We start from the raw sequence: 127,338 nt of genomic DNA on the forward strand, positions 1-127,338 counted from the left end.
ATCTTGTTACACTGGCACCTGTCAAGTGGTGGGATATATTAGGCAGCAAGTGAACAGTCCGTTCTTGAAGTTGATGTGTTGGATGAAGGAGAAATGGGCAGGACTAAAGACCTGAGCAAGTTTGACAAGGGCCAAATTGTTATGGCCAGGTGGCTGGGTCAGAACATCTCTGAAACGGCAAGGCTTGTGGGGTGCTCCCGGTCAGCAGTGGTGAGTGCCTACCAACAGTGGTCTGAGGAGGGACAAACCGGCGACAGGGTGTTGGGCGCCCAAGGCTTATCGATGCGTGATGGCACCAGGATGCACTGTGGGAAGACGTCAGGGAGTGTGATGCTCTGGGCAATGTTCTGCTGGGAAACCCTGGGTCCAGCCATTCATGTGGACGTCAATTTGACACGTGTCACCTACCTAAACATTGTTGCATACCTGGTACACTCCTGCATGGCAATGGTATTCCCTGATGGCAGCGGCCTCTTTCAGCAGGATAATGCGCCCTGCAACACTGCACACATTGTTCGGGAATGTTTTGAGGAACATGATGAAGTGTTCACAGTGTTGCCCTGGCCTCCAAATTCTCCAGATCTCAATCTGATTGACCATCTGTGGGATGTGCTGGATCGACAAATCCGATCCACTGCGGCTCCACCTCACAACTTACAGGGCTTGAAGGATCTGCTGCTAATGTTTTTGTGCCAGATACCATAGGACGCCTTCAGGGGTCTTGTAGAGTCCATGCCTCGGCAGGTCGGCGCTATTTTGGTAGCACACGGAGGACCAACAGCATATTAGGTGGTCATAATGTTTTGGCTGATTGGTGTATATTGATCAGGCCATGAGATAATTTCCTACACCCCTTTGAACAGTGTAGCAATGTAACATGTGGTTCAGCTGCTGCCTCACAGCTCCAGTGACCTGGGTTTGATTCTGAGCTTGGATGCTGTCTGTTTGCACGTTCTCCCTGTGAACACGTGAGTTATCTGGTTTCCTCCCACACCTCCAAAGATGTGCATGTCAGTGGATTAATTGTCCATTGGGGGCTGAGGGGAGACCTAACAGGAGAATGACTGGGATGTGACAGGTCTTTAATTATGTTGGTAGATTTGCTGAGGCAGTGTGGTTTAAATGAAGTTGAGGGTGGGAAGACTGGGTTGTATGGATTGGGCTGCATTTTCAATTCCGATTTAATAAAACAACAAATGGATGTAACGTTAAAATAGAAAATCAGCTGTGGGTGGTATTGGTGGAAGGGGTCGAGGAATTGAAAGTCCTCTTGGCTCTCGTTGTTGCCATCTGCATTTATCAAATGAACCAGCAGAGGGAGCGCCGGGCTCATTTTGCTGATTCCGCAGCCGAGGTAAATTCTGCGCCTAAATCAGCAGCAAAGTAACTGACAATTAAAACAAAAACGCGAATGCCACAAATCTAAAAATAAAAACAGGAAATGCTGGAAAAACTCAGCAGGTCAGGCCTTACCCGAGGGATGAGAAACAGAGTTAAAGTTTCAGGTCCAAAGAGCCTTCCTCCCAACAGTCTGCCTTAACCAACCTGATCTCCCGGTGGCTCAGCACTTCAACTCTCCCTCCCACACCCAGTCTGATCTTTCTGCATTGGGCCTCCTCCATTGTCATAGTGAGGCCCACAGCAGATTGGAGGAACACCACCTTATATTTCGCTTGGGCAGCTTACACCCCAGCGGTATGAACATTGATTTATCTAACTTCAGATAGCTCCTCTTTCCCCTCCCCCTTCCCAGTTCTCCCACTCTCTTCCTGTCTCCAACTGCATCCTTTCTTTGTCTCGCCCCCTCCCCTGACATCAGTCTGAAGAAGGGTCTTGACGCGAAACATCACCCATTCCTTCTCTCCTGAGATACTGCCTGACCCGCTGAGTTACTCCAGCTTTTTGTGATACCTTCCTCAGAACTGGTAGTTAACTCAGTTTCTCTCTTCACGAAAAGCAACTGGCCCAGACGGAGTTCCTGGCCGTGACCTTGGTAGCCACGCAGGCCAGCTTATGGGAGTATTCGCGAACATCTTTAATCACCCACTACTCCGTTCTGAGGTACCACCCTGCTTCAAGAAGACCGCCATCCCAGTGCCGAAGAAAAACAAGACCTCATTCCTAAATGTCCAGTGGCCTTGACATCCACCACCATGAAATGCTTTGAGAGGCTAGTTATGGAATACATTAAATCCAGTCTACCCAGCGGTCTTGACCCACTGCAGTTCGTCTACTGCCACAACAGCTCCACGGATGATACCTTTGCCCCAGCCCTGCACTCATTCCTGGAACACCTGCATAGGAGAGACCTACGTCAGACTCCTACTCATAGATTACAGCTCTGCCTTCAATATCATGATACCATCCAAGCTGCTCACCAAACTCATGGGACAGTGTCAGCACTCACCTCTGCAACTGAATCCTCGACTTCCTGACCAATGGAGCCCAATCTGTGAGGATAGGTGATAAATCATCCTCTATGATCCTCTATGATTATCCTCAACAGGGGGGCTCCCAAGGACCCCGTTCTTTACTCCTGTGACTATGCAGCCATGTACAAATCTAATTCAATTCTCAAATTCACAGACGACACCATCATTGTGGGCTGGATATCAAATAATGAGATGAAGGAGATTGAGAACCTTGTCTTGCTGTCAAGACAACAACCTTTCTCGCAATGTTAGACAAAGGAGATGGTAATCGACTTCAGGAAGCAAAGCGGTGCACATACCCCAGTTTGCATTGACGGTGCCGAAGTAGAGATGGTTGAAAACATCAAAATCCTCTGAGTTAACATCACCAACAACTTCTCCTGCACCATCCATATTGAGGCAACGACCAAGAAAAGCACACCAACGCCTCTTCCTTTGAAGGCTCAGGAAGTTTGGCATGTGCCCTACAAATCTCACCAACTTGTACAGACGCACCATAGAAAGCATGCATCACATGCATCACAGCTTGGTTTGGGAACAGCTCCATCCAAGACTGCAAGAAATGGCAGCAACTTGTGGACACAGCCCAGACTATCATACAAACCAACCTCTGTTCTATTGACTTCATTTATACCTCACACTGCCTTGCCAAGGCCAGCAGCATAATCAATGATGTTGCACTCTGGCCGCTCCCTCTTTTCCTCTTTCCCATGAGGCAAAAAGTGTGAAAACCGCAAGAAATTGTGTCCCGGGGAACAACGGCAGCGCCAAGGACAGGAACGCGCCCCAATAGGCACAACTCGCCCCACAGGCCTCCCAGGGGACTGCGAAGAAGTCATGTGGCGAGGCCTGTCTGGGCCTAAGGAGCCTCAGTGGTACGGCAGTGGGAGACTCAGCGGCAACTTGAGCTTTGGTGGCAGCGGGATCCTCGGCTGTGATGAGGCCTCGGCGGCAACGGGAGCCTCAGCAGCGGTTGAACGTGAGGGGGCAGGGAAGACAATGGAGGACCCGGTATGGGGAGTCCGCTGTGAGGGAGGGACGGTGGGAGAACAAAGGGGGACCTGGTGTAGAGGGGGGGCACTCTAATTTTAGAATCCTCTGCCCAGGGAATAAGCCTGTGTTCATTTGTTTGTTTGTTGTCCGTTCCGGCTTCGGCAGTGTGCACACGACAGCCAGCCAACAGTTGTTTGTCCTTTTTTTTCCACTTTTAATTTCAAGTTTTTGTGTACCTTGTGTGTTGTGACTGTTGGCAGACCAATTAAAATAAAGTTTTATCGTATCATAAATGCACACCACCAGATTCAGGGTCAGTTTCTTCCCAGCTGATATCAGACAACTGAATCATCCTAGCACGACCAGAGAGCAGTGAACTGCTATCTACCACTTTGACTGACAGACTAGCCTTGATCTGACTTTCCTGGCTGTACATTGCACCAAACATTATTCCCTTATAATGTATCTATCCACTGTAAATGACGATTGTAATCATGTATTGTCTATCTGCTAACTGGTTAGCACGCATCACAAGCTTTTCATTGTACCTCGGTACCCGTGGCAATAAAATAAACAAACTGAACTAACTCCACTTGAGTTCTCTCAATGTGTAACTGAGTTTTGGAATTTTGGAAACGTTTTTGATTATAAAAAATATTCCAGATGCAAATAAAAATAAATTGCCTTTCTGATGTTATTTATTTAGTTCATTGCCTCTGGGTTCCCTCAAATATCCACCTTGAAAATATTTGATCCAATATAATTTCAAAGTTCTCTCCTAAATCTCTCTTAAAAAGTTAAAATCCTCAACTTTTTCTTATGAAAGAAAATGGTTTCATTTCTTTCAGTCTGACCTTCTCTGTATTCTGAGCATTTTGGATTTCTTTAAAGTTTTTTTGCTTTTATTGGAGTTTAATAGACATCAATAACGAAGTGGTAATTTATTCCGAATATCAATGAGTGCGTAATGGCGTCACCACGTCGCTCTCCGCCCCCTGTCGGCACCGCGCTGCAACAACACTTGGCCGCAGGACCACATCCCCGCTGTCCATCTCATCCGCCTGCCTGCATATCACCAACAAGTCATTTTAAAGATGTGCCAATAATTGCTAAATCGGACACAAATTCTGCGACAGAAACAGTAAACTGCAAACGACTCCCGTTAAATAGACAGGCAGCGGGGTCCTTACTGTTCGCTGCATGGATGGTCAAGAAGACAGTCTCCAGTTTCGTCCACCAGTGTTTTATGCTGTTTTGGAGCAACAATAAAACCTGTCGGGGGAATCTCTTCACAATTACATTGAAAAAGATACATTTTAGGTTTTAGTTCCAACTCCATCCGGGGATTCACGCTCCTTTGTAGGTGTCTGCACACATTGCCGGAAATAAAAATATTTTCTCAGTCCGTATTATTTTTCAGCTATGATTTTGCGCAAAATTCCAAACACATTTGAATCAGTCCTTTCAGTTTCAGAAAAAGTCAAACCATAATTTTATTCAGCGAGAGAAGTGGGCATCCGGGAACTCTGTGTGTGGAGCTCCGCCTTCGAATACACGTCCGGGTAACTTCCCTCATCAATATAGAAGGTAAAAAGACAAATTAAAATAACACGAAGAACTAATTCGCATAGAAAATTTTGAATCAGTCAAAATAAAATGTGTTTATTATCTAGAAAAATAGGTGCAGCTAGATAGGCGGGGTTGTGGTGCGGGGGTGTTGCAGGCAGGGCAGGGGCAGCACGCCAGGGGTCCTAGCCGGGGTCCTGCATGGCCAACATCCGGGCCCTGTTCTTCTCGCCGCCGCTGTCGGGAGAGAGGCGGCGCCAAGATGGCGGCTCCCATACTGCGCTGGAAGCGCGTCACCAACAGCAGCGGGCCGGTGCCGCGGCCGCGCCACGGCCACCGCGCCGTCTCCATCAAAGAACTGATGGTAGTTTTCGGCGGCGGCAACGAGGGGATCGTGGACGAGCTGCACGTTTACAACTCAGGTGTGGCGGCGGCGGCGGCGGCGGCGCTGAGACGTCGGTGCGGGAGGGAGGGAGGAGCCGGGCCGCCGCTGCGCACCCACGCGCGCCGGGGGAACAAGATGGAGCCGCCGCGCGCCCCCGCTACAAGATGGCGGCGGTGCGGGCACGCGCGGGCTTTTGGCGCCAACGGCTGGAGCGCGCGGCCGCCGCCCCGGTTTATTTTATTTTATTGCTCTATCCCACATTTACGGACGGGATGGGCCATTCCTTCCCCCGCCCCTTACTCTACCCCGCCCCCTTACTCTACCCCGCCCCCTCCTCTCCCCCGCCCCTCCCCCGTTATTATTACAATAATATGTATATAATATAACATTTATAATATGCTCATAATACAATATTGTTCATAATGCATTATATATATGCATAATATGTTCATAATATCACATTAATAATATTGTTCATAACATAATATTTATAATATAACGGTCATAATACAACATTTACAACATCAGTGTTCGGAACAGACATTGTGAGCCCAAAAGCCCATTCCTGTGCTGCACTGTTCTATGTGGAGGAAGGAACTGCAGATGCTGGTTTAAACCAAACATGGACACAAAATGCTGGAGTAACTCAGCGGGTCAGACAGCATCTTTAGAGAAAAGGAATAGGTGATGTTTCGGGTTGAGAAGGAGAAGGATCATTTTGGTTGTAATTATTTCTTGGGAAAGATTAAGAACCCTTTAAGATCACTACTGACAATGCGACAATGTTTTATTTTGCACATGAGTCTATTCCATGAGTTATGAATACAGGCACTAGTATCTGCTCATGATCATTTGCCACAATAGGAATAGGAATACTTTATTGTCACATGTGACTAGGCACAGTGAAATTCTTTGCGTACCCAATGTACACAAATAGCGGCCTCCTACGGCGCTGACAAAGTTACAGAGCTTGCCAGCTCCTCCTTTTGTTCTCCCCCAGTTCCCCCACGCTGGGTCCCCATGGTCCTTTGTTCCCCCACCATTGTCCATTGTTCTCCTTCACGGCAGTCCCTCCACACCAGGTCCTCCATTGTTCTTCCCTTCCCCCTTACGGCGGTCCCCCCGCGCAGGGTCCTCCATTGTTCTTCCCCTCACAGCGGTCCTCCACGCTCTCGCCGGGTCGGCCATGTGTGGCTGACATGGATGTAAATAGGAACTAAGGCTGATGATAGGGGAGAATGAGGTGGGTTTGACTTGTTTCGGGATATTGTTGGCAGTAGGGCAATGGTATACTTCAACATGATTGCTTCTTTTAGGTGTGTTTTTAATGAGATGAAAATGTGGAAAGAATATACACAATCCCACATAAATAATTTGTGATCTATTGGGAAATCTGATCAGACAGGTTAAAGATTGGTTTGAAGAATAAATGCTACACTTTTAAGACTGATGAGACAGAAGAGGAAACTTTATATCTATTCTGTTTCGTACCTAAACTTTTTTTCCTGTAAAAGGTTAAACTTTTTCGAATCAAAAATTATTATTTTTTTCATCCGAGTATTTTTTAGTACTCCACTTCATTTTATCTCTGCACCGCAATTTATCAAATAAAGCTAAACCACAAATAAAATGCTCTGCAGACAAAGCAGTGCCTGTGAAGGGAAACAATGAACGATTCAGAGATTAATTCTGATGAAAGGTAATTGAGCTGAATGTTCCAGCATTTTCTGTCATTATTTCAGACTTCCAGCAGCTCCAGTGATTTACAATCTATAATCTCTCATTTTATGAAACTTTTAGATAGGCGCATGGATATGGAGGGACATGGATCAAGTGCAGGTAGAGGAGATGAGTTTAGCTTGGTATCATGTTCAGCACAAACACTGGACTGAAGGGCTTGCTCCACTCTTTGTTCTATGTGTGCAGTGTCCCTCTGTTTCAGCTCCTCCACCTCCATGCACTCTGTTAAGACCTGAATAGAGTGGATGTTTGCACTCGTGGAAGAGTCTCGGACAAGTCGAGCCTCAGAATAAAAGGATGTACCTTTAGAAAGATGAGGAGGAATTGTTTTAGCCAGTGTGTGGTGAATCGGTGGAATTCACTGCCACAGACAGTGGTGGAGGCCAAGTCATTGGGAATTTTTAAAGTGGAGATTCATAGGTTCATGATTAGTAAAGGCATCAAAGGTTCCAAGGCAGGAGAATAGGGCTGAGGGAATAATAGATCAGCCATGATCGAATGGAGGAGCAGACTCGATGGGCCGAATCACCTAATTCTGCTCCTACGTCGTATGATCTTAATGATAAATATTTGCATTTCCCTGATGCAACTTCCCACCAATGGTAGTCACGCTACACTTACTAAAGAATAAAGTCCTTCCCCAAACTTTGTCTTCCTCTTTTTTTTAAAATGCTACTTAAAACATATCCCCTTGACCACACCCACTATCTCTCTTGAAGACTTAAGGGTTTGTTAATCAATTTTGTGAAAAGCTTTGGAGATGTTTAGCTACGTTCAAGATACTATATAAACGGAAAACACCACATATTGGAGTGACACAACAGGTCAGGCAGCATCTCTGGAGGACATGGCTAAGTGACGTTTCAGGTCGGGATCCTTCATACTGATACTGTATAAATGATTTTACATAGGATATAGGGAAAGGGAATTCTGAAAGATAAAATTATGATTTGAAAATGCTTTGTTGAAAGATATGAGAATATATTTGTAAAAAACATTAATCTCTGCACACTAAAGCAATTGAAGGAATGCATTATCCCATTTATATTTGCTACCTAGCTATAATTGATTTTAAATATCTGACAATCTGTGTTTCCCGAGTGCTTGAGGTAACAATTTTAGCAGAGGGCAATTCAGTTGTCTTCAAATTTAGATTTAAGATTCAGCTCGTCACTGTTGTGATGTCTATTAACCCTGAAGGCAGCACAAGCTAATGGATACGGAGTCATCTTGCGTGCTAATCACTAAAATGATTCTGCATCTCTGCATTACTAATTCAGTTGAAAAGAAGGTTTTGAAATTGATATCTAACTCCCGCGGCAGCAGTCATTAGTTTATAGGCTGACACCAGCTGTTGTAAGAGCAAAGGACAAAAGAAAATTACACAACTTCAAACTTACTAGTTCGAATACTAAACATTAAATTCACGTTGTAAATCAAATGAGTTGTCTGCTGATTCTATTTTTTGCACTAATTGATCCTTGTTCTCTACATTTATCACATGTGAGTTTACTATAAATAGAATATGAACCTTGTGATAATCTCTGTTTATATCTGACTGTGTAATCTAATCTCATCTCATCTCATCTATTTCACATAACCAAAGTCACAATTGAGAGCACAATGGGTACACAAACTGCTGAAATATTTATCCCCAAAAAAGCACAATGTGCCGGTGTAACGCAGCATCTCTGAATGACATGGATAGGTGACATTTCGGGTCAGGGCTCTTCTTCAGACTCTACGCGCCACTTATCCATGTTCTCCAGAGATGTTGCCTAATCTGCTGAGTTACTCTGACACTTTGTGTTTTTAATGTTAATCAGTAGCTGTAATTCCTTGTGTCCTGGACTATCGATTCTTCCTTGCCACCTGTCTGATCATCTTTCAACTTCCATAAATCCCAACATGTCCATTATTCTGGAGATGCAAAAGACTGCAAAGGCTGTGATCTTCAACAAAACATAAAAAGTGCTGGAGAAACTCAGTGGATCAGGCGGCATCCGTGGAGGGAATGGACAGATGGCGTTTCAAATTGGGACCCTTCTTCAGACTTCTTGGCTGCCAACAGAAGCTGAGTTTGAACAAGGGTCCCAACCCAAAATGTCATAAATTCCCTCCTCAGATGCTGTCTGACCCACTTGAGTTACTCCAGTACTTTATATTTTAATATCCATATCTCTGTTGGTCTGTACTCTAACTGTACTAGGCCTGAATGTCATCCTCTTGCATGTTCCAAGACCCATTCCATTTGTCTCCCAAATGCTTTGATTTTAAAATCTATCATTTTCTACCAAAACATCATCTACCAATGTTCTCCAGGGATGCTGCCTGACCCACTGAGTTACTCCAGCACTTTGTGTCCTTTCTTGATTCATTCTTAGTTTGTGGAAAGATATAACATTTCTCTCTGTGTGGGGGCAAACAAGTTGGAGTGAGTGTCAGTCTGAACTTTCTGTAAAATGTAATACTCCACAAATGATTCATTTTATGAAGCAGTGTGGGGGGGGGAGGGTAATTGTTTGAACAAAGGTTTATATAAATAAAAGCATTTGTGCATATGGTAGTGGACCACTGTAAGATAATAGTTTAATTCTCTTTGCTCTCAGCGACCAACCAGTGGTTCATCCCAGCAGTGCGGGGGGACATTCCTGCAGGATGTGCAGCTTATGGATTTGTGTGCGATGGGACTCGCCTGCTGGTCTTTGGTGGCATGGTGGAGTACGGGAAGTACAGTAACGAGTTGTATGAACTGCAGGTAAGTTGGCCAAAACATGAACTTCCCAATAACTGACGTCGAGAATTACTTTGTCAGATTTGTTGTACATTTTTGGAACAGTCCAAAATATGTGTAGTAGCTACAGGATATGCGGGCTCAGATGCAAACCTGGGAAGTAAGATTATCTGAAATTTTCCGACAATGCTGCTTTGTTAATGCTGGTAGCAGAACCTGCCTGTTCAGGTGAATGTGAAAAATTCCAAAGTGCCACCAAATAGCGCAGTGGTAGAGTTGCTGCTTCACAGTGCCAGAGACCTGGGTTCGATCCTAACCTTTGGCACTGTGAGCACAATTTGCACATTTTCCCTCTGACCGCATGGGTTTTCTCCAGCTCCATTTTCCTCCCACATCCTAAAGAAGTGCAGGATTGTAGGTTAATTGGCCTCCTGTAAATTGCCCCTTTGTGTGTAGGGCATTAGAAGGGCCTGTTTCCATGCTGTATCTACAAACTAAACTAAAGTTTAGGTTCATTATTGTCACGTGTACTGAGGTACAGTGAAAAACTTTATTTTGTCTGTTATCCAAACCAATCAGATAATATATACAGTGCCCTCCATAATGTTTGGGACAAAGACCCATCATTTATTTATTTGCCTCTGTACTCCACAATTTGAGATTTGTATTAGAAAATATCATATGGTTAAAGTGCACATTGTCAGGTTTTAATAAAGGCCATTTTTATAACTTTTGGTTTCACCATGAAGAAATTACAGCAGTGTTTATACATAGTCCCCCCATTTCAGGGCACCATAATGTTTGGGACACAATGTCATGTAAATGAAAGTAGTCATGTTTAGTATTTTGTTGCATATCCTTTGCATGCAATGACTGCTTGAAGTCTGAGATTCATGGGCATCACCAGTTGCTGGGTGTCTTCTCTAGTGATGCTCTGCCAAGTCTGTATTGCAGCCATCTTTAGCTTATGCTTGCTTTGGGGGCTAGTCCTCTTCAGTTTTCTCTCCAGCAGATAAAAGGCATGCTCAATTGGGTTCAGATCGGGTGATTGACTTGGCCACTCAAGAATTGACCATTTTTTAGCTTTGAAAAAACTCCTTTGTTGCTTGAGCAGTATGTTTGGGATCATTGTCTTGCTGTAGAATGAACTGCCAGCCAATGAGTTTTGAGGCATTTGTTTGAACTTGAACAGATAGGATGTGTCTATATACTTCAGAATTCATTATGCTACTACCATCAGCAGTTGTACCATCAATGAAGATAGTTGTGCCAGTGCCTTCAGCAGCCATACATGCCCAGGCCATAACATCTCCATCACTGTGTTTCATAGATGAGGTGGTATGCTTTGGATCTTGGGCAGTTCCTGCTCTCCTCCATACTTTGCTCTTGCCATCACTCTGATATGTCAATCTTCGTCTCATCTGTCCACAAGACCTTTTTTCCAGAATTGTGGTTGCCCTTTTAAGTACTTCTTGGCAAACTGTAACTTGGCCATCCTATTTTTGCAGTGAACCAGTGATTTGCATCTTGCAGTGTAGCCTCTGTATTTCTGTACATGAAGTCTTCTGCGGACAGTGGTCATTTACAAATCCACACCTGACTCCCGAAGAGTGTTTCTGATCTGTCGGACAGGTGCTTGGGGATTTTTCTTTATGACAGAGAGAATTCTTCTGTCATCAGCTGTGGAGGTCTTCCTTGGCCTGCCAGTCCCTTTGCGATTAGTAAGCTCACTAGTGCTCTCTTTCTTCTTAATGATGCTCCAAACAGTTGATTTTGGTTAGCCTAAGGTTTGGCTGATGTCTAACAGTTTTATTCTTGTTTCTCAGTCTCATAATGGCTTCTTTGACTTTCATTGGCACAACTTTGGTCCTCATGTTGATAAACAGCAATAAAAGTTTCCAAAGGTGATGGAAAGACTGGAGGAAAGAGTAGGTGCTGAGAGCTCTCTTATACCTGCATTAAGGACGCAATGACACACACCTGAGCAATTACAAATACCTGTGAAGTCATGTGTCCCAAACATTATGGTGCCCTGAAATGGGGAGACTGTAATTACACAGCTGTAATTTCTACATGGTGAAACCAAAATGTATAAAAATGGCCTTTAATAAAATCTGACAATGTGCACTTTAACCATACGTGATTTTTTTTCTATTACAAATCTCAAATTGTGGAGCACAGAGGCAAATAAATAAATGATGGGTCTTTGTCCCAAACATTATGGAGGGCACTGTATGAGGCAGGAGACAGGATTGTTAAATTGGTCAAAACTGAGTTTTTTGTTTGTAACTGATCTTTGAAACCATCAGAACATCCCAAAAGCGTACTGGGAAAATACATTTCTTTGACTAATAAAACTCCCTGAGGGCACTAAATGTCAATGAGTCCTACAGCACGGAAAAAGACCCTGCGGCCCAACTCGTCCATACCGATCAAGATGCCCCACCTAGGCTAGTACCATTTGGCTTTTGGCCCATATATCCCTCTAAACCTTTCCAATCCACGTACGTGTCTTTTAAATGCGCAACTATGGATAACACATGTTGACAAAAAAAGGATTGCACAGTCTGTAGGTTGTGGCCTCGTGAAAAAGCTGATAGAACAAAGCATGGGTGGAAGGAGGTCAAAAAAGAAAAGGTGTTTACGAGTGTATTAATGAAAATGAAGATAATGCAGCAGATTAGTTGAGGGTAGCCTGTATTTGCTGCGGTGTTGTTACCATAATCGTTGGCCAAATAGCCTGTCGATTTCAGAGGTAAAATAAAATTACACTGGCGGCTGTAATTAAAATGAAAGGAAGGCATGGAGAAGAGCAGAATGTTTGTCATGGATTTGGCTCAATGGTGCAAGCAAGGACTATTGTGGATGGAGCCATGATAAGCCATGATAAACTAATATGCAAAAGGGCTCCTTACAATGACGCCTCTTGCCATTCGCATGCGACTTTACAGTGAGTATTTGGCAGAGGGTTTTGAAAGCGATATCCAACACATTGAAAACACAGTGTGTTTTAAACAGTCATTAACCTTGATGAAAGACCAAATTATAGACAATGAGAGCAATAGTGCTAGTGTCATTTTAATATTTGCTGGAAATTGTCTGTATGCATTTCTCCCTTGGGCATCATAACATGGAAACTGTCTCAACATACTGAAAGATACTAAAAATGTGTTTCTCTTGACCAAAGAAAGGTCTCTTTAAGTTCTAAAGTTAAGAGATCATTCCTCAACACCAATGGGGGAAAAAAGAACTAAAAGTAAAATCAAACTCCTAAAAATGGTTGTACCATTTTACCTTTCACCTCTCCTTGCTTATCTCCTGAAGCTATTCACATTTAACCTGAGCTTCAGATGTATGGATGGCATGTAGTGTAGATATTTCTAATTGGACCAATAGTGTTGGCACGATTTCAGTATCTAACGAGTTAATATCAATGATACATTCATCAATTCAAAGACGCTGTGCTCGCATATTTATTTTACCTGAGGATTTGTATGCTTGCTTCCTATAGCCAACAACCTGCAACCTGAGTTTGCAGCACTATTTCCAAATTCTCTCCCAATCTTAACAAAATGCATTCCAAATTAAGCTGTGTGCTCTTGCTGTTCTGGTGAAAAGAAATTATCTTTGGGATAAACTAGATGAATCTCTCCTGTTTACTAAAGCAATAACGTAAAAAGAAATATGGCCTTTATGCAGTGATTTTTAATGACTCATTTATTTCAATCATATCAATGTTTACTCATAACTCCTAATCCAGCTAATTGAGGAACTTTAAATAATAAAATAGTAGAGTTTCATTGTTTGGTTTTGGTATATATGACAATAAAACACTCCTTTGAATTATTCGAGGGTCATTGTAAGTTATTATTGTTTCATTACCATATTCCATTTGTGCACAAATATGGATAGGAAAGTTGTAGAGGGATATGGGCGAAATACAGGGAAAATGGACTATCTTGGGCGAGTTGGGCCAAAGGGCCTGTTTCGTGTTGTATGACTATCTATAACAAGTGGGAATGCTGGTGATGGGGTGCAAGGAAAGGAAAGTATTCCCATCTTTAAGGTATAGTCTATCAATGGGTGGCAAGAGTTTAAATTCCATTTGGAATATTTTGGAGGAGCAAGAACCAAGAGAGCACCCAGTAAAGGCACCAGGCAGGATTTGGAGAGGACGAGGTGTGGCACAGGGGAGCAGTGTTCCATTGAGATACTAAGTATATCAATGTAAATAAACTTTTCCATAAATTAAATGCAGACATTGAAAATACTCAGCAGGTCAAGCAGCAACTGTGGAGAGAGAATCTGATTTAGCTCTTCATGTCAAACTGATCAAAGTCAGTCATTGAACTGTTATAGTAACTGCCTGAATAGATCATCAGGTATTCAAAATCAAATAGATTTGTAATTTATTTGAACACAGGTCATTTAATTGGTGTTGCAAATTTGGGATTGCAATTTACCAAGCAATTTGAATTGTTTCTTTCTACAGAGCATTTTGATCACTGAAAAAATGTTAGATTGTTTCCATAAGAAATTGCCAAGATGTTTTATATTATCACATGTACTGAGGTACAGTGAAAAGCTTTTTGTTGCATGCTATCCAGTTAACGTAAAGATTATACATGATTACAGTCAAGCCATCCACAATGTACAGATACAGGATAAAGGAAATAAAATTTAGTGCAAGATAAAGTCCAATGAAGTCGTATTAAAAATAGTCCAAGGGTCTCCAATAAGTCAAGTCAAGTCACGTCAATTTATTTGTATAGCACATTTAAAAACAACCCACGTTGACCAAAGTGCTGTACATCTGATTAGGTACTAAGGAAAAAAATAAAATAAAAAATAAGATAGATGGTAGGTCAGGACCGTTCTCTAGTTATTGATAGGATGGTTTCTAAATAATTTATGTTATTTATATTCTGAATACAGAGTGCTGATAATTAGTATAAGAAAATAAATGCAGATGCTGGTACAAATCGAAGGTATTTATTCGCAAAATGCTGGAGTAACTCAGCGGGTCAGGCAGCATCTCGGGAGAGAAGGAATGGGCGACGTTTCGGGTCGAGACCCTTCTTCAGACTGATGTCAGGGGGGCGGGACAAAGGAAGGATATAGGTGGAGACAGGAAGATAGAGGGAGATTTGGGAAGGAGGAGGGGAAGAGAGGAACAGAGGAACTATCTAAAGTTGGAGAAGTCGATGTTCATACCACTAGGCTGCAAACTACCCAGGCGAAATATGAGGTGCTGTTCCTCCAATTTCCGGTGGGCCTCACTATGGCACTGGAGGAGGCCCATGACAGAAAGGTCAGACTGGGAATGGGAGGGGAGTTGAAGTGCTCGGCCACCGGGAGATCAGTTTGGTCAATGCGGACCGAGCGCAGGTGTTCAGCGAAGCCTGCGCTTGGTTTCGCCGATGTAAATAAGTTGGCATCTTATATCATATATATACAGCCGGAAACAGGCCTTTTCGGCCCTCCAAGTCCGTGCCGCCCAGTGATCCCCGTACATTAACACTATCCTACACCCACTAGGGACAATTTTTACATTTACCCAGCCAATTAACCTACATACCTGTACGTCTTTGGAGCAGCGGATGCAATAGATGAGGTTCGAAGAGGTGCAGGTGAACCTTTGTCTCACCTGGAAAGACTGTTTGGGTCCTTGGATGGAGTTGAGGGGGGAGGTAAAGGGACAGGTGTTGTATCTCGTGCGGTTGCAGGGGAAAGTGCCCGGGGTTGGGGTGCTGATAATTAACTAAGTTCACGCTGGTAAGAAATATGTTTTGGACAATCTAAGAAAGGGGTTGCTGATATTTGGCCAACAGAGCTACTTTTGAAATCCCTCTGCATGTTTTGTGGCCATCATGTAATCAGCAGTAAATGTTTGATGATATCAGAGAAGAAATGACCAGTAATTTCTGCTGCTCTGCTCCTGTTTCCAGGCAAGCCGGTGGGAATGGAAGAAATTGAAAGCCCGAGCCCCCAAAAATGGCCCCCCACCATGTGCCCGACTCGGACATTGCTTTTCAGTAATCGACAACAAATGTTATTTATTTGGGGGATTAGCCAATGACAGTGAAGATCCAAAAAACAATATTCCACGGTAAGATTGTTGTCTGCTTATTTTTTATTTTAAAGCTGCTCCAAGCATTGGGTCAATCCAAAATTATAGACGTGGCTTTATTTGGCGAAGGTTGGGAAATCAAAAATAAATGCTAGAAATACTGAGGCGATTTCTAGTGAGACTGAGATCAAGACACACAACTGCCTCCTGGAGTTCAAAGGGAAATTAGTTCATCTTTCTGATGACTGCAGGAGATGAATGCTGTGGGAGTACGTGCTAGGAAGGCTGGCATAGGAAGAATGATAGGATGATGGAGCAAAATGGCAAAGGACTATACAAATGCATTTCTTAAATAAACATCTCAGATGGGTGATTTCACTGTTGGGATTCAATGTGAATTATAATAAGTAGTTCCTTGCTATGTTGAGCATGGTGTTGTTAATTACATATTGCATACTCTCAGCATTAGTGGTAGAGAAATTGGTAAAAACCTATTGGAAAGGGCACAAAGTGCTGAATTAACTCAGTGGGTCAGGCAGCATCTCTGGAGAACATGGACAGATGATGTTTTGGGTCGGGAACCTTATTTACACTCAAACCTCTGCTTCTCCAGACAGTTCTCCTTCTGTACCCTGCATCCTACACTCTCTGCCATGCAGAGGCACCAGCTGGCCTTCGCTCTGACTCTCGCAGCTCCGGGTCTCAGGGCCGGATTAAGCTAGCGTGGGGCCCGTAGCATAGGTTATAAAGGGGTCTTAAATACGGGACAAGGTGATGTCCCTGCCCGCGCCCCACGTGGCCTCACCCAGCCAGCGGCCACGTGCTCCCGCTCCACCAATGACGGCTGCCCGGGCCAGGAGGCGGATTGCAATCTCCGTTCGGCGAGTACACTCGGCCCCTCTCCCCGAACACACTCGGCCCCACTCCATGAACACACTGGGGCCCACTCCCCGAACACACGGCCCCACTCCCCGAACGCACTGGGCCCAGTCCCCGAACACACTCGGCCCCACTCCCCGAACACACTGGGGCCCACTCCCCGAACACACTCGGCCCCACACCCGAAGCACACTGGGGCCCACTCCCCGAACACACTCGGGCCCCTCTCCCCGAAGCACACTCGGCCCCACTCCCCGAACACACTCGGGCCCCGCTCCCCGAAGCACACTCGGCCCCACTCCCCGAACACACTGGGGCCCACTCCCCAAACACACTCGGCCCCACTCCCCGAACACACTGGGGCCCACTCCCCGAACACACTCGGCCCCACTCCCCGAACACACTCAGGCCCCGTTCCCCGAAGCACACTCGGCCCCACTCCCCGAACACACTCGGGCCCCGCTCCCCGAAAACACTCGGACCCACACCCCGAACACACTCGGGCCCCGCTCCCCGAACTCCGTTAACGTTAACGAGCTCCGTTAGCCTACACTGTCCGGGCCTACAGTGTCAGGGCCTACAGCGGCCTGCGGGCCTAATACGGGACTCTCAGAGAGTGTGTGATGGAGGGGTTTAGTTTTAAGATACAGCGCGAAAACAGGTCCTTTGGCCTACCGTCCGTACCGAGCAGCGATCCCCGCACACACTAGGGACAATTTTACACATACACCAAGCCAATTAACCTACAAACCTTTACGTCTTTGGAGTGTGGGAGGAAACCGAAGATCTCGGAGAAAACCCACACGGTCACGGGGAGAACGTACAAACTCTGTACTGACAGATGGAACCCGGATCTCCGGTGCTGCAAGTGCTGTAAGGCAACAACTCTACCGCTGCGCCACTGTGGGGAAAATGACGGAGGATTGCAAGAAGAGGGCCGGAGGAGTGGGTGCCGAGGGTGCCAGAGAAGTAGAGACATGGAGGGCCGGAGGAGTGAATAGAGGCGGGACTGGAGGGATGAGAGGGACGGAGTAGGGGTAGGGAGTGCTGGAACAGTGGATGCTGAGAGGCATGCAAGGTGTGGGTAGAGGAGGTGATAGAAGAGTGGAAGAGGCGACAGGGCCCAGGAAATGAGGAGAGAAGGCCGGGGGATTGGTGAGAAAGAGGGCCCGAGCTTTTGGGATGGCTGAGAGAGAGTCGCAGGATTTTGGGCCAGAAGAGTAGAAAGAGAGAGAGAGAGAGAGGTACGGACGGGTAGGGGCTGAGAAAAGGCCAAAAGTGTGAGGGAAGGTGCCTATAGAAATGGAAAGTAAAGGCTGAGGGGGGGGGGGGGGAAGAGGTTCGGAGGAAACGGGGAGAGCGTAATGGAGATGCGCAGGGGGGAGAGTGGGATAGAGAAGAGGAGGGAGAGTGGGACAGAAGACTGGGAATAAAGGGGGAGGTAGATTGGCAGAAGAGAGGACTGGAACAGTAGCTATTTGAAAGGATGAAAGTCTGGGAGGCGAGAGGGAAAGGGGATTGGGGAGAGAGACGCCCAGTGGAGTGGGGAGAAGATCTGGAGGAGTGGGGAGAGAGAGACCGCAGGAGTGAAGAGAGAGAGAAGGCCCTAGCAAGGAGAGGAAGGGGCGGAGGAGTAGGGAAAGAACAGGCGGGAGCTATGCGGAAGAGTGAGTAGCGGAGGATTGGGGGGAACAAGTGCCAGAGGAGTGGGGAGAGAGCGCTGGAGGGGAAGGGAGAAGGAAGGCCGGAGGAGTGGGAGAAAAGAGCCGATGAGCGGGGAGTGCGAGGGCCGGGATGTGTGGGGAGACAAGACCAATATTCGAGCAGAGAGGTCCGGAGGAGTGAGGTGTTTGGGTGAGGCCGGAGGTGTGTGGAGTAAGAGGGCCGGAGACTGGGCGGTTGGGCGGCGATGCGCCGGCTGTCCATTGGTCCGGGCAGCCCCGCCAACACATTCAAACCGCGGCAGTTAGGGAGCGGGGCGCGCAACACAGCGCCCCTCAGTGGGATGCCGATGTAAAGCATTTTGCTTGCAAGCATTTAATGCGGGGCCCTCGAAAGTGCTACATTTGCTACTATGTTAATCCGGCAACGGACCTCATCTTTACGGACCTCAACGGACCCAGACCTGCAACGGACCTCATCTTTACTTCATTCTCTGCCAGATCTTTTTAATCAATCCAAAAACCTATTGGATACGGCTTTTTCCAGCCAGATTTACATTTAGTCATGCATGTGCATCTCAGTCTCTTCAGCTGTGGTGCAGTGCAGCACTGCTTTGCAATTGTGGGATACAAGTATACTGAAAATTAACAGATGATAAAAATATTGTATTTTCTGCTGATTTAAACTGCTCTCTAATATCATTGACAACGACAACGACATTCAAATTTTGCATATCAACTCAGCGGGTCGGGCAGCAGCATCTGAAGAAAAGGAGTAGTTGACGTTTCGGGTCGAGACCCTTCAGACTGAGAATCAGGGGAGAGGGAAACAAAAGGTATGAAAAGCTGCAAGGAACAAATGCATGAAAAGTATGAAAACAACAAATCAGAGCCAGCAGGTATAAAAGAGATACAGGATGCAGTGCTCCCCACTTGCCTTAAATAAGTGCAACTCCCAAGAATATCAACACCATGAAGGTTCAATTATACTTTATTATCACATGCAGCTAGGTACAGTGAAATTCCTTTTTTTGCATACAGTTCAGTAAAAATGTAGAGTCTTAAGTTGGCCATAAGGGCCTATTGTTCTCGGTGGCACTGGGTCGGAGTTGTAGGAGTCGGCTTGACCAGATGACTTGTCGGTGTCCTTCACCATTGCTTGGCCGCTCCGTGCCACTATAGGCTGTGTCTGATCCATACAAGGCCTCTTGGAGCGGCGACCAATCCAATCAATACCTTGCAAGAAATACCTCCAGCGGCTCACTTGACACATCGACAGCCTGTAAACGCGGCGTCCCTCGCCTCACACGGCCACCGCTCAGCCTCCGTGCTCCGGGGCGTCTCCCGCAGCCGATCTCGGAACACCCAGAGCGTCTCCGAGGCTGCATGAAGTGAGCCCCCAGCCCGCTCACCAGCGCTCATCCTTTCCTCCCCTCCGTCCCGTCCGCCGCCGACATCCTGAATACAATTAGTGATAGCTAATAAATGATACCCAGTTCCAGAAAAGATTAAAGTACAACATTCACACCAGAATGGCAGATGTTAACTTGAACTGTGGATGCCAGTCTGAAAAATATCAGATTTATTGAACACCATTTATTACCTTTGAGGGTTTGAGCTTATCACAACTGGTTTGTTGATCAGACACTGGAACTGCCATGCTTGTTATGTGCGTTGCAGTTTTCATGAATTTTTTTTTTTTCTTGCAAGGTATTTAAACGATCTGTACATATTGGAGCTTAAGCCAGGGTCAGGAGTTGTAGGATGGGACATACCGGTCACATATGGAACTCCTCCCCCACCCAGAGAATCTCATACTGCAGTCGTGTTTCGCAGCAAGGACACCAGTAAACAAAAACTGGTCATCTATGGTGGGATGAGTGGCTGCAGGCTTGGAGACCTGTGGATTCTGGATGTTGGTAAATGTTTTTTATTTCTCTGTTGACAGTAGTTTTTAATGTCATTCACGCTTGTAAATTCACTACCCATTGCTGAAATGTGGTTTCTGCATTTTCCAGACTATTTCATTTCTTAATGACCCTCTTAAGAAAAATATTTGGACAGGTACATGGATTGGGAGCGTTTAGAGGGATATGGGCCAAATGCGGGCAGGTGGGACTAGTATAGATGGGGCATCTTGATCAGAGTGACAAGTTGGGGTGAAGGGTCTGTATCCGTGATGTATCACTGACTAAATCTGTGATCTGTTATTCCCATTATTAGCAATGGAAATCAATCTTGGGCTTTTGGCTTAAGCTAGAGACCTGTTGAAGGATTTCTGAAACTCATTGGGACAAAGGAGATCAGTTACTTGGAATCCAGATGTGGGGTGTCAACCCAAAAGGAGCCGAAATTTTTTCCATCTCCCCACCACAGATGATGCTTGACTCCCCCCCCCCCCCCCCCCCCCCCCCCCCCCCCCCCCGTGTCTCTACAGCAGACTGGAAGTGGACAGATGCTTGGAGGACCATGGTCTAGTAGGAGTAGCAGATATTTGCTGAGTATGTCCTTCAGAGGTGAAGCTGCGTCAGAAATTTAGGAGGCAATAATACAATGTTTAAACGTTGTGTAAACATGTAGAAATATGTAGAAGATTTGACATATTCAAAAAGCCTCATTGTGTTGCTCTTCAGATTAGCATCCCTCTCTTAGTTTCCACCTCTTGCTGCTGTCCTGCTTCTTGATGAGTTGAGAGGCTATGTGAATGCCCGAGCAGTGAGATAAAAACTTTAGATGGGGATACTGGGTAATGACCAAAACCCGAACCAATCTTGCCATTCCCACGTCCCAAATAAAACTGCCAAGAAGAGCACTGCTGCTGACTTTGATAAGAATGGATCATTAGAAAAAGGCTGAAGGTCAAACATGAGGCCTCTTAGGTCAGTCATGCAACAAGCTCTCTCTCCTCCCTCCCCTCATTGTTTTCTTCCTTTTTTAAATCCTTTTTTATAATATACCCAGTTAGGGTACATTTAATACCAGATGTTGTTTTTTGTTTCTTGTCTCAATTCCGTCTGAGCCTCCATGGTGAATGTAGGTAAGGAAAAGTGGAAGAAACCATGTCACAGAGTTTGAAACTGATTTTCTCAGACATTCAAGAACTTTCCAGCTTCTGTTGAGGATTACCGGAAGGTCACTCCTTCTGCCCTTCCCTCCACCTGGTTTGTTCTTCTATCTCAGATTACAACAGACTGACCCTGGGTTCCTTTCTGGTCCATTTATTGAATGAAGTTTAAAGACAATTGTGGAGTTTACTATTGAGGAAATGTTTGTAGTCAAAACCTGAAATATGCTTTAGCCTTCAGATCATAACTGCACCGGAGGGAGCCAATTGGCCCATTCTTCTCTCTGCCAGCTGTTTGAAATTTACTTTTGCTACCCATAGCCCAACACATATCTACTTTCAATGTGTTTCCTGTTTGGAAGTTTCCAATACCCAATACCACTACAACAGCTGACAATATTTCTAACAAAATAATATTCTCATCATCGCCCTTTTGTTTTTTTTACCTGTTACTGAACATCTTCTTATCGCATATGGGTGGTACAGTGGTGGAGTGGTAGAGCTGCTGCCTTAGACACGGGTTCGATTCAGACTATGGATGCTGTCGGTACGGAGTTTGTACATTCTCCCTGCGACCATGTGGGTTTTCTCCGGGTGTTTCAGTTTCTTCCCACACTCCAAAGATGTGCAGGTTTGCAGGTTAATTGACTTCGGTAAAAGTGTAAATTGTCCCTAGTGTGTAGGATAGTCCTGGTGTACGGGTGATTGCTGTTCAGCGTGGATTTGGTGTGCTGAAGAGCCTGTTTCCACACTATATATATATATAAACTCTAAAATAAATATTCTCATCATCGCCCTTTTGGTTCTTTGACTTGTTGCTGAATATCTGTCTCTTCCCACACCCGTCACCCCAGCTACAAATACAATTTATCTTGAATTTACTTGACAATTCTTCAAGATTTCTAAAAGTATTTTGTTTGCATACTGCAGAAAGTTTAACGTGGAATAAGCCAGAGGTCGCCGGAGTTCCTCCACTGCCCAGAAGCTTGCACTCTGCGACAATGATCGGGAGCAAGTGAGAAACTCTTATTATACTTAAGAACAAAGTGCTTGAAATCTATACTGGTTGTGTTCCCATCCAGTGACGCATTGAACTTTACTACTCTGTTTCCAGAATGTACGTTTTTGGTGGTTGGGTCCCCCTTGTTCTGGAAGATGTCAAAGCTCCTACTCATGAGAAAGAATGGAAGTGCACAAATACTTTGGCATGCCTGGATCTTGGTACGATGTATTGCTTTTTGATTCTCTGACCCTTTGCTATTTTATTGATAGAAAATCCTCAGTGGAAGAGAATAAATGCCAAAATCAGTCTTAATTGTGTGTCCTATGTATAAAATATCCAGAACACTGCGATGTTGAGCAGTTCTTGCAAGTTAGATGGGGAATCCAATGACATTCAAAATATTCAACTTGTTTTTTGTCTGTTATCTGAAGTGAAAAATTAGATTACCGATTTACCTTGCACATCTGTAATTTTCCATGAAGGCACTAGACCGCAGATACTGGAATTTGGAGCAGAAAATGAGGGCTGCTGGAAGAACTCAGGCGGGTCAGGCAATATCTGTGGAGGGAATGGGCAGACAATGTTTCACGTCCACAGTTTTCAAGAGAGAGTTAGATTTAGCTCTTTGGGCCAAGGGATATGGGGGGAAAGCCAGAACGGAGTACTGATTTTGGATGATCAGCCATGATCATATTGAATGGCGGTGCTGACTCGAAGGACCGAATGGCCTACTCCGGCACCTATTTACTGTGTCTTTGTTTCTATGTCCAGAATGTTGACTTATCCATTTCCCTTCACGGATGCCGCCTGACCTGCTGTATTTCTCTGCAGCGCTTTTGTTTTGCTGTAATTTTTCATGACTTTAAAATTGAGTCAGATGCTTTTGAAGGTAGGGAAAGAAGCAGTATTGAAGCTATCACCCTCCTGTATTGTGGATGGTTCCCAATTCCCTCTTTGTTGATAAGTATTCGGCCAACGTAGCATTTGTGAACACGAATGACTATTTCTTGAGGTCAAGTTATGTTTTATGCACCAGGATTGGCACAGTGGCCTAGTTAGTGGAGGTGCTGCCTCACAGCGCCAGAGAACCGGGTTCGATCCTGACCTTGGGCACTGTCTCTGTGGAGTTTGCATGTTCTCCCTGTGACCACGTGGGTTTCCTCCGGGTGCTCTGGTTTCCTCCCACATCCCAAAGATCTGTAGGTTAATTGGCCCTTTGTAAATTGCCCTTGGTGTGTAGGGAGTGGAGGCGAAAATGGGATAACACAGAACTAGTGTGAACGGGTGATTAATTGTCGGCATGGACTTGGTGAGCCTGTGTCTCTGTTGTCCCATATTAATTTCTTCATTCTTTTTCATACTAGAAACAATGACTTGGACTCAAATCTCGACTGAATCCTTTGAGGACAGCATCCCTCGTGCCAGAGCTGGTCACTGCTCAGTCTCCATAAGCACACGTCTCTATGTGTGGAGCGGTCGAGATGGTTACCGCAAAGCTTGGAACAATCAAGTCTGTTGTAAAGACTTGTGGTATCTTGAAACAGGTAACGGCTTATGAGGGAGACATAAGAGGCTGCAGATATATAGCCACACGGATGGAAATTGGCTGAAGACTGGCTTCTGTGATGCTAGGAATCTCAGGAAAAAAGTATTTGTTATGACAAAAAGGAGACCATTCAACTCGTCAAGTACATTCTCTCCCAATAAAGCAGTTCCATCAGTCCAGTCTCCCATCGTTCTCCTGTAATATAACAATCTCACATATCCACCAACTTTCACTTTTCATAAGACATAGGCGCAGAATTAGGCCATACAGCCGATTGAAACTATTCCATCATTCGATCATGGCTTATCTATTTTTCCTTCACAACCCCATTCTCCTGCCTTTTCCCTGTAATCTTTGATACCCTTACTAATCAAGAACCTATCAATCTCCGCTTTAAAAATACCCAATGATTTGGCCTCTACCGCCTTCTGTGGCAATGAATTCCACAGATTTACCACCCTCTGGCTAAAGAAATTCCTCCTCATCTACATTCTTAAGGTACCCCTTTTATTTTGAAGCTGTGTCCTCTGTTCCTTGAATCACCCAATATCGGAGTGGTTTGCCTCAGTTTTTAGGTATGCCTGATGCTGCATTAATTCCCCTGTGCACTCATTGAACCCATGGTTAATCCCCTGTCTTCACAGTACCGGTGGGGTAAGGTATACTCTGGACCATGAGGTTATAATTTGAGGTAGAACACTTCTCCTCTAATGATGATTCACTGTGCGCATGGATATTGAGCGATACGGACAACATGCAGGCAGAGGAGATTAGTTTGACTTGCCTTCATGTTAGGCATGCACATTGTGGGCTGAATGGCCTGTTCCACGATGTGGATGCCTGATTTTGAGTTGCCAGATTGTTCTGTCCTGTTTAGTTGATTGCAGTGCCACATAAAATAATGGAACAATCTCATTAAAGACATGGTCTCCACAAGAACTATACAGTGGTCTCTTCCACCTATTCATTAATCTTGGTTGGAAAAAAGGAAAGTGAGTATTTTGAAGGAACCAGCTTTTACAATTGGAGGACATACAGTAATATCACTAAAACTGTTATATGTTCATTATTGTCTTATTGATTATGGAATTCTACAATGCCCCCGGTCCTGACTGCTTATCCTTCATTACAACTGTGACTGTACTTCAAAATAAATTGCAGGATGCCCTAAATTTGTGAAAGTCACTGAAAAATTCAAAGTACTTTTGTTTGCAAGATTAATAGTACTACGTAGTACCGTATAAATCAATCCCTAGGCTTTTAATGGTTACTCTGTTGGTAATTGAGGTAAGGCTTTTGGTTACGATTGAGATTTCATAGAAACATTCAACATTACAATAATTCTGAGAAGGTGGGTAAAATAAAGTTATCATTGGTCAGGGATATTGTTAGGCCCCCTTCCCCTGTAGCTGCATAATTATCTATTACAATTATCCAGATAATAGCAAGATTCATTCTGATTTGTTAGTCTTGAGAACTCTGTAATGCGTGCTGTTCAGCCTGTATGTAGCCTTGTACTGAAGCTTTGGGATCATCATCAAAGGCACAGAAGTTCATTGGTCAGAGGAGCTGAATTAGGCCATTCGGCCCATCAAGTCTACTCCGCCATTCAATCATGGCTGATCTATCTTTCCCTCTCAACTCCATTCTCCCTCATTCTCTCCGTAACCTTTGACACCCTTACTAATCGGGAAACTGTCAATCATCACTTTAAAAACATCCAATGACTTGGCCTCCACTGTTGTCTGTGGCAATTAATTCCATAGATTTACCGCACTCTTGATAAAGAAATTCCTCCTCGTCTCCTTTCTAAAGTTTTGTCCTTTTATTCTGAGGCTGTGCCCTCCGATCCTAGACTTTCCCACGAGTGGAAACATCCTCTCCACATTTGCTCTATCAAGAATATTGTTGGAGCCACTTCCCCCTGTAGCTGAATAATTATCTACCACAATTATCCAGATAATAATAAGATTCATTCTGATCTGTGATCATTCTGGTTGTGAGAACTCTGTAATGTATGCTCTTTAGTATGTATGTATGTATGTATGTATGTAGCCCTGTACTGAAGCTTTGAGATTATCATCAAAAGGCACAGTAGTGGGGAGGGGAGATAGGAGAAAGTGAGAGGAAATGGCAGATCTAACCAGAAAGATTGGTCAAAATGACCTCCCTACACACTAGGGGCAACTTACAAAGCCAATTAATCTACAAAACTCGTACATCTTTGGGATGTGGGAGGAAACCGGAGCACCCGGTAGAAACCCACTCAGTAACGGGAAGAACGTGCAAACTCTACACAGGCAGCACAGTGGAATTGCAGTACTGCGGGTGCTATCTGTACAAAGTTTGCTCGTTCTCCCTGTGACCTTGTGGGTTTTCTCCGGTTTCTTCGTACACTCTAAAGACGTACAGGTTTGTAAGTTGATTGGCTTTGGTATATTGTACGATTGTTAGTATATGGGGTGATCGCTGGTCACCGTGGACTCGGTGGGCCGAAGAGCTTGTTTCCGTGCAGTATCTGTAAAAATAAAGGCACCTGAGGTCAACATGGGTCCCTGGCACTGTGAGGCATTTTTTTTCTACGATCGCTCAAGTTGGGGAAGTGGTGGGTTGCCAAGTAGAATACTCCTCATCACAATACAATTCCTCCCCCAACCCCACATGCATTTTCCATTCCAACCTCTCGTAATGAAAATTGTTTTCTTCCTTTGCTTTCAAATAGAAAAGCCTCCAGGTCCTGGCAAGGTCCAGCTGGTTCGAGCAAGCACCAACTCCCTGGAGGTCAGCTGGGGATCGGTGTCGACTGCCGACAGCTACTTGCTTCAGCTTCAGAAGTACGACGTGCCAGTAGCCACCGCCGTCGTGACCCCTCTGACAAACTCTGCCGTGTCAGGCGTTCGGGCGCCCAGCAGTCCCGCTCCTGCCGCCGCTGCACCTGCCTCGCCTTCGCCTGTGCAACTGGGAATCCGCTTTGTGACACAGACTGCTGCCACGCCAGGGATTCAGGCTGCACCCCTCACCCCTGCCGCCACATTGCCAGCTGTGCTGAGGATCCCTGCCGCCATGGCCTCTCCACGCACTCCAGGTAATGTACCACCCCTCTGCCCTGCCTCTGTGTGGATACTAACACCATTAATAGGTGCTTTCTTCTCCATCTTAACGCGTATTTATTAGCACAGAATTGAGAAAACTGTTCCTAAAATGCACACTTCCAGGTTCAGGAACAGTTTCTTACCAGCTGCTATTGGGCAATTGAACCGTCCTCTCATCAGCTAGTGTGCAGTCCTGACCTCCCATCTACCTAATTGGAGACCTTTAAACAATCTTTAATCTGACTTTATGGGACCTCATTCTTATAACTTGCACTAAATGTTTATCTGTGCACTGTGGACAGCTTGATTGTATTCATGTATAGTCTGTTCCTTGACTGGATGGCTCGCAACAAAAGCTTTTCACTAGATCTCAGTACACGTGATAATCATAAACTAAATTAAACTAAAGAATTTCCTGACAGAAGTACAATGTTTGTGCTGCCATTGGAGGCTCAATAACCCTCACCTGATGAGAAGAAAGGCCATTACACAGTCTGAAGAAGGGTCCCTGAAGAAGGAACAGAGTTTATGACCATAACAGAATAGAATGGCTTCAGTGTTCTCAATTTTTATTTATTGAGTCATAGATAAATACAGCCATGGAACAGGTCCTCGACACAATTGGTCCTTGCTGATCAAGATGCTACGCTAGTCCCATACAATTTAGACCAGTAACTGGGCAAATACATGGCAGATGCAATATGATGTGGATAAATGTGAAGTTGTCCTCATATGTAGGAATTATAAACAATAGGTGCAGGAGTAGGCCAGCACCGCCATTCACTGTGATCATGGCTGATCATCCACAATCAGTACCCCGTTCCTGCCTTCTCCCCATGTCCCTTGACTCCGCTATCTTTAAGAGCTCTATCTAACTCTCTCTTGAAAGCATCCAGAGAATCGGCCTCCACTGCCCTCTGAGGCAGAGAATTCCACAGATTCACAACCCTCTGGGAGAAAAGGTTTTTCCTCAGCTCCGTTCTAAATGGCCTACCCCTTATCCTTAAACTGTGGCCCCTGGACTCCCCCAACATCGGGAACATGTTTCCTGCCTTTAGCGTGTCCAATCCCCTAATAATCTTATATGTTTCAATAAGATCCCCTCTCATCCTTCTAAATTCCAGTGCATACAAGAATTGAAGGAATATTACTTGGTGATTGTATGTTGACATTTTTCAAAGGAACATGGGTGTCTTTGCACACCAGTTACTGAAAGTGAATATGCAGCTGCAGCAAGCAATTAATAAGGCAAACCTTATGTAAAGCAAAACACAAAGTGCTGTAGTAACTCAGGTTTGGCAGCATCTCAGGAGAACATGGATAGGTGACATTTCGGGTGGAGACTCTTCTTCAGTCTGAAAAATGGTTGAACATTGTCAGTCTGAAGAAGAGCCCCAACACGAAGTTTCACCTATCCATGTTCTCCAGAAATGCTGCCTGACCCACTGAGTTACTTCAGCATTTTGGGGGGGTTTTGTATCCTTTAGTTCATTGGCTTTTTTAGAGCAATGTTTGATTGAGCTCTCCCTAATACAGGCACGGCAATGATCAGGACAGCAGTCGGCCAGGCGGTGGTGGGACCAGTAGTTTCTGCCGCACCCCTCGTCACTGTACAACGGCAGGTTGCACCTCAGGGTATTGCCCCCATCACTGTGGCGACCCTTCCACCAGGCATTCGTATGGTGAGGCCAGCACAGACCACAGCGGGGACGGTAAGTTTGTTGTTTTGTGGTCTCCACAGAACACCCTGCACAGGTGCTCCCTGCATCCTGTGGCTTAAAATTGATTGTCTCAACTTTTGTCAGACTTCTCGCACTGGGTAACTGCGGATGCAACATAATAAAATGTTTTAGGAAATGCAGTACAGCTGCCACAGCATTAGCAGAGCTAGTGAGTTGAGACAAATGTTTTAACTGTCACGTTTACTGTTAAAAAAAATGAACTGCATCAACGGTAATATGTGCAGCACAACAGAAAAACGTTTTCTAACGTGCACTTCAATGGCTTTTGAGGTTGATGTGTTCATGAGCATTCATATCGTTCCCTCGTTTCATCCACTTTGTCCACCCGGTTAGCAGTTACCCGGCAGTGAGTCTGTGTTCAGAATAAAGAAAGAATTGAGCAGCATTCCCCCTTGCAGTTACTATCCTGTGAATGTTACCGGGGAAGGGAATTGAATGCTGAAACGTCCACCAGCTTTGCAAGACCTGTTGTTTCAGATGAATGACCTTTCATTGGAACTCGATCTATTTTTAAAAGCAAGTCTAGAGCTGTTAAAAAAAAGAGGTGAAGCAAGAATTTTAAAGAGAAATTGTTGGGACTATGCACACTCTAGTAATTTATCCAAGCGGCAACTCTTTGCCTGTGAACAAGGGAAACAATTGTTGCAAGACTATTGATCTGTGGCGGAGGGTTCATGATTGAGCCCAAATACTCATGTCGCTCATGTAGGTCATTGTTGCAGCTCTGTTCATAAGTAAGTTCATGTCATAGGAGCAGAATTAGGCCATTCGGCCCATCAAGGCCACCCTGCAATTCAATCATGGCTGATCTATCTTTCCCTCTCAACCCCATTCTCCTGTCTTCTCTCCATAACCATTGACACCCTTACCAATCAAGTATCTGTCAGTCTCCGCCTTAAAAATACCCAATGACGGCTTCCACCGCCGTCTGAGGCAATGAATTCCACAGATTCACCACCCTCTGGCCAAATAAATTCCTCCATTCTAAAGATAAGTCCTTTTATTCTGAGGCTGTGCCCTCTAGTACTAGACTCTCCAACTAGTGAAAACATCCTCTCCACATCTATTCTAACCAGGCTTTTAACTGTGCATGCTGCAGATAGGCATTGTCTTTGGAAGTTATGCGCTATAATTCTGAGAACTATATTCTGCACTCTGTATCTTTCCCTTCACTCAACACTAGAGTTTGGCTTATGTATAGTGTTATCTGATTTGATTGGAAAGCATGCAAAACAAAGCTTTTCTCTGTACCTTGGTACACGTTACAATAATAAATCTGACCTACGTCACCTGCAAAATAGGGCATAAATCTATGATGCACTTAACTTTTACAACCTATGTCCACAGAAGTTAAATAGCCTCTTTCTCTCCACACTGTGTTCTTGTTTGCTGAGCTGCATTGTTTAAGAGACTAGGAATTAATGGGAAGCTAATGCATTAATGTTTAATAGTGGTGCACTTTGCAGTTGCTTAAAAACGAGAAGCAGGAGTTTCCTTTCTCCATTTAAGAGCAGGTGCTTGAAATTAGTTGTGAATGAAGGAAAATATTGTAATGCATTGGAGTACAACCTCCAAATAGGTTCCGAACTACATAAACTTGGGGACATTATTTTTGAATTTGCACTATTATTGTCTATTTATTTGTCTGTTTTTTTAATATACACTGAACTTTTTTTTGGCGTTTATTATGGAGCAATATATTTACATATCTTGTGCAGCTGCAAGTAAGAATTTCGTTGTTCTGTTTTGGGACATATGCCATATCTTGACTCTTGACTTGACTCTTCTTGCTCTCTTTGGTGACCTTTCTTTCCTTTCTTCTAGCCGCTTACCTCCAGCCCACAGATGAGTGGGATGGCAGCTCTGGCTGCGGCAGCCGCTGCCACTCAGAAGATTCCTTCAAGCACAGCGGTCACCTCCATTGGAATTCACCCTGGCACAACCATGGTGAAAACTGTGGCAGTCACCCCTGGAGCCAATACTTTGCCAAATGCTGTAAAAGTAGCACCTCCATCAATCATGGTATGTTGTTGTTACAAGGAAATGGTACAAATTTGATTATTTTAAATGAGAAGTTTTAGGAACTATTGTGTTATAGCAGAACCACCAGTAAGTATCTTCAAGGGCGGCAGTGGCGCAGCTGTAGTTTATGGGTAGACACTATGAATTTGAGCGTCCACTAATTGGAAACCCACAAGACACAAGAAACTGTAGATGCAGGTTTACAAAAAAAAAAAGAAATAATGATTGATTGAAAGGTCGAGCATGGAAACAGGCCCAAAATGGTGTCTGTTTATTCCATCCACAGGTGCTGCCTGATCCGCTGAGTTCCTCCAGCACTTTGTATTTTGCTGAAGATTCCATCATCCGTTTAGTTTAGAGATATGGCATGGAAACAAACCCTCATGAACCCATGCCGACCATCGATCGGCCATTCACACTAGTTCTATGTTATCCCACTTTTGCATCCACTCCCTTTTTGGTATGGGAGGAAACCAAACCCACGCAGTCACAGGGAGAACATGCAAACTCCACACAGACAGCACCCAAGGACACCTGGGTGTTTGGCGCCGTGAGGCAGTAGCTCTACCGCTGAGCCTCTGTGCTGCCTTAAGTGCTGGAGCAACTCAGCGGGTCAGGCACCTCTCTGGAGGGAATGGATAGGCGATTTTTCGGGTCGGGCCCTTCAGTCTAATTGTAGTAGGGAGCGAGAAATCTGGAAAAGTAATTTATAAGATTTTGTTAGTATGAGATTTTATACTTCCAGCTTTTGAGAGAAGATTAGGGGCTGTATTTGGAGCATGGCTGAGCACTGTATCAACGATCTTTAAAGTATGGAGTCTTCCATACCGCTTCATTCCAAACATTATGGTGCAATCATAAAGCTATATGTTTATCTTTACATTGCCGAAACTAAACATAGACTAGGTGTAGAAACAAGGAACTGCAGGTGCTACTTTATATGAAAGACAGACCCAGTGCTGGAGTAACTCAGCGTGTCGGTCAGCATCTCTGGCGAAAAAGGATGGGTGATGTTTCAGGTTGGTACCCTTCTTCATACTGACAGGTCTAGCTAGATAGACTAGGCAGCCATTGTGACAAGTCATAAGTTTATTTTTGTTACTGCAACCTAAAAATATTAAGGGCTCTAGATTCCTTTGAGCATCATTGCACAAATGTCCAAAGAAGTGAGTTATCTTTGTTTCCTGGAAGGCCTATCGCTCATGCTGATATGAATCTATTTGCTTTGCAGGTCAACGCGCCGGCAGCCTCAATGTTGAAAACTGCAGCTGCTCAGTTAGTGACTCCAACGCATGTTGCTGCCACCACGGCTCCGGCTAGACCCATAATTACAGTGCACAAGTCAGGAACAGTCACTGTGACCCAGCAAGCACAGGTGGTGACCACTGTGGTGGGAGGGGTCACTAAAACCATCACATTGGTGAAGAGCCCCATCTCCATGGCAGGAGGAAGCACACTGGTAAGGATAGCAGCTCTGCAACTTTGTGAGCGGCACTGTGGCGCAGCAGTAGAGCCGCTGCTTCACATCGCCAGAGGCCCTGGTTCAATCCCGACTACGGGTGCTGTCTGTACAAAGTTTGCACATTCTCCCCGTGATGACAGGTTTTTCTCAGGGTGTTCCAGTTTCCTCCCACATTCCAAAGATGTACAGGTTTGCAGGTTAATTGGCTTCTGTAAGATTGACCCTCGTGTATTGGATGCCAAACTGGGATTACATAGAACTAATGTGCGGACTCGGTGGGCTGAATAACCTGTTTCTAGGCTGTAACTCTAAACTAAACTAAACAGGATGAGCTTACAATCACTGACCTATTATCAGAATAAAGATCAAATAAGCTTGCATTTTTAGTTTCAAATTGTGACTCTTTGTTATGGCTGATTAAAGTTTTCAAAAACCTTAAAAAATATATATATCTCCCCTACCCTGCTCTCCTCTTATATTTTTGTATCCTTTTCATCTCTAGCTTTTGTCAGCCCTTTTGGACAGGTAAATGGATAGGAGAGGTTTAATGAGAGGTTTAGTGGGCCAAACGCGAGCAGATGGGATTGGAGTAGATGGGATATCTTGGTCAGCATGGGCAAGTTGGGCCGAAGGTGCTGTTTGACTCTTATCTGCTAATCAAACCCCCCTAACCTTTACTCAACTATCACTTGCCAGACTTCATCCTGCCTCTTTTCTAGCTCCCCCCACACTACAATCAGTTTGAAAAAGAGTCCCAACCCAAAATGTCACCTATCCATGATGCTGCCTGACCCGCTGAGTTACTCCAGCATTTTGTACCTTTTTAAAAAATCAATGACTTGCTTGTATCATTGAGACTCCCCTTAACACTGTCTTATTTCCTAAATTTAAGTCACCCTTGCAAACACATAATCTTGCATTTTCAGATTGGTGTCGTTTTTGCTTCCTGTCACTTTCCTCTTGCGAAGCTGTTGATTTCTTGCCCAGGCTTTATTTGCCAGTAAAGCTCTGGCATCTTGCCCAAGCATTCAATATTGTTGAATGAAAGAAATGGGTTGATGGTTGCTGGTGTTGAACCCGATCTTTTTTTTGCCAGTAATCTTTGAAGTCTGGGCAAAATACTATACATCGGGTGGTTGGGAAGACATGCAGCAGTTTGGAGCATTAAGAAAATCTTGCCACATTTGTAGCTTTAATGAATCAACATACGTCTTACTGTTTGAATTCTGAATAACAACTAAACTAACATCATTTTTAAGGCAGGTACATGGATAGGAAAGGTTTAGAGGGATATGGGCCAAACACGGGTAAATAAGATTGCCTTAGATGGGGCATCTTGATCAACATGGATGAGTTGGGCTGAAGGGCCTGTTTCTGTGCTATATGACTCTATGACTCTAATATGCCATAGGTATAACATTGATGTTGAATTTTAGTTCTTTGCTGCTCCCTCTGTGGGCCATTTGATGATAAAGCTGCCTAACGTGGAACTGAACAATCAGCAAATTGGCTGCTCTGTTTTCCACTAACGGTAGTGGCTAAAATTAAAAATGATTTAATTTTGTGTGAATAACAGTGACGCATTTCAGCATGAATGTTGTGGGCCGAAGGGCCTATACCTGTGTGGTACTCTTCTGTGAAGCACTTTGGGGCAATGTGAAATTAATGCAAAAGGTTAATGTTAAATACAAGTCTTAATAATTTACCCAGCTCATCAAAGGGAGGTTAGGGGAAGAAGAACAGTTTGCACCCTGAATCAAGGACAGGTATAACAAAGTACGATGATTCATGGAGGTAAGTAACTGTGTGTGTTTTCTCTTGATTAGTGAAAGTATTGTAATGTTTCTCCCAAATCTTTACTTGAATAGTACACTTCTGTTCTCTCATAGATTTCCAACTTGGGCAAAGTGCTCACGCTGCAAGCTAAACCAGGGCAACAAGCCACCATCTCAGGCGCAGGCTCCACCGGGCCACTTACACAGATCTTCCAGGTTGGCAAATTTCCCTGCCTCAATCTACAATCGGTCTGTTTCTCTGTGCTCTTCCCTGAAATGTCTTTACGAGAAAAGAAAACATGTAATTAATTAATGGTAGAAAGTGAGGTGACCTGTGTGCATCATGGGGTAATTTATGGATCGTGGTATTTTCCTGTTGGCTAACTTTACATGTTTATAACATGATGAAAGTTATATTTTTTTAATGTCCCTTCAAATTCTAATTTGAATAATTCCAACCCTTTGGCTCCAAAGAGGTTCTTTCTGTTAACTTCATTTGGCCCTCACTATTAAACAAAACACAAAGTGCTGGTGGAACTCAGCAGGTCTGGCAGCATCTGTGGGGAATGGATGTGGTGATTTGAGCTGGGATCCTTCAGTCCTGAAACGTCACCTGTCCATTCCCTCCACAGATGCTACCTGACCTGCTGAGTTCTTCCAACACATTTGTTTCCAGAAGATTCAAGCATCTGCAGTTTTTTATCAGTCCATCTGGTCTTCAATGTCAGTTTGGGTATCTTGGGAACCATAAGGCCTAAACTGAGGATTGTGTAGTTTCAAAGAAATCATTTTGTGAAAGTCAAAAAATACCATGGCACCAGGGCTGATTTTGTGCTTTTTCTTTCGTGACCCTCAGTTCTTTCACCATCAGAACCTTAATTCGTAGGTTTGTTCAAAAACTAGAAAGACTTTTGTTTAAGTTTGATCTGAAAAAACTTTGGATGTTGAAGGGTGACCAAAATGATGCCAGTAGACTACTGTAATAGAAATGCCTGGGCAGGATTCTCAAGTTGGGAGTTCTGAGGTCAAGTGCAAGCCATGCTATCTCAACGCAAGGTGACATCATGTTCCAAGTGCCTTCATTTCATGTTATGTTATGTCCATCCAGTTTTAATTATTAGAATGTATGGGTCGGCACAGTGGTGCAGCTGGTAGAGCTGCTGTTTCAACACCAGAGACCCAGGTTTGATCCTGACCTTGGGTGATGTCTGTGTGTTGTGTTTCCGCGTTCTCCTTGTGACCGTGTGGGTTTCCTCTGGGTACTCTAAATTCCTCCCCATCTCAAAGACGAGTGAGCTTACAGGTTAACTGGCCTCTGTAAATCATCCTGGTGTGTAGGGAGTGGATGAGAAAGTGGGATAACATAGAACTAGTGTGAACGGGTGATCGATGGTCGGCGTGGACTCAGTGGGCCAAAAGACCTGTTTCCGTGCTGTATCTTTCAATCAATCAATCCATCAAAATGAATATGGAGTGTCCAGCACAGCACTGTCCTTGAAACACAATACCTTTTAAGACTACTTAACCATCTTAAATTTTGGTCAGTACATTTGCAATTCCTATGGGAGTCCCTCAAAAACCAGTGTGGAGGTCTTAGGTATAGTGTATTTAATACCCCTTCTTTCTGCTTTGATTAAAACCCCTATATCTAAGAAGATACACGAGAAATGTCCCAACCTGAAATGTCATCCAACCGTTTTCTCCAGCGATGCTGCCTGCTGAGTTACTCCCAAAACTTTGTTTTTTAAAAAAATATATTTATTTTTGCTGCTTTATGTTAAAATCTATATGTCACAATTAAAATTTTAATTTGCTTAATTTTCTGGCCAGTTACAATGATCTTCACTAATTCAGTTTGTTATAGAATGACCATCTGTTGTTGTTACTGTTCTGGCAATTCTGTCGTATGGATTTGTAGTGACAACTTTACGGGACCAGCCAACAAATTGCTTTATCATGATGAATTCATTCTCGTGTAGCCGACTAGCAGAGCTGACGGGCTGTTTGTAACTTTTTTTCAATTCAACAGACCAAAGGTCAACTGCCTCCAGGAGCAACCATATTAAAGCTCGTTACCTCTGCAGATGGGAAGCCTGCCACCATCATCACCACCTCCCAAGCGGGAAATGTGGGCCTAAAACAGACGCTCATGAGCCTTGGTAACATGCCACCTGCCTCTTCAAAACCAGCCACCACCATTCTCAAAACTATCCCAATGTCTGCACTTATATCACAGCCCAGCGCTACAGGTATGGAAAAGTGATTGCTGCTGCTCTATTTTAATGTAGATGTATCTGTATCCGACTGTCTGAAAAAAGTCTGAAGCAGGATCCCAAATCAAAATGTAACCTGTCCATGTTCTCCAGAGGTGCTGCCTGACTCTCTGAGTTACTCCAGCACTTTGTGTCTTGTTTCTTGGACCTGATGGCTTGTCTCCTGGCATCTGAAAGGAAATGGTGCATGGTTTTTACTGTCATCTGCCCAAATTTCCTGTATTCTGCAGAAGTTCCAGAGGATTATAAATACATAAATGTCACACCACGAGTCAAGGAAGGCAGGAGACAGAAGGCAGGAAAGTATAGACCGGCTAACCTTTCATCAGTCATTGGAAAATGCCAGAATCATATTATCATAGAACTATACAGCTTGGAAGCTGGCCCTTCTGCCCAACTCATCCATGCTGACTAAGTTGTGTGAGCTAGTCCCGTTTCTATATTTAGTCCCTTTTGCCTGCATCTGGCCCATATCCCTCTAAACTTTTCCTATCCATGCATCTGTCCAAGCATCTACCTCATTGGAGACCCTTGGACTTTACTGGACTTTATCTTGCACTATACATTATTCCCTTTATCCTGTATGTGTAAACTGTGATGGCTCGATTGTAATCATGTATAGTCTTTTCGCTGAATGGATAGCACACAACAAGAAAGCTTTTCATTGTACTTCGGTACACATGACAATAAACTAAATTTAACTACTCCATGCCTCCCCCCGATCTAGTTCCACATATCACCAACCATATTCTGTCTCACCTCTCCCTTTCATTCTCGTATAATGACTATATTCCCTCTACACTCTCAGTCCTGGTGCAGGTTTTAGCCTTAAATGTCATCTATTCCCTTGCCTTCACAGATGTTGATTGACCCAAAATCTGAGTTCTTCCAGCACTAAAATAAAATGAATTAGCTCTGGGATATTGAACAGGTTGAAGGAACAAGTCTGAAGAAGGGTTCCTACCCGAAATGTCACCTATTCCCTTTTATTCAGAGATGCTGCCTGACCCGCTGAGTTACTCCAGCATTTTCTGTCTATAGGATGTTGAGTTTGTGAAAGCCATTGTAGATGTGTAACTCCCTGTGCTTATCCACTGGCTGAGCTGGTCCGATCAGTTTATAAAGTTACAGAGAAGTTCAAGTCTTAGGGTGCAATGAGTAATTTTAATGTTACTGCTCTTCTTCCTAATTTTAAGGTGTCACTGGGACTGCTGGCATGAAATCACCAATTACAATCATCACCACAAAAGTAATGACGTCTGGAACAGGGACACCAACAAAATTCATCACTGCTGTGCCTAAACTGCAGGCAGGACAAGGACTGACCCAGGTTAGCATTGTTTACTTGCTGCTGTGAATAATTATTTACTTTAGATTTTAGGGATAAAGAATGGAAACAGGCCCTCCTGCTCATTGAGTTCATGGCGACCATTCACACATTAGTTCTATGTCACCCTACTTTCGCATTCAAATGCTAAACATTTGACGCAATTTACAGAGGCCAATTAACCTACAAACAAGCCGTCTTTGGGATGTGAGAGGAAACCGGACGGAGCACCCCAAAGACTTATAATTGGCCTTTGTAAATTGCCCTCAGTGTGCAGGGAGTGGAATAACTTGAATTAATGTGGATGGGTGATCGATGGTCGGCGCCGACTCAGTGGGCCCAGAGCCTGTTTCCATGTTGTCTCTCTAAACTAAGACTGTTTTATATAATTTAACCTAAGTGGGGGGAATTTCTAATTATTACCGTCCTTTTGGTAAGAAATGAAATACTTAAGTAATACCACTTTAACATCTTGTTTCTGATCTTCCCTTCGCCTCCCCATTCTCATGTGAACACACCCTTCACGCTGGACAGGTGTTGCTGAAGGGTGCAGCGGGACAGCCTGGCACTATATTACGCACGATCTCTGGGACCCCGATGAGTGGAGTCAGGTTGATCACCCCAGTAACCGTGTCTACCACCAAACCGGCACTCACCACTTTGGTCGTGAAAGGCACCGCTGGTATGTACTTCTGGAATGCATGCTTTGTTTGAACAAGAGTTATACAGTTATACAGTACAGAAACAGGTCCTTCGGCCCAACTCATGCATACCGACAAAGATGCCCCATCTATCCTAAAGGACATAAAATGTTACAGTAACTCAGCAGGTCACGTAGCATCTCTGGAGAACATGGAGAGGTGACATTTCAGGTCGGGACCTTCCTTCAGACGGAATTGGTCTGAAGAAGGGTCCTGACCTGAAATGGCACCTATCCATATTCTCCGGAGCTACTGCCTGACCCACTGAGTTACTCCAGCAATTTGTGTCCTTTTGTGTAAACCGGCATCTGCTGTTCCTTCTTTCGCCATCTATGCTAGTTTCATTTACCCTTATTTGGCCCATAACCCTCTAAATCCTTTCTCTACATGTACCTATCCAAGTGTTTTTTAAATGTTGTTATTGCACCTACCACAACTACTTTACCTGGCAGCTCGTTCCATATATCTACTACCCTTTGTGAAAATGTTGCCCCTTGGGTTCCTATTAAATCTTTCCCCTCTCACCTTCTCTATGCCCTCTGGTTCATGATTTCCCTACCCTGGGGAAAAAAATCACCCTATCTATTCCTCCCATGATTTCATACACGTCTACAAGATCCCCCCTCAGCCTCCTTCACTCCAAGGTATAAAATCCTAACCTTCCCAAATCTTGTTGAGCTATCTATTGACACCATTTAATATCATTGAGACCCGTGGATATGTAATTGAGATTAAGGTTGTAAATGCTCATGGAGAGAAGGCAATTTGAGAATTAATTTGATTGAATGGGAAGTATGGGATCCCCCAAAGGTGACACACTTCACTCATATCATCCATATGTTTGTTATGGTGTTTACAGAGTACTATGTTTACATACCTGTTGTGCTGCTGCAAGTAAGAATTTAATTGTTCGTTTTGGGTCATATAATAATAAAATACTTTTGACTTGATTCTTGACTCATATCAGAACTACCCTCATGAGATTAAGATCTTGTGTTTGACTTGCTTGCATCTACTATGTTAAATGGATTCCAGGTGGTATTAAAGTTGTCTCTGCAAACATGGGCCTGTGGATACAAAGATGGTAGCAAGAGCTTTGCAAGATTATTAGACAACCTACTCAAACATATCTGACATTGGAAAAAAATGACAAGGGGAACAGTTGAGTTATCATGCACTGAGAAATAGCTTTGTGTAGATATATGATGTCTACTAGGGAGATAGAGTGGATTGCCAGAAGAACTGAGAGAGACCAGCCCTGATCCCACCAAAAGGCTTGGCACTGGACCACATTGTCACAGAACATGAGTTTGTTCCTATTGCTTCAGGTGTCCAGCCAGATGAACAAAATGGAGGTTGACAAAAACATGCGGGGGGAAAAAATCAACGAATATTTTTGAAGGGTCTTGGGGCAGTTTGATTTGAATGTATTATTTTTGTTTACATTAGAATTGATTATAACTTGTCCTTATCGTATTTCTATTGACTGATTTTTAACTTGTTTCTTAGATGTCAATACATTGGGGACAATGGGCACCACACTAGCAGGAGTGTCTACTGTATTGCCCACTCTCAACACTCCCATGGCAACCCTTGGCACCATCACCAACCTCGCTGGGCAGGTAATCAGTGTATCCTCCAATACCTCTCAGAACCTCACTGCCGTAACTGGAGCCACCTCCACAGCTCCCATCATTGCTCTTCAGGTAGGAACATAACCAGAGCAGAGTTTCACTGCATTCTTCACTCTCATCCCATCACATCCCATTTTGTTCTGAGCTACAGAATTAATTAATTTTCCAAATGAATCCATAGTTTAGTTGGAAATTTGTGGACGGCTGGATTTTCTGATGCAGAGAACATCTGCAGATACCACAAAGTGTGGAATATATCAACCTCCCCAAACCTCACAGGAGATTAGGGCGGCACGGTAGCGCAGCGGTAGAGTTGCTGCTTTACAGCGAATGCAGCGCCGGAGACTCAGGTTCGATCCTGACTACGGGTGCTGCACTGTAAGGAGTTTGTACGTTCTCCCCGTGACCTGCGTGGGTTTACTCCGAGCTCTTCGGTTTCCTCCCACACTCCAAAGACGTACAGGTATGTAGGTTAATTGGCTGGGTAAATGTAAAAATTGTCCCTAGTGGGTGTAGGATAATGTTAATGTACGGGGATCACTGGGCGGCACGGACTTGGAGGGCCGAAAAGGCCTGTTTCCGGCTGTATGTATATGATATGATATGATATGATTAGACAATACCATTTTTTATTGAAAAAATCTTGTTTTAATTTGGATTGTGAATCGAAAGTTGGATTTTACCAGCAACATATTCCTGGAGTCATAAAACTTCATAAGAATAGTACAGCACAGGAACAGGCCCTTCGACCCACAATGTCTGTGCCGAACATGATGCCAAGTTACACTAATCTCCACTGCTTGCATGTGATCCATATACCTCATTGCCTGTATTTCAATTTGCCTATCTAAAAACTTCTGAAACCCACTTAAATGTAAAGTCATTGAAATAAACTCTGCATCCTAGATGTTGGTCTGGCCAGCACTTTTAAGTGTTCAAATCCCCCAGTTCAATGAGTTGTATTGATTAAATACCAGAAATATCAACTACCTTAGTGGCACGACAAGTAACATAAAAATAGAGTCACCAAACCTTAAAATAAATGTTAAGCAAAGTGGCGGCAAGAACGAGCATTGGACCACTTATTTCTGCACACTCATCCTGACAAACTGTTACAGTGCAACCAACGAAGCTTGGTTATAATAATATACTGGCTTGAATGTGGAGCCAGAAGATGCAGGCTTGATCTGCCATCATCCCTGTCAGCAGACATTTCTCCCCATCTCAGTATGTAATGAGACCCAGCTATGGTCTTTCCAGAGAAGGATTCATCTGCTTGTCCATAAGCTATTGACATTATAAACTGAACATTGTTTGGTTTCCAATTCCTTTTGCATTGCATTTTTCCCCTCTTTCATTCCCCTCCCCCAATAAAGCAACAAAATAAAAAACATCATTACCCCTTTTTGTGACATTCTCAAAAAATTGTTGGTCACAGTTCAGCATTATATACTGTGCGTGTTATTGTGTGTTTGCGCATTTGCATGTGGCTCTGCATGGTTCAGGGATAGTTTAATGAAAGGCTTTCACGGTTCAATGAAAGGCTTTTTGATTGTATTTCAGCTGAGCCCAGTTCTGTTCCTGCATTTACCCATATCTGCAGGTTTTCAGGTGCACTTGCGTGTTTTCATTCCGAGTGGATAGCCAGCCATAACAGAGTAGATGGCTGAGCCCACAATCTGATATTTGCATTTCATATCATTGCATGCAATGCATTTTATTTTAGTCCAAAAGCACCTACGTCTCTGAAACTGGTGCGCTGCAATGCTGAGAACTATATTCTGCACTCTGTATCTTCCCCTTTACTCTACCTATTGACTTGATTATATTATAGAGAGTATTATGTATACATGTTTAAAAAAAAACCTAAACCCACTTATCAAGCCTATTAAGTAAAGTCACTTCTCAGTTTTTCCTATTGGGTTAAAATAGTTGAAGTGCAGTGACTAAGCGGTTAGAGCTGCTGCGTCACAGCTCCAGAGACCCGGGTTCAATTCTGACCTCGGGTGCTGTCTGTGTGGAGTTTGCATGTTCTCCCTGTGGGTTTCCTCCAGTTGCTTCAGTTTCTTCTCCACTTCCCAAAGACGTACGGATATGTAGGTTAAAAGGCCTCTGTAAATTGCCCCTAGTGTGCAGGGAGTGGATGAGAAAGTGGGATAACGTAGAACCAGTGTGAATGGATGATAGATTGTCGGCGTGGACTCAGTGGGCAGAAGGGCCCTTTTCCACGCTGTATTTCTAAAATTTAAAAATAGTCTTTGTGAGATATTATCTTTATTTGCCCATGTCTCACCTTTGTCTGAATTTCTTCCAGCCTGCTTCTGAGCCAAACCGGGTGACAATCATGGCTGCTCCCAGTGGAGTGGTGACACAGCAGACCCAGCAGCTCGTGAACTCGGGATCCACTTTGGTTGCAGCCTCTCGGCCTTCCACCGTAACGTCAGAGACTCAGACCCAGCAACTCAAGCTGATAGAAGTACCAGTTAGGTGTTCGAATCCACCACACGAGACCATGGACACTAATACCACCAATACGTCTACAACCACCACAGCAAACATTGCCGCAAACCAGGGTGAGTGCACTCAAGGAATCAGGGTGTTGGGATTAATACCAGACACAAGGAACCAGATGCTAGCTTACAATTCATCGTCGTTTGACTATCTTCCCTCCACTCTGTCACGTACGTTGAATCACAGAGCACAGGGTCAAGCTATTTGGCCGATCATGGTCTCACAGGTAGATTATTTAACCCTTTAGCAGCGAATTTCAAGAGTCAAGAAAGTCAAGTCAAGTCGAGAGGAGACACGGAACTACAGATGCTGGTTTACAAAAAAAGACACAAAGTGCTTTAGTAACTCAGCAGATCAGGCAGCATCTCTGGGGGATTTGGATAAGTACCAGTTCGTGTTTGAAGAAGGTGCCCCAACCCGAAACGTCACCTATCCATGTTCTCCAGAGACGCAGCCTGACCCTTTGAGTTACTCCAGCACTTTGTGTTCTTTTTCCTGGGGAATAATACTATCTTGTTCATCACTCTAGGAAATGTGACTCGGTCTCCATCTAACTGAATGGTGCAACAGGCTTATTGTTAAATGGTTTTCTTATGACTTTATGCTTATTACTTACCTCGTGTTTATTTGTTGCATGTAGGTTTTCAATGATGTGTAATCATATTTATTTAGGGCGATGAATTATCCCAAGGGAGGCCAAATTATGAAGTTTGATACCTTTTACTTCCCCCCCCCCCCCTTCAATTATGAGAAAGCATTGCAGAAATTAGGGTTGAGTAGGTAATTTGACCCTGACCCACCAATCAGTAAATGATTGTCCATTTCTAAGACTAAGACCATAGCTATAAACCAAAAGGGCCAAGATTTAAATGAGACAAGTGGACCCATTGGGTCCAAACCCCTCCTGCATTGGTGCAGCACCTCCTCCTCCTCCCCCCCCCTCCCCTCCTCTCCCCCCTCCCCCTCCCCTCCTCCTCCCTTCCCCATCCCCTTCACCCCTCCCTTCTCCCCCCCCACCCCATCCCCTTCACACCTTCCCCGTCCCTCCTTCCCCATCCCCTCACCCTCCCTCCCCTCTTTACCCCTACCCCCCCCATCCCACCCCTCCACCTCCCCCTTCCCGCTCCACCCCTCCCTCAGCCCAACCGTTTCCCTTTTCTGCGCACTAATTAAAGTTTATTAGGTAAATTGTTTTTTAAAAGAAAAAAAAGTGGGTTTATTCAGGCCACGGGTGAATGGTGAGTAGGGTGGGCCTAAAATTGTCGCGCTGTCGTGCACCGTTTTGGCTTTGTAGAGGGCATGGTACACAGAATCATATAAACATATAAACACAAATAAACCGAGAATTTTAGTGATATATATATATATATATATATAGATGTGCGGGGCAAGTTTTTTTAACATAGAGGGCAATGGGTGCCTGGAACATGGCCTGCCAGGGATAGAGGTGCAAGCAATTATGATAATAACATTTTAGAGGCTTTTAGACTGGCACATGGATAAGCAGGGAATAGAGGGATATGGATCACGTGCAGGCAGAGGAGATTAGTTTAGCATGGACATGGTGGGTGGAAGGACCTATTCATGTACTGTATTGTTCCATGTTCTGTTACAGGTCTGCAGTGTGCTAAATTCAATCTTAACATTGAAGCCACGTCTAACCTAATTTTCTGTTTTTCCGACTCTTTCCCTTCTCTGTATTTTCCAGTCCAGCCTCCCGTCTTGAATGCTCAAGGCCTCCCTGAAAGTGTGCACGGTGAAACTGCGACAACAGGAACAAATAACACCGCAACCACTGCTACCACGGCTCAAAGTGGCGCAGTCACCATGGTAACGCAATCCACACCCGTGCCTGGCCCCTCCACACAGGTAGGAAAGATGTGATCCTGCACGAAAAGTGCTTAAATTCTTCAGTTAAATTATTTAATTTAGGCATGGCACAGCAGTAGAGTTGCTGCCTAGAGTGCCAGAGATCCAGGTTCGATCCCAACTATGGGTGCTGTCTACAGAGTTTGCATGATTTCTCTGTGACTGCGTTGGTTTTTGCCGGAGGCTCTGGTTTCCTCCCACATTCCAAAGACATCTTGGTTAATTGGCTTCTGTGAATTGTCTCTAGTGTGTAGGATAGAACTGGTGAATGGGTGATAGACACAAAATGCTGCAGTAACTCAGCGGGACAGGCAGCATCTCTGGAGAGAAGGAATGGCATCTGCAGTTCTTTCCTACACATAGTGTATGGGTGATCATTATTTGGCGTGAACTTTGTGGGCCAAATGTCCTCTTTCCATGCTGTATCTCTTGAGACTGAGACTAATTCTAGCCTGGCACTTCATTATTTGAGAATGTTGCACTGTCAGCAACAGCCTTCAAATAAGACAAACGACCATGTACTCCAAGTAAAGGAGATGTGCAGAGCAGGTTTTTTTACATAGAGGCTTTTACACAGTGGGTGCCTGGAAAGCACTGCCAGTGGTGGTATTGGAAGCAGATACAATAGTGCCGTTTAAGATGCTTTTAGATAGACACATAGATATGCAGGGAATGGAGGGATATGGATCATGTGCAGGCAAGGAGATTAGTTTAACTTGGCATCATGTTTGGCATGGACATTGTTGACTGAAGGTAGACACAAAGTAACCCAATGGCTCAGGCAAGATCTCTGGGAAAAAAAGGATTGGTAACGTGTCTGGTCGGTTCTGAAGAAGTTACTGAATTAATCCAGCACTTTGTGTCAATCTTTGGTATAAACCAACATCTGCAGTTCTTTGTTTCTACATTGTGGACCGAAGGGCCTATCCTGTGCTCTACTGTTCTATGAAAGTGAGCATTGCTCAGGATTGGGTCAGCAAACACCGTTGTTGGTCACATTAGGATGTAGACAATGGAGTCATGAAGTCAAGTCCACGTTGGAACCTCTGAGTTGTGCTCGAGAATGGTATTCTGGTGATCAATGAGGTACAAGTAAGAATTTTCAGCAAATGGATTGAAGGAAGGGTGGCATAGTTGCGTCGCAGTAGAGTTGCTGCCTTACAGCGCCGGAGGCCCGGGTTCAATTCTGATTATGGGTGCTGTCTGTACGGAGTTTGCTCATTCTCCATGGGTTTTCTCTGGGTGCTCCGGATTCCTCTCACACTCCAAAGACGTACAGATTTGTAAGTTAATTGGCTTTGATAAAATTGTAAAATTGTCCCTAGAGTGTAGGATTGTGCTAGTGTGTGGAGATGGCTGGGCTGGAGGGCCTGTTTCCGCGCTGTATCTCTAAAGTCCAAAGAAGGGTTTAACATTGGAGGTACAATTATGAGATAATTTAGAGAGGAGCGAAAGGTCAACAATCCTACAACCAGAGCTGAACTGAAGAAGGCAGCAAGGTGGAATTAGTGACATGATCGCAGTTTGGAGTGCGTATGAAGCCTGTCAAATTTAAAGATAACTTTGGGCATCTTAATGTCCAGAGTCCCTTAGACTTGCTGTCCTTACCTTTCACCCTTATGGTAACATGCTGTCCCTAAACTTTCACCATTTCACTGATGTCATATCCAATGAGATTAAAATTAGTCTCCCAATTTGAGACTTTAATTTCCAGACCATCCTATCTCTTTCCAAAATTGTATTGGTCCCTATCTCCAAAATATTCTACCCGTGTGACACTTTAGCCACTAGCCTGGCTAAATTCAGTAGGTCCAGTACTGCCCCATCTCCATCTCGGACTATCTACGTACTGGCTTAAAATAACAGTTTGAAATTTTTAAATCACCTCTCTCTCCCTTTAGCTTTTCACGGGAGCACGATCACCATGGTAGATCATCAGAAGCGCATATCTGTGTTAGATGTCTGTACCCACCATGATTATATTACTAAATGTGCTGATCTTGATTGCAGGCAAGGATTTTTTAAATTATACGGAAGGGCACAAAATGCTGGAGTAACTCAGCAGGTCAGGCAGCATCTCTGGAGAACATGGATATGTGACGATATATGTCAGGGCCCTTTGGGTCTGAAGAAGGCTCTCCCCGAAACATCACCTATCCATGGTCTCCAGAGAAGCTGCCTCACCCGCTGAGTTACTCCGGCATTTTGTGTCCTTTTGTGTATGAATCAGCATCTACAGTTTCGTGTTTCTAATTTTTTTTAATTGTTTTTTCTTCAAAATGAATGATTTCCATTCTCACCTTCTTTCCACAATTGGTTCCATGAACCAGTGCTCTAAAACATAGGTACCACTGATAAGCCCGGCCCCCTCAATTCCTGTACAGTTTTGAGGAGCTGACAAATTGGCACTTGAGATTTCAGCTCAATTTCCTAGGGGACATTTCCTGATGCTTTTAACGAGGGTGTTGTGACTAATTTGCAATTAAAATTAAATCCATGAGATGATTAAGAGCAAAACATTGAAATCCTTTATCTAGAGAGTCAAAAATGTTCAATTGTAATATGTTCCAATAATGGAACAATTACATTTTTTTCTGCAATTTAACAGGCCCATACAGATGGATAAATATATAATAGTCGATAGTAAAATAAATTAATGACCATAATACTAGGTAATCATAATACTGTGAAACTGGTCTGTCACTCAACCGAAGACATAGTCCATAAAAGATCATAATTACTGAGGTTAGTGTTGTGCAGTGTTGAAGAGCCTGATGATTGCAGGGAATAAGCTGTTCTTGAACTGGGAGATCACTCTTCCCGCTCCTGTACCTTCTTCCTGAAGGTAGCAGTGAGATGAGAGCACAGCCAGGGTGGTGTAGGTCTTGGATGCTGGCTGTCATTTTGAGGCAGCGCCTCCTGTATATCTCTTCAATGGTGGGGAGGTCAGTACCTGTGATGAACCGGGCAGTGTCCACCAGTCTCTGTAGTCTCTTTCATTCGAGTTACCGAACCAGGCCATGATACAACCAGTCATTGTGCTCTCTACCGTACACACTTGGAAGTTTGAGAGATTATTCACTGAAATGCCAAATTTCCTTGATTGCGTTGGGATTAATTTACAATTGAAATGAAATCTTGTTCTTTAGTGTCACATTGAGATGGTTAAGAGAAACCACTGATCGTTTATTTTTTTCTCCCCACAGTCAGTCCCGTTGCCTGAAGCTCAGTCTAACAATGGTGCGCAGGGTTCTGTGGCAACAGTGGACCACACCACTCTACAGATACTGCCTCCGAACTCATCAGCTGCAGCAGACAATGTGGAATTAACCCCTCAGACAGCAGCAGAGAGTGTCCCGATGCCCAGTGCCCCAGCGGTGCAGGCACAGCCCACAGTCAGCCTGCAGCAGGAACAGCTACTTCCCCCTCGCGAGCTGCTGGCAGACAGTCGGCCCGAGACCCTGGGCGAGCTGGGGCTATCCCCTGAGGAGCTGGCAGTGGCGGCTGCCGCTGAGAAAGCAGCCCGCCTGGCCTTGCTAGAGGAGGAATCCAGGGCAGCAACAATGGCAGCGGCAGCCCTGGCATCTGAAGAGGCCGCAGGTAGGCGTGTGCTGCGCGACTGGGTGGCAGGTACCATGCACAACACCGCACCATTAAACATGACTGCATTAGAGTAGAAGCACAATTGTCCTAACATTGATTTGCACATAGCGTGGGCATGGAGCATTGGCTGTGATTTTAATTCCCTCTTAAATCAGTTGTTTTAAACACTAAAGCACCTGTTCCATATATACTTGCCCAACTCCAATCTGGCATTAATTCTCAGCGGCAGCCGCCACTGCCAGCTCCTCGGGGGATAGCCCCAACTTCAACCTGGCATTAATTAATTATTGCCTTTTTGGAAAGACATAGCTTTTCCCACATTTTGTGGATCTAATTCCAGTGAATCTGCTGTGCCTTGACACCTGTGTATCTTTAGATAGACACAAAACATTGGAGTAACTCAGCAGGTCAAGCAGCATCTCTGGCGAAAAGGAATAGGTGACGTTTCGGGTCAAGATCCTTCTTCAGTCTGAAACCAGCATCTGCAGTTCCTTCCTACACTAGTGTACCTTTCCTGGGATATGTTATAAAAGCCAGGCATGGAACAGACAGAGTCCGATGCAATGCCCAGCGCCGAAACGCGTGTACTTTGAGCTTGGTTACAGGGTACACACTCTTTGTGGAATTGTATACAATTGGAGAGATTTTCACTACATCTCGGTACACGTGACAATAAACAATGCAGTACAAAAAGGATGAGTGCAAAATCGGTGATTGCTGGTTTCAAATTAGTTCCCATGCCAGACACAAGCAATGATGCAAGTTGCAAACCTCTAATGCTGGAATGAGGGCATACAGAGGGGCTTTTCCCTGCTTCAAGCAAGCGGGATGAAGTTAACAGTTACTGATACAGTGTTGGAATAACTCAGCAGGTCAGGCAGCATCTCAGGAGAACATGGACCGACGACGTTTCGGGTCAAGACCCTTCTGCAAACTGATTAAAAATGACCCGAATCAGTCTGAAGAAGGGTCTCAACCCGAAATGTCGCCGATCCATATTCGCCATAGATGTGGTAGGAAGGAACTGCAGATGCTGGTGTACACCAAAGATAGACACAAAATGCTGGAGTAACTGCAGGCCAGCAGAATCTCTAGAGAAAAACAGGTAACTATTTTGGGTCAGAACCCTTCAGGCTAGCGTTTCGGGTCGGAACCTTTCTTCTGAAGGCTTCCGACCAGAAACGTCACCTATTCCTTTCCTCCGAAGATTCTGCCTGACCCGATGAGTTACTCCAGCCTTTTGTGTCTATCTTTTCCAAAGATACTACCTAACCTGCTGAGTTACTCCAGTAATGTGTTCCTTATTTTGTAAATCAGCATCTGCAGCTTCTAGATTTAACTGTTACTGATCTGTGGTTGGGCATCCTTCACTCTGGAAAGTTGAGATGATGTGAAAATGCATGGTTCTGAAAATGTTTCCAGCATGCACAAGTTGCATTCTCTCTTCACCCAGCTGCGTGTTTCCCCTTTACAGGAGTGAGTGAGGGATCGGTGAAAGAGAAACTATTGGATTAGGAACCTGCAAATGGCATTGCATATCTCTTCAATCATTGTAGCCTTGTATTCTTCAGTGTAGAATGGGGAAGAACATCACTCCATTCATTGCTAATTCTTTTGGAAGACCATGTACTCAAAATATTACCCGTCTACTGCTCCTTCTCTTTCATATGTTTTTTAAAAAGACACAAAGTGCTGCAGTAACTCAGCAGGTCAAGCAGCATCTCTAGAGAATTTGGATAGGTGATGTTTCAGCTTGGGACCCTTCTTCAGACTCCCTCAGACACCCGAGTCTGGACAAGTCCCAAGCCGAAACATCACCTATATGTGTTCTCCAGAGATGCCACATGACCCACTGAGTTACTGCAGCACTCTGGGTTTTTTTTTGCAAACCAGCATCTGCAGTTCCTTGTTTCTCCTCTTTAATAAGTTGACAGACATTTCCACCATCCTTGGATTTTCTTTTTGTGACTTTGTGCCTGGTGAATGACTAGCCAATTTTAGTGCGCATTGATCTTATAACTAACTCAAAACTGCAGCAATTTTCTCCCTTCTTTAAAATACAGCGAGGGAAGAGCCCATGGAAACCTCATCAGCAGAGTTGGCAGCAATACAGCCCTCACAACTTTCCCATCAGGCTCTGCAGACACTGGTGTCCCTGCAGTCTATTGTACCGTTAGCTGAACTTGCACAGCAGGACATAGAAAGAGCAGGCCAGCAACAGGCTTCAGAGAGCAACCAACCCTCCGGGATAGCAGAGGCCCTAGCACCAGCAGATAGTCTCAATGATTCTACCTCGGAGACCAATGGGCCTCAGGAACTGGCCAGCACTGTCTCGAGTGTTCAGCTGCCCATTCTGAGAACCACGGGTAAGTTCAGCAAAAATAAACTCCCCATCCCCCGCTTCTGTTTCCCTACAAAACCCTGTCCCCTGTATTCTAACTCATTTGTGCAGAAACCTCTGTGCACGCTGATCTTACACTGGCAACTGCTCCAATTTTAAAATTCTCATTCTGTTTTTCAAATCCTTCCAAGACCTTTTCCTACCAACATCCTCTCGTGCACTTTTATTCCCCTCTCTGCCTCTTTAACATCCTCCAGCTTTATAGATCTCAGTAAACCTTCTTCTTTGGCCTCTTATGTTTGACAGCTCCATCTTCAGTTGATAGATCTCCCCCTCTAAACTTCTCTGCCTCACTAACCTTCTTCCTCTCAGTTCTTAAAGCCTATCTATCATCTACCCTTTTTTAATAAGCTTTGTGTTTTGAGTGAAGGATCTTTTGTTGTCATGGTAAGTTGAAACTGATCAGTAGTTCTCGATCCACTTTCCATGGGGCTGTTTTTGCAGCTCATAATGTTCTTTGTGGGATGCAGCCACCCAACTTACTTCTAATGCATCCTTTGTAAATGATTTGAAATGTTTATGCAATGTAAATCAATATTCTGTAATGTAACTCATTCTTGCTGTCAAATGTCTACTAAATACCAGGACTCGAGGGCTTGAGCTACAGGGAGAGGTTGGGCAGGCTAGGACTTTATTCCTTGGAGTGCAGGAAGCTGTGGGGTGATCTTATAGACGTGTATAAAATCACGAGGGAAATAGATAGGGTGAATGCAGTCTTTTATCCAAACAGGGGAATCAAGAACCAAGGGCATAGGTTTAAGGTGAGAGTGGAATGATTTAACGTGAATCTGATGGGCATCTTTCTCATGCAGTGGGTATGGGTGTATGGAACGAGCTGTCAGAAGAAGTAGTTGAGGTACAATGGCAACATTTAAAAGACACTAAAAATACACAATAGGAAAGGTTAGAGGGATATGGGCCACCAACATGGGCAAATTGGACCAGTTTAAATGGGGAATTTTGGTTGGGATGGGCTGAAGGACCTGTTTTCATGCTGCACTCTGTGACTCTAAATGAACAAATCAAATACAACAATTGTTAAGGTAAATCTAGGATGGCATCACATGGGTCACCGCAGTCTGCGGATTGAGCTATGGGCTAAGAGCCATTGGATTGGATAAATCCAGGTTGTTTGGGGATGTGGCCGAAGATGTTTCAGCTGCTCGTGCTGCCAATGTTTCACAAAGTGATTAGCTAGAGCTTAGAGTCACACAGCACATAAACTGGCCCTAGGACCCAACTCGTCCATGCTGATCAAGTTATTACAAATAAACTTGTTCCTATATCCCTCTCAATCTTTCCTTTCCGTGTTGCTGTCCAAGTGACTTTGAATGTTTAGTTTAGTTTGGAGATACAGCACAGAAACAGACCCTTCGGCCCACCGAGTCCATGCTGACCAGCAATCCCTGCACACTAACACTATCCTACGCAAACTAGAGACAATTTACAATTTTACCGAATCCAATTAAATTACAAACCTGCACTTCATTGGAGTGTGGAGGAAACCGGAGCACCTGGTGAAAACCGATGCAGGTCACAGGGGAAAATGTACAAACTCCGTACAGACAGCACCCATGGTCAGGATCAAACGCGGGTTGTTGGCGCTGTAAGGCAGCAGCTTTACCACTGGATAAAATAATCTGTGCATTCACTCTATCTATTCCCCTCATAATTTTATACACCTCTATAAGATCACTCCTCATCCTCCTGCGCTCCACGGAATAAAGTCCTAGCCTTCCCAACATTTCCCTATAGCTCAGACCTTTGTCCTGGCAATATCCTTGTAAATCTTCTCTGCTATCATTCCAGCTTAATGACATCTTTCCTAGAACAGGGTGATCAAAACAACACAATACTCCCAAGTGCGGCCTCACCAGCATCTTGTAACGTAGCATCCCAACTTCTACACTCAATTCCCTCACTGATGATCTGGGAAGATAATGTGAATGCACAATCAATTTTGCAGCAAGCTTCCAGCAGTGTGCTGGTGAATGAAGTGGGGCTTTTGCAGTAGTCCAGGAGTTTTTGTGGTCAAGTGTATCCTGACATAAACTGGTAACCACTTCACAGCTTTGCCATGAACTGTTCATTCAATGTTTTCTGACATCAGTAAGTAGAAAAATCCCATGAATCCACTAGTGATTCAAAATTCTGTATAACTTGCACATAGGTATCCATTTTTTTTTAAACTGGGAAAAGCAGCTCTGAATTCCTAGTTTTAACCTGGAGGAAGCTCATATTTAGGGTGCAGTCTACTGCAGGAATGACCGATCATGACAGCAGTATAATCATTCCAAGGCTTGAGGCTGCATCTTCATTTACACTATTCCCAAACTGCACTAACAAAAGTTCTTAAATTTGAGTAAAACACAAAAAGCTGGAGTAACTCAGCAGGTCAGGCAGCATCTGTGGAGGGAAGGATAAGCGACATTTCAGGTTGGGACCCTTCTTCAGACTAATTCGGGTCTGAACCCTTTCACGGTCTGAAGAAGGGTCCTAACCCGATCCGTCATTAGTCTGTTCCCTCCACAGATACTGTGAGTTCCTCCAGCACTTTGTGTTTTGCTGAAGATTGCAGCATTGGCCGGTCTGTGTCTCTCTCTTATGTTTGAATATTACTCCGCTGACATATCGCTACCAGCCGTGGCAGCATATTCCAGACCCCCACTACTCTGTGTGAAAAAAAAAATTTGCCATGCAACCCTCTTTAAATTTTGCCCCTCTCACCTTAAGGTATGCGCTCTTGTCTTTGACATTTCCGCCCTGTTTTCTGTTTACCGTATCTCTGCCAGTCATTATTTTATATACAGTGCATTCAGAAAGTATTCAGACCCCTTCACTTTTTCCACATTTTGTTACATTACAACCTTATTTTAAAATGGATTAAATTCTTTTTTTTTATCATCAATCTACACACAATACCCCATGATAAAAAAGCGAAAACAGGTGTTTAGAATTTTTTTCAAAGTAATTAAAAAGAAATGACTGAAATGTCACATTTACATAAGTTACATAGAAACATTGAAAATAGGTGCAGGAGGAGGCCGTTCGGCCCTTCGAGCCAGCACCGCCATTCATTGTGATCATGGCTGATCGTCCCCAATCAATAACCCGTGCCTGCCTTTTCCCCATATTCCTTGATTCCACTGGCCCCTAGAGCTCTATCTAACTCTCTCTTAATTCCATCCAGTGATTTGGCCTCCGCTGCCCTCTGTGGCAGAGAATTCCACAGATTCACAACTCTCTGGGTGAAAAAGTTTTTCTCATCTCAGTTTTAAATGGCCTCCCCTTTATTCTAAGACTGTGGCCCCTGGTTCTGGACTCGCCCAACATTGGGAACATTTTTCCTGCACATTGGAACATTTTTTCCTGCACATTGGGAACAGTTTTCCTGCACATTAGGAACAGTATTCAGACCCTTTACTCAGTACTTTGTTGAGGCACCTTTGGCAGCAGTCTGAAGAAGGGTCTCGACCCGAAACGTCACCCATTCCTTCTCTCCCGAGATGCTGCCTGACCTGCTGAGTTACTCCAGCATTTTGTGAATAAATCGATTTGTACCAGCATCTGCAGTTATTTTCTTATACATGCTCAGGTCTTATTTGGTATGATGTTACAAGCTTGGCACTCCTGTATTTGGGTAATTTCTCCCATTCTTCTCTGCGGATCTTCTCAAGCTCTGTCAGGTTGGATGGGGAGCGTCAATGCACAGCTATTTTCAGGTCCCTCCAGGGATGTTCGATCGGGTTCAAGTCCGGGCTCTGGCTGGGCCTCTCAAGGACATTCATAGACTTGTCACGAAGCCACTCCAGTGGAGTGCTGCAGATATAGTTGTCCTTCTGGAAGGTTCTGCCATCTTCACAGAGGAACTCTGGAGCTCTGTCAGAGTGACCATCGGGTTCTTGATCACCTCCCTGACCAAAGCCCTTCTCCCCCAATCGCTCAGTTTGGCCGGGCAGCCAGCTCTATGAAGAGTCCTGGTGGTTCCAAAGTTCTTCCATTTAAGAATGACGGAGGCCACTGTGCTCTTAGGGACCTTCAATGCTGCAGAAACTGTTTTATACCTTCCCCAGATCTGTGTCTCGACACAATCCTGTCTCGGAGGTCTATGGCCACTTCCTTGGTCTTCATGGCATGGTTTTTGCTCTGACATGCACTGTCAACTGTGGGACCTTATATAGACAGGTGTGTGCCTTTCCAAATCATGTCCAATCAATTTAATTTACCACTGGCAGACTCCAAACAAGTTGTAGAAACATCTCAATGATAATCAATGGAAACAGGATGAACATATGCTCAATTTTGAGTGTCATAGCAAAGGGTCTGAATACTTGTAAATGTGATATTTCAGTTATTTCTTTTTAATTACTTTGCAAAAATTTCTAAACACCTGTTTTTGCTTTTTTATTATGGGATATTGTGTGTAGATTGATGATTAAAAAAAGAATTTAATTTATTTTAAAATAAGGCTGTAACGTAGCAAAATGTGGAAAAAGTGATGGGGTCTGAATACTTTCTGAATGCACTGTACTTCTAGCAGGTCAATAATTCTTCTAACATGTCTTTCTTTCATCAAGCTAACCTCCTATCCTAACATCGCCTTGTGTGGCTTGCTCTCATTTTTTTATTCAGGATCACGTAATGTAGCTTGGGATGTTCTTTTTGTTAGCTAAAAAAGGTGTTGTATGAAATAAAGTTGTTGACAACATGTATGAAAGTGCACAATGTATGATGAACATGGGTTTACACCTTAGGAACAAATATTACTTTGCACTGAATGTCCATTTTATTACCGGAGAGCAATATTAAAAACCACAGCATGGGAACTGCGTCCCGAGTCTTTTGAAATGCAGTTTGAGAGGGGTATTGACTGGTGCTACTTTCATTGTGAAACAGGTGTGACCCCATACACTTCTCTACTGACACCAACAACCAACTCCGTTTCCAGCCCTGTGAAACTGCAGGCGGCCACTGCTTTAGCTCAAGTAGCCAACGGAATCGGACTTACTGCATCGGTAAGTACTCCCATGAAGACCTGATATATGTTCCTTGTTGACTGGATGCGGAACAGAGGAAGCATTCCTCGTGGATCAGCTATCCTTCCATGATATAAACCCATGCTTTTGAATCCTTGTAATTGGAAGTTTTCATGTTCCCCACAAATCCCTCTTGATACAATGTGCATACAGCACGAGATCAGGCCATTCGGCCCAACTTGTCGATGCTGACCAAGATGCTCCATCCAAGCTAGTCAAAAGCTATCTAAGTTACAACATATGGAATTTCTGAAGCAAAGTTATTTTTGTTTAAACCAAAGGTAGACACAATGTACTGAAGTAACTCAGTGGGTATGGAGAAAAAGAAGTTGCGATATTTCGGGTTGCGATCCTTTTCAGACACCTATGAAGAACTAACATGAACGGGTGACCAATGTCTGTGTGGAGTATGGACTGCATGGGCCAAACGGCCTGTTTCCATGCTATATCTCTAAACTTAATTAAGCTAAACATTGAGACGACACCGTATCATCAGATTATATTACAGAACTAGAAGGACTGGCAGCAATATGCTCGATAGCTGTAAGCAGTGTTTGCAATCTTAAATTTCTGGCCCAGATTTTATCTTGACACTCCAGAGAGGCATTGTAAGACCAAAATGTAATGTGTTTCTGCCCTTTAAGTGCAAGCTGAGAGCTAAGTCAGCAACTAATGCAGTATAGAATCTCAGAACAATCCTTGCAATATTAACAGAATTGTGGTAAATTATTTAGGTTACTTGCAGAGGGTGTCAGTAATGGACTGTGCATTGCAAGAATGTGAGCAGTAATTTGAATTAAGCAATAATCCTGTTATGTCCCTTTAAAAATAAGGGACATAAAATACTGGAGTAACTCAGTGGATCAAGCAACATCTTTGGAGAACATGGATAGGTGACATTTCAGGTCAGAACCGTTCTTCAGACTAGGTCTCCTGTATGCATCAAACATTTGTCAGATTTGAGAACAGATAAAGTGGCACAGCAGTAGAGATGCCCCTTACGTGCCAGACACCCCAGTTCGATCCTGACAATGGGTACTATCTGTAGAGTTTGTACGTTCTCCCTGTGATCGCTGAGTTTTCTATGGGTGCTCCGGTTTCCTCCCACATTCCAAAGACGTACAGGTTTGTAGTTTAATTGGCTTCAGTAAAATTGTACGTTGTTATAGAAGAATTCATAGAAAAATAGGTGTAGGAGTAGGCCATTTGGTCCTTCGAGCCAGCACCACCATTCAATATGATCAAGGCTGATCATCTAGTCAATACCCCATTCCTGCTTTTTCCCCATAATCCCTTGATTCCTTTAGCCCTAAGAGCTAATTCTCTCTTGAAAACATCCAGTGAATTGGCTTCCACTGCCTTCTGAGGCAGAGAATTCCACAGATACACAACTCTCTGGGTGAATTTTTTTTTCACATCTCAGTCCTAAATGGCCTACCCCTTATTCTTAAACTATGACCCCTGGTTCTGGACTCTCCCAACATCGGGAACGTTTTTCCTGCATCTTGCCTGTCCAATCCTTTAAGAATTTTATATGTTTCTATAAGATCCCCTCTCATCCTTCTAAATTCCAGTGAATACAAGCCCAGTCACCCTTGTGTGTAGGATGATGTTAGTGTACTGGTCGGCGTGGACTCTGTGAGTCGAAGGGCCTGTTTCCGTGCTGTATCTCTAAACTAAAATAAAACTAAATACAATGTCAAATACCTTGAAGATAGATACAAAATGCTGGAGTAACTCAGCGGGACAGGCAGCATCTCTGGAGAGAAGGAATGGGTGACATTTTGGGTTGAGACCCTTCAGACTGTTGTCAGGGGAGTGGGTGTTACAGAGAGATAAAATGTTGTCGGAGACAGTAAGACTGGTTGAAGAACTGGGAAGGAGGAGGGGAAGGAGAGAGAGGGAAAGCAAGGGCTACTTGAAGTTAGAGAAGTCAATGTTCATACCGCTGGGGTGTAAGCTGCCCAAGCGAAATATGAAGTGCTGTTCCTCCAATTTGCGCTGGGCCTCGCTCTGACAATGGAGGAGGCCCAGGACAGAAGGGTCAGTGTGGGAATAGGAGGGGGAATTAAAGTGTTAAACAACTGGGAGATCAGGTAGGTTTAGGCGGGCTGAGCGGAGATGTTCAGCGAAATGATCGTCGAGCCTGTGCTTGGTCTCGCCGAGGTACAGGAGTCCTCACCTGGAACAGTGGATACAGTAGATGAGATTGGAGGAGGTGCAAGTGAATCTCTGCCTCACCTGAAAAGACTGTCTGGGTCCTTGGACGGAGTCGAGGGGGGAAGTATAGGGACAGGTGTTGTATCTCCTGCGGTTGCAGGATAAAGTACCTGGGGAGGGGGTGGTTTGGGTGGGATGGGACGAGTTTACCAGGGAGTTGCGGAGGGAACGGTGTCTGCGGAAAGCGGAAAGGAGTAGAGATGGGAAGATGTGGCTAGTAGTGAGATCCTGTTTGAGGTGGCGAAAATAACGGAGGATTATGTAACCATATAACAATTACAGCACGGAAACAGGCCCGTTCGGCCCTACCAGTCCAGGCCGACCACTTTCTCTGACCTAGTCTCATCTACCTGCTCTCAGACCATAACCCTCCAATCCCCTCCCATCCATATACCTATCCAATTTACTCTTAAATAATAAAATCGAGCCTGCCTCCACCACTTCCACCGGAAGCTCATTCCATACAGCCACCACCCTCTGAGTAAAGAAGTTACCCCTCATGTTACCCCTAAACTTTTGTCCCTTAATTCTGAAGTTATGTCCCCTTGTTGGAATCTTCCCCACTCTCAAAGGGAAAAGCCTACCCACGTCAACTCTGTCCGTCCCTCTTAAAAATTTTAAAACCTCTATCAAGTCCCCCCTCAACCTTCTACGCTCCAAAGAATAAAGACCCAACCTGTTCAACCTCTCTCTGTAGCTTAAGTGCTGAAACCCAGGCAACATTCTAGTAAATCTCCTCTGTACCCTCTCCATTTTGTCGACATCCTTCCTATAATTTGGCGACCAGAACTGCACACCATACTCCAGATTCGGCCTCACCAATGCCCTGTACAATTTTAACATTACATCCCAACTTCTATATTCGATGCTCTGATTTATAAAGGCAAGCATACCAAACGCCTCCTTCACCACCCTATCCACATGAGATTTCACCTTCAGGGAACAATGCACAGTTACTCCCAGATCCCTCTGTTCCACTGCATTCCTCAATTCCCTACCATTTACCCTGTATGTCCTATTTTGATTTGTCCTACCAAAATGCAGCACCTCACACTTATCAACATTAAACTCCATCTGCCATTTTTCAGCCCACCCTTCCAAAAGGCCCAAGTCTCTCTGTAGACTTTGAAAATCTACTTCATTATTAACTACACCACCTATCTTAGTATCATCTGCATACTTACTAATCCAATTTGCCACACCATCATCCAGATCATTAATGTAAATGACAAACAACAGTGGACCCAACACAGATCCTTGGGGTACTCCACTAGACACTGGCCTCCAACCTGACATACAGTTGTCAACCATTACCCTCTGGTATCTCCCATTCAGCCATTGTTGAATCCATCTTGCAACCTCACTATTAATACCCAACGATTTAACCTTCTTAATCAACCTTCCATGTGGAACCTTGTCAAATGCCTTACTGAAGTCCATATAGACAACATCCACGGCCTTGCCCTTATCAATTTCCCTGGTAACCTCTTCAAAAAATTCAAGAAGATTAGTCAAACATGACCTTCCAGGCACAAATCCATGTTGACTGTTTCTAATCAGGCCTTGTTTATCCATGTGATTATATATATTGTCCCTAAGTATCTTTTCCATTAATTTTCCCACCACAGACGTCAAACTAACAGGTCTATAATTGCTAGGTTTACTTTTAGAACCTTTTTTAAACAAAGGCACAACGTGCGCAATGCGCCAATCTTCCGGCACCATCCCCGTTTCTAATGACGTTTGAAATATTTCCGTCATAGCCCCTGCTATTTCTGCACTAACTTCCCTCAATGTCCTAGGGAATATCTTATCAGGACCTGGAGACTTATCCACTTTTATATTTTTCAAAAGTGTCCGTACCTCCTCTTCTTTGATCCTCATAATTTCCATCACTACTCTACTTGTTTCGCTTACCTCACATAATACCGAAGAAAAGAAATTGTTTAATATCTCCCCCATTTCTTCCGGCTCAGCACATAGCTGTCCACTCTGACTCTCTAATGGACCAATTTTATCCCTCGCTATCCTTTTGCTATTGACATATCTGTAGAACCCCTTGGGGTTTACTTTTACATTACTTGCCAAAGCAACCTCATATCTTTTTTTCGCTTTTCTAATTTCCTTCTTAAGATTCATTTTACATTCTTTATATTCCTCAAGAACCTCATTTACTCCCTGCCGCTTATATTTATTGTATATCTCCCTCTTTTTCCGAACCAAGTGTCCAATTTCCCTGGAAAACCACGGCTCTTTCAAATTATTATTCTTTCCTTTCCACCGAACAGGGACATAAAGACTCTGTACTCTCAAAATTTCACCTTTAAATATCCTCCATTTCTCTATTATATCCTTTTCATAAAACAAAATGTCCCATTTCACTCCTTTTAAATCCATTCTCATCTCCTCAAAATTAGCCTTTCTCCAATCCAAAATCTCAACCCTTGGTCCAGATTTGACCTTCTCCATAATTATATTGAAACTAATGGCATTGTGATCACTAGACCCAAAGTGCTCCTCAACACATACCTCCGTCACCTGACCCGTCTCATTTCCTAACAGGAGGTCCAACACTGCCCCTTCTCTGGTAGGTACCTCTACGTATTGCTGCAAAAAACTACCCTGCACACATTTTACAAACTCCAAACCATCCAGCCCTTTAACAGAATGTGATTCCCAGTCTATGTACGGAAAATTGAAATCACCCACAATCACTACTCTGTGCTTACTACTAATATCTGCTATCTCCTTACATATTTGCTCTTCCAATTCTCGTTCCCTATTTGGCGGTCTATAATACACTCCTATAAGTGTTGCTAAGCCTTTCTCATTTCTGAGTTCCACCCAAACAGCCTCCCTAATCGAGCCTTCTAGTCTATCCTGCCAAAGCACTGCTGTGATATCCTCCCTGACAAGCAATGCAACACCCCCACCTCTTGCCCCTCCGATTCTATCACATCTGAAACAATGAAATCCTGGAATATTTAATTGCCAATCGCAACCCTCCTGCAACCATGTTTCACTGATCGCCACAACATCATACTTCCATATGTCAATCCAGGCTCTAAGCTCATCCACCTTTCTTACAATGCTCCTAGCATTAAATTATACACATTTAAGGGACCCATCATTTCTTATTCTCAGTTTATTTCTTTTCACTTCTTTCTCTCCTACATATTGGGTCTGAGTGTTTCCCTTTTCTGCCTCCTGCCTCACACACTGCCTATTAGCTATCTGCGTTTGAGTCCCTCCCCCCAACCGTACTAGTTTAAAGTCTCCGCAATTACCTTAGCAAATCTCCCCGCCAGGATATTGGTTCCCCTCAGTTTCAGATGCAACCCGTCCTTTTTGTACAGGTCATACTTCCCCCAGAAGAGGTCCCAATGATCCAGAAACTTGAATCCCTGCTCCCTGCACCAGTCCCTCAGCCACGTATTTATCCTCCACCTCACTCCATTCCTATTCTCACTATCGCGTGGCACAGGCAGTAAGCCTGAGATTATCACTTTGGAAGTCCTTTTTTTTTAACTCTCTTCCTAGCCCCCTAAATTCTCCTTTCAGGACCTCTTCCCTTATCCTACCTATATCGTTGGTACCTATATGTACCACGACCTCTGGCTCCTCTCCCTCCCTTTTCAGGATATCTTGGACACGTTCAGATACATCCCGGACACTGGCACCAGGGAGGCAAACTACCATCCGGGTCTCCCACAGAATCGCCTATCTGACCCCCTCACTATAGAGTCCCCTATCACTATCGCTCTCTTCTTCCTTTCCCTACCCTTCTGAGCAACAGGGCCGGACTCCGTGCCAGAGGCCCGGGCGCCGTCGCTGCCCCCAGGTAGGCTGTACTCCCCAACAGTACCTAAACAGGAGTATTTATTGCCATGGGGTACATCCACTGGGGTACTCTCTAGTCCCTGCCTCTGCTCCTTGCCCCCCCTAACCGTGACCCACTTGTCTACCTCCCGTAGTCTTGGAGTGACCACCTCTCTATAACTCCTCTCTATAACCTCCTCACTCTCCCTGACCAGACGGAGGTCATCAGTCTGCCGCTCCAGGTTCCTAATACGGTCCCTTAGGAGCCCCATCTCGTCGCACCTGGCGCAGATGTGGATGTCTGGAAGACTATCAGACTCCCAGATTCCCCACATCCGACACCCAGAACAATAAACTGCCCTGGCACTCATACTCCTCCTTAACTGGGAAACGTTGCAGAGTGGTCTGCTCCAACCGCTCCTGGGCCTCTGTAAGAACAAAGCCCCGTGCTCGGTTTCCAAAAACTACCGCCCGGACGCTACTCCAACCGCTCCTACCGCTCCTGGGCCTCTGTGAAAACAAAGCCCCGTGCTCGGTTTCCAAACCTACCGCCCGGCCGCTGCTCCAACCGCTCCAACCGCCCACCCAAAAGAACTGAGTGATCTCCTGGGAGAGGCAAAAAAACGGATAAAAACCCAGGCCAATTTGGGGGAAAAAAATCCGGGAAATTCCTCTCCGACCCCAAGCTAGGCGATCGAAACTTGTCCAGGAGATCACACAGGTCGTACTCCTTACTATCTCCACACAATACTTCCCAAGCAACACAGCTGCAATCAATGATTAGTGACTGCTGTAAAGAAAATCGCATCCGACACATATGTGCTGTATGCGACGGTTGATGGGGTAGAAGGTGAGGACAAGGGGGACTCTGTCCCTGTCACGAATGGGGGGAGGGGAGGGGGAGCATGATCGGAGCTGCGGGATATCGAGGAGACCCTAGTGAGGGCCTCATCTATAATGGAAGAGAGGAACCCCCCGTTCCCTAAAGAATGAAGACATCTCCGATGACCTGGTATAGAACACCTTATCTTGGGCGAAGATGCAGCGTTGACGGAGGAATTGAAGCAGGGTGGGAAGAATTATAGTCTAGATGGCTATGGGAGCCAGTGGGTTTATAATAGATGTCAGTCGATAGTCTGTCTCCTGTGACGGAGACGGTGAGATCAAGAAACGGTAGGGAAATGTTGGAGATGGTCCAAGTGAATTTGAGTGCAGGATGGAAATTAGTAGTAAAGTTAATGAAGCCAAATACCTCGAGATGCTTCACAGTATTAAATACCTTTGTAAAATGTGTGTTTGTGTAACTTACACCTTTTAAACAGAAATGGCTCAAAGCGGATCCAACAAGATGCGTAAAATGAAATGGTCAGTATTTTGGCTGTGTTCACCCCTCAGCAGAATTAACCACAGCTGGCTTGCTCAGTTTTATTGTCTTTTGTGAAATTCAAAGCTGAATACTGGGACTGACCAACATTTTAAATTTAGAAACAGGATGCCTCTCCTGCCCAGCCGAAGCCAACAGCCAGGAAGGAAGCCAATCAGTGGTACGATGTTGGCGTGTTTAAAACTACAAGCACATTGGTGGTCTCATATTTCTTGCCTGCAGAGGGCTCTCAAGGAGAAGAGGTAAGATAAATCTTTCCCCAAGAGAAACATTTGCGCCTCTTCAATCCTCCAGCATCGCTTCATAATTGCGATATAAAGACCGGTTTATGCCTACAGCCTCTTCAACTTGTAATGCAACCTGTCCAGAATTGTGATTTGCAATCCGATTTGTCAACCTGCTTTTCAGACAGCACCCCTTTTTCAAATCTTATCTTCCAGCTTCACAACTCTCCACCTTTTAGTTAAGAGTGTTTTTTTTGCCATATGTCCTGAAACAGAACAATGAAATTCTTACTTACAGCACCAGCACAACAGATTTTCAAACACAATACTCAATAGATAATATAATAAACAAACAAAAAAACGTCAATAAATGAAAAACCCAATATAGTGCAAAAACAAAATAAAGCCCAAAGTCCCTAATGAAACCCAGGCAGTTCGTAGTTCAGAGTTTAGTTGGAGTTCATAGTGTTCAATAGCTTGATGATTGTTGGGAAGAAGCTTCCAAGACATTATCGTTTTCAGGCCCCTGTACCTTCTTCCCGGTGACAGGAGTGAAATGAGAGCGTGGCCAGTGTGGTGTGCGAGCCTGATGATGCTGGCTGCCTTTTTGAGACAGCCTGATAGATCCCTTCAATTGTGGGGAGATCAGTACCCATGATGGACCGGGCAATGTTCACTGTCACCGTGATTTTGCCTGCAACGTTCCTTCAACAAGTATACTGCCACTGCTCTGCCCCCTGGGTTGGTATTTCTTATGGGCCCAGATCAACTTTCCTCTTATTACCTGTTTGTTATTTATTGCCCTTTTAAGTCTGCTGCAAATCTAGTTGTAGACTTTCTCTGTGAACTTATTCCCCTTTTACTTGTGCTCTGAACTTCCCATATTGGTCCTAGTTTTGCACCTTTTTCTGTTCAGTCTTGCTCTCTTTCGTTTCTGTTGTCTGGAATTCCTGTGATTGTGCAAACTCATCCTTTTATAGACCCACTAATAGTGAACATTTATTCTTACAGGGCCACTAATAGTGAACGTTTATTCATACAGACTCACTAATAGTGAACGTTTATTCTCATAGACCCACTAATAGTGAAGCAACATGTCAGGAGTGCAGGCTTTCACATGTATTACTAATTGGAAAGTAAATTATTCTCTGCAATGGGGCATTTCAAAGGAGAGCTTATATTTACTTACACAACCCCTCAAAGAAACAGTCAGCTTGATTCAGTTGGACATGCTCTTGACTGCTGTAAGCTGATGAGTTTGATCTCCACTGTAGGTTGAACGTATTACCAGTCTGACAACTCAGTCATGTATGAAGGAAATGCTGTTAGTGTCACAGCTGCCATCCTTCAGCTGAGTGTCGCTCTCGAATTATTAATTTATTGAATTTCTTTTTTCATTTAATATGTTTTCTTAGTTTAGTTTAGAAATACAGCATGGAAATGGGCCCTTTGGCCCACCGAGTCCGCGCCGACTAGCGATCACCCGCACACTAGCACTATCCTATTTACAATTTTTATTGAAGCCAATTAACCTACACATCTTTGGAATGTGGAAAGAAACCGGGGTACCCGGAGAAAACCTATGCGATCATAGTATCAGGATGTACAAACTCTGTGCAGACAGCATCCGTAGTCATGATCGGACCCGGATCTCTGATGCTGTAAGGCAACAACTCTACCGCTGTGCTACTATGCCACCCATTATCTATGAGTATAGTGTTTACAGACCTGTTATGCTGCTGCAAGTAAGAATGTTATTATTCTGTTGTTGTTGACAAATAAACCCTCTTGACTCTTGTGAAAATTCAAGAACTTTTACTACCTGAGAAATTCGGAGGCCAGTAAACACTCAATTGTGAACATGAGTGAAATCGGTAAAAATATCTTGTATTTTTGCCTCACTCAGGATGGAAGTGGAGATAATATCCCAGACCACAGCAACCTGAAGACTATGAAGCTGCAGTCGGGCACCGCCTATAAATTCCGGGTGGCAGGAATAAATGCCTGCGGACGGGGTCCATTCAGCGAAATTTCGGCCTTCAAGACTTGCATGCCTGGATTCCCAGGAGCACCATCGGCCATCAAGATCAGCAAGGTTTGTGGCGATTGGTGCAAACCAACTTGTTAACATGAAGCCCAACTTCTAAACAGAATGACTATGTAAATGGATCCCTGTTCTTGTGGTCTTGCACAGCTCCAGTCTTGCTTTGGGTTATGAGCCACTACTGCCATTCCCAGAGGGATCCCATTTAGACTCTGAGCTAGATTAGTCCCAATAATCAGATTCCATTTTGTGCTTTTAGTTTAGCTTTTGACTAGACTGTAGAGATACAGCGCGGAAACAGACCTTTCAGCCCACCGTGTCCGCGCCGACCAGCGATCACCCAGTACACCTACAAACCTGGATGACTTTGTAGTGTGGGAGAAATCCGGAGCACCCAGAGAAATCCCACGCAGTCATAGGGAGAACGTACAAGCTCCGTACAGACAGCACGCACAGTCAGGATCGAACCTGTGTCTCCGGCGTGGTAGAACAGTAACTCTACCACTGCGCCTCTATGCCACCCTTAGTCGTATTTGAGGGGCAAGAAAAGTTGTATTTGTGGCCCAAATTCAATTGATGTTAATTCAGGCACCTTTTGTTTTGTAGGTAGCTGAAGGTGCACAGCTCTCGTGGGAGCCTCCCGCCGTCACCTCCGGAAACGTTATCGAATATTCTGTGTATCTGGCACTTCCAGGCTCACAGGCAGCAGATCCCAAACCCGTGGGGACTTCGCATCTCCTCTTTGTCCGTGTTTACTGCGGGCCAGTTCCCAGTTGTCTTGTGTCTTCAACCAACCTGGCAAACGCGCACATTGATAGAACCACAAAGCCTGCAATCATCTTCAGGATAGCAGCCAAGAACGAGAAGGGATACGGACCAGCCACCCAGGTCCGGTGGCTGCAAGGTGAGATAGATTCGAGCATGGCTGGCATGACCAGGGTGGGAGAGGTCGTTGATTATGTAGGCTGCATGATGTCAATATTGGTTATTACAGATGACCAATTGTCACTCAGAGGTTAATGTTGCATCACACGTTGAACCACGGCAGTTCTTCTGGTGAAGGTATTCCACATTGCGGTTCTAAGGTCAGACCAAGTGATGGTGACGGAACAGTGAAGTCCTTTACAGTTTACACTTTAGACATTTATACTTTAGAGATGCAGTGCAGAATGGGCCATTCGGCCTCTCGAGTCCAGGCCGGCCAGCGATCTAACACTATCCTACACACTAGGGACAATTTACAATTTGACCAAAGCTAATTAACCTACAAACCCGCCCATCTTTGGAGTGTGGGAGGAAACCGGAGCACCCAGAGAAAACTCATGCAGGTCACAGGGAAAAAGTACAAACTCTGTACAGACACCACCCATAGTCAGGGTCAAACCCAGGTCTCTGAGGCTGTAAGGCAGCAACTCTACTTCTGCTCCACCGTGCATCCAAAAGTTAATAATAGTAATAAACAACGCGAGTTTGGGAAATGCTGTGGGAGTAGCCGGGGACTGGAGTTTGTAGATGGTATGCACAGACCAACCATAGTTTGGTAGAAAAATAACTGAAGATGCTGGTACAAATCGAAGGTATCACAAAATGCTGGAGTAACTCAGCAGGTCAGGCAGCATCTAGGAGAGAGGGAATGGGTGACGTTTCGGGTCGAGTCTGAAGAAGGGTCTCGACCCAAAACGTCACCCATTCCCTCTCTCCTAGATGCTGCCTGACCTGCTGAGTTACTCCAGCATTTTGTGAAAGCATAGAAGGGGGATTGGGTGCCATTAAGCAGACCTCTGTGCTTTGGATGATGTTGGGCTGCTGTTGGAATTAAAAATAGTAATTTGATGATCAACCAGGTAATCAATTGGTCATAAGGAATAGTAGAATTAGGCCATTCGGCCCATCAGGTCTACTCTGCCATTCAATCATGGTTGATCTATCTCTCCCTCCTAATCCCATCGCCTGCCTTCTTCTCTGACACCTGTACTAATTAAGATTGTTATTGTTAGTCATCAGGTTGTGGGTTCAAATCAATTAATTTCCCAGATGCTAGTGTAAAATCCAGCTCCACATTAAAAATGAACCAGGCCCTTCGGCTCAGTGAGTCCGCATCGACCTACGATCACCCTGTACACTAGCACTATCCTACGCACACTAGGGACAACTTACAATTTTACCAAAGCCAATAAACCTACAAACCTGTACGCCATTGGAGTGTGGGAGGAAACTGGACCACCCGGAGAAAACCTACGTGGTCACAGGGAGAACGTACAAACTCTGTAAGACAGTGCTCATAGTCAGGATCAAAACTGGGTGTCTGGCGCTGTGAGGCAGCAACTCTACTGCTGCACCACCATGCCTCCCCAAGTAGTAAAAGACAAATAAAATATAATTCAGCAGTAGTCTATATCTGGAATGAGCTGCCAGAGGAAGTTATATAAGTTAATATAATGACCACTGTTGGACAGGTGTAAGGGTAAGAGGGGGTTTAGAGGGCTATGGGCCAAATGAAAGCAAATGGGATTAGCCCAATATGCAAACTTGGCCCCCATGGACAAAGTGGGCCGAAGAGCCTGTTTCCATGCCGTACAACTCGATGAATCTAGGTGGTTAATTAGACTATTCCTCCTTCAAAATTACTAATTTACGTCAAATAGTTTATGTGTGATCCCAATTCTGTTGCTCCCATTACCTGAATTAACAAAGTCAATTAAAGCTCAAACCCACAGCCCCATGGTATTGAAGTCAGGAAGGCTTGGGAGACCCTATAAGACCATTTGTGACCCTTTAAGACCATCAGGAGAAGTAATCTTGTGAAGTGACAGCCTTTTATCTATGATTTAAGGAGGCAACTATACCACTGTGCCACCCCACAGTGATGAGACTTTAACCTGAAATGTAAATTGGCCCAGGCGCAGTTTACTTTCTACTTCCTCTATCATGCAGTAAGGCCTCTGTTAACATCTCACCCAGTAGATGTTTGCACCGCAGCCCAGCTCCTGCCACCTCAACAGTGCCGCACTCTCTCAGTGCCAGTACTAGGAATACATGCTTTATTATCATACCATATCATATATATACAGCCGGAAACAAGCCTTTTCGGCCCTCCAAGTCCGTGCCGCCCAGTGATCCCCGTACATTAACACTATCCTACACCCACTAGGGACAATTTTTACATTTACCCAGCCAATTAACCTACATACCTGTACGTCTTTGGAGTACTGTGCATCTCAGTGAATGAAAATCAAAAACTGCCGATGCTGGAAATCTGGAATAAAACCAGTAAGTTCTGGAAACACTCAGCAGTTCGGGCAGTCTGTAGAAAGAAAGATGTAGATACATAGAACTGCAAATGCTGATTTACAAAAAAAGACAAAATGCTGGAGGAACTCAGCAGGTCAGGCAGCATCTGTGGAGGGAATGGACAGGTGACGTTTCTTCAAACTGATGAAGGGTCCCAACCCAAAACATCACCTATCCATATTCTCTAGGGATGCTGCCTGAACCGCTGAGTTACTCCAGCACTTTGTGTCTTTTCCTGTAAATGAGAAACAGTTTACATTACAGTTTAAAGATACTACATCGGAACTGAGGGAATAAGGAACTGCAAAAACTGATTTATACCAGAGATAGACACAAAATACTGGAGTAATTCAGCGGGTCGGGCAGCATCCTTTTTCTCCAGAGATGCTGCCTGACCCGCTGAGTTACTCCAGCATTTTGTGTCTACCATTTTTGAAGTGAAGCTGGATTTTACACATGGATCTGGGAAATGAATTGAGTTGTGCCCACAACCTTTGCCTCTGGTACCTACCCCACAATCGTGCCTATTGTTGAGCTGGGTCTGTGTCAGTCCTAACGAGTTTCTATCCCTTTCCAGATGCCAGCAAAGATGGAGCAAGACCTGCAGTCAAGCGCTCTGTCACATCTCCCGATGAGTAAGTACTGGGCAACGGCTAATGTTCAAGGTTTATTTAAGGCTTGTTCCATTCATCTTCTCAAAGCTAGGAGAAAGCAAGACGCCAGTGGTCATTGAGTTACAGTATAGAGGTTAGGTGATACAAAGATCGGATATAATGAGGAGCACTATTCTGAGAATAGAATTGATAAGTCCTGATATATTAGAACATAGAACAGTACAACACATGAACAAGCTCTTCGGCCCACAATATCTGTGCCAAACATAAAGCCAAAACCAACTCTTAAACATATCTCTCCATTTCATGCATATCTTTACTTTAGACTTTAGAGTTAAAAGGTTGAAGCCGGCCCTTCGGCCCACAGAATCCACACCGACCATCAATTACTATGGATCTTGCCCTGACCCCTGATACAAGGGTAGCACCCTTGCTATTTATAAAGGGTGGGGTGGGGGAGATGTTTGTAACGTTTCTTTCCTTAGATTAACACCTTTCTTTTTCTCTCTCCCATGATGAACAGCAAGCTATTAAACTTGAACAAGAAACCCAAGCCTGATGGTTCCTAACTCTGTTCATTGGGAACACTCTCCTTTTTTGTGCGTCTAAGGACATCGCCATGGCTACTCGTCGGAGGGTTTTATTTCAGAAGAACATGGTCCTCACTTTTATTGCTGTTTTTTACAACAAGGGCAGAATCTCGGTGGAAACCCGCAGTGAACTTACGGTATTACTTGAAGGGAGGGCGCCCTGTTGCGTGGAAGTGCATTCACTTGCCAAATTGTCAATTTATACAGACTTTCTCATCAGAGTAAAGACTTTTTTTTCGTTTTTCTAATTCTCTCTGCTCTTTCCTGTCCTTGTGACCTTGCCCTGTGCTCAGTTTACTGCACATCTTGAGAACCAGATGCACACCCAATGTTATCAACATGCGGCATTCTCTAAAACAAAACTTTTACTTGGGATTACAGATGTCTTCCAGGCCTTGCCAAGCTTGTACCTTTCTCACAGTAACTGGGATCATTTTTTTCCTCCCCAGTCGTTTGGGCTAATTCTGTGCTGATTCCCCAGTTGAATACTTCTGTAAAAAGCACTTCTTCCACATCTCCAGGTTATATCACCGGAACAGCAAATAACTACAACTCTTGTAAATCTTTACAGTGCTTGTGTGCTGTATCATGTCAGGCTATTCTGAATATATAGTATGTTTTGTTGCCACAACATAAGGTTTTGTGTGCACTGCCATTGTACCATTTGATTAAAGATGCCTGTGTGGCCATTTCTGCCAGTCAGGAAATACGTTCACTTGTGCAACTGGCTTAAAACATACTGAGATTGTGCCAGGGAGAAAAGGGCTGGAAGTTAATTCCTTCATTGGAAATGTGTTGCAGTTTGATTGCAGAACTGGACGTTTCATAGACAAGAGAGGCAAGATTGTTACCGTGGCTTTGTAATCTGTAGAGGTTCGACTGAAGGGGCTGATGAGCTGTTTTCACCCGCTCACAGGTTATGGACACTTGCTAAGGCCGGCAGTCATTGCCCTGAGTTGTTATCTTGTACCATCCCAGTCCTGCTGGTTAAGGTGCTGCCACTGATCTGTGGGTGGGTGAGGGGTGGGGAGTCCCACGGCAACGACCAAGGGGTAAGGACCAGCTGAACATTTCCAGGCCTGGGCGTTGTGTGCCTTGAGGTGGAGTGAATGACCGGCTGTGGTGAGAAGCTTGCAGTTGTTCTGGATAACACAGGGGGCAGTAAGTGGATGATCAGGAAATGGATATGGATCGCACACAGTCTCCAGATTTGGGAAGTAAGCAGGAGATAGGAGAAAACAAGGCACAAAGTGCTGGGGGAACTCAGCAGGTCAAGCAGCATTTGTGGACAGGCAACGTCATGGGTTAGGACCATTCTTAAGAGGGACTGCACACAAGGCTCTGCTCAGGCGCCTGGTAGTGTGGCAATAGCAAGAGCGCAATCAAGATCTCGACCCAAAACGTCACCCATTCCTTCTCTCCAGAGTTGCGGCCTGTCCCGCTGAGATACTCCAGCATTTTGTGTCTGTCTTTGAGAGCAAGATAAAACTGGGCATCATTTCACCATTTCAATGTGTTGGAAAGTGCATCGTGTAATCACTGCGCACACAATCTCCCCCTCAGCCCAGTGAATTTACAGATTCTTTCTGAGCCCTGCCTCCTTCCCCCGCCCCCACCCCCTGTGATCACAGGACAGGAGGACGGGCAGCGTGGAGATCCCAGTGCATCAGCAGCCATGTGAGCCAGAGCAGGGCTGGACGTGTGTGAACAACTGTAGCTGAGTCACTTGGAAGCAGCCCCGCCCATACGAGTGGGCATTTCCTGATGATTGGCATTATATTCATTATGGAAGGGTGTGATTTGCACACTGAACAAAGCCCTGTTTTGGAATCATTGCGCTGGTGTGCTCACATCGAAAAAAATATGCAGGGATGTTTCACTGAGTGGTTGAGTCAAAGGCAGACTGCAAGTGGTTACTGTGCCCATCTGCTGCTGAGGTGAAAACCATCGTATGGGAAATGATGAGGACATCCCTTGAAACATTTTGATTCTTCCTACAAAATAGGCAGAACATTTCTGAAAGAGTTTACACTGTTGAGTAGGTTGTATCGTCAGAGGGAAGCCTCAGCTGACCCGACATAACAGGGGAGAGAGGTGCAGGAGATTCAATCTGAACAATGCCTTCATCCATGTGACTTTGATGAGGTCTGACGGTCTACTTGTAGTCCTGCTTGAGCCCAATTTCAGCCTGGTCACTCCGTCAACAGGCAACTGAAACCACCTCGGTAGGTACAGGTGAGAAAATATTTGGCAGACAGATTTTGTTTTAAGCTAGATCCCTGCCCAAAGTTCTGGCCTTGTATATTCCCTGTTCTACACTGCCTGCCGTGGACATTGTAGTAACCTGTGTTCCTTTTCCTCGAGGTGTCACTTAGGTATTAAAACCTGCAGGATTTTGATCAATGTCTTGCTATGTTTTCCTAGTTTTCCTTCAACATATTGGGATCACCGTGCGTCGATGTGCCAATGTGATTCAGATTTTCCTTCCAAACTTATTCCCGCCCCCCCCCCCCCTTCCCAGCGAACTGCATTAACCATAATTGTACCCATTAACGACTGGACCCCATGTATACTTAGCCCCGAATATCCAACTAATTTATGCCACCAAAAGAAAGAACACAAGTGCGAGAGTAACTCAGCTGGTCAGGCAGCATCCCTGGAGAACATGATCAGGTGACGTTTCAGATTGAGACCCTTCAGACTTCTTCCATGCTCTCCAGGGAAGCTGCCTGACCCGCCAAGTTACCCCAGCACTTTGTGCCTTTTTTGTTTTGTAATGCAGCATCTGCAGTTCCTTGTTTCTAATTTATGCCACTGCTGCCTTGTTACAGGCCAGTATTAATCCAATAATGTTCGCAGGTGTTACACAGTGACAGAATGGTTTACCAGTGTTATACAGCGTCAGACATGTATCTGTTGTTACGTTGCCTTAGTGTGACAGCTATACACTCAAGTCTGCAAGAGCAATATTGATAATGAAACTGAGTTATCTTTAGGTCTGTGGTGGCACAATTTGAAAATGCTATTGTTACTCTGAAGCAAAATTGTGGGCACAGGTAGTTTAGAATTTACCCTCTGGCAAGAATCTCCTTCTGTTCTCAAGCTTTATTTCGTATGTTCCCTGTGAAAACATAAGCAAGCCTTTTCTCTGTTGTGAGAGAGAACAGTCAGCAGACAGAGTTCTGCAAAGTAGTGCTATCGTCTGGTCAAATTCAACTTGCATCTTCTGGTTGTGGGGTGCAAGCCAGATGTGGGGTGGGAGTACAGAATTCGGTGATTGTGGACTTTGTTCAGCAGCTGGGATAGGCATCACCCTGGAACTGTAGTGCAGATTCAGTCATGCCAAATCATTGTCCAACAGGATCAATCAAAAAGCGTCTCCAGTGCACACTGTATAATGCTTGCCCTGGTCTTGTGTACCAGGCTGTGGTAAAACTAAGCTTTTTAAAAAAAATGTTCAATAACTGAGCGTGCTTTTCATTAAAGACCTGAAGGGAGGCAACTTGCAGATGTTACCCACATTTTAATCCCTTTTGCAAAGATGAATAGGATGTGTCAATCTGGATTTCATAACTTTGGAACTGTAGATATAATTAATTTTCCCTCCCCCCTTTTATCCTGGATTTATTCTACCTACTATTGTAAGCGATCCCGGGTCATATAGTCAGAAGTCTTCTTCCTTTAAGCTCTTTGGAAAATAGCCCATGGTTTGTGATTTTGTTCGATAGGCAGGTTTGTGGGAGGGGTTTGGTTAACGGCGGAAGAATTGTTGTCTACAGGTTTATGTGCTTAAATGACGAAAAGCAAAGAAAAGGCAAGAGTTTGGCTCCGGTGGTTTTGTAATATTATGTACAGCTTAGATAGGATGTGTGCTAATGTGTTATTTTTTATTTTTAAAAAGGTTTTGTATAGTTTTTACATGTTTAAAATGAGCAGAGTGGGTGGGTGGGTGGATGGGTAGGAAGGGAAGGCAAGGGTAAACACTTTTAGTGTAGGATCTATTCTCGGGAATTTTTATTTTGCCCCATAAGCTGTATGTATCTGTTGCCCCATGCTGTGAAGTTGGTACCATTTATATGTACATCTCTGCTGCTTTCATCAGTTGTAATGAATTTATATTTTTTTGGATTAAAGGAAAAACACAAAAACATTGTCCATTGTAGAAAAGTCAAATTATAAATCATTTTGCTATCTTTTGTGCTTTTTGAATAAAATCTTTTTTGAATAAATAGTTTGATTTTATTTGTTACCCCAAAAGACTAAATGTAACTTTTTTTTCTTGTGTATTTCTTTAATCTTAATTTTACTATTTTTCCTCTTTTAATGTTTAATTAATGTTCATCGGGTAAGTCAGCAGAGACCGAGGTTTAAAATGCAGACAAGTAGTCTAGGAAATTGGGTCTCAGCCTATGCACCACCCTACTATCCCCTTCCCCCAACCCTTTTGTCTTTTCATTCCCTATCCTACCCCAGTGTGCACAGAATTCACCCACCCCCTGCTTCTTACCCTCCATACACCCATCCTCGTCCATCCTTTCCCCTTTTATCCCCCTCTTTCCCCTCCCACCCATATCCCTCTTCCCGGCTTTACATTTCACTCCTCATCTTCTGTCCCTATCTGACACCCTTTTGTCACCTTTTCACCGCCAACCATTGTCACTTATTCCACTCATCTGCCAATGACCCCCCTCACCTGTATCCACCTATCACTTGCCAGGATATGTCCTGCCCCCACCTCTCTTTTCGAGATTTCTCCCCCCTACTCCATTAGTCTGAAGAAGAGTCCTGACCCAAAACATTGTCTGTCCATTCCCTCCACACATGCTGCCTGACCCGCTGAGTTCCTCCAGCACTTTGTTTTGCTGAATGAACCAGGCGGGTTGGTACAACAATCCACTGATCATGTGATCATCATGATGAATGGTTGAACAAAACAACAAACTGCTGGAGGAACGCAGTGAGTCAGACAGGGTTTGTGGAGGCAGAGGGATGATCAATATTGCGTTGAAACTGCATTACAACAGACTAATAACTGGACTACATTCTTATATTCAAAACAAAATTACATTTTATTACCCAAATTCAAATTTCACCAAGACGCTGTGAGGTTTAAGTTCTGATTCCTGCCTCGTTCGCCCAGATCTCGGGGATTAGACCATTCGGCCCATTGAGTCTACTCCACCATTCATTCAGGGCTGATCTGTCTTTCCCTCTCAACCCCATTCTCCTGCCTTTTCCCTATAAACCTTGACATCCTTACTAATCAAGAATCAAGTAACATAACCATTTACAACCCAGCGGTATGAACATTGAATTCACCAATTGTAGATAATCTCTTAACACTTCTCCCCCCCCCCCATTTCTTCTCCACCCACTGTCTTTCTCCTCTCCCTTGTGCCCCACCTGAACTTGCACCTATTTTTCTCCTCCCCTCCTACATTTTTTCCACTGACTTCGCAACTCAGTTTGTCGCACACCTTCCATTCTAATCCCTGGCCTTCATGCCCACCATCTGCCCATCCAAACCCCTCCTCACCTGTGCCAACCAATTACCTGCCATGCTTTGTCCTGCCTCTCTTCCAGCTTTCCTTCCCCCCACAATATCTGAAGGTCTCGAAAAGTCACCTATCCATCCTCCCTGGCTCGCTGAGTTACTCCAGCGCTTTGTGTCCTTTTGTAAACCATCATCTGCAGTTCCTTATACATTCCATTACTTCTCTGTGTAAAGTATCATATTGTAAATCATCCCAAGGCATTCTGTGGTAGGATAAGTTTTTTTTTAAAGTGCCACAGAACAAGACAAGAAAGTGACCAAAAGTTTAATAAAAGGCAAGTGTTGAGTTTGATTTTGAACAAAGCACAGCGGAGGGAAATGCCCTTCGGCCCATGATGTCTGTGCTAACGATGTCAATTTAAATGCACATGGTCCATATCCCTCCTTTTCCTCCTGTTGACCGGCAGTCAGTATGGGAGGTTGGAATGATATTTGGAGATAGACACAAAGTGCTGGAATACCAGCAGGTCAGGCAACATCTCTGGAGAAAAATAATAGGTGACATTTCGGGTTGGAACCCTTCTTCAGATTGAAAGAAGAAGGGATCCAGAGATGCTGCCCTGACCCACTGAGTTACTCCAACCTGACCTTGGGTGCAGTTTTCACGTTCTCCCTGTGACCATCTGGGCTTCCGCCGGCCAGGTGCTCTTGTTTGTTTGTTCCTGAACTACAGCCAAAACGGTACACGATAGCGCGACAATTTTAGGCCCACCTTGCTCACCGTCGTCCCTTTGGTACTAATGGAAGAGGTTTCATTGAAATCGATGTTATATTTTTTGTTATTCACATTTTAAAGTTTAAATCTATCTCCTAGGGAGGGGGGTGGAGGGAGGGGGGAAGGGAGAGGGTGGAGGGAGTATAAGGTGGGGTTGAGTGGGGGGGTAGGGGAAGGGGGAGAGAGGGTGCTGCACCAATGCAGGAGAGGTTTGGGCCCAATGGGTCCACTTGGTCTAGTATCATGTTAAAAACATAGATCAGTACAACATTAGGAACGGGCCCTTCGCCCACAATGTCCATGCCAATCATCATGATTCCAGCATCCAATGAGTCTGAAGGAGATTCTTGACCCGAAACCTATCCATGTTCTCTGGAGATGCTGCCTGACCCACTGAGTTACTCCAGCACATTTTGTCCTTTTTGTAAACCGGCATCTGCAATTCCGAGTGTCTACATGATTCCAGCATCTGCAGTTCCTTATGTACGTCATTTCTTGTTCTGAACAGAATCGATCAGGGGGACTTACTGGAGACAGGTTGCTGTGGGTCGACCGACTCAAAGGGCTGAATGGCCTCTTCCATGTCATAACAAAACATGGAAAGCCTCAGGAGAAGAGTGGGGAGAGAGCAATCATTGCTCTTGTCTGAAGTATTTTACGTGGGATGAGATCTTCTGTTCCTTTCATTAAGCACTCGGCTTTACAACACAACCATGAAGTCTCCCTTCAGACCTGTGGAGGTGAAGTCATGCTCATTCAAATCGTGCTTTTATAATCATAATTTTATACTTTTATACTTGATGCCTTTCTCCAGTAATGTAGGAACCACCTCTGCGTCATACTCAACAAGCTGTCGTATTAAACACAGGTTTTATGTTCTATAGAACAGTACAGCACAGGAACAGGCCCTTTGGCCTGCTATGTCTGTGCTGAACAAGATGCCACGTTAAACTAATTTCCTCTGCCTGCACATAATCCATATCCCTCCATTCACTGCATTCCATGCGCCTATCTAAAATCCTCTTAAGCACCACTATTGTATCTGCCTCCACCTTTGTGTAAAAAAAACGCACCACACATCTCCAATAAACTTTGTCCCTCTCATCTTGAAGCTATGGCCTCGTCTTTGATATTTCCACCCTAGGGAAAAGGTTCTCACTGTCTACCCTATCTGTCTCTCATATTTTTATATACCAAATAACAGATCTACTCTCGGCTTCCAAAGCTCCAGGGAAAGCAATCTAAATTTGTCCATCTTCTTATAGCTAATACCTCCTATTCCAGACAGCATTCTTGGAAACCTCCTTTGCACCCTCTCTAAAGCCTCCACATCCTGTATTATGGCGTCCAGAACTACACACAAGCAGCAAGGATTGTTGATCCCTCCAGTCTGAAGAAGGGTCTCAACCTGAGATATAGCTTGTTAATTTCCTTCCACTGATGCTGACTGACTCACTGAGTTCCCACAGCACTTTGCTCATGAGTTGATAGAAGTTTGAATGGAATGGTGAGCAAGAGGGCAAAGTTGACAGTCCATGTTTAAGAGGCATTTGGACAGGCACTTAAATAGACCAGGCATAATAATAATAATGCATTACATTTATATAGCGCTTTTCTAGAAACCCAAAGACGCTTTACATATTAGATCTAACATAAAAATAAATAAATAAACGAACAGAAAAGGATGAATAAGGTGGAGCGGCGGTCAATGATTGAAGGTGGTGTTGAACATGTGAGACTTCAGTGATGTTTTAAATGTGGTGAGTGAGGAGGAGTCTCTGACGGTTTGGGGTAGTGAGTTCCAGAGGGTGGGAGCAGTGATGGAGAAAGCCCTGTCCCCCCAGGATCTGAGTTTGGTCTGGATGGGGGGGGACAGGAGGTTAGCAGCAGCAGAGCGGAGGGTGCGGGTGGGAGTGTGTGGAGGAGGTCAGTCAGGTAGGATGGGGCCAGGTTATGGAGGGCTTTGTAGGTCATGAGGAGGATTTTGTACTGGATTCTCTGGGGGATGGGGAGCCAGTGGAGCTTGTAGAGGACGGGGGTGATATGGTCACGGATCGGGGAGTGGGTGAGTAGACGGGCAGCGGAGTTCTGGATGTAGACACGGTCTTAATATGAGCATTTTGATGCAATGAGATACATCAGCTTGTATACCATAAGCAAACTTTATTCATTGTTTATAAGAAACAAAGAACTGCAGATGCTGATTAATACAAAAAAGGACAACGTGCAGGAGTAACTCAGTGGGTCAGGCAGCATCTCTGAAGAATTGAAGAAATGTCTCGACTCGAAACGTCACCTATCTATGTTCTCCAGAGATACTGCCTGACCTGCTGAGTTAATCCAGCACTTTGTTTAGAGTTTAGACAGTAGCAGCATAGAAACAGGCCCTACAGCTCTTCAAGTCTGTGCTGACCATTGATCACCCATACACTAGTTCTGTTAATGCAGTTTTGCATCATAAACACTAGGAGCAATTTGCAGAAGCCATTTAACCTACAAACCTGTACATCTTTGGAGTGTGGGAGGAAACCGGAGCACCCGAAGAAAACCCATGTAGTCACAAGGAGAACATTCAAACTCAACACAGACAACGTCCAAGGTCAAGATCGAACCTGGGTCCCAGGTGCTGTGAGGCAGCAGCTCTACCACTGCCACATTATTTTGAGGTTCTTGGTAACCCTCGATCGAAGCTATTCATGCAGCTACTATGACCATGCAGCTGTTTGAATATATAGGAAGGAACTGCAGATGCTGATTTATACCAAAGATAGACACAAAATGCTGGAGTATCTCTGTGGGTCAGGCAACATCTCTGGAGAAAATGAATAGGTAAGGAACCCTTCAGACTGAAAGTAAAGGTGGGGGGGGGGAAATAAACTGGAAGCAAGAAAAGGCCAGAATAAGTCAGGGTCAGCAACAGACGATCTTAGGAGGGTTGGAACCCATCATGGCTCATTGTTGGCTGAGGAAGGTATGATAAAAAGGGATACAAGGATGCGAACAGTCGAACTGGTAGGATGACGAGGGTGGGGAGATGGGGTGGGTGGGGGGGAATGCAGGAGTTAAACAGTTTAATCGAGGAATATCAAGAACTTCACTTTAAAACAATGTCTTCGGTACTTCCTGGTGTACAAGACCGGACTTCTCTTTACAAAAGGACACACCTCCAACTATCTAAGCTCTGTATTCCTGTCACGTTGGGAAGGATTAGAACCCACTAGCTGCTGACTCACGCAAGTGATTTAACCACAGCTGACTCTGAGTAAGTAACATTTTTTGGGTGTGGGTTTGAATTAAAGACAGTTGTGACAATTCCTGTTCTCCAAGTGGTGCCACACAATGTTTGTGTTCTGCCTGAACACTACAGAGTTAAATATCCACCCCAATGTCCTCACCCCACCCCCTCCCCCCCACTGTGTGCACTGCATGCTGTCACCTGGCGTGTTGTTCAAACCCGTGACTTATGATTCAGGCAACGACCAGCCATAGCAACTGAGATATGATGATAAAAGAGGAGTCATCCCATTGTATCTGCATGCACTGGTATCAGAGCAAGCTGGTAAACTACAGGGCAGAACAATGGAAGATCAAGATAGATAGCTTTATTTGTCATCCAATATTGGACGAAATTCGGTCACCCACAGTCCAACAATAAAAGCATTAAATAGGCATTCAAATTACACAACCCCAAAACCCCCAAAACACAGTCCAACAATAAAAGCATTAAATAGGCATTAAAATTACCCAACCCAAGGCAAAGGTTTCCACAGTGAACCATCTCTACTAAATTGTGCTGTTGTAAACTGCTCAAAGAAACTCCATGTGTACAGAACATTACTCGTGAAAGGTTCCACATTCAGGGGCAGTTTCTTCCCAGAGGTTATCAGGCAACTGTATCGTCCTCTCACCAAATAGAGAGCAGTCCTGAACTACCATCTACATCATTGGAGACCCTCGAACTGTCTTTAATCAAAATTTATTGGACTTTATCTTGCACTAAACATTATACCCTTTATCCTGTATCTGTACACTGTGGACGGCTTAATCACATATAGTCTTTCCACTGACTGGATAGTACGCAACAAAAAAGCTTTTCATTGTAACTCGGTACACATAACAATAATAAACTAAACTAAAACTAAACTAAACCAGGAACCTCAGATACTGCTTTACAAGACATCTTGAGTCTCAAGAAGGGTCTTGACCCAATACTTCACCCATCTCTGTTCTCCAGTGAGACTGCCTGACCGGCTGAGATACTCCAGCACTTTGTGCCTTTTTTTCCATGAGTAAGGAGATGTGAGTTGGAAGAAGAGGTGCAGGTGCTGCAATCCTGGACAAACCACAGTGCTGGATGAACTCAACGGGTCAGGCAGCATCTGAGGAGGGAACGGGCAGACGACTTTTTCGGTCGGGACCTATCTTCAGACTGTCTTTGAGACCCTTCTCCAGTTTGAAGACGTATCCCGACCCGAAACATCGCCTGTCCATTTCCCTCCACAGATGCTGCCTGACCCGCTGAGTTCCTCCAGAACTTTATGTTTTGCTCATGTTGGCAGAAGTTTGAATAGAATGGTGAGAAAGAGTTCACTTCTATGTTTGAGAGAGGCATTTAAATAGATGAGGCTTAGAAATATACGGTCCTAAGACGGGGAAATGGGACTAGTGCAGATATGCAAAATGGTCAGCATGGACATGGTGGGCTGAAGGGCCTGTGTCTGTGCTCTACAATTCCTTGACTCAATCAGAGCAGAGGAAAAGCAGAGGTAGAAAATGGCATGGAAATGGAGAGATCCTATTAGGAAAAGGTATTTAAATATCAACCATAGTCTCACTGTAAATGGGGTAGTAATAAAATGGTACTGCAGAAGCTGGTTTATACCAAAGATAGACACAAAATGTTGAGGTGACTCAGCAGGTCAGGTTTTTCTCTCTGGAGAAAAGTAAATAGGGTAGGTAATGGTAGGGTTAAGGTTTATGTATGGGTTTATTATTGACACTTGTACTGAGGTACAGTGAAAACCTTTGTTTTTTTTTTTGTTTTTTTGATTAAAAAAAATAAAATAAAAAAATAAAAAAATAAATAAATAAATAAATAAATAAATAAAAAAATAAAACCTTTGTTTTTGCATGCTATCCAAACTGATCAGTTATACCAGACACAAATACAGTCAAATCAAACGCAAGTACAATAGGTAGAGCAAAGGGGAAGATACAGATCCTAATACAAGGATACAGATATATTTGTATAAATATCTGTATAGTTATCAGCATTGGAGCGCATCAGTTCCAGAGACAAAGTCCAATGTCCACAATGGGGTAGAGGTGAATTGGACAGTACCCTAGCTAATGGGGAGCAGTGTTGGCTCGTTGGGATGGTAAGTGGGACTTGGTTGGAGCTGAGATGCAAGTGGCTTTAACAATTCAGGTAGAGACTCTCACCCTCCTGCACTCCAAGCCAGCCCAACCTTTGCTTTGAGACCTGACAATATCCTTGTAAATATTTTCCAGCTCACTGGCCAGAATTGTGCCAGAATTCAGGGAAATTCCATAATTTGCAATATCACGGCATAAGTCTCATAACTTTTGAACATTCTGGAAGCTTCTGAGGCAGCTGATCAACCGGAAGGAAAGAGGACAGATATGTTTTATCAGAGCTGCAGATGGGCTGACACTGGGAAGGAGTGGCATCTGCAGAAGGGAGATAAGCTTCGATCCACCCCCCCCCCCCCCACACTGAGAACTGAAAGATAAGGAGACGTGAGTTTGTTATGGCTGGGGACCCGTTATTTTCCCACACTAATTGAGATATCATTGTCCAGAAATTCAAAGTTCTTGATGCTTAGTTAACTTCTAAATATACATTAAAATAATCCTGCTCAACTAGAATTCAGTGAGACTGGCTAAAAGTTTGCAGCCTCTGCAAATCATTACGTCTTGACCATATTTAATATATTCTGAAGTCTGAAGTAGGGTCCTGACCCAAAATATCACCTGTCCATGTTTGCCAGCGATTCCTGCCAGACCCGCGGAGTTACTCCAGGACTTAATATTTTTTTTGTAAATCAGCTTTTAATTAAATTACCGTTTTTTCTTTGTAAATCAGCATCTGCAGTTCCTTGGGTTTAACCCACCTACATTTTATATACAAAAAAAAGATACAGTGCTGGAGGTAACCCAGCGGGTCACACAACATCCCTGGAGAACAGAGATATGCAACATATCTGGTCGAGACCCTTGAGACTCCTTGAATCTGCAGAACATGGATAGGTAATGTTTCGGGTTTGGACCCTTCTTCAGACTAATTGTAGGGGGAAGTTGGAAGAGAGAAGGGGCATGATAAAGTATGGTAGACAGCCTTGCCTTCAGTCTCCTCTATGTTCTCCAGAGATGCTGCCTGATCTGCTGAGTTATTCCCACTATGTCATTTTATTGTAAACCTACATCTGCAGTTCCTGGTTCTCTCATTCCTTGTTTCTATGTTTAATCCAACCTTGTGTGCTTTTGATTTTTATCCAGCAGATAACTGTCCAGTCGAATTTATGGTCATCTGCACCAGTGTGTTGAGGTTAGATCGAAGAGAGGTGGGGTTGGGACAAAGCCTGGCAAGCGATAGGTGGACACAGGTGAGGGGGTGATTAGCAGATGGGTAAATAAAGACGAGAGATGAAAAGGTGACAGTGACATTGCCTATTCTTATTATTTGCCAGCCTTTGTGGGGCCTTTGTCCAGCTTTCTCACCCCAACTCCACTGAGTCTGAAGAAGGGCCCCAACCCGAAACGTCGTCGTCTGTTCCCTCCGCAGTTGCTGGCTGACCCGCTGAGTTCCTCCAGCACTTTGTGTTTGGCTAAAACTGTTACCCGGCTCTTGTTTCTCTCGCCCACCACTTCCAGCAGTTTCTGTTTTTGCCTCGGGTTGTACAGCAACTGCGGGATTTTGCTTGTGTTTGAACGCGACCGGCGCTAGGACCCGGCGGGGCCTCCGGCAGCCGGAAGTGAGGAGGGGGGGGGGTTGCATGTCTGACGTCAGGCGCAAGGGGACGTCGACGTCAGGGCTGGTGACGCAGGCCCTGGGTGATAAGCGTCGAGCCGGAGCCGCAGTTTATCGCCAACGAAGGAGGTTGAGTCGGAGCGCGGCGGCAACGTTGACGGTAACAGTGAGCGAGATAACAAGCGGCGACGGTACCTGTCGACGAACCCTCAGCCCGCCTTCTCTACGGTCTCGGCCGGGTGAGTTCCCGCGGCGGTCGGGCCGAGCGGCCGTGAGGGTCCGGGGCGAGGCAGCGTCCGCGAGGCCCGGGAGGGAGCGGCCCAACCGTCGCGCTCCGGAGCCGCCTCGCCACGGGCCTCATGACTGGCGGGAGGCGCTCGAGCCTCGCCTCCCCCCCCCCCCCCCCCGGGCCCCCGCGCCCGGTGATGAACAATAGGGCTGGACCCCCGGGCCGCCGCAGGTGACTGACAGTAGGAACTCAACCCCTTCTTCCCCCCCCCCCCCCCGAGTGTCTGACAGGAGCTCGAACCTCCGGCCCGACGTTTAGCAAACAGCAAACCCGCTGTATCCGCTATGAACGAGGTTCCCAGTGCCCGCCCGCTCGCCTCCCGCCCTCCCTGACATTTACCAATAATTTCATGCAGCAACAACAAATAAATGCATCACCGATGGCGTGATACGCAGCCTGCTTTTTCCCGATGTTAGATCTTTGAAACTTAAATGTCTAATGGGTGTTTAGATTTCACATGAACGGTTGTGGACACGGATTCAGCTCTGTCGTGGAACAACAGAGATGTTTGAGATGTCTTTATGTCCCCCTTCTGACATTGTGCAGTGAAAACTCTTCATTTTAATATGCCCGGAAGATGGGATGGATGTAGCCTTGCGGGTTTAGCTGTTAGTGGTGCTGTTTTCCAGTTACTGACCTGGGTGCTGTCCAATTGTGCACTTTTTGTTACCATCTCTGGGCCTCTTCGTGTTTGCAACCATATTCTCAAGGCTTGTTAAATGTCAAGTCTCCCCACTATGGAAGCTATGATCAATTGAGTATGTGAATGTGGTAAGATTCTCACAAGTTTGCTTGCAACCTTAAGGATGAATGAGCAATTGGCATTATATCAGCCATGCCCTATCTTAAATTGTTTACAGCCCAGTAATTGTTTGGGAGCAACGGCAGTGACTTCGAGTAGCTTTTAATATACCTCTGGCTGCTTCACAGTAGGCCATTAACAGGGTAGACATTAGCTGATCTTTGTCCTCATTGCAGTGTCCATTGTCATCTGGCATAAGTTGAGGAGTAAAAGTTTTTTAAAGAAGGAATGGGAGGATTTTTTTCCAACTAGAGTGAAACATGTGGTATTTAAATGTGCAGATGAGCACGAGAGTTCTTAAGGCATGGAATGTGGATCAACAGGAGATTGAAATTGTAAGTGGGTACTTCTAACTTTGGAGAAGGGATGGGTGGGAAGGGTTGTTGACTGTCTCAAAGCCTTGCCATGTTGGTTCTTACTGACTACATAAGATATTGATCAGTTGATATTGGTTTAAAAAACAAAATTGGATTTGAAGGAGTGTTTAAAACACCCATGTGGTGTTTAGTTGTTTGCTGTTACTTTTGTTATGGAAGGTTTTGCATTGTACAGAATCAAATAGAAATTGTAAAATAGTCAAAATGCTGATCAGATGAGTTTTTTGCAGCCATCTTAACTCTTTATCACTGGTTTGCTATTTTGGTATTGTCCTCTTACTATCAACTGCCTGTGTCCTACTGCCTCTCGACTGGTTATTTACTTCCTTTGTACAGATGCTGGGTGATAGACAGCTGATGGAGCCAATTGGTAGATAGCTTGTTGTCAGATGTGTGTTGCAGCCTCTATCCAGTAGAAAAGGCTGGGTGTAGTTTTTGTTCCTAGGCTTGCGAAGCTGCTTGGCTTTGGAAGGCTGCTCCTCGTGATTCTCACAACTGATGAAACACATGACTTGTCCCTGAATAACAGGGATTTGTATTTGTAAGTACGCAATTATACTTACAAATGGGATAGTCAAGGTGGTTTCCATGGGTGGTTTTATAAACCTTGCAGTCACAGGTTTAATTCTCTTAATTACACAGCAGAGTTGAATTTAAGGGTTACAGACCTGTCTGAAGAAGGGGCTCAACCTGAAACCTCACCCATTCCTTCTCTCCAGAGATGCTGCCTGAGTTACTCCAGCATTTTGTCTATGTTCGGTTAAAACCTGCATCTGCAATTCCTTGCTGCACACAGTTGAATTTAAGATGGAGATGCAAAGTGGTGGGGATGAGGCAGGTATGGCTGGTGGTTGTATCACATTGTAGCTGGAAATATCAAGAAAGGTGTGCTGGCGCAAAGGATGGTGGGGAGAAAAGTCAAAGGGGACTCTACCCCTGTTCTCTCTGAGATGTGCAGAAGTGTGGAGAAAGGAGATGCTGGCAAGTTTGCCCCCCAAATGCTACCCGACTTGCTGAGTGTTTCCAGCATTCAACTACTTCAAGATCATCCACTTCAGAAACACAAATACAAGAGCACATGCAAGTCATGATCAGTGCATGGATAAAGAACAAGCATTGAAATTACAAAAAATGTTTTGCATTCTCTATATCAGACTTCCATTAGCTATTTAAAATGGGGAAAGTTAAAGACCAAAATCACAACTTCCACAACTATCCAAGCACTCTATTTGTTTTGAGACTAGGAACAGCATATTGCTGGAACCTCGCCCAAAAACAAAATGCTGGAGATGCTGGTATCATCTGTGGAGCGAATGGACAGTCAACATTACGTTCAGGACCCGTCTGGTGTATCCATGTCACTCGTCAATTATTTGGTTCAGGTGAAAATAAGTGGAAATGTTTAGTTTAATGCATTGGATCATTCCTCAATGATCTCAAGTACAACTGAAGTACATTCAGCACCGATTTTCCAGCATCCCTGGTTCCAGAGCCGTTTTGGATTATTCATTTTGCCGGGCCAGCGGAGGTTGCGGCCTCTGCGAGGAGTCCAACGGTATCAGAAGAGTCTGTCTAGGCGGTCGGGGAGCCAAGATAATGGCTTGCAAAGTCGGCGGTGGAAGTTAGCTATGAGAACTGATCTGCTGGCTCCAGCTGGGTTGGAGTTCCAGAGCCTCGGCCACAGACAGCAAATTCGACCTGCCGGTTGGCGGTGGATATACTAATGAGGTAGAGATCCCACTTCACCCGGCCTAGGCTCCACATTTTTAAGGGGACTTCCGGGGTGGGAGGAATATCAAGTGTACTCATAATTTAGTACGAATTAAAGGAGGTGCCGGACCCCCAGTTGCCAGAAAATCCGTGGTGGACCTGTATACTTAATTCTACGTGCTTTCGACACCTTTACAAATCAGTGTTCAAGCATACGTCGAGACTTATTCTGGATTCAATAGTGAAAGTAACCCAACCATTTTCAACTGTACAATTAATTTGGCAAACAATTCCAGATCTTAACTTCATTGGTATGTTCCTCTGCAACTGTAGGAGGTGTAACACCTGCCTAATACTTCCTTCCTTGCCACCGTCCAGAGACCTTAACCTTTCCAGGTGAAGCAGATATTCATTACACCTCCCTCAAACTTGTCTATGTGGCTTCTACGATGTGGCCTCCCCTACACTGGTGAGACCAGATGCAGATCAGCTGATTGCCCCCACCCCCTACCCACTCCATCTGTGCATTATCCACGCGCGGTCACCACAGAAATCAGGCCAGACGCCAGGTAAGTAGTAACAATACTTTATTCTGCAACGAACACTCACACCGCACTAAAACTCGTGAGTCGAAACACCCAAAGCCCTTTATAGCCCCAGACCACCTGACCCAAGGGAAATGACCCAGGAAGTGACCTAATCTCCCCCCCCCCCCCCCCGTCCACTGAGTGCCGAGTGGAATGACCAAGGGAGTGGCCTAGCCCCCGGGCGCCGCTGCAGCACTACCTTTCTCACACCCCTTCTCCCTGCTATTCCCATCTGCCCATCTTGCCTCCCTCTTTGTTCACATTCCTATCATATTCCATTATCTGCAGCCCTTTGCATTCACCTTTTGTCTGCCAGCCTCTATTTCCACCCTTCCCTCACCTGGTTGCAGCTGCCAATCCATCTGATCCACCTATTGCTTGCCAGCTCTTGCTGAACCCCTCCTCTCTTTATATTTGCTGTCTCCCCCCTGCCTGCAGGCTAATGAAGTACCTGGTAGCCTTTAAGTACATAACAAAAGCCAGTGTGCCAAACACCACCTCCACTTTATCTACCTGTGTTGCTACTTTCAGGAAATTGTAAATATACCCTGAGGCTTCTCTGCCATACAACATAGGAGCATAGGAGTATAGGAGCAAAGAGGTCCTTCTGCAGTTGTACAGGGCCCTAGTGAGACCGCACCTGGAGTACTGTGTGCAGTTTTGGTCTCCAAATTTGAGGAAGGATATTCTTGCTATTGAGGGCGTGCAGCGTAGGTTTACCAGGTTAATTCCCGGAATGGCGGGACTGTCATATGTTGAAAGACTGGAGCGACTAGGCTTGTATACACTGGAATTTAGAAGGATGAGAGGAGATCTTATCGAAACGTATAAGATTATTAAGGGTTTGGACATGTTAGAGGCAGGAAACATGTTCCCAATGTTGGGGGAGTCCAGAACAAGGGGCCACAGTTTAAGAATAAGGGGTAGGCCATTTAGAAGTGAGATGAGGAAAAACTTTTTCTGTCAGAGAGTTGTGAGTCTGTGGAATTCTCTGCCTCAGAAGGCAGTGGAGGCCAATTCTCTGAATGCATTCAAGAGAGAACTAGATAGAGCTCTTAAGGATAGCGGAGTCAGGGGGTATGGGGAGAAGGCAGGAACGGGGTACTGATTGAGAATGATCAGCCATGATCACATTGAATGGCGGTGCTGGCTCGAATGGCCTCCTCCTGCACCTATTGTCTATTATCTCCAGGGTCCTGCCATTTAATCATTTAACCTTTTAAAAATTGGATATTCACACATTCCTCTGTACCTCTGTTGCATTTTCTGCAACTTTAATAACCATATAGCGGCACGGTGGCGCAGCGGTAGAGTTGCTGCCTTACAGCGAATGCAGCGCTAGTGACCCAGGTTCGATCCTGACTATGGGTGCTGTCTATACAGAGTTTGTACGTTCTCCCCGTGACCTGCGTGGGTTTTCTCTGAGATCTTCGGTTTCCTCCCACACTCCAAAGACGTGCAGGTTTGTAGATTAATTGGCTTGGTAAATGTAAAGGATTGTCCCTAGTGGGTGTAGGATAATATTAACGTGTGGGGATTGCTGGTCGGCGCGGACCCGGTGGACTGAAGGGCCTGTTTCCGCGCTGTATCGCTAAACTAAAAACTAAAATATTAACTGCATTGCTGTCCAAATCGTATCAATGCCAAATAGTGGATCCCCAGCACACTGGTCACAGGCTTCCAATCAGAAAAGTAACCCTTTGCTACTAACCGCTGATTCCTTCCAAGCCAATTTTGAATCCATTTGGCTAGCTCACCCGAGGTCCCATGTGATCTAACCTTTCTGGCCCAGAGTACCACCTGGGACCATAGACCATATAGACAATATTGACTGCCACGGGTATGTCAATCCACTTGGTGGCCTTTTTTCAAATAAAAAAATACCCATCAAATTGGTGAATCCCAATTTCCCATTCACAAAGCTGCTATACCTGATCAGTCTTTGCGTATCCAAATGCGAGTTGATGCTGTCCCTCAGAATTCCCTCCAGTAGCTTGCCCACCACTGAGGTGTACATTGTTTACTGCCTTGTCTTTATGGCCCTTCTTTAAGGACATATTGACTGTCTGGCATCTCTCCTCTGGCTAAAGATGACATGCATCTAGTGGCACTGGCAGATAAGACAAAGAAAACTATCTCATATCCTCTTTTTGCCTTCCTGATTTTTCTTGTGTGCACCGAGGGATTTATCATATCATATCTATACAGCCGGAAACAGGCCTTTTCGGCCCTCCAAGTCCGTGCCGCCCAGCGATCCCCGTACATTAACACTATCCTACACCCACTAGGGACAATTTTTACATTTACCCAGCCAATTAACCTACATACCTGTACGTCTTTGCTCTTTGCTCACTCTTTGCTCACTCCCAGCTTTGCTCACGTCTTTGCTCACTCCCAGCTGCTTATACCTGACACATGCCTTTTTTTTTGCTGACTTGAGCCTTGATATCCCTCGGACTAGGTAATCCTAGGGCTCCTTCAACCTGGCAGCCTTGCCCAGCACTCTAAAAGAGCATATTGTCATGTAGTCTCCCAATGTTGCCTTTAAAAGCCTTCCACTTGCCAGACATCCCTTTACCTGTAAACAGCATCTTCCAATCAATCTCTGCAAGACTTTGGGTATCAAGTTTTTGATGCTGCTCTTCTACTTTCAGGCTTAGCGATTGTAAAATTATTTAAGATGTTTTTGAAAAATTGACCTGGTTAAATGTGATCAAAGCTTCATTGTGGCTCTGGATTGGACCAATTTTGTGGCAACCACACTGGCAGCACTTTGGTAAAGGAGTAGTGAATGTTGCTCATAGTTTTCCTTTATTGCCAGGTATGAGGTACGTCTTCAAACATTCCATGATTGACCAAAGGCTATGCTGGTATAGTAATGTGGCGGTTGGTTGGGGGGGGGGGGGGGGGGGGGGGGGGGAGAGAAATGTACACACTATCTAAACATCTGTCATTTTGTGGAATCTCATTTTCCTAGTCTAGTCCTATTTTCCAGGTCTTGGAGCTGCAATCTATGATCTCTGAAACCATTTTGTTAGATCCCTTAACACTGTCCAGGTGTTTTGGATAGAATGGTCAATGGGAGCCTTATGTCCAGGAAAAATTGCCTTTAGGACAGTGCGCTGCCAGTCACAGTGCATTCTATTCTATTTACTTAGATTTGCATTATACACTATCAAGTTTTCTTTCAATGTACACGGGTTTCAGTGACTGGGTGTACAATAGCAGGAATCACTCCAACATGTTTATCTCATGAGCCTTGCAGGAGTTGCACAACTTTCAGGGTGACCTTTAGAATGTAATCCTGGCCCTTAATGTGTCAATTTGCAATATTTTTGTTGGTCTTTCTGTGTAAGGAGCTGGGTTTCTAGGCAGACTGAAGTGTCATGCATAAGTGATTGATATTTGCCTTGTGTCTCTGAGAATAGTGCATGACATTGTCTGTTAATCAGCTGTTTAGGATAAATCTATCATAGACCCCTAGTCAAACCTTAGTGATACTTGGGAATTAGATGTTTTGTGCCCAACCCATCTAATTTCTGTTCATAACATCCCAAATTTGCCATTTGCTACTTAATGTTGTAATGAAATCTAATATTAATGTTAACATTTGAAAGTATAATGTAAATCTAATTTGAACTATAGGCTCATTGCAATCAAAACTTCCTTGTGTATTCTAACAGAGCTAGTGTTTACAGAAATAGTGTTTGGGATTTCCAAAGGTGCATTGAAGTGACAGACAGGTGATGCACTACTGTGGGCTAAATAAGCACAATGGGTGGAAAGCTTTTAGTGGCTGATTAAGCTTGCAAGTACATGAGGTGAAACTGCCCAATAATTGTTTTGAATGATGCAATCCAGCTAAATATCAGATTTTTCAATCTCCACGGTGCACCGCAAATCAGAGCTTTTTAATTAATAGAGCAGAATTATGAATCATTGGTTTTGGAGAGAATAAGTAGGAATTAATGTTTGCTCTGTGCGCCAAGCCAAAATCTTCACCCACATCCCAGCCCCAGTCCATGAATGAACGGAGGAACCAAATTTACTTTATTCAATACCATGGGAGTTTCACATCTAAAATTAAGCTTTCAGATGGCTTGTTTATTGGACAATATTCACAGAACTCTGAATTGCTTGTCTAGAATTGCTGATTCATTGTTAGATTTTACAAGTGCACTTCCAGACAGATTAATTTTCAAATTTGAAGTTTGGTGGAAAGAAATTTAAAATCAACGTTTGGTATAAAATAGCTTGGAAAATGGTTTGAGTGGCAGCTAATTTTTTCCTGCTATTTACAATTGTAATGTACTGTCAATTTTGTCAATGCAATGTTGGATTTGATTAAGAATGCATGCATTTGATATCTGCAAATGTCAACTGAGCTACGACCTTGCAATCACATAATATTGATCAGTCAGCTGTACTGAGGACTAAGTTTTGTTGGGGCTACAAGACAGGCTGGGCGGTGGTAATTATAGAACTGAAACTGGCCTTGTCTTGGCATTTGGCATCCAAAGTTGAATGGGATGGGTGCTTGGTGAAATTAGACTAGAATTTTTTTTTATCTCCTAAGAGAATGCAAGCCAACTAGCCTCCCTCTGCTAATGATTCTGGATGACAATATAATTATAAACCATTTTGTGCTTTAAGAGCATCAAGTCAATCGCAATATTGTGCTGGCGATGCACAAATCTGACCAGGTAGAATTAATTGGTTATCTTTCTAAAGGCTGTTGTCTAATTTGTTGGTTTTTATTCTGGATGTTGACTTGATAAATGTCATGTACATGATGGTTTTAAATTTGTTTACGCTGTCACGATCATAAGTGCGACCTATGTGGAGAAATGGAAGAAAAATCCATTAAACTCGTGACCCCAGACAAAATGCTTCATCTAAACTAACTCTCTTTGCCTCTCTTCCAGCTTTGAAAGATGACGTCTAGAAAGAAAGTTTTGCTGAAAGTCATCATCTTGGGAGATTCGGGGTAAGAATTTTTTTCAAGTCCCTCTTCCAGCATGAATAGAAATAAAGGTTTAATGTTTATCAATGTCTAGTATGTCATTCCTTCCTGGAATCCATTACATCTGTCTTGCTAAAATAGTGCAGACCAGAGTTCTAAAAGATCTAGTCCCAGGAAGTGCTTAGGAAATAAAGCAAATTGATGCATCCTGAGGCCTTTCTTTTTTTTTTTTTGTTGCTGAGGGGATTGCTCAGGTCAAATGCTTGGCAGCTCAAATGCTCAGGTCTACTTAGTGGCCTTGATTGCTTTTTGGATTAAGGCTGTTTTGACACCAATGAGCTTTTAGAAGACCGAATACTGTCTCAGCTTGTGGGGAAAGCAGGTTGTGTGGTTATTGGTTGAAGTTAACGGGCAAAATTATCCCTAACTGGGGAAGATGACAAAGATCCATCTTAGGGCCTCTACCTCTTTTTAAACAAAAGCTACATCTTTACCAATGAAATGGATGGGGGATATTATCACTTATTTCCATATATGCAGATCATTAAGCATTTGAAGATTGTGCAGATATATTGAATCATTCTGAGCCTAGAGGGTAGATTAATACAATGTACTTGCATGTTATGGAGTTCAAGGTAATGGAAACTAGCACTTGTGGAATTCACAAATTGCTACCAAAAATTAGATGTGGAATGTTCTCTCAGTACTTCTGAGGGAGAAAATGATTAAACACCAAAACCATGTCAATTTAAGGGTTCACACTACAGAACATTTTGATGGGTGATTTTTAGAAACGGACTCTTTTCATGTCAGGAGTATAGTACTTTTTACTTAAACTAAATATCAAGTTATAACTTGCATTGTGTGTATATAAAAAAAGCAGTTCATGTGGGATGTAAATTGTGTGAATCCTGTCAGAATGAATACCATGGACAAATGAAGGCCATGAAGGAATTGAAAACCATGGGGGAAATTGGATACTCCAAGGGATTCACTACATGCATGGGAAACAGATATTGGGATTTTATTTTCCTTGCTGCTGTACTCCAGACAAGTTTGGGTTGAAGACCATGTTCCGTAATCGTGAACCAAGAATTAGCAGCGTTCATGAAGTCGAGACTGAAAAACAATATTGCATCCATAAACACTGGAACATCTTCTAAAAGTGCAATTGTAAACTTTGATCCATTACTTAAATTAATGGATGTGGTCTCATTGGCACCTGAGCATTGGAATGAATGGTGTGTTAAACAACACATTGTGATTGACAGAGATATTCCACAGATATGGGGTTTAAAATAGTGTCCTGTTTCCCTGCTGTTTTCAGTGGTGGTTCTGCTTTTGTTAATGTCCTTGCCCAAGCATTTCAACTGTCTTGAGTTCTATGCTTGTAGGTAAAGAATTGGTGCCAGGATCTGCAGATTAAAGTACACGTAAATTCTACAAGTATTGGATTTAGCAACCTTTCATCAATATTCCATATTTTTTTAGCTCAGCAATGTAGAATTGAACAGTTAAACTGATTTTAATCCTGGTTAAATGGAAGGAAGCATGAAGCTAAAGATTCAAGATGTACTAATCTTGGAGTGGTTATAAAATATGTTCTGAAAGAAAATACATGTGTATCCAAGTTTCTAATGTATTTGATCCACATAATCAGGAATATGAATATTTGCAGCTGGATGTTATCCCTCTTCCCCACCCCTCCCCCTTAAGCCGTAGTGGTGGGGAAAGGAAAGTGATAGTGGTGAAACAGGCCCTTCGGCCCAACTTGCCCGCACCGGCCAACATGACCCAGTACATTAGTCCCACCTGCTTCCGTTGGGTCCATATCCCTCTAAACTCTCCAAACCTGTCCTATCCATGTACCTGTCTTAACTGTTTCTTAAATGTTGGGATAATCCCTATCTCAACTACCTCCTCTGGCAGCTTGTCCCATACACCCTTTGTGTGGAAAAAGTTGCCCCTCAGATTCTTATTAAATCTTTTCCACTTCACCTTAAACCTATGTCCTCTATTCACCTACTCTGGGCAACCTGATCTATTCCTCATGATTTTAATACCTCAATAAGATCACCCCTCATCCTCCTGCACTCCAAGGAATAGAGACCCAGCCTAAACCTCTCCCTGTAGCTCTGACCCTCTATCCCTGGCAACATCCTTGTAAAATTTCTCAGTACCCTTTCCAGCTTGATAACATCTATATACTAAAACTCTTGTTTGTTCGTGAACTACAGCCAAAATGGTACACGATAGCACAGCAATTTTAGGCCCACCTTACTCACCGGTGTCCCTTTGGTGCTAATGGAAGGTTTCATTGAAATCGGTGTTATATTTTTCAAGTTATTCACATTTTAAAGTTTAAATCTATCTCCTAGGGAGGGGGGAGGAGGGAGGATGGAGTGGGGGGGAGGGGGGGGGGAGAAGGAGAGGGTGCTGCACCAATCCAGGAGAGGTTTGGGCTCAACGGGTCCACTTGGTCTAGTCTTTCCTATAACATGGCACCGAAAACTAAACACAATATTCTAAATGCGGTTTCACCAACGTCTTATACAACTGCAACATGACCTCCCAACTTCTATACTCAATACTTTGACTTATGAAGGCCAATGTGCCAAACACCTTTTTGACCACCTGAGCTACCTGCGACTCCACCTTCCAAGAACCATGCACCAGCACTCCTAGATCTCTTTGCTCTACAACACTCCCCAGGGCCCTACCATGCACTGTGTAGGTCCTGCCCATGTTAGACTTCCCAAAATTCAACACCTCATTTCTCTGTATTAAATTCCATCAACCATTCCTCAGACCACCTGGCCAATCGATCAAGAACCTGCTGCAATTTTTCACCACCAACTTCATCTGCAAAGCCAACTAATTTTGTATCATCTGCAAACTTGCTAATCTTGCTGTGCATACGATACGATAAAAAAATTTTCATCCCCGGAGGGAAATTGGTATGTTCTCATCCAAAACATTGATATAGATCAGGGATCTCCAAACAATAGATGTAGGAGTAGGCCATTCGGCCCTTCGAGCCAGCACCGCCATTCAATGTGATCATGGCTGATCATTCTCAATCAGTACCTCGTTCCTGCCTTCTCCCCATACCCCCTGACTCCGCTATCCTTAAGAGCTCTATCTTGCTCTCTCTTGAACGCATTCAGAGAATTGGCCTCCACTGCCTTCTGAGGCAGAAAAATCCACAGATTCACAACTCTCTGACTGAAAATGTTTTTCCTCATCTCCGACCAACATTGGGACTCCCCCAACATTGGGAACATGTTTCCTGCCTCTAATGTATCCAACCCCTTAATAATCTTATGTTTCAATAAGATCCCCTCTCATCCTTCTAAATTCCAGTGTATACAAGCCTAGTCGCTCCAGTCTTTCAACATATGACAGTCCCGCCATTCCGGGAATTAACCTAGTAAACCTACGCTGCACACCCTCAACAGCAAGAATATTCTTCCTCAAATTTCGAGACCAAAACTGCACACAGTACTCCAGGTGTGGTCTCACTAGGGCCCTGTACAACTGCGGAAGGACCTCTTTGCTCCTATACTCAACTCCTCTTGTTATGAAGGCCAACATTCCATTGGCTTTCTTCACTGCCTGCTGTCCCTGCATGCTTCCTTTCAGTGACTGATGCACTAGGACACCCAGATCTCGTTGTACGTCCCCTTTTCCTAACTTGGCACCATTCAGATAATAATCTGCCTTCCTATTCTTACCACCAAAGTGGATAACCTCACACATATCCACATTAAACTGCATCTGCCATGCATCCGCCCACTCACACAACCTGTCCAAGTCACCCTGCAACCTCATAGCATCTTCCTCACAGTTCACACTGCCACCCAGCTTTGTATCATCTGCAAATTTGCTAATGGTACTTTTAATCTCTTCATCCAAGTCATTGATGTATATTGTATATAGCTGCAGTCCCAGCACCGAGCCTTGCGGTACCCCACTAGTTACTGCCTGCCATTCTGAAAGGGACCCATTTATCCCCACTCTTTGCTTTCTGTCTGTCACCCAATTTTCTATCCATGTCAGTACCCTACCTCCAATACCATGCGCTCTAATTTTGCCCACCAATCTCCTATGTGGGACCTTGTCGAAGGCTTTCTGAAAGTCGAGGTACACCACATCCACTGGCTCTCCCCAGTCAATTTTCCTAGTTACATCCTCAAAAAATTCCAGAAGATTAGTCAAGTATGATTTCCCCTTCGTAAATCCATGCTGACTCGGAACGATCCTGTTACTGCTATCCAAACGCTCCGCAATTTCGTCTTTTATAATTGACTCCAGCATCTTCCCCACCACTGATGTCAAACTAACTGATCTATAATTTCCCGTTTTCCCTCCCCCGCCCGCCCTCTCCCCCGCCCGCCCTCTCCCCCGCCCGCCCTCTCCCCCGCCCGCCCTCTCCCCCGCCCGCCCTCTCCCCCGCCCGCCCTCTCCCCCGCCCGCCCTCTCCCCCGCCCGCCCTCTCCCCCGCCCGCCCTCTCCCCCGCCCGCCCTCTCCCCCGCCCGCCCTCTCCCCCGCCCGCCCTCTCCCCCGCCCGCCCTCTCCCCCGCCCGCCCTCTCCCCCGCCCGCCCTCTCCCCCCCCCCCCGCCCTCTCCCCCCCTACCTTGATTCCAGCATCTATTCTTCACCCCTTTAAGATGGCCCAGCAAGCAACTGTTCAGAAACTATTTATGGGCATTGCTGGGCCAAAAAATTGTTTCTAACTCTCCAGTGACTGTTCCAATGTGGGAAGTGAATAGCATTGAAGTGTGGCAACAGCTCTCTGCTCCTTACAAATGTTATATATTGACTGTGACTAGCTTGTATGATTGCTGCCACCTTGCCGATGGTGAAGGATTTCATAAGCACACCTTCAGACTGATTCCATTTTACATTTTTTGGATTGCTTCATTTTTTCCACAGCATTGTTTGGCTGCAGCCAGACAATATGCAATAACAGGCTTTGAAATGTGTTCCAGCACTAAGCAATTGACTCATTTTTCCCCTGCAAAGGAACCAACTAAAATGAGTTGCACAGTGTGGAAAGGCAGATTGTAATGTCGGTATATTACTTTGGTGCTTACTCACAGCTGGAGCCTGCACATAAACAAATCTGACGTCATGCCTTCAAACCAAGCAAAACAAGTGGTGCATTATAAAATGGTCTAGAATTACACTGCAGGATGGATTTTCTCCTTCCCAAGTGTATCGTGCCATCAAAACTCCAGCGCAGTTCTTACAACAGCTGTGTTGCAACATGTCTAAAGCAGAAAGATCATACAAACACCTTCTCTGAAATCACATGGGTTTCTGCAGCATCTTTCACAATCTTGACATCCTAAAACACTTTCTTGCAGCCAATGGATTATTTTTGCAGAGTAGTCAGTTATGATTCGGAAATGTGTTCACATCAGCACAGCAAGCTGCCACATTATCTCAAGTTAATTGCCAAATTTTAAATCCATGGATGGCTATTGAGCAATATGCCAGAGGCCTAAACTTTGAATGAAGGGACATATAGTCCTTTGCCAGAAATTTGGCATTTCTTGTGATGTGGGGGCATCAGTCTACAATGTCATACATAATACTCTGAAGTGGGTCTCGGAACACTTCCAGGTGAGTCCTATACCTATTTCCACATGTGGTCTGGCATTCTTCATTGAGATAAAATTTAATTCAAATTAGCTGGCATTCAATTAATGTATTTTGCATTTTCTATGGAAAAGAAACTTTCAATTTGTTTGGTCACCTGCGGTGCTGGCTCAAAGGGCCAAATGGCTCCTCCTGCACCTATTTTCTATGTTTCTAATTGAATGGGAAACAGTACATTTTCAAAGTATTGGAAATTGCACTTTAAAACTGAAGTGAATTCTGAACTGACAACTTGATTTGAGGGGTTGTGGATTTAACAGATGGCTTGTGACAAGCTGCCACCTGCTTTGTGGCAGTGAGATCTTGCTTCCTCTTCATCTGCTGTCTGGAACTTTGTCCTAGTCACTGCACTGAAATTGTGCCAATAAAAAATGTGAAAAGTAATTTGTTTGATCACCTGCATGGATGGTGGTCCTGACAATTCTGAAGTAAAGAAGCTTAGTGTCTTGTTTTAAGTTGTTGAAAGCTACAGGGGTAAGTAAAGTGCTAAGGAAATTTTAATTCCTGTCCAATTTTCTTAAATTTGTTGTTTGAACTTTAAGTGCAGGGAATTTGAAATTGGACTAAATGGTGTTCCTAGTAACCCACTTCCTCCACTTGAAGACTATAGTATGTGACTTAGTGAACCCATTCAATCATATCTATTGTTTTGGGCTTTTTGTCGTTTGCTTAAGCCAAACAAGGGCAAAGTTGTTATGCTAGTTTCACGTCCCCATTTAAAAAAACAACGATCCTGCAAAAGTTATGTTCTGCAATTTGGTGACCACATTGCATATCTGAAAGCTGCATATTGTATGTAGGGGTTCATGCTTAAACTGATACTGCATTCTGCTCAGACTAGCTGATCGTGATTTTGTGTGCATTGATCATTGAGTAGGAGGGGAGAGAAGGATGTTGATATTTAAAACTGAGTTTTTTTCCTGCACAGTTGCCTTACTACTTCTGTTTAATTCTTGTCCCCATTATACCCCAGCTTTCTGCACAATCTAGTATTATCAAATCCATTAATCTACTGTTTGTTGATAAAGTCTAGATTTTGGGGGAGGGGGATGTCTCCCTTTTTTAATGGGTGTCTGTTTTGATCATTAATACTTGAAAATAAACACTGCACCAGTGTAGGTTCCCCATTTATTTTAGCTTAAACTTCAGCTATAAAATTTGACTTAACCAATTAAGCTTTGATCCTCAGGTGTATCAATTTGAGAATAAAAATGAATTTGACAATAGCCCTGAGTGTGCACACCCCAAGCATAGATTTCTTCTCCAAATTGGGTATAATCCTTGTATTTCTGAACATGCTGATTTTTAGTTCTGAACGTATTTTGTGAATTCTGCTTCTTCCGTTTAGGGCTGTCCCATTCAGAGGATGCCAGCATTCATTGCCTTAATTGCTTTAATTTGTTTGCATTTGTCAAGTTGAGTTCATCGTTTACGAAGAATAATGACAAATATATACTTGCAGTAGCATCACAGGCATGCCGTTTCAAACAACACAAGAACATTATGCATCTGCATGAGTCATAAATTCTGCCAGCCAGCAATAGAGAGACTTTTTGCATACTTGGGGAAGGAGGAGAAGGAAAGACCATGGTGGTACGAGGTGGTATATGTTTTGTTGCTGAGGTAGGATTAGGAATGTACAAGTCAGTTCAAGGACATGTTTTTGAGAATGTATCTTTTCCTGAACCTGTTGGTGTGGGAGTTCAAACATCTATACCTTCTGCCCAACAGTAAAAGCAGGAAAAGACGTTGGACTGGGCTATGTTTACTTGGCCAATTCCTGGAATGGCAAGAGTTTGGGTCAGTTGGGTCTATAATGTGCATCTATAAAGGATCTCAAACCTTTGCAATTCTAATAGAATTAGATTAGACAACTAATCTTCCCAAGGCTAGCATAATATTTGCGCTTCTAATTTATTGCTGTGGTTGAAGTGTCTCGTTTACAAAGACCCAAGTGTCATCAAACTTTCCAAGTTCATTATTCAGGTTCAAGACCTAAAATCTTGTAACAAAAAGGAACTGCAGGTGCTGGTTTATACCAAAGAAGGGTCCAGATATTAAACGTCACCTATCCATGTTCCCCAGAAATGCTGCTTGACCAACTGAGTTACTCCAGCATTTTGTCTACCTACAAAAATCTTGTATTCACTTAGTGTTAAACTGCATTTGACTACTCTCCCAGCTTGTCTGAATCTCACTGCAGCCTCTTGCATTCTCCCTTGCAGCTTGCATTACCTTCCCACTAGGTTGTATCTGCAAACTTGGTTGTTCCATTTTGTTCCTTTGCTTAGCACCCTACAAATCACTTCCCCCTCATCCCCCCAAAAGTTTATTCCCATTCCTTGTCTCCCTGTATTGCCCCAATCCTATGTACTTTAATTCTGAAAGCTAATGATGTGTGGTGGGGGCTTGTCAAAAGATTTCTGAAGGCGCAAACACTACATCTACTGTGGGGCTGCCACTTCTTTCTCTTGGCTATTACTTTGGCTGCTTCCCCCCTCCACCATCACTTTGTCCACTTCGTTACTCCCTCATCCACCGCCATCTCCTCCAGAGTCACAGATATCTTCCAATGTGGGGTGGTTTTTCAAGATATCTTCCAAGGTGGGGCATTTGATGGGGTAAGAGGCAGATTGGACAAAGCTATAGACAACAGGAAGTGGCCTCTGCTAAGGGGAGGGAGCCCCACAGTGACTGAGCATGTCCAGTTGGGGCTACACCGTGAGTCGTAACAAAAGCTGCATCAACCGGATGGTGCGGGCAGCTAGTGAAGAAGGGCTCGTTGGTGCACCTTGTCGACCTTTTGCTTCCTCTCCTCCCCCAGAGTTACCGACGTACTCAACAAGATGTTGGTGATTTGGAGGCGGCGGAGTGGACAAAGCAGTGGGAGGTGGTGGTGGAGGGGGGAGTGGACAGACGCCAACAGTAGCTGGTGAGGGGGAGGGATCCCCACAGAGACCAACCGTATCCTGTAATTGGTGACGGTCTGAAGAAAGCGCTTTTGGCAGGGCCTACAAATGAACTGCAATGGATATCCTCATCAATCGGCATGTGGGCAGTTGGGGCTGTAAGAGACTGGGAAGGTGATGCAAGCCGAGATCTGCCCGCTATAATTGAAATCCATTATAGAGGCCCGATTATCTGCCCGCTATAATTGAAATCCATTATAGAGTCCGATAGATTGGAGCATGATTCGCCTTGGGCCTCTGCTTGGGTACGTTTGATCACAAAAGATGGAATTTGACATGCTATTATAAATGTTAGAGAAGGGCATCCTTTGTTAGATCTTTTAACTAACCACCAGCAGCTCAATAGATGTGTTCACCTGAGGATTTTATCAGACCATCTGACTTCACCCAAGCATGAACTTATCTCCTTTGGCTGATTTCATCAGGACCGTTTAAACCTATTCCACTTGTCTAGCTCACTGGGCAGCAAGGTGGTGAAGTGGTTGGTGAGTTACCGTGAAGCTCCGGAGATCAGCTTTACATCTCAACCTTTGTCTATGTAGTTTGTACATTCCAGGTGTGCTCGGCTTTCCAGTACATGTGCTGATAAATTAATTGACCACTGTAAAAATTATCCCTTTGCATAGATGTGGTAAAAAGATCGGTTGGTGAATCAAGTTGCATATTAAGCCCAGGTGGGCAAGGAATCCAAACTATACAGTGTGGAAACGGGTCCCTCAGCCCAATGTCTGTTGACCAAGTTGGAATTTTGAGCTTGTTTTTGGCATTGGTGTGGACTTAATAAACAATATGATCTCCTCAGTAATCAAACTCCTGTGTGATCTCTGTACCAGACTTTGTCCCATATCCATGTCTTTTAAAAATATTTGGTTTTGAGCTTGATTTTAAAACTGACCCTCGCCCTCTCCTTTGGACCCATTGGCCTACTGTATAAACATCTCGCCATAGACTGAGGTGAAAGATGACTATGCATGAACTGTATGTAGACACCACTTGGAATCCTGTGGTTTACTAGTGTATTTTCTATAATTGTAATATACCTTAATTATCAAATCTTGCTTTTCAGGGTAGGAAAGACCTCACTGATGAACCAGTATGTAAACAAAAAGTTCAGTAACCAATACAAGGCAACAATAGGGGCAGACTTTCTAACAAAGGAGGTGATGGTGGACGATCGATTGGTGACAATGCAGGTAATATAGGTTTCAGTCTCAGCTAAAATTTCATTGGTTTTCTGTGGGTTGGGGAGTTGGGATCAAAACTCTTGGCTTCAAACTCTTATCAGGTTTATAATTTCTAATTCAGTGTGTAACTGCTTGAGCTGATCTTTGCTGCAAGTTCCTTAACTCCCAGAAGCCCCAATGTTATCCGGAAGTCAGTTTCTACTTCCTGTTTTCTATCATGAGCTGCAGCTGTCTGCAGCAAGAGGAAATTTTTCACTGTGGTTTCGCCTACAAATAGCTTCCATCAAACATGGAAGGGTGGCCATGTGCTGGTTTAATGGACATTTTGCTATATAGAATCTGGTCCTCTTTTCAAGCATTTTTAAAAATATAGACACTAACAGGTTCCCAGGTGTTTTCACAGCAAACTGTGTTACCCCGAGTAACACTGAGCATTGTATAAAAGCAGATTTCTCAAAGTAAGCTTTTATATTTGAGCAATTTAAATTTTAAATCTTAGCAGATCAAATGTAATTCCTTAATTAAATTGTTAACATCAAATGTTGTATTTTGATTTCTCAAATGACATGGTGTTTTTTTTAGCCTTGCTGACTAAAGATCCAAAGATTGTAATGAGATATTTGAAACTTGTTCCCGTCAGATCTGGGATACTGCAGGACAAGAACGTTTTCAGTCATTGGGTGTGGCGTTCTACAGAGGAGCTGACTGCTGTGTGCTGGTCTTTGATGTAACAGCGCCCAACACGTTTAAAACCCTTGATAGCTGGAGAGATGAATTTCTCATTCAGGCTAGCCCACGAGATCCAGAGAACTTTCCATTTGTGGTCCTTGGCAACAAGATAGACCTGGAAAACAGACAGGTAAGTGCAGTGCATGCTTGGGGAGCATGTTATGGTGGGTCAGTGGAAGAAAATACAGATGTTTTGGGTTAAGATCATTCAAACTAGAGGGGAAAGCTGGATGAGGTTGGGGTGGAGCAAAATTTGGCAAGTGACAGGAGGATGAAGGTGAAGGGGGCTGATTGGCAGATGAGTGGAGATGGTGACAAAGGTTAGGGATAAGATAGAGGCCAAGGGATGTCAAATGAGGAAAAGTGAAATGTAAACCCAGAGGGAGGGATATGGGTGGAAGGGGCAAATGGAAAAAGGAGGTTCTGGCAGCACTGACTGCAGTAGTTGGATGTTGCTGGACCAGATATAGGTAAGGTCACATTTGGAGTACTGGATACAATTCTGCAGAGCCCTGCTGTAGTAAGGATATCTGTCATTAAACTGGAAAGGGTGCAAAAAAAAAGACAAGTGGATGTTACAGGGTGTGAAGGGTTTGACTTCCAAGGAGAGGCTGGATAGGATTTGTTTATTTTGTCATGTAGGAGGTTGCGGGATGGCCTTGTACAAGTTTATAAATTGACAAGGAGCGTAAATAAGGTGAATATCCAATCTTTTCTGGGTAGGGAGTCAAACTGGAGGGCGCACATTTTGGGTGTGAGGAAAGATTTAAAAGGGACCTGAGAGTCAACTTTTTCCACCAGGTTGGCGGTTGAATGAAACAAGCTGTCGGAGTGGTAAAGGTGGGTACAATTAAGACATTTTAAAAAAACACTGGAAATGGATGGATAGGAAAGTTTTGGATGGATATGGCCCAAATGTGGCTTAATTGGGCAACTTGGTCTGCATTGAGATGGGCTGAGGAGCCTGTTTCTGTGCTGTATATCTCTGACATAAGGCTTTGAACATGTCTCTGTTATTAAGAATGAACATTGATGTGGAAATCCCCATCTTGAGGAGGGGCCAAGCTATTTAAAGTAGGGCTACAACTGTTCATATGTGGCTGCAATGACACTATCAAAACAGAATTGCAGTTACTTATTAATTCTCTTCCCTCAGGTAACCACAAAAAGAGCACAGGCATGGTGTCAGAGCAAAAATAATATCCCGTACTTTGAAACCAGTGCAAAGGAGGCAATAAATGTGGAACAGGCTTTTCAAACAATTGCACGGAACGCACTTAAACAGGTAAGGCCATGCCAGGACTCCACCTGCCGTTCATATCATAATCGTAATTTATTAACCAAGTATGTTTTGCAACATACGAGGAATTTGGTTTGCCATAGTCATAACAAAAATGCAACAAGACACACAACTACATAAAAATTGACATAAACATCCACCACAGCGGCTCCTCCACATTCCCCACTGTGATGGAAGGCAATAAAGTTTTATCATCTTTTCTCCTTTCCTCCCACGGTCGGGGGAGTTGAACCATCTGCAGCCGGTGATCAAGCTCCCACGTCGGGGCGGCCTAAGCACCCGCATCGGGGCGGTCGAACTCCTGCGACTTGGAGTTCCCAAAATCTGTCCCTAACCAGGGGCAGCGAGCTTCACCATGTTAAAGTCCGAAGCTCCCGCAGGTTGGAGCACCAAAGGCCGACCCTTGGCAAAGGGATCGCCCGCTCTGAGATGCTAAAGTCCGCAGGCTCCGCTGTTTTGGAGCTCCAGAAGTCCGAAACAAGAGGCCGCTAACTCCACGATGTTAGGTCGCTGTGCGGACAGAGATACAACACGGAAAAAGTTGCATCTCTGTCGAGGAAAGATAAGAAAAGTTTCCCCTACCCTCCCCCACATAATACAAAACTAAAGATAAACTAAAACATACATTTTACAACAAACTAAAAACTAAAAACACAAAAGGAAAAGACGAAGACAGATCATTGGCGAGGCAGCTATCGTGTGGTGCCCCCTGGTGGTAAACTGCCTAAGTGGTGGAACTGCCTAAATTGCTAGTGGTTCCAATCTCTCAGCTACCGACATTGAAGTGAACACAGAATAAATGCTAGGTTTTCTTTTGGCATTGGTGTTGATGTACCCTAACCTATGAAACTCCAGCAGTGGGATCTTTTGTCACTATTCTCTAAGCTTCAGAGTTACAGGAAAATCTTTGAATGTTCAGCTTTAAAATCTAATGGGCTTTGTTAATTTGTGAAATGTGCAATTTATTTGCAGTAACTTGCCAGAGTTCTTTTAAAACATGACTGCATGTTACGTTGCACTATTCCCCTGCCTTGATTGATTCTTTAGCACATTCCATAGTCAGGACCAAACCAGGGTCTCTGGTGCTGTAAGGCAGCAGCTCTACTTATTCCATTAATTTTACTTATTCCATTAATTTTAACCCCTCCTCTCAATGTCTGTAATTGAGCTTCCTCTGAAGCCAGATATACTTTCTGCTCTGGCTCACTCGAGGCACCCCTGGACAGTGTGACAAGTTAAGGCCTCTTGTTCATGATACCCTAAATACTCTGTTAGATCTTTCCAGAGCTGCTGTGTACCTTCCTGCACCCATGGCCAGAATGTTTGCTCTGTGGTCTGGCAGCCATGGCATTTCATGTTTAAAATGTGTTCCTTGACTTTGAACACTTGTACTAATGATTTACCCCACATGCCAACCAAAGTCAAGGGTGGATCAATGGAAAAGTGGTCCTTTCCCCATTGTAGATGGCCTGTTTGAAAAGTTATCAGCCCCATTTGATTTATTTGATCTTTGGTTTAAATGGCAATTGGCTTAAATTTAAAATAGCTGGGAACTGAAGGTCAAGAAATAGTGTCCTACACCATGTGAAGAGCCTTTTACCCAAGAGTAAGGCTAGTGATTTAAACCTTGCTCCCTGCTCCTTGCATCTCCATGATCTCTTGGTTCTAATGTCATCATCTTATCCCCATGTAATCCCAGTCCTTCTATCAGGTGCACTTTCTCTCAATCCCTCTTTTCTGCAGCATAACTAACCCCCTTTCCCAGTTCTAAGGCTTTTGACCTGTAATGTTCCCTTCTTGCATGATTGCTGCCGGTGTTTCCAGTGTCATGCTGAATTTTCTCGCCCTGATCACTAGTTTCCCCAATATTGTTTAATCTTTAACCAATTCAATTTGACCTTTGACCTACTGTGTGAACATCTTTCAGTGCATAGCAGTTTGTAACTGGTCCTTGTGAATTGGAGCATGTCTGCAAATTAATGGTTTATTTTGCTATTTCACGTCTACTCAGGATTGCTCATTTGCTTAGTCCTGAATTGTTAATTTTGAACTCTGCCCCTGTCATGCCAATATTCCTGACAGCCTTTTGAACAACATTATCAAAGTAATGCTTCCATTTTGTCGGCTCATTCTCTTCCAGTACTGTCAATGAATCCTTGTCCATACACAAGTCTGCTTGTTCATCTGTGACTACTCCACAGCACTTGTGTAAAACTCTAAGCTCCTTTCCTTTGTGTGGGCAGAGATAAAACTGTCTTTCTCTCCAGGAAACAGAAGTGGAACTCTACAATGAATTCCCAGAGCCAATCAAACTAGATAAGAACGACCGGGCAAAGACTTCAGCGGAAAGTTGCAGCTGCTGAGTGGGAGGGATGATCCAGGCCTTGACACCAGTCCTCATTCTGTCCTTCCCCCTTCGACCACAAGCCAAGATTCCTTCATGCACCTTGGATATTGCCTCTGTGCACAAGGAAGAGCTGCACCTAATTAGCAGACCTAATGTATAATAACTGGTAACATTGGAAGGAAAACTAATGTATACTGAACTTAAGTTTATTGTCTGAAGACCCATGTTTTACAATTGTACTGTAAAATGAATTAATGATTTTTAAGTCTGTTTTGTCTGAAGATGAGAACTGGAATGACCAGTGATCTTTCTCTCTCTCTCTCTTTTTTTTTTCTTTCTCCCTCCTCCCCCCCCCCCCCCCCCCCCCCCCCTCCAATCCTCTGAAGCCCATTTTGAACATGCTTCTTGGAGATGACCTGAAACCCATTCCTTACCTGCTCCCCGACTTGCCTTGCGTGATGCCTGTCAGCTTAGTGAGCCCACTTTAATACCTGTTAATCATTCTTTGATCTCATGGGGAGTGTAATGTTAAATGCCTGAACACCTATCCAGATTTTTATTGGCAGTTAAACCTAAACAATGAATAACTTTGGTTCAATATTCTGTAACCACAGTTGATCAAACTGCTTAATCTCTGCATTTTGTTTTCTGCTTGTTCTTAAGTTGATTTAAACATGCTTGATGTACTGTATGCAGAAGATCAGTATTAAGTTAGCGGTCCATTTGCTTAACCTACAAGCCACCCATGAATGGGAATAGTAGCATTACTTCTGAACAGCATGTCTGGTACTGGTGACAACTTGCCAAAGTTACTAGTCTTGCTTCCTAGCTTACAAATACTTTTTCCTACGGTTCATATTCTACTACATGGGACAACATTTCTGTAATCATGAGGATATTGCCAATAAATAGAGCAGGAGTGATTTTTGTTGTGTGGTTCCTTCCTTCTGGCTGATTAAAATGTTCCCACTGTGTCCTGGTAGGTTATGAAGGTGGTTAATTCATCCCCCAGTTGTGAACTATGAACAAACCTAGGCTTCTCATTGTGCTACTGAGTGAGAGGAATAAATTGAGCAGATGCACTGAATCTCTTGCCCAGACTAGGGGAATTGAAGACCAGAGGACAAACCTTCAAGGTGAAGAGGAAAATATTCAATAGAAATCTGAGGGGTAGCTTTTTCACACAAAGGGTGGTGGGTGTATGGAACAAGCTGCCAGAGGAGGTAGTTGAGGCCGGGACTATCCCAATGTTTAAGAAACAGTTAGGTACATGGATAGGACAGGTTTGGAGGGCTATGGACCAAACACAGGCAGGTGGGACTAATGTAGCTGGGACATGTTGGCCGGTATGGGCAAGTTTGGCCGAAGTGCCTGTTTTAACACTATCACTCTATGACTCTGAGTGGTACCCTGGTTGGGAGCACAGGGTTGCTTGCAGGTGGGTATTAAAGATCTTGTAGCAGCATTTTGGAAGAATGGGACTATTCTCATCAACTGTCCCTCATCTCATCATCTAATAACTTGGATTGGGTCTACTACAGTTTGACTTGTGCCTGTTTATGAGTTCCTCTGTCAGTGACTCCAGTGCCTAAAACTTGGCTTTGCCTTTCCACACGTGCATAAACCACCATCCTGGAATGCTTCCCTGTTGCCCTGTCAAAGATTTGTCAATCTTCATTCTTGAATTTGTCTTCCAATCTCCCTCATCTGGTCATGCTCATCAATCCAAGTCTTGGTAGGAATGGGTTAAGTATCCATTTTCAGCAGTTAATACTGTTCTTCCTGGCAATATGAATGCAAAACTGAAGGGATTTAAAAACATGCACATTGCACTAGCTCTGGTAGTTGCTGGATTAATGGTTTGTGGTGTCTTTTTAAAAATCCATTGATGGTAAACCTGTGCACAACTTGATCTACACCTACCCAGCCTTTTACTGGTTGACTGCCATCCAAAGTGGCCTTGTAGGTATTAAAATATAAATGCTGTCTTTACTAGTGCTGCATACACTCACTGAACACTGAGTGCTGGGTCATTGCTACAATGTAAACCAAAGTGCTTGTCAATTTATCTTGGTGCCATTCTTCCCTTTTTGGAACTTCTTATACACTTCAACATAACACTACTGACTCCAGCCAAGGGTACCAGACCTCGAATAGGCCTTCAAGCCATAATGATTGTGCTCAACATGATGCCAATTTTCACTAATCCATCGAGCCTTGATTATCAAATTTCGCTTTTGAGGGTAAGAAAGACCTCACTGAACCAGTATGTAAACAAAGTTCAGTAACTAATACAAGGCCGCAATAGGAGCAGACTTTCCAACAAAGGTGATGATGGTGGAAAATCAATTGGTGATAATGCAGTTAATGTAAAGTTTTCTATGCTAGCACTGAGCAGATCAGATAGCATTTGTGGAGAATGGCTAGGTGACATTTCGGGTGACCCGAAACATCACCTATCCATGTTCTCCAGAAATACTGCCTGACCCAAGTTACTCCAGCAAATTGTCTCTTTTTATAAATCAGCAACAAGTTTTTTGTAACTATCTTGGTTTATCAGAAAAATAAAACTCCTTGTTCATATGATAAGAAATATAACAAGTACACAGCAAATGCAAGAATAGCAGAAGTGAAAGGTTTGTCCTGCAATGGATGACACGACTGGAAGTGCTGCCACGCAGCGCCAGAGACCCAGGCTCAATCCTGACCTCGGGTGTTGTCTGTGGAGTTTGCACATTCTCTCTGTGTCCGTATGATTTCCTCCATGTGCTTGGTTTCCTCCCACATCCCAAGATGTGTGGATTTATTGCCCTCTGTAATTTGTCTCAAGCGTGTAGGGAGTGGATGAAAAAATGGGATAACATAGAACTTGTGTGAATGGGATGGCATAGACTCGGTGGGCTTTAGGGCTTGTTTCCATGCTGTATCTTTCAATCAAACTGAAGAAATGTTTTTAAAAGCATTAATGTGCAACAACAGAATAACCAAATGAGGTAGAGTAAGATTATGGGGCAGCACCTCTGGGAATGGTTTGTGAAAGGTGATTGGTTCAGGAGTCTGGTAAGAGTGGGGCAGGCCAATAATAAAATAGTTAAAACCATAATAATCAGCCTGATGGATTTATATGGGGAACTTGTGTTTAACAATTCTATGGTTGTTCAAGGATGTATTTGGTAATAAGAGGAAAAGTTTTGATAACCTTTCATAGTGGTGCAGCTGGTAGAGCTGCTGCCTTGCAGCATCTGAGACCAGGGTTTGATCCTAACATTGGGTATGACAGTGTGGAGTTTGCACATTCTCTCTGTGGCCCTTTTGGTTTCTTCCCAGTGCTCAGGTTTCCTCCCACATCCCAAAGACGTGGATGTGTAGGTTAATTGGCCCTCTGTAAAATTGCTCCTAGTGTGTAGGGAATGGATGAGAAAGTGGGATAGCATGGAACTAGTGTGAACAGGTGATTGATGGCCAGCATGGACTCAGTGGGCTGAAAGGCCTGTTTCTATGCTGTCACTGAAGGGTGGTAATCAAGTGCAACATGTGAATCCTGGGGCAAGATATGAACATAGATTGGGAGCTGTTTTATGGAGAGAAACAAAAACTTGGTAAGTGGTGACTAGTGGGAACAAGCAAGGGTCAATGCCCAGGCCCTAGCTAAGCACAATCTACATCCCATGGTCGGTGCAAAAAAACAGTTTAATGTGCGAGGAAGGAGTTTTATAGGGAGTCTGAGGGGAACATTTTTTTTTTTACAGTGATTGATATCTGGAATGTGCTACCACAGGAGGTGGCGGAATCATGGTGTTTGAGATAACTTAGAATGTAAAACAATGCAACATAGAAAATGGCCCTTTGACTCACAATGTCTGTGCTGTCCATGATGACAAAAATAAACTGTACATCTGCTCGCACATGGTCTATATCCCTCCAATGCTTGTCAAAGGGCCTCAAACACCACTACTGTATCTGCTTCCACCACCTCCCCTGGCAGTGTGTTCCAAGCACCCACCATGCTTGCCTCAATCTCTCTAAAACATTCCCTTTCCCATCTTAAAACTCAGCCCTTAGTAATTTACATCCTGATAAAAAGACTTTAACTGTCTACCCTATCTTTCCTCTTCATCTTGAACCTATGTCCTCTGGTCCTCAATTCCCCTGCTCTGGGCAAGTTTGTGCATGTACCTGATCTATTCCCCTCATGATTTTGTACAGATTACATTTAATCTGTAACCTTGATTACAGATTAAATGATTATCCACAAGTCTAATTTAGTTGAAGGTAGATCCAATTTTTTGTTACAACGATGGATGCATGCTATAACATAATGAAGTTCTTGAAACTTGGGTATTGTCACTGCTGCATTCCATGTCTCTACTTTTATCAACTGACGGCCTCCACAGCCTTCTGTGGCAAAGAATTCCACAAATTCACCGCCCTCTGACTAAATAAATTTCTCCTTATCTCCTTCCTAAAAGAACTTCCTTTAATTTTGAGGCTATGACCTTTAGAGATAGACTTTCCCACTAGTGGAAACATCCTCTGCACATCCACTCTATCCAAGCCTTTCACTATTCTGTATGTTTCAATGATCCCCCCTCATTCTTCTAAACTCCAGCGAGTACAGGCTCAGGGCCGACAAACGTTTATCATAGGTTAATCTCATTCCTGGCAAAGGTTACGGGGAGGTTGGATGATGGGATTGAGAGGGAAAATTAGATTTGCCATGATCGAATAACGGAGCAGACTCGATGGGCTGAATGAGCTAATTCTGCTCTTACGTCTTATGGTCAGCATTGGGTCCTTAACTCTCTAAACCATTCCTATTCATATATCTGTCCAATGTCTTTTACTTGTATCTGCTTAAGTTCTACATGTGTACAGGTTCGCCCTGGGTTACTATGGGGTCCTGTTCCAAAGAACTGTTCATAACTCAAATTATTTGAAAGTCGGAAATGCGGCTAAGATTTGAGTTCCCTTAGGGCAGAAGATGCCTGCAGAATGGTTGTTTGGCCCAGAGGAATCTTTTAGAATCTTTTAGAAAGAGATACACCGCAGAAACAGGCCCTTCATCCCACTGAATCCATGCCGATTACATTTTTACCAAAGCCAATTAACCTACAAACCTGCACGTCTTTGGAGTGTGGGAGGAAACTGGAGCACCCAGAGAAAACATACAAACCCGAGTCTCTGGCATTGTAAGGCAGCAACTCCCCCACTGTGCTTGAATTGAGTCTGGAAAAGCGTTTAAATCTCATTTTGCTGTTTTTAATAATAAAACTGCAGTTGACTAATTCAGCTTGAGCTAATAATGATAAAGGATTTATACTGCAGACAAGGCTTTCAATGTGATTAAGTTTAAAAAGGACACTGTTGCTGTCTCAGATAGAATGCCTCAAGGTAAGAATCATTAAACAGTCTGAAAAATTGCCCCAACCCAAAACATCAGCTCTCCCATTTCCTCCACGGATGCGACATGACATTGGTGAGGCCACATTTGGAGCACAGTGTTTGGGTTTGGTCATTCCGCTATGAGAAGGATGTCATTAATGTGGAAAGAGTGCAGAGAGCATCTTCGAAGATGTTGCCAGAACTTGTGGCCTGAGCTATTGTGAGAGATTGAGCAGACTAGGACTTTATTCTTTGGTGCGCAGGAGTGATCTTATAGAGGTGCATAAAATTATGAGGGGGATAGGGTGAATGCACAGTCTTTTTCCCAGTGAAATCAAGAACAAGAGGACATAGGTTTAATGTGAGAGGGGCACGGTTTAATCGGAACCTGAGGGGCAACGTGTTTACTCTCGAGTATATGGAACTGGCTGCTAGAGGAGGCAGTTGAGGCAGGTACCATAAAAAATTTAAAGGATATTTGGACAGATATATGGATAGGAAAGGTTTAGAGGGATATGGACCAAATACAGGCAAATGTGCCGAGCTTAGATGGCCTCTTGGTCGGTATGGACGAGTTGGGCCAAAGAGTCTTATGTGCTGTATGACTCGATGACCTGCTGGGTTCCTCCAAATTTTAATTTTTTTTTGCTTAAGATTACCGCATCTGTGTTCTTCCTGTTTTCGATGTGGCGAAATTCCAGCTGTTGCCAGGAACAGTTGCCCCCAGACCCAGCAAATCAATCCTGCCAGTCTCCCGTGCACTCAATCTGTACATAAATAAGCTGTTTGCATGCTTGGAGGACCTCCCAGAGTGAACAGTCCTCCCAAAAGCTAGGGTGTAGCCACATTCTCCCAGTTCAGTTTAATTTATTGTCACATGTGCCGAGGTACAGTGAAAAGCTTTTGTTGCGTGTTAACCAGTCAGCAGAAAGACAATACCTGTACATGATTACAATCGAGCCATTTGCAGTGTATAGATACACGATAAGGGAATAACGTTTAATGCAAGGTAAAGCCAGCAAAGTCCAATCAAGGATAGCCAGAGGGTCACCAAAGAGGTAGATAGTAGTTCAGCACTGCTCTCTGGTTGGGTAGGTTGATTTAGTTGCCTGATGACAGCTGGGAAGAAACTGTCCCTGAATCTGTGCATGTGTTTTCACACTTCTAAACCTTTTGCCTGAGGGGAGAGGGAATAAGGGGGAGTGGGCAGGTGCAACTCGTCCTTGATTATTCTGCTAACTTGCTGGGGCATGCGGTATAAATGGAGTCAATAGAAGGGAGGCTGCTTTGTGTGATGGTCTGGGTTGCATCCACAATTCGCTGCAATTTTTGCAGTCTTGGATTGAACTGTTCCCAAACCAAGCTGTGATGCATCCTGATAAAATGGTTTCTGTGGTCCATCTGTAGAAGTTGGTGAGAGTTGTAGGGAAATGTCAAACTTCCTAAGCCTTCTATGGACCTTGCACCTTTTTCCTGTATATGTAACAGTATATTCTGCTCTCTGGTATTTTTCTCTTTGCACTACCCGTTGTACTTGTGTATGGCTTGATTACACTCATGTATATGATTGGACTGGATGGCACGCAACGTTTTTCACTGTATGTCAGTACCCATGGCAATAATAAGCCATACCAATACCTGTAGATTCATTGGATGTTGCCCCCAGGAATATTCTCTCCACAGATGCTGCAGACAATGCAAAAATTGGCAGAATTATGAATAGTGATTGTTGTAGGGGAAAGATTAGGGAGTGCTAATAACGTCAATAGGGAGTAGACAAAAGTAGACATCAGTCTGAAGGGCCCCAACCCGAAACTTCACCCATTCCTTCTTTCCAGAGATGCTGCCTGTCCCGCTGAGTTACTCCAGCATTTTGTGTCTATCTTCAACTTGTAAATAGGGATGTGGATTGTGCAGGTGTCAGACGTTATGGGGAGAAGGCAGGAGAATGGGGTTAGGAGGGAGAGATAGATCTGCCATGATTGAATGGCGGAGTAGACTTGATGGGCCAAAAGGCCTAATCTACTCCTATTCCTTAAGACCATATGATGCCCTTACTAATCAAGAACCTATAAATCTCTGCTTTAAAAATACCCAATGACCTGGAGATAGACACAAAATGCTGGCGTAACTCAGCGGGACAGGCGGCATCTCTGGATAGAAGGAATGGGTGACGTTTCGGGTCGAGAGAAGGGTCTCGACTCGTTACATCACCTATTCCTTCTATCTAGTGATGCTGCCTGACCCACTGAGTTACTCCAGCAGTTTGAGTCTATCTTTGGTGTAAACTAGCATCTGCAGTTCTTCCTACACTCAATGACTTGGCCTCCACTGCCGACTGTGGCATTGAATTCCACATTCACTACTCTGCAGTGAAAGAAATTCCTCCTCATCTCAATTCTAAAGGTATATCCATTTTTTCTGAAGCTGTGCCCTCTGGTTCTAGACTCTCCCACTACTGGAAACATCCTCTCCATATCCACTCGAACCAGGCCTTTCATTATTTAGTAAGTTTCAATGAGATAGAAAATAGAAAATAGGTGCAGGAGTAGGCCATTCGGCCCTTCGAGCCTGCACTAATCCCCTTTCATCCTTCTAAACTCCAAATACAGGCCTAGAGCCGTCAAACGGTCCTCATGCATTAACCCAATCATCTGCAGGATCATTCTTGTAAGCCTCCTCTGGACACTCTTCGTCGTCAGTTCATCCTTCCTCAGATATGGGGCCCAAAACTGCTCACAATATTCCAAATGTGGCCTCACCAGCGCCTTATAAAGCCTCAGCATTACATACTTGCTTTTATATTCCAGTCCTCGCAAAATGAATGCTAACATTGCATTTATCTTCCCTACTACCGACAACCTGCAAGTTAACCTTTTTTTGAAGTCTGTGCCAACACTCCCAAGTCCCTTTGCTCCTCCATCAAATGGGACTGACCAAATATGCCATAGTCGGCATAAGCAATGTGGGCCAAAGACCTGTGTCCATACTCTATGTCTATAAAGAAGAATAATAAAGAATGTATACACAGGAGACATGGGGAATTGCAGATGCTGGAATCCTGAGTAATGCACAAAGTGCTGGAGTAACTCACCAGGTCAGGCAGCATCTCTGGAGGACATGGACAGGCAATATTTCAGGTCGGGACCCTTCTCCAATCATGGGAAATGGGCAAGGTCTTAAATAAATATTTTGCATCTGTAGCTGGTGAGTTCAGGGGAGGGAGTCATAGAGCATGGAAACGGACTATTTAGCCCAACTCATCCATGCCAACAAAATGCCCCATCTATGCTAGTGATATCCTGGATGTTGTCATGCTGGAAAGAATGCAGAGAAAATTTATGAGGATGTTGCCAGAACGAGGGCCTGAGCTACAGGGGGAGGTTGCGCTGGCCAGGACTTTATTCCTTAGAGAACTGGAGAATGAGGGGGTGATCTTCTAGTGGTGTAAGATTATGAGAGGTAAATTAAGTTTTTTACCCAGGGTAGTGCAAGCAAGAACCAGAGGATATAGGTTTAAGGTGAGGGGTGAAAGATTTAATGTGAACCAGAGGGGCAACTTTTTTTTACAAAGGGTGGTAGGTATGTGGAATGGGCTGCCAGAGGTGGTACTTGAGACAGGTACTATCACAAAATTAAAATAATATTTGGATAAGTACATGGATAAGATAGATTTAGAGAGATATGGGCCAAATGTAGGAAGATGGGACTAGTGTCGATAGCTATGATTCTATGGACCATATCAATGTTATAAAAGTGGTGGTATTGGAGGTCGAAACATAAAGCTGGATAAATCCCCATAGGTCCGACCTGGTGTGGCCTTGGATGTTATGGAAAGAAAGGGAGGAGATTGCTAGAACCTTGGCAGAGATTTTTGTATTTTTGTTAACCACAGTTGAGGTACCGGAAGACTGGAGGGTGGCTAATATGCCTTTATTTAAGAAGAGCAGTGTGGAGAAACCAGGGAACTCTAAGCCAATGAGCCTGACAGGTGGGAAAGTTAATCGGCTGGACTGAGGGACAGAATTTATTTACATTTGGAAAGGTGTGCACTGAGTTGTCATGGGTTGCCTTCAGTAGCTGAGGTCATGTTTTTGTTTGCGTTTTAGAGATACAGCGCAGAAACAGGCCCTTCGGCCCACCGAGTCCGCACTGACCAGCAATCTCCACACACGAACACTATCCTACATAACTGGGATAATGTACAGATAGGCCAGGTCTGCTTGCCCTGGAGCAGAGGAGACTGAGTGGTGGCACGATAGAAGCATATACAATTATGAGAGTAGTAGATATGCTAGATAGCCGAAATATGTCTCCCATGATAAGGGTATTTAAATTTGGAGGGCACAGGTTTAAGTTGCGAGGAACAAAGTTTGTAGGGGACATGAGGGTAAATTTCTCACAGAAAGTAGTTGGTAATGAGCTGCCAGAGGAGATGGAAAATAGGTGATTTTTCGGGTCAAAAACCTTCTTCAGACTAGTTTGAAGAAGGGATCTGACCCGAAATGTCACCTGTTACTTTTCTCCAGAGATGCTGCCTGACCCGCTGAGTTATCCCAGCATTTTATGGAGAAGATGGACAGGTGACGTTTTGGGTCAGAACCCTTCTTCAGACTGATTGTTAGGTGAGGTGGGAGGGAAGAAGGTTGGAAGAGAGGAGGGCCAGGAGAAAGCCTGGCAAGTATTAAGTGGGCACAGATGGGGGGGGGGGGGGGGGGCGAGGGGCAGACAGATAGGTTGGACAAAGGCCAGAGATGACAAAACAGGTATGAGATAAAAGGATTGAAGAGTTAAAACAGGTGTGAGATAAAAGGATTGAAGAGTTACGAATTGTGAAGCCAGAGAAGGAATGTAGGAGGAGGGGGGTGAGGAGGTGAGAAATAAGTGCGAGAAAGCCAGCAGCATCCGTCCGTTGTATCTACGTGGATAGATTAATGAGAAGACACAAGCAACACCAGATGCTGGAATGTTGAGCAAAAGGCAAAGTTCTGGAGAAACTCAGCGGGCCAGGCAGCATCTGGGGATGGAAATGGACAGACGACGTTCCGGATCTGAAGAAGGATCGGCGTGCGAAACGTCACCAGTCCATCCCCCTCCAAAGATGCTGCCTGGCCCACTGAGTTGCTCCAGCACTTCGTGTTTTGCCCAAGGCACAGAGGGATACGGAATTAATGCAGGCAAGTGGGCATTACTCTACAAATTGAGAGGGAGAAGGGAATATCGGAAGTGTCAGTATTACAGTATAGCAAAGGGAATTACAGAGGCATGAGGCAGGAGCTGGCCAGAATTGACTGGAAGGAGGCCCTAGCAGGGAAGATGGTGGAACAGCAATGGCAGGTATTCCTGGTAATAATCCAGAAGTTGCAGGATCAATTTATCCCAAAGAGGAGGAAAGATTCTAAGGGGAGTAAGAGGCACCCGTGGCTGACAAGGGAAGTCAAGGACAGCATAAAAATAAAAGAGAAGACGTACAACATAGCAAAGAAGAGTGGGAAGCCAGAGGATTGGGACTCTTTTAAAGAGCAACAGAAGATAACTAAAAAGGCAATACGGGGAGAAAAGATGAGTTACGAGGGTAAGCTAGCCAATAATATAAAGGAGGATAGTAAAAGCTTTTTTAGGTATGTGAAGAGGAAAACAATAGTCAAGGCAAATGTGGGTCCCTTGAGGACAGAAGCAGGGGAATTTATTATGGGGAACAAGGAAATGGCAGACGAGTTGAACTTTGGATCTGTCTTCACTAAGGAAGATACATACAATCTCCCAGATATTCTAGTGGCCAGAGATCCTAGTGTGACGGAGGAACTGAAGGAAATCCACATTAGGCAGGAAATGGTGTTGGGTAGACTGCTAGGTCTGAAGGCTGATAAATCCCCAGGGCCTGATGGTCTACATCCCAGGGTACTCAAGGAGGTTGCTCTAGAAATTGTGGATGCATTGGTAATCATTTTCAAATGTTCTATAGATTCAGGATCAGTTCCTGTGGATTGGAGGGTAGCTAATGTTATCCCACTTTTTAAGAAAGGAGGGAGAGACAAAACGGGAAATTATAGACCAGTTAGTCTGACATCAGTGGTGGGGAAGATGCTGGAGTCAATTATAAAAGACGAAATTACGGAGCATTTGGATAGCAGTAACAGGATCGTTCCGAGTCAGCATGGATTTACGAAGGGGAAATCATGCTTGACTAATCTTCTGGAATTTTTTGAGGATGTAACTAGGAAAATTGACAGGGGAGAGCCGGTGGATGTGGTGTACCTCGACTTTCAGAAAGCCTTCGACAAGGTCCCACATAGGAGATTAGTGGGCAAAATTAGAGCACTTGGTATAGGGGGTAGGGCACTGACATGGATAGAAAATTGTTTGACAGACAGAAAGCAAAAAGTGGGGATAAATGGGTCCCTTTCAGAATGGCAGGCAGTGACTAGTGGGGTACCGCAAGGCTCGGTGCTGGGACCACAGCTATTTACAATATACATGAATGACTTGGATAAAGGGATTAAAAGTACCATTAGCAAATTTACAGATGATACAAAGCTGGGTGGTAGTGTGAACTGTGAGGAAGATGCTATGAGGTTGCAGGGTGACTTGGACAGGTTGTGTGAGTGGGCTGATGCATGGCAGATGCAGTTTAATGTGGATAAGTGTGAGGTTATCCACTTCGGTGGTAAGAATAGGAAGGCAGATTATTATCTGAATGGTGTCAAGTTAGGAAAAGGGGACGTACAACGAGATCTGGGTGTCCTAGTGCATCAGTCACTGAAAGGAAGCATGCAGGCAGTGAAGAAAGCCAATGGAATGTTGGCCTTCATAACAAGAGGAGTTGAGTATAGAAGCAAAGAGGTCCTTCTGCAGTTGTACAGGGCCCTAGTGAGACCACACCTGGAGTACTGTTTGTAGTTTTGGTCTCCAAATTTGAGGAAGGATATTCTTGCTGTTGAGGGCGTGCAGTGTAGGTTTACTAGGTTAATTCCCGGAATGGCGGGACTGTCGTATGTTGAAAGACTGGAGTGACCAGGCTTGTATACACTGGAATTTAGGATGAGAGGGGATCTTATCGAAACATATAAGAATATTAAGGGGTTGGACACATTAGAGGCAGGAAACTTGTTGCCAATGTTGGGGGAGTCCAGAATCAGGGGCCACAGTTTAAGAATAAGGGGTAGGCCATTTAGAACGGAGATGAGAAAAAACTTTTCCAGTCAGAGAGTTGTGAATCTGTGGAATTCTCTGCCTCAGAAGGCAGTGGAGGCCAATTCTCTGAATGCATTTAAGAGAGCTAGATAGAGCTCTTAAGGATAACGGAGTCAGGGGGTATGGGGAGAAGGCAGGAACAGGGTACTGATTGAGAATGATCAGCCATGATCACATTGAATGGTGGTGCTGGCTCGAAGGGCCGAATGGCCCACTCCTGCACCTATTGTCATTAATGTAGTGCAAATGCGAGCATTCCTGTGTTCGACGGCAAGTCTTCGAACCTGAAACTTTCACACCTTTTATTTCCTCACTGCTGTCTGGGCATTCGTAGCACTTTAAAACATATTATTTCAGATTTGAAGCATTTTGCAGAGTATTCCTTTAAGCTGTTTTAAAGATTCCGAGATTTGAGCTGGCTTCGCAGACGTGGAATAATAAAGCTTTGTTCTGCATACCTACAATCTGTGGCGACGTGCATGACTTTAGCACATTAGTGTATTCAATGATTTTTTCCCCCATTCTTTTGCATCTCTGGTGTCAGGTTGGATTGTTGGTCTGAAATTGCGATTCGAGAACCAGCGCTGCAATCCTTCTCGCAGCCGCGCGGGGGAGCGCGCTGTGTTAGTTGCAACGAATTAAAATGAAATTTATTATAAGGTTTTGCATCCCAGGACAGTAAATGTGACCCTGACGGATAATGCACCTCTCCTTTAAATTATACCGCTGCATTTGGTAGGTTGGGAGCCACGGAAGGGTTCTAAATCCTCTCTCAAAGTGACAGCCCCTATCTCTGGACGTCTGGTGTGCGTGGGGAGCCGGTGTTAGTTGGGGATTATTTTAACTTTAACGTTCGCAGATCCGTTTCTCTCCCGATGCATTCGCAGCAAAACAGCCCGGGCTGTCGCCCAGTCTCACTCCCGGTGAAATCCGAGCCAGGGTTCGGGAGAGAAGCCGCATGAAAGGCGATGCAAGAAGCACAAGTTAAAGCTGAATCTTGCCCAAGCTGTTGATGTTCTCATTTACGTTCGCTGCGAGCGCTCAAATAAGCATCTGCGCAAGGATTTTCTCGGAGGCAGTCGCTGAGCAGCGTTGAAGTGGGTCGTGCCCCATTCTTCTCGTTGCAAGCCAATCGTTTTGCAACAGTATATATTTTTTGCAATTAACATTTAGATTGCAATTTGCGTATCAACAGTCGACTTTGAAAGAGTATGGCTTCGGAAATGGAATCGCTGCCCGTGGCTGCAAGCGAAGAGGAGGAGGAGGAGGAGGAGGAGGAGGAGAAGAGTTCAGACAAGAAGCCGAGCTCCAAGAAGAAGAAGAAGAAGAATCAGCAGGGCAAATACAGCGCGTTGCTGGTGGATATCGTGCAGAAACTGGGCGCTCGAAACGGGTCCTCGCTCGCCATCATATTTAAAGAAGCCAAGAACGTGCCCTGGTTCGACAAACAAAACGGCCGCATCTACCTGCGCTACGCGCTGCGGGCTCTGGTGACGAACGGAACCCTCAATCAGGTGAGAGGGAGAGGAGCCAACGGCTCTTTCAAGCTGACCAAGAAAGGAGAGAACGCACAGGCGGCCAAGAAGAAATCGCCGGCCTCGGGCAGCGCCACCAGATCGGCCAAGAAAAGCAGCAAGAAGCCAGAGACCAGTAAGACCCAAAAGAGCAGCACGACAAAGAGCAGCGGTTCCAGCAAAAGTAAGAAGAGCAAGGCGTCGAAGAAATCCAAATCCAAGAAGGCTTAAAAAGGCTCCTCTTCTCCCCATGTTTTTTTTTTCAATCTGACATTTTTTTTAATTTGTTATTCAAACCTGTTGGGTTTTGGTTAGGTTTTTGTTTTGCGTTGAAAAAGGTCGCCCAGTTTAAACCGAGAACGCGGGATTTTTTTCCCTTTTTTGCAATGTTTAAATGACATTCCATTTGCAAATTTCTTGTTTTGAGGATTGTTTTTTTTTGTTTTACGTTTGCATTTTTTTAAAAAGAATTGTATTGATCATGCAAGCCAGTCGTTTTCGGGACTGTAAGCGGGAACTCTGCACAAAATAACTGATTTGTTGCAACGCCTCATTTTATTTAGGTTTAAAAAACAGTAAAGTGGTTTGACAAAAAAATGTAGAAAAGTTATTTTCCGGGTTGCAACTGTTGTGTTTCTGTGAGGGGTATTTTTTGTTTTAAAAATTACATTTTGTATATTTTTAAAGTGGAGTTTGCAGATTTCCGCGGTAATTTCGCCCTTGGTAACAGTTTCAGCCAATCACCGCGCAGCAAGCAAAGTCGCAACATTCTAGGCGGGAACGCGGCCTGCACGCTGATTGGCTGTTGCCTTTAATCTGCTACTTTAAATTGTTTTTATTTTGAATTAGTGAAGCTTCCGACTGGTTTACGGCAAAAAAAAAGATAAATGGAAGATATCTCCCCCTCGCCCCTTTGGCGGAGGGTCTCGTGCAAGGCGTCGGGTGCAAGTCAGCCGCCCATTTCCCTCAACCCGGCCGACGCCCCCCCCCCCCCCCCCCCCCCCGCTGCCTTGCCAAGATTTCGTCAGCAAGTATTGAAGTTGGACGTGTTAATGGTGTAACCGTGTAAACATGTGCGATTGACGGAGAAAATGCTTTAAATAAATGTTTCAAAAACAGCCGGACTCGTCAACCGCCCGAGTTTGGGATTTAATCGGGTGACCGCCCGAGTTTGGGATTTAATCGGGTGACGTTTTGTTGAATCAATGTTGAGCAGTTACAAACGTATCATAGTTTGTAACTGTCCCACCTGGCCCATATCCTAAATCTTTTCTATCCATATATCTGCCCAAATGTATTTTAAATTTGTATCCGCTTCTATAGCTTCCTCTGGCAGCCTATTCATTCCATGTACGAACTACCCTCTGAGTGAAAATATTACCCTTGAGACCCTTCATACATCCCTCCTTTTCAACTAAGGGTTCAAACACATACCATATAACCTCCAGCAGGAAATTTTTTCACTTAATGTTTGCGCGTTCTCCCTGTGACCCCGTGGGTTTCTTCCGGGTGCTCTGGTTGCCTCCAACGGCCCAAAAACATGTGGGTTTGTAGGATAATTGGCCTCTGTAAATTGCTCCTTTGTGTGTAAGGAAGTGGATGAGAAAATGGCATAACATAGAATTAATATGAATGGGTGATCGGAGTCAATGTGGACTCGGTGAGCATTTTCCATGCTGTATCACTAAAAACGAAGTATGAGGGACTCTATAAGGTGGTTAACAAGTTGGTTAGGGAAAATACTAAGTCATAAACTAAAGCACAATAAAGGGCAATGGATAGCGGGGGACCAGAGAGCTGGGAATTGGTCATGGACTGTTCCAGTGCTAGAAAAAAGTGTTTAATTGTCACCTCTACTAGCACCAGAACAATTACATTCTTAATTGCAGCAGCTTAACAGGCCTCTGAACGCAATAATACAGGTAAATATATAATCGACAATGCTATAAATTAATAACTGGAATATTAGTTAACCATCCAGTGTAAAATTGAAATCCGTAGTGCCACCAAAGATACAGTCCATAGAAGATCACAGTTGCTGAGGTTCTCGTGTTCAAGAGCCTGATGGTTCCAGGAAAGAAGCTGTTGTAGAACCTGGAGGTCCTGTACCTTCTTCCCGATGGTAGCAGTGAGATGAGATCATGGCCAGGGTGGTGTGGTGGCCAAAACTCCAGCTGAGGTTTTGTAAAGTTGCACCATAACAATAGGTGCAGGAGTAGGCCATTTGGCCCTTCGAGTCAGCACCACCATTCAATGTGATCATTCTCAATCAGTACCCTGTACCTGCCATCTCCCCATACCCCCTGACTCCGCTATCCATAAGAGCTCTATCTAGCTCTCTTGAATGCATTCGGAGAATTGGCCTCCACTGCCTTCTGAGGCAGAGAATTCCACAGATTTACAACTCTGAGTGAAAAAGTTTTTCCTCATCTCCGTTCTAAATGGCCTACCCCTTATTCTTAAACTGTGGCCGCTGATTCTGGACTCCCCCAATATCGGGAACATGTTTCCTGCCTCTAACATGTCCAACCCCTTAATAATCTTATATGTTTCGATAAGATCCCCTCTCATCCTTCTAAATTCCAGTGTATACAAGCCTAGTCGCTCCAGTCTTTCAACATACGACAGTCCCGCCATTCCGGGAATTAACCTCCCAACATTTATATTGAACACACCGACTAACAAAAGCCAGTGAACCTAAATGTTGGTCTTGAAAGTCTAATTCTGTCACTTTAAGGACAAGTGGAGTTTATTGTCAGCTAAGACATAGTTTTCATGGTTATGCCATTCGGCCCATCTAGACTGCTCTCCCACTCAATCATGGCTGATCTCTTTCCCTCTCAACCCCATTATCCTGCCTTGTTCCCCTAACCATTACTAATCACAAACCTGTCAGTCTCTGCTTTAAAAATACACTGACTTCTCTACAGCCGTCTGGCAACGAATTCCACAGATTCACCACTCTGCCGAAAGAAATTCCTCCTCATCTCCATTCTACATCCATGGTACATCCATTTATTCTGAGGCTGTGCTCTCTGGACTCTCCCACTGCTGGAAACATCCTCTCCACATCCAGGCCTTTCACTATACGGTAAGGTACAATTACAATGAATATCTTGCTCGCAGCAGCATCACAGGCAAGTAGACTCAGAAAACATAACATCAATTATACATAAAATTCACATCTCAGAAACGAGTCAATTGCCCATCACTTTGGGGCTGTTCGCAATGCGGTTGTGACCTTTGTTAAACGAAGTACAGAGGTAAATTACACAAGTGAGAACTCAACATCTACCATTGTAACGGGACTTTATACTTTAAAGATCCAGTGCAGAAACAGGCCCTTTGGCCCACCAGCGATCACCCCGTACACTAGCACTATCCTACACACTAAGGACAATTTTCAATTTTACCGAAGCCAATTAACCTACAAACTGGAGCCAGGGAGGAAACCAGAGAAAACATGCACGGCCACAGGGAGAATGAACAAACTCCGTACAGACAGTACCCGTAGTCAGGATTGAACCCAGGTCTGGTTCTGCAATGCATCATTGCACTGCTCCTACCTCCATCACTAAGCTCCAGTTTCTGCATGGTGCCATTTTCTCCACTTGCATGTTATTTTTATCTGTTCTCTGCTTTGTAGAGTCATACAGCATGGAAATAGGCCCTTTACCCCAACCCGTCCAAGCTGACCAGGATGCCTCTAACGTCCTTCTAAACCTTGGAGACTCAAGGAACTGCAGATTCTGGAACGTTGCGAGGAACACAAAATGCTGGAGTAACTCAGCAGGTTAGGCAGCATCCCTGGAAAACATGGATAGGAGATGTTTTGGGTCAGGACCTTCAGAGAAAGTTTAGAGGGTAGATGGATTCAAAATGCTGGAGTAACTCAGCAGGTCAGGCAGCATCTCAAGAAAAGGAATAGGTGACATTTTGGGTTGAGAACTTTCATCAGACTGCCTTATCTCCAGACCTACCTATTCCTTTTCTCCAATAGGCATTTTGTGCCTATCTTCAGTGCAAATCAGCATCTGCCAAATGCAGGCAAATGGGATTTGCTTAGATGGGGCAGGTTAGTCAGCAAGGATGAGTTGTGCTGAAGGGCCTGCATCCATGCAGTGTGGCTTGATAACTTTGTGGAGGCAGAGGAATGTTGGATGTTTTAGGCTGAGACCTGCATCAGGACTGGGAGTGTAGAGAGACGGGTATAGAGGTGAGAGGGAGGGTGAAGCAAGAGATGGAAGGTGATAGGTGGAGCCAGATGAGGCAGCCACACACTTAAACCTGGCAATATAGTCGTACAGCAGGGAAACAGGCCATTTGGCCCTCCACATTCACCCATCCCTTTCAATCCCAAAGACGTGCAGATTAGTAGTTTAATCGGCCCCCAGTAGATTGTACACAGCCATCTATACGGAGTTTGCACATATTCCCCTTGATTGCATGGGTTTGTCCGGGTGCTCCGGTTTCTTCTCATATCCCAAAGATGTGGGGGTTTGTAGGTTATTTGGCTTCTATAAATTGTCCCTAGTGTGTAGGATGGCACTGGCGAATAGGTGTTCGATGGTCAGTGCAGACTCGATGGACCAAACAGCCTGTTTCCATGCTGTATCTTTCTAAACTAAACTTCAATGGGGCTTTATTTTTCATGTGCAATTGCACAGTGAAATTCTTTTTGCCTATTAACACATGCGGGCATGCCATGTTTTGGCACCATTTCCACGTCCAAAGTCCGGTCGGCCTGCGCATTTGGTCTACTGGAGCAGTTCCCGATTCAGGACAGATTCCTAAACACTGTCAGTGACTGCCTCCACCACCCTCCCAGGCAGTGAGTCCCAGGGACTCACCACTTCCCCACATCCCCCTAAACCTACATCCTTCAGTTGCATCTAGCTCTGCTGCAGGAGAAAGCTATATCTATACCCCTCAGTATGTTATACACCTCAATCCTGCCCCCTCTGTGCCAGGGAGATCAGACCATCCTCTCCGCTCATTCCTTGTAACTGAGCCACTCCATCCCAAGCAACATCCTGGTCGATCTCCCCACACCCTCTCCAGCGCTATCACATCCTTCCTGTAGTGTGACCACAACTGCAGTCCCACTCCCAGCTGAAGGACCTGTTTCCGCGCTGTATCTCTTAAAGTCTAAACGTCACCACTAACCTGCTGCTGGTGACCGCTCAGGACTGCCACCTGCTGCCGGTATCTGGGAGGTGCAGTGTCCCAGGATGTACCAGTGGTTTGGTTCCACAGGGAGCATTTATCGAGAGTGCAGCCCCTGGTCACACCAAATTCACCTGTACATTGGCAGATCTTTTTTGCTAACCGCTTTTAACTCACTTTCCCATTCCCACACTTACCTTTCTGTCCTGGGCCACTGAGTTCCTCCAGCACTTAGTGTTGCGTACCCTCTCCAGTGTCAGGGTCAAGGACAGATGTCAGGAACATCTGTGGAGAACATGGCTAGGTGACGTTTTGAGTCGGGGCAGCACACTGATGCAACGGGTACAGCCACTGCCTCACAGCGTTTGATCCTGACCTCGGATGCTGTGTGGAGTTTGCACATTCTCCCTGTGGTCGCGCACCTGTCTCCAGGTGCTCTCGTTTCCTTCCACATCCCAAAGACTTGTAGGTTAATTGACCTCTGTAAATTGCCCCATTGTGTAGGGAATGGATGAGAGTTAGTGTGAACAGGTGATCGCTGCTTGGCGTGGACTGAATAGCTTGTCTCCGTGCAGTCGCTGAATTAAACTAAACAACCATACTCTCTCTTAATCATCATTAATTCATCAGTCTGAAGCAGGGTCTCGACCCGAAATGTCACCCATTCCTTCTCTCCTAGATGTGGCCTGACCTGCTGAGTTACTCCGCATTTTGTGATACATCCTCTCTTAATGTGTAGAAAGGAACTGCAAATGCTGGTTTATACAAGATAGGCACAAAGTGCTGCAGTAACTCAGTGGGTCAGGCAGGATCTGTGGAGAAAGAATGAAGAAGTGCCCCAACCCAAACCGTCATCCATCCTTTTTGTCCAGAGATGCTGCCTGAACCACCGAGAATGCAGGGGTGACATGAAATCAGAAAAATCAACGTTCATACCACTGGGTTGTAAGCTGCCGAAGCAAAAAGAGCTGTTCCGCCAATTTGCGCGTGGCCTCACTCTGACTTTGGAGACAGTCCAGGACAGAAAAGTGAGTGTGGGAATGAGAAGGGGAGTTAAAATGTTTGGCCACTGGGAGATCGCATAAGTCAAGGTGGACTGAGCAGAAGAGTTCGTTGTGTTCAATTGTATGGACTGCTTGCGTTGCCAAGAGATACCAACAGTCGCTCTGGTGTAAAACAGAGAGCCTTCAACACCTCCTCTCACTGTCTGCTGGTGGAAGAGGTCACCCTGGACCACGCCAGGTGAGTGGGTGGTGCCTGATGTCCCGTACAGGGTGGGGACAGACTGGGCTGTAAAAGGGGTTGTTCCAAGTGTAAAGCATGTCGGTCAGTTTCAATCAGTTTATGTTCCCACGGTGGGGGTCTGATACAAGAGGCACTGCCTCAGAAAGGCAGCCAGTATCATCAGAGACCCACATCACACTGAGCAGCTTCTTCCCTACAGTAAAATACTCTTGCACGAAGAACACAGCTGGGACTTTTGTTGTATACGACCGCTCTGGAGGGTGCGGAGTTTTATTGATATAGGTTCTAGTCTATTCGTGTCACATACCGAGGTAAAATGGGAAACTTATGTTTGCGTACTATCCAGTCAAATTATACAATCAGGGCATACACAAGGGTGGAGAACATGGATGGCAATGTTTCTGTTGGGATATTTCTTTGGAAACAAAACGTCACATATTGTATATCCGTGTTCTCCAGACATGCTGCTCAACTCTCAGGGCTACTCTAGGACTTTGTCTTTTTTTGCAAACCAGCATCTGCAGTTCCTCGTGTCTAACATCTAGACAACCCCCTGAACCACTGAGTGATAAAGCAAGTGATTGGTGGATGCAGATACTCTGTGGGCAGCAGGGACATAATGGGCCAAAGGGCCTGGTTTTGCTGCATCTCCAAATAGACACATCTAGGTCCACCTCAACATTGAATATGTTGACCAGACCAGCTCTCTGGCGCCTCCCTCTTTTTTTTCCGACCACCCCCCTCCACTGTTCCATCTGCTCATCTCCCACCTTATCCTCCCCCCCCATTCCCTCCCAAAGCCCCGTGACCCACAAAATATATTTCGACATGTTTGGATAGGAAGGGTTGAGTGGGATATGCGCTAAATGCAGGAAAAAGGGACTAGCCCAAAATGGCAAGTTGGACAAGGTGGGCCAAATAACCCGTTTCCATGCTGCATCCGTAAA

At 44.4% G+C, this 127,338-nt stretch overlaps 3 protein-coding genes across 6 annotated transcripts; all 3 read left to right on the forward strand.

Annotated features, from left to right (window-relative positions):
* The first annotated feature begins 5,247 nt into the window (after positions 1-5,247).
* On the forward strand, positions 5,248-73,869 carry LOC144601813 (host cell factor 1-like). Of its 3 annotated transcripts, none has more exons than XM_078414257.1 (26): positions 5,248-5,413; positions 9,726-9,874; positions 15,799-15,959; positions 20,171-20,379; positions 22,455-22,539; positions 22,639-22,745; positions 23,892-24,071; positions 26,796-27,158; positions 28,702-28,877; positions 30,732-30,929; positions 32,161-32,388; positions 34,281-34,382; positions 36,196-36,415; positions 37,636-37,769; positions 38,301-38,448; positions 39,977-40,173; positions 42,416-42,674; positions 44,321-44,481; positions 47,688-48,081; positions 50,148-50,450; positions 55,382-55,500; positions 63,046-63,186; positions 65,075-65,263; positions 65,819-66,116; positions 69,081-69,138; positions 69,641-73,869. In XM_078414257.1, exons 1-26 carry the CDS (start codon positions 5,254-5,256, stop codon positions 69,684-69,686), a joined length of 4,785 nt encoding a protein of 1,594 aa, XP_078270383.1. In that variant the 5' UTR covers positions 5,248-5,253; the 3' UTR covers positions 69,687-73,869. The 3 variants fall into 3 exon arrangements, with proteins under 3 accessions (XP_078270383.1, XP_078270384.1, XP_078270385.1); XM_078414258.1 differs by having other exon boundaries at positions 39,977-40,089; XM_078414259.1 differs by lacking the exon at positions 50,148-50,450.
* A 9,137-nt stretch (positions 73,870-83,006) lies between these two features.
* rab7a (RAB7a, member RAS oncogene family) lies at positions 83,007-106,814 on the forward strand. 2 transcript variants are annotated; one of them, XM_078414261.1, is made up of 6 exons: positions 83,007-83,206; positions 91,658-91,719; positions 101,397-101,523; positions 102,155-102,373; positions 103,400-103,528; positions 105,811-106,814. In XM_078414261.1, the coding sequence occupies exons 2-6, from the start codon at positions 91,667-91,669 to the stop codon at positions 105,904-105,906; spliced, it is 624 nt and encodes a 207-aa protein (XP_078270387.1). In that variant the 5' UTR covers positions 83,007-83,206; positions 91,658-91,666; the 3' UTR covers positions 105,907-106,814. The 2 variants fall into 2 exon arrangements, with proteins under 2 accessions (XP_078270387.1, XP_078270388.1); XM_078414262.1 differs by having other exon boundaries at positions 83,018-83,127.
* Positions 106,815-119,515: 12,701 nt separating this feature from the next.
* On the forward strand, positions 119,516-121,098 carry h1-10 (H1.10 linker histone). The gene has a single exon (XM_078414263.1). The coding sequence runs from the start codon at positions 119,678-119,680 to the stop codon at positions 120,209-120,211; it is 534 nt and encodes a 177-aa protein (XP_078270389.1). The 5' UTR covers positions 119,516-119,677; the 3' UTR covers positions 120,212-121,098.
* The last annotated feature ends 6,240 nt before the right edge of the window (positions 121,099-127,338 follow it).

The sequence above is a fragment of the Rhinoraja longicauda genome, chromosome 17 (assembly GCF_053455715.1).
Source record: "Rhinoraja longicauda isolate Sanriku21f chromosome 17, sRhiLon1.1, whole genome shotgun sequence".
In the NCBI taxonomy this organism is placed as follows: Eukaryota; Metazoa; Chordata; class Chondrichthyes; order Rajiformes; family Arhynchobatidae; genus Rhinoraja; species Rhinoraja longicauda.

Bases quoted from the DNA above. Each gene is read 5' to 3' on its own strand.
- LOC144601813 (XM_078414257.1), top strand. From the start codon at position 5,254: ATGGCGGCTCCCATACTGCGCTGGAAGCGCGTCACCAACAGCAGCGGG. The intron at 28,878-30,731 runs GTAAGTTTGTTG...CCTTTCTTCTAG, and splicing joins CACAGACCACAGCGGGGACG to CCGCTTACCTCCAGCCCACA. The intron at 42,675-44,320 runs GTGAGTGCACTC...TGTATTTTCCAG, and splicing joins AAACATTGCCGCAAACCAGG to TCCAGCCTCCCGTCTTGAAT.
- rab7a (XM_078414261.1), top strand. From the start codon at position 91,667: ATGACGTCTAGAAAGAAAGTTTTGCTGAAAGTCATCATCTTGGGAGAT. The intron at 91,720-101,396 runs GTAAGAATTTTT...CTTGCTTTTCAG, and splicing joins ATCATCTTGGGAGATTCGGG to GGTAGGAAAGACCTCACTGA. The intron at 103,529-105,810 runs GTAAGGCCATGC...CTTTCTCTCCAG, and splicing joins CACGGAACGCACTTAAACAG to GAAACAGAAGTGGAACTCTA.
- h1-10 (XM_078414263.1), top strand. From the start codon at position 119,678: ATGGCTTCGGAAATGGAATCGCTGCCCGTGGCTGCAAGCGAAGAGGAG.